The 124,422-nt window shown below is 50.3% G+C and overlaps 5 protein-coding genes and 1 long non-coding RNA gene across 11 annotated transcripts in view; 4 read left to right on the forward strand and 2 right to left on the reverse strand.

Annotated features, from left to right (window-relative positions):
* CYB561 (cytochrome b561) overlaps positions 1-1,727 on the reverse strand; it is a 13,079-nt gene extending 11,352 nt beyond the window's left edge. The window contains exon 1 of one of the 4 annotated variants that reach the window (XM_060645758.2): positions 1,707-1,727. The gene's annotated coding sequence lies outside the window, so the exon portion shown is untranslated. Of the gene's footprint in view, positions 1-718; positions 843-1,696 lie in introns of those variants that run through there. The other 3 variants (XM_078438316.1, XM_060645756.3, XM_060645757.3) reach the window with 3 other exon arrangements.
* An 18,570-nt stretch (positions 1,728-20,297) lies between these two features.
* Positions 20,298-21,854, reverse strand: LOC132687476 (uncharacterized). The gene is made up of 2 exons (XR_013552230.2): positions 21,202-21,854; positions 20,298-20,907 (listed from the first exon to the last, which is right to left on the reverse strand). It is a non-coding gene; the product is annotated as an uncharacterized LOC132687476 (long non-coding RNA).
* Positions 21,855-22,498: 644 nt separating this feature from the next.
* Positions 22,499-43,216, forward strand: ACE (angiotensin I converting enzyme). 2 transcript variants are annotated; one of them, XM_060645753.3, is made up of 25 exons: positions 22,499-22,880; positions 23,477-23,644; positions 24,241-24,337; positions 25,078-25,221; positions 25,680-25,871; positions 26,450-26,547; positions 26,968-27,140; positions 27,528-27,751; positions 28,106-28,250; positions 28,551-28,649; positions 28,870-28,992; positions 29,336-29,547; positions 30,226-30,362; positions 31,751-31,909; positions 32,134-32,221; positions 34,418-34,561; positions 34,716-34,907; positions 36,262-36,359; positions 36,562-36,734; positions 38,627-38,850; positions 39,165-39,309; positions 39,556-39,654; positions 41,845-41,967; positions 42,314-42,501; positions 42,695-43,216. In XM_060645753.3, exons 1-25 carry the CDS (start codon positions 22,605-22,607, stop codon positions 42,922-42,924), a joined length of 3,951 nt encoding a protein of 1,316 aa, XP_060501736.2. In that variant the 5' UTR covers positions 22,499-22,604; the 3' UTR covers positions 42,925-43,216. The 2 variants fall into 2 exon arrangements, with proteins under 2 accessions (XP_060501736.2, XP_060501738.2); XM_060645755.3 differs by lacking the exons at positions 22,499-22,880; positions 23,477-23,644; positions 24,241-24,337; ... (7 more) ...; positions 28,870-28,992; positions 29,336-29,547 and adding an exon at positions 29,591-30,088.
* A 7,622-nt stretch (positions 43,217-50,838) lies between these two features.
* Positions 50,839-62,447, forward strand: LOC132687473 (angiotensin-converting enzyme-like protein Ace3). Its single transcript, XM_078438313.2, is given in 16 exon segments — positions 50,839-51,010; positions 51,108-51,244; positions 51,622-51,780; positions 52,035-52,122; positions 52,332-52,475; positions 53,213-53,242; positions 53,245-53,400; positions 53,513-53,610; positions 53,689-53,861; positions 54,165-54,388; positions 54,512-54,656; positions 56,541-56,562; positions 56,565-56,641; positions 57,113-57,229; positions 60,852-61,036; positions 61,566-62,447. Coding segments are annotated over 16 exon segments (2,307 nt in total). The 5' UTR covers positions 50,839-50,853; the 3' UTR covers positions 61,961-62,447.
* A 2,311-nt stretch (positions 62,448-64,758) lies between these two features.
* KCNH6 (potassium voltage-gated channel subfamily H member 6) lies at positions 64,759-86,418 on the forward strand. Its single transcript, XM_060645751.3, has 13 exons — positions 64,759-65,105; positions 65,914-66,144; positions 71,268-71,429; positions 71,532-71,737; positions 75,150-75,575; positions 76,795-77,194; positions 78,237-78,436; positions 78,620-78,872; positions 81,991-82,184; positions 83,715-83,799; positions 84,364-84,532; positions 85,268-85,454; positions 85,729-86,418. Exons 1-13 carry the CDS (start codon positions 65,030-65,032, stop codon positions 86,014-86,016), a joined length of 2,877 nt encoding a protein of 958 aa, XP_060501734.1. The 5' UTR covers positions 64,759-65,029; the 3' UTR covers positions 86,017-86,418.
* Positions 86,419-90,807: 4,389 nt separating this feature from the next.
* Positions 90,808-121,542, forward strand: DCAF7 (DDB1 and CUL4 associated factor 7). 2 transcript variants are annotated; one of them, XR_009614131.3, is made up of 8 exons: positions 90,808-91,185; positions 108,897-109,055; positions 109,794-109,905; positions 110,267-110,385; positions 113,204-113,413; positions 114,356-114,473; positions 116,670-116,907; positions 121,470-121,542. XR_009614131.3 is itself a non-coding variant. In XM_060645749.3 (7 exons), the coding sequence occupies exons 1-7, from the start codon at positions 91,048-91,050 to the stop codon at positions 116,840-116,842; spliced, it is 1,029 nt and encodes a 342-aa protein (XP_060501732.1). In that variant the 5' UTR covers positions 90,808-91,047; the 3' UTR covers positions 116,843-121,542. The 2 variants fall into 2 exon arrangements, 1 of the variants encoding a protein (XP_060501732.1); XM_060645749.3 differs by having other exon boundaries at positions 116,670-121,542.
* The last annotated feature ends 2,880 nt before the right edge of the window (positions 121,543-124,422 follow it).

Consider the following 124,422-nt stretch of genomic DNA (forward strand, 5'->3'; position numbering starts at 1 on the left):
GGGACAGGGTCTCCTTCTCTGTGGAGCCCTGGGGGAAAGGGCAGGCAGAGAGTGGAGGTGGCCCTGCCATCACCTAGGTGTCAAAGGCAGCAGGGGACCCCTTCCTCCGCTCAGTTCTGCACCCCCTGTCCCCACAGCTCAGGGGCCTACCAGGCCCAATCCAACGAGCCAGGATTTCCCAAACGAGGAACTCCTACCCTCACACCACTAAGCTGCGGATGTTCCAGAACAAGGAAGGGATCTCCTAGCTAGCCATTTCACCCCCAAGAGGAGAGAGGCGAAGCTGAGGGAGGGCCCGCCACCAGCAAAGCAGTTGGGCCCGTTTCAGGTTTCAAAAGAACAGTCGTGGCAAATGGTGGTTGATCCACATCTACCCCAGCTCGTTTCTAGAACGTGGCAAAATATCAGCCGTGAGCCCACTGACAAGCGTGGGGTCACCTGCCGCTCGGTTCTAACTTCCGCAGACTGGCACGGAGGCTGAACCAGGGCCAGAGGCCGGCAGCTCCAGCAAGGAGCGCGGCCAGCTCTTCCACCTCCGGCCCAGCCGCGTGGGGCTCGGGAGCAGCTGAGGTGAGGTGAGCGGCGGGTGCGGTGGCGGATGCGGGACTCACGGCGGCTCGGCGCGGGGGGCGGGCCCGTCCCGCTGCGGGCGCACCTGGGCCCCCTCCCCGACTCCGCGCGGGGGCTCGGCTCGCACCCACCCGCCCGGGCCGCCTACCTGGCCGGGCGCCGGGCCCGGAGCTCGTCCCCGCCGCGCAGCGCCCCACCGCGGACCCACAGGCGAGCTTCCCACGCCGCGCCCCGGCCGCTCAGCCGGTTCCGGCGGCCGCGCCCGCCGCGGAGCTATGGCGTCTCCATGGCGACAGGGCGGCGGGTGGGGCGCAAGGCGGGCGGCGCGGCGGGGGTCACGCTAAGGGCAGGGGGCGCCGGAAGTCCTTCCCTCACGTCCCCGCGCTTACTGCAGGGCCCGGCCGCTACTGATGCCCAGGTGTCTGGACGCGGCCCCGCCAGGTCCCGGGCCCCGACCTTGACGCCGCGTGACAGGGACTGCGGCGCAGGGCGATGAGGGGTGACAGCCGCGGCCACCGTGACCCCGGCCTTCTGGACCCGAGCTCGGGTAACCTCCGAAATCCGAGCCTCGCGACCCGGCCTACGGGAATCCCGCGTTCAGGGACGCAAGGGGGTGTGCGACCCCGTGGGTGTGGCGGCCTCCTGCCCAGGTCTGACGCTGAGGCCGCGGGCGCGGCGGGGGGGCGCTGCGGAGTGGGGACCGGGACCCGGGAGGGGGACTGAGCCCGGGAGACGACGGAAGGGGCTGCAGGCCGGGAGAGCAGCGGCCGGGCCTCGGCCTGGGGTCCGCGCTTCCAGATTCCCTCCCTCCCCCTCTTCACTCCCACCACCTTCCCCTCCCCCTCGCCCCGCCCCGGGCTCAGGTGGCCACTAGGTGTCAGACACGGCCCGGGCCTGGGCCCACGCTGCAGCTTCTGCAGCTCTGGGGGAACACACCTCCTTCCTCCCTGCCCCGAGGGAGATGTCACCGTACAGGAAGACTGGACTCACCACTTCCCCAGTACCACGCTCCCGAGACACACACACACACACACACACACGGTGACTTTTCCTGCCCCCCTTTCTCAGGGGGCTTTGTCTGAGACTGACTACCCACCCCCAGGCAAACCAGCCTAAGGATAAATACCAGTTTTCACCAGCCGGAGGCCTAGACCTTGCCAGCGGCAGCCTCGCCTGTCCCAACAGCTAAGAGAGGAGGATGCCAAGGCCAAGGCTGGGGGCCAGCCCCTACCGCAGCCCCTGTTCAGGAAATGCTGTGGGTAGATAACAAGTCCAACTCAGACTTCTTACAAGCTCAGAACAAAAGGTTCTTTCCTGTCAGATGCCTGGCAAGACGTACCAAGAGCCTGGGGGTAGGAGGGAAATGGGGTTTCCTCCCCTGGAGATGTTAAAGAGATACCCCTCCCCCACATCGTGGCTCCCCCTCTCCCTCCCTCTACCTCCCACACTGTGGGCTTCCCATGGGCAGTGTCCAGAGGCTCCTGGAGGACCCTGGCCAAGCGGGGCCTTGGAGATCTAATACCCCCTTACAGAGACAACATACTCTCAGGCACATAGCAAAACACCCAAGGGTGCCCACTGCCCTGGGCACACCTAATAATGGGGCAAACACAGCAGGTCCCACCCCTCAGAGTGACCAAGCTTAAACCTGCTACAGCATAAATTTGTTTCGAGTAACTTTCCAGTTGGAGGGAGTTAATGGACATTTTAAATTAAGAAACAGCTTCCTTAGCGTGCCAACAGGCAAACAGCAGGCAACAAATGCTCTGTGTGTTAAATGTGGAACTGAGCCATTTCCCATTGTTTAGCCTGTATATCTGGGCTTAGAGGAGGAGAACTGGAGTGGGCAGGGTGGCACAGAGGAGCAGAGCCTGCTGGGAACTCTGTGATTTGAGTGCTGAGCTTCCCAGTATAAGGCTTTCAGCCCCTTCCAAAGCTGGGAGAGATGCCTGCTGAGGCAGGAAGGGGCCCCTTGGGTCCTTCTTCCCCCTGCCCCCATGGTCCATGGCCCTGGGCTGCGGCATTTCCCTCTCAGAAGGGAGAGCATACCCTGCCAGCAGTGTTCTCAGAGGTCTGCTTAAAGTGGGGAAGGGGTGGAGGTGGTGCTCTTAGTGACATAAGGTGCCTCCATGGGGAGCAACCACACAGGGACTTAGCTCTAGGGGCTCATGGCTCCTCTCAACCCTTTTAAAGAGCAGATGATCCCACCAAACTGCTGTCAAGCACCAGAATCCCCAACCCAGGATGGCAGACATCCCCCCACTCCCTGCTGTCCCCACACCCCCTGCTGCTGAGACTGCTGCCACAGAAGCTAGAGAAGCTTCCACCCTACAGCTGGGGGCAGAGGTGGGTAAGAGCAGGCTGGCCGAGCAGCACAAAGGCCCCTTCTTGAGGACTGAGGATGCAGTCCAGGGCATGCTCTATGCAATCCCGTCCCTGCCGGCATTCACAAAGCCACCACCAGACTCACCAGATTCACTCCCACCTCAACTTTGGAGTGCCCCAATCATCACTTGGCTCATTCTTTCAAATCTCAACTCCTAAGACAGGCCTTCCCTAACCATCTGATCCAGCAGCTGGAGTTGAGGTTGTGATGTAGGGAGAGACTTTGTGTTAAGTGTGTCCGTGACAGCTCTGGGAAACCACACCTGGCGTTCACCTTGTTCTTTGGCCAAAAGCATTTAAAGAGCAGGAAGAACCAAGACAGTGAGAATACCTCATGAATAGGACCTCAGAGTCCCACCGGCACCTGGCTGATCGGGGCTGCCCTTACTAGGGCTTCCAGATTGAGAAAGATGGATTCCCAGTTAAATTCGAATTTAATTTTTTTTTTTTTTTTTTTGGCATAAGCATGCCTCACTTCATGTAACATACTAAAAATGTGTTCATCATTTATTTGAAATTCAAATGTAGCTGGGTATCCTGTATTTACCTGGCAAGCCTACCTTGCTCCTGTTTGGGAAAGACAGGAGAGGGGCCTCCTGGCCATTCTGGCCCCTCCCAGCAAAGCTTCCCCATCCCCAACAGGCTGAAACAGCTAGTTAACTCCTCAGCACGTGCTGCACACAGAGGCCTTAACCTTGGGCTGCAGAGAATACAAAAGGCATAGGAGACCGGGTTCCCCAGGCCTAAGGTTCTGCAAAATGCACCCGGAATTCATTCGCTCTTTACAAGAATTTTTATCAAGTCCCTTCAGTGTGCCAGGTGCTGGGTGATCCTGGGAATGTATCCGTGAACATGACAGGCACAGCCCTTTCTCTCAGACCTTAGTGCGTAGAAAAGGTGCTTACCCCAGATATGAGGGTCAAGGAAGGCTTCTGGGGCCTGGGACATCAACTCAGAGAGCTACAGGACAAGCAGGGGTTAACGTGGCAACGAGACAGCAGGGAGAGGGCAAGAAGGTCCTGGCCAAAGACCCAGCTAGAGGGACTAGAGCATTCTTCAGGAAAGAGGAGGTGGCCTAACTAGTTCCCCCTCAGGGCTCCTGGGCCACTGCCAGGAATCAACATGCCTGAACCAAAGCCTGCACCAGCTCTGGGAGGTAAGCCTTGCCTTAGGATGGCAAATAACTGAAAGACACATACCCTGACCAGTATACAGAGGTGGGAGCAGCCTGCTGCTGGGGGTGGCACCATCAGGCCCACTCCCTGAGGAGCTTGCTCCAACTTCCTTGAAAAGGAAACTAGTCTGAGTCTGAAAGCACATGGCTACTTTGATGAGCTTAAAATGGAACTATAATCACTTGGAGAAAAACCTATCTTGCAGCTTCCGGGGCAGCAGCCCCAGCAGGAGCAGCCAGAGCGTCCAGCGGAGCAGCAGCGATGGGGAAGGAGTGGCAGCGAAGCAGGGGACTGGCCACTGATGAAGAGAGTGAGTCACCTGGCACCTCCAGAATTCCAGGGGATTGGGCTGAGGGACGTCACAGGCTGTGGGGCCCAGGCTGACCCCCAAGGTGGTCCAGTCTGGGAAAGCAGGATTCAAGACAGACAAGAACAAAACCTGCTCACAAAGCAATGTAACCCCGCAGGATGGACAGAGAAGCGGTGACAGTCAGGAGAGTCAGGCCAGCTTTCACCGCTGCCGGGCTCTGAGGGACAGGACGTGGGTCGGATAGGCAGTGGGGACCAGCCTGGTGCAAGAGGTGGCATGATGGCACCGGGTGCCCGAGGTGGGAGGCGATGGAAGGGGTGGGCTTTCCAACCTCTCTTTGTGTTTGTGTGTAGCCCCCTGGGGGAGGGAGGGATCAGCAGGACATGTTTCCCCTTCACCTGCTCTCCCTTCTTCCCTCCCTCTCTCCCTTCATTTTTCCTTCCTCCCTCCCTTCCTACTCTTCTTCCCTCCCTTCTTTCCCTCTCTTCTCTTCTTCCCTCCCTTCCTCCCTTCCCTTCTACTCCTTCTTTTCCTTTCTTTCAGCAAAGGTTTATTGGGCACCACCTTGTGTCAGGCCCTGTTCCGGGCCCTGGAGAAATAGTAATCGATAAAACAGAAGGTCCTGCTTTTATGTGACTTATATGAAGTGGGGGCATCAGATAATTGAAAAGGAAACTAACAACACATATACACACGTACATGTAAATGTACACCGACACACAGACCTAATTGTGTGTAGCAACAAGTGTTATAAAGAAAATAAAGCAGGGGAAGGGCTGGAGTGTCACAGGACAAAGACTCTGAGGAGAGAGGGGTAGAGGTGCAGGCCCTATGAAGATGTAAGGGAAGATAAGTCCAGCAGAGGGAGGAGGGAGGAGGGAGGAAGGGCAAAGGCCCTGAGGCAAGAATGTGCATGGTCATCTCCATCCTGCCCTACCCTCTAACACTGTCTTCCCCAACAGAGGAGAAACTGTATACAGAGTAGAAAACGGCAATGTAAACAGGTTCTCAGGGAGAGCAGAGGGTGAAGGTGTGAGGTGTGTAGCAGGGACCCCGCAGCAATTCCCAGGGTGTCTAAGAAGTGTCCATAGGCTCATAGTTGTAGTTGTATCTGATTACTGGTCATGTCCTTCACTCAATGGAGAATCTGGACATAGGGTCACAGTCAGTGAGGCACCGCCAAGCACCCCTTGGCCAGGCTGGCCTGAGCAGGAGGCATGGGAGCCCAGCCCCAAGACCTCACTCCCCTGGGCCAGCCCTCCCCTTCAGGAAGAACACGTGAAGAGGTGTGTGTCCCAGTGGTGTCTTCAGTCCCCACCTCCCTGCTGTTGTCTGTGAGTAGGCCAGTCTGTCAGTCAATCAACAAACACTGAAGACCTGCTATGTGAGTGCTAGGGGCATTCGTTGTGGAGCGCAAGAGAGACCCCAAGGAGCAAGTGTGTGAGCCTGGGGGTGAAGGGTGGCCGGAGCCTTGGGTGTTGCCAGCAGAGGCGTGGGGAGGGAGGGGATATGAGGCTGATAATGATAGCCACCTCATCAACTCCACAAACCAGCCATAAACTGCAGACCCAGGACTCTTGCACTTTGTTCCAAGCCCTCAACAGCTCTGAGTTCTCATCTTGACTCTGAAAGCCATGCTGACTCTGGATCCATCCCCCCTGGTTCTCGGCCAAGCCTCTCATGACAGGAGAGCAGCAAGGGAGTGGGGGCTGCTCTGAGCTCAAAGTGCAGGATGACCAAGCCATGGCCCAGAAGATGCCCCAGTGTGACCTGGGCAGAGGCTCAGGCAGTGTTCCCCAGTGGTGGCTTTATGGCAGCCCTCTCTAAGTCAGACCTCAGCTGAACACAGAAGAGCCAAAAAGGGGGGCACTCATATAAGGCACTGTCTGATGAGTGCACAAAGGCTGGTGACTCTTCCAAGGTTATAACAAGTTAGCAGCACACCTGTCCTAAGTCAAAGGCTTCACTTAACCCTGGCTCCACCCCTCCCACCTCCGTCCTGTACACTCCTCTTGGCCTTGGCCATCACCTCCTACCTGGAGTGCTCCTATCAGGCCAACTGGTCCTTGTCAAGAGCAGATTAGATTCGAAGGCACCTCGACCTTGGCTCAGAACCTCCCTTACCCAAGAAGCCATGTTCCTTTGATTCCTCCCACCCAGTGGGAGACCCTAACAAGTGGGCCGCTACCAGGGAGAATCATACCCCCCAGCTGGTCCCCCAGTTTGGATTGATCCTTGTCTCTTGCCTCATCCCCTGCTGTGGGCCAGTCATACCTCCTGCTCTAGCAGGGATGCAAGGACCCCTTTCCCAAGGGGATCCAAGGGGCCAGAACGCCTCTCCTGCCCTTACTGCAGCAGGTGACTCTGGGTAAGCTTCCTTCAAAGTGTCACCCTAAAGTTCAGGGCCCAAGAATGTTGCCCAAGGGCTGGCTCACAGGTTCCAGAACCTAAGGCTGTATCTTTAGAAGGCATAGATTAGATACTACTTGGAGTCTTTAATAAGTCATCCATCCCAACGTATCATTACTATGAAGTGATAGCCCTTTACAGCTTCAAGGACAGTGTCAGGTCCTGACATTGATGGGACTTTGAGAACTCTCATGTATTCTGAGTTTTTCTCCTCATCCAAGGGCCTCTCCTCATCTGGTAAATCCAAGCACCATCAGGGCTTTTTAGACAGAGGGCTCAGTCCTGGCTTCACTTCCCTGTAGAGTCAAGACCCAGCTGCACCTGCTTGCCTAGACAGCTCTACACAAGCAGATGTGGTGGCCCCATATGAATGAACTCAGCTCCTGGGCTTTGCCACGCCCCCTAGATGACCAGGCCCACTGCAGAGCCTGGTCCCAGGCAGGTTCCTCCATGGAGAGGCTTCTCCCCGGAAGCTCTTCACCCTTCTTGCAAAGCTGCCCATCAAAGGAGGTCTGCTAAGATAGAAGGGTCTCAGCTCATATTCTTTCTTCCTCCTGTTCATGTTAGTCAACCCCCCTCACTCTCAAGGTGGGGGGGTTACAAGGTGGCCTCTGCCTGGCCGCAGAAGTCCACTGCCACCTACCCCTCAACATGAGACTTTCTGTCTGACATCTGCATAAAAGGCCTCTCAAGAGGTCCTTCCTAAAACAAACTACTACAAAGTAACTAAACTAAAAACGAAATGTCATCTTCTTCCCTAGGGGTCCCTCCTCTGACCCATCTTTGGTGCCTTAAGGGAGTTTGTTTATTGAAGGGCTGTCAGGGAAGGGGCAGTGAGGCCAGGAAGGACCAGGGTGCTGCCTGGGCTGACAGCAGGGCTGGAGGCCCCTCAGGAGTCCTGAGCATTCAGAGGACTTTGTCAGGGCCCTGGACTTACTAGAGGCGAGGGGTGGACCCTGAAGTGAATTTGCCTCCTGTGCTCTGGGTCCCACAGTGAGGACTGTGTCAGAGCCAGCAGGCAGGTGCCTCTCCCCCAGCCCAGTGGGAGGCTCGCCGGACCCCCAGCTCCAGCCTCCCACTGCCGCCACTCTGGTGGCAACTGCCCCCCTTCTCTGTGCGTGCCCCATGTTTGTCTCTACTGAAACAGACCTTGTTTCACTTCTCTCTGCCTCTCTCTCTCTCTCTCTCTCTCTCTCTCTCTCTCTCTCTCGGTCTCTCTCCCTTCCCTCTCTGTCTTCCTGTCTGACCTGAGGTTCCCTGGGCTGCTGGGAGGCAGATGATAATCTCCAGCACTTCAGAGTGTGGGCAGTTTCCTGGCCCCTCTCTGGGAACAACGCTTGAGATACACACAGCTGCAGGAAGGCACACACGGGGCCCATAGTGCTTTAGGGACAGTTAGATGCCACAGCCCCCAAGCACCTGAGCTCCACACAGAGGGGGCTGGGGAGGAGTCACTGCCACCCAGTCAGGCCCTCAGGGCAGGAGAGGGATGGCAGTTCCGAAGTCCAGGCAGGCATACAGGCTGACCGCTGCAGCCAGCGAGCCCTGGGCGCCCCCACAGCCCCTCACTGCCACCACGGCCATGCCTGCTGCAAGGGAGGTTGGAATTGATTCGTTCTAGTCAGGATCTCAGCAAACCTGCTGTGTACATGGGAGGCCGCAGCTGCACCAGGCTCTAGAAATGTATGAGGATGCCCAGTTTCTACCGCCCAGAGCTCCATGGGGAGACATGTGAATGACCACAGTCCTACTCACTGAATACTGTGCTGAGTGCCAAGGCCTTGCTTTAGGAACAGAAGGGCAGGTCGGGCCTGGAGGGACGATGTCTGATGAGCAGGTGATAGGAGGAGGGGGACATTGCAGGCAGGAGTGAGAAGCAGGAAAGACCCCGGGGCCTGAGAGCTCAGGGTCTGCTTGATGTGCCAGTGGGCAGCTTGCATAGACTGCTGAGTCAGGAGAAAGATGGAATCTGACTGGAGTTGCAAACACTTTAGTTCACCCAGTAAAGACTTTTTTTTAAATATGCCATTTTCTCACACACACCATCTTATGAAAGAAGTAATATTTTAACTACCAAAAAAACAAAAACAGAAAGGATATTTGGATTAAAAGATATTGTGACCAATAGGACCAAAACAGGACAGCTGGTGACTTGGCTAATATATGCCGATTGGCTTTCTATATCTGACTGTTCTTGTCTCACCCCCTTTCTTGCTGACTATTAAACACTTTATCAAGGCCAGAGCTGCCACCAGTGAGCCTCTGGGAGCATTGATACCTGTGGAGGTAGGGCCAGAAATGAGGATGTGGAGGAGGCAGGGGGAGGAAGGACTTTGGACTTCACTCCAAGGAGCGTGGATTTTATCACTCAGCTGAAGCGTGGGGAAGGGTTTTGCAAACGGATGCTGTTTTCAGGTTTGTGCTTTAGGACAAGTATCCATTCCCAGGCTGTGTGTGAGAATGGGCTACAGAGAGAGAGAATGAGGATGAGAGCAGAAGGGAGGGCCTGCGAGAGATGCTGAGGGTCCATAGGTGGGACAGTGGCAGTGGGTCTTAGAGAGGGCTGGGTACTGCAGTGAACAGGTGGGGCAAGAGGAATGCACAAAGCCAGGAAGAGGCAGGTGTCATGCCTGTGTATGTTCCTGCCGGGACGGCAGCAGAGGTCACCTCATCAGGAGCAAAACCAGGAGAAGTGGATTTAAGATTTGGGGTTAAAAATAAGAACATCTAAAGGATATGGCACTTGACACGTCCCACAAAAGTGGACGGAGACAGCATTGTGGAGCGGAGAGAAGGAGGGGACAGTGGAGTGGCTCATGGTGGCACTTATCCGACTTTGCATTTGGCCTCCATCACTTGTGTGACCTTAGTCAACTTACTAACCTTTTTGTTAGTAAAAAGTAAAAACCCTTCATTTCCTCTCCTGTAAAATGGGAATCAAATGTAGCTAAGCCATAGGATTGCTAGGAGGTTTGAATGAATTAAGATGTGTAAAGCACTTAGATGCCTGACTCAATGGACGTGGCCTGATTTTGTACACTGTCGTATCTCTAGCACCCACATAGCACCCACAGCATAGAAGGGCCATTAATGTTGGTGAAAGGGAGGGAGGAGGCATGATTGGGGCAAATGCCAGGCCTGGCTTCGCAGAAGGACAAGGGTCTGGGACAGTACTTTGAGTGTTCCTGAGTCCTCTCCAGGCAGCCCTCACTTGCCTCTCCCACATTCACCAAACAGTGATTGACATAGAAAATTTGGTGGGCTTGGGGAGGGGGAGGGACTCAACACCTCCTGAAGTTCTCTTGGGTGGATGTCCTCTGGGGCCCAGCAGCATCTCGACACCCAGAAGGCAGGCAGAGAAAAGGGGCAAAGGATCCCGTGGAGGGTGAGTGGACCCACAGCAGCTGTGGGAGTGAGGAGAGCTGGCCCCTCCAGTCGCCCACCTCCTCACACCAAAGGACCAGCACCCTCCAAAACCAGGTCTTCATCTCCTTTCCCTCCCACCATCCAAACCTGCTTCTGGAATGTTCCCCTCCTAGGAACATGTCACCCCCCTCACCTCCTCCTCCACCTCCCCTCAACCAGTCAGCTCCTGCCTCCTTTCATCCCCACCTCCCTTGGCGCACCACTGAATCTACCAGTTCCCTCAGTCTCTGGGGGGCCCTAGGCCACTGTCTTCTCCTGTCACCTCTGCACGTTTGCTAGCCACATCTTCACTGGTGGCTCTGAAATAGGTTTGTGGTCAGGGCACTGCCCAACTCAAAGCCTTCCTGAGGAGGAAGACTGACTGCCCGCCTCAGCTTTGGCAGCCTCGGCCTGCTTTTCCAGCCTCTGCTCACCTCCTAGTGCTGACCAGCATAAGTTTGTTCCCTCCACTTCAAATGTGAGCCTTCCAACAGCTGGTCTGACCAACCCCTACCCCTTCTTTCAGGGCTCAGCCCAAGCGACACCCCTAGCCGGGGCTCAGGACCCGTCACGTCTTGGATCATCCAAGATCATCCAGGTAGTCTGTGTTGATGAGACCATCGCTCGCACAAGCACAGTGGTCTCAGGAGACATGTGCAGAGGAACAAGTGAGAGAAAGAAAAGTAAAGAGACGTTTTTAATGAGGACCAGGCAAGATTAGGCAATAGGAGACAGGACAGATATGAGTCAAAGATTACTCAGATGTTCCTAGCCTGGGGGGTGGAGACGGGTCATCACTGTCCACAGCTATGGAGCTGAACTTCACCCGGGGCCCCGAGTGAAGAAACGCCCCTGCCCCTTGGCCCTGCTTCCTGGGAGTCAGGGCCCTGACACCCCAAAGGCAGAGTGTAATAGAGACAGGGTCCAAGGATGCTTACTTGCCACAGCGCATTGTCCTTGGAATGCCAACTTGGAAAACAAAAACAAAAAACGATAGCTTGTTTATTAAATTTGTGCTTGACATGAAGCTACAGGGAGACGTGAACGCTAAGAAAACTTTCTCCGAAGGGAGGAGCGCTGAGCCCAAGTGCAGAGGAGTGAATTCTACAGATACTCTGCATTTTAGAAGGTGAAAATGCACATAAACAAAGTAATTTTTCACATGAAAAAGATCTGAGGGTTTTCCTCAGCTCTCAGGGTCGGTGTGAGCCACAGAGCTGACAGGGCTTCCAGAACTGTCAAGACACTCTGCAGCTGCACCAATAGACTCAAGTTAACTGGATCAGGCCCCCCTCTGCGCCAGTTAGACCAGCCCCGAAGCTTTCCTCAAACAAGGGCATGCTGTTCACGAAGGATGCGGAAAATCTGCAGTCTGTTCACAAGAGGGTGATCAAGTGCAGAGGAATCTGGAAACCATCTCTTCCCAGGAATCAGTGAAGGTGCTGTATTTCTTCTGGAGAAAAGGAGACACGGATAGACCTGGATGCTACTTCTCCTGTTAGAGGGTGGTCATGTCAAAGACAGAAAAGCCTCACTAAGTGTTTCTCTAGAGAGCAGTGAGGAACAGCAAGTATAAATGATGAGGCGGGAGACACAGTTAGCATAAGAAACAGTTTCTAACAACTAGAGCAGTCCAGCCCACCAAGGTAGTGAGCTTCCTGGCCCTGGAAATGTTTAAGTGGGGGCAGGGTGATGTCAGGGCTACGGTAGGCCTCGCTGGCAAGAGAGCCGTGGTTCCCAACCATTTCCCCCCCCCCCCCCCAAGCATCCCACTGTTAAGGAATCCCATGTTTTGAAATATTGTATCTATTTAATAAACTATACTGCTTCAAAGTAAAAGTTCTCCCATTTTAATAGTCGAAAACCTCTACACTGTCAATCATCTGATGCTTAGGCAGGTGAAGCCCACTGAATAGAGGAAGAAGTGCTCAGCTTTGGGGGGCTGGAAATGCTTCTAAGAAGAGGAGGTGTGCCTTTCAGCCAGAGCTCCCTCTTCCAGCAAGGTGCCAAAATGACCACAAAGGGAAGGAGGAGAGGCACAGGTAGATGTTCTCTAGGCCTTCTAGAAAGCATGGAGTTGGTCCTTTGGCCACCTACATGCAAGTCTTTAAGAAAGGTAAAATTGTAGACATCAAGGGAATGGGCACTGTTCAAAAAGGAATGCCCCACAAATGTTACCATGGCAAAACTGGAAGAGCCTGCCGTGTTTCCCAGCATGCTGTTGGCATTGTTGTCAACAAACAAGTTAAGGGCAAGATTCTGGCCAAGAGAATTAACGTACGTACCACGCATATTAAGCGCTCCCAGAGCCAAGATAGCTTGCCGAAATGTGGGAAGGAAAGTGAAAAAAAGAAAGAAGCCGAAGAGAAAAGTACCTGGGTTCAACAGAAGCGCCAACCTGCTCCACCCAAAGACACATTCTCGGGGAGAATGGGTGGAAAAGACCCTGAGGCACCAGAACCTGTTCCATAAGACTTCATGGTTTAATAGGTGTAAAAATAAGTAAGTCAATAAATAAAAGACCTCTGGACTGGTTTAAAAAAAGGGAGGTCATGCCAGAGCTGGGATTTGCAGAATAACTTGGGGTTCTGTGAGCCAACAGGGGGATGGTCTGTGGGGCAGGGAAAGGCTCAGGTACAGAAAAAGCTCCAGAATACATCACTGAGTACAAAGTGGGGCTGCCATGAGGCTGGGGCAGGAGGATGCAATTAAAAGGGATGTCCGTGCTCTGCTCTGGAGCGTGTCAGTTCAGTAGGGGCCAGGCTGGGGCTTCAACCAGGAATGGGGCATGATCTACAAGGAGTGAAGAGATGCTAGCCAAAAAGGGAGAAAATAGACAAAATCCAACTACTTTAGAAGTAAGACCTTCTGTGATCAAGAGACACCCCAAGGAAATGCAAACAAGTCACAAACTAGGAATTATATCTGCAGCACATTTAAATGACAAAGGACTACTAGCCAGTGTATTTGACCAACTGTATCAATCAAGAAGAAAAAGGAGGGGCGCCTGGGTGGCTTGGTCGGTTAAGCATCCGACTTCGGCTCAGGTCATGATCTCACGGTCCGTGAGTTCGAGCCCCGCGTCGGGCTCTGTGCTGACAGCTCAGTGCCTGGAGCCTGCTTCCGATTCTGTGTCTCCCTCTCTCTCTGACCCTCCCCCGTTCATGCTCTGTCTCTCTCTGTCTCAAAAATAAATAAACGTTAAAAAAAATTAAAAAAAAAAAAAAAAGAAAAGGGAAAAAACTAAATGGGCAGAGGAAACAAACAGGAATAGCACAGAAGGGGGAGCACAAATGTCCCCTAAACACATGAAGAGGTGTTCAACCTCATCAGCAACAAGGGAATGAAAATATGTCCTACCCAGAGAACTGGAGCACATGTAAAAATTGGACAATAGTAAGTGTTGGTGAATATACAGAGCAACGTGGGAGCTCTCATCCAATGCTGGTGAGCGTGCAAATCAGTGCAAGTATTTTGGAAAGCAGTTTGACATTGGGACTCCCTTGAACTTTTGCATGTGAACATCTACATACCCTTGACTCAGCAATTTTACTCCCAGTATATTCCCTAGAGCAATATTTCTCAATGAGGACCAGTTTCGTTTTTGTTTTAATTTTCAATCTGCTGGGGGAACAATACTTTCATAGATTATAATGAGAATGAATTTCTAAAAAATGAAGCGAAAAAAAGACCTATAATATACAAGCCCTGATATTTTATTATTCAATTCAACATGCATAAAGTTACTTACATATACCAAGGAGATATACACAAGAGTGCTACTGGCAAATTGTTTTGTAACAGCAAAAAAACAAGAGGTAACTCACATGCCCAGTGACAGGATTAGAGATTGGGGAAATAAATTGTGTCATCATGATGGGTTATGGACTACTCTACAGATGTAAATATAAATGAACTATAGCTCTATGCAACAATACCAACAAAGTCTCATAAACATAGTTGTGAGAGAAAAAAGCCTCAGAAGACTCTAATATGATACCTTTTTGGAAAAAGCTTTATCAAAGTACAATTTAATTTACATTTCCATGTTGCAGCGCGATTCACCCAGCTTAAGTGTACAATTATTAGATTATTTAGAGAATTGTGCAACCATCACACTATCTAATTTCAGTGGGGGGGTGGGCCACTTCAGTGGGGGGTGGGTACTTCCACCACTTCAAAAACACCCCTCATGCTTATTTTTAGTCACTCCAGCCATACTCACGCCCTGCCCCAGACAACCCCTGACCTATGTTCTGTCTCTCTAGACCTGACTTTTCTGAACATTGTATATAAGTGAAATCATACAACATGTAGTCTTTCATGTCTTGTTTCTTTCATTTAGCATCATGTTTTTGGAGTCCGTCCGTGTTATAGCTTGCATCAGAACTTCATTTCTTTGTCCGTTCCTTTATGCAGATACACCACACTTCGTTTACTCATTCACAAGTTGGTGGACATCACAAGTGGTGATTTCCACTTGTCAGCTATTTTGAATAACACTGCTTGGCATGCAAGTCTTTGAACAAATATGTGTTTTCATGTCTCTTAGGTACATTCCTAGGTGACACTGTTTTTATAAAACTCTAAAACAAACAAAACTAAACAGTGTGAAATACACAGTACTGAAACTATTCTTTAAAAGTGAGGAGAGCTGGGACGCCTGGGTTGAGCGTCCTACTTTGGCTCAGGTCAGGATCTCATGGTTTGTGAGTTGCAGCCCCGCATCAGGCTTGCTGCTGTCAGTATGGAGCCCCCTTTGGATCAGCCGTCCTCTCTCTCTGCCCCTCCCCTGCTTGTGCTCTCTCTCTCTCTCTCTCTCAAAAATAAACAAACATTTTTTAAAAATGTTTAAAAATAATAAAAAATTAAAAATTGAAGAGAGTAATAAACACAGCATTCAGGGGAGTCAGATGGGGGTGCATGTGGAGAAAAGGGAAGGACTAGTCTCAGCTAGACAAGAATAATATTGGAAAGTGAGTTTATGGTATTCATTTTATTATGCTTCAAAAAGTACATTACATTCTATATCAAGTATACATACATGTTTATACTATTTATAATGTACATATATTACATAAAAAGACATTTTTAAAAATGAAAGGCTACCTCCAATACCCAAATTCCATTCATCCCAGGATAACCAGGTCCCTACTCCAGCCGACAAGATTAAACACGCTCTGGCCACCTGTCTGCCCTTAGCCTGCTCATGGCTCCCTCTGCTTCAGCCACCGAGGCCCACCCCCCTGGCTGTTCCTCAAAGGTGGGGACTAGCTCCTGCAGGGTCCCTGAAGAGCCCCTCCCCAGATGTCCACAAGGCTGCTGGCTGGCTTCCTCCAGGGCCCTCTTCCCTGATGCCCCAGGTGGAACAGCACATCTGCACGTCCTCCTCTGTGTGCTCCAACCGCAGCCTCATTTATTTTGCAACATGACATTGTCATCTCCCCAGCACAGACACACATCCAGCTGGGCTGTTTAGCTCTCTGCCGAGACCCCAGCATGCAGAAGTGCCTGGCTATAACATGGTCTCAGTAAATACTTTTAGACTGAATTAAAGCAGCCAAGCTTGTGATCAGATGGAGATTACTGGTGTTATCCAACAGAACTCTTCCCGTGTCAACAAAAGCACGAATGGCACACTTTAGGTAACCCATGCCGTAGACGCATCTGGGGGAGATGTATGATTTCAGTTAGAAAGCTGGAGGTGTTGAAAATGGTTGTCTGACCCTCATGAGCACCTTCAAGAACGCTAGGCATCCAGGATCCCATCTGGAGGCAACTGGGCCAGGCGAGACTGAAAGTACTCTGCAAAGCTAGGATTCCATGTTTCCATGGCGGGGTGGCCTCTGGAGGAAAGCAGTCCTACGGTCCTCACCATCCTAATCCAGACCTCAGATAACTCCAGAAGGCAGCTGAGCATGCGCCTAGGGCCCAGGGAGGTCTGGGCTGGAGGTGTGGATTTGGAAGCTATCTCCAGCTTCAATCCCATGATCTACCCTCATAATCTTTTTTTTTTAAGTTTGCGTTATTTATTTATTTACCTATTTATTTGTTTATTTATTCTTAAATAAATGTAATCTCTACACCTAACATGGTGTTAAACTCTCAGCCCCAAGATCAAGAATCATATGCTCTACTGACTGCGCCAGCCAGGTGCCCCCTAGTTAATTTTAATTTAAAAACAGAAGCAGTAAAAAATATCTTCCCATTAAACACAACTTTATTGCTTTAGTAGGACTACATTCCACTCTGGTGAAAATTTAGCATCCGAATTGTGATGTGTAAAATGCACACCAGATTTTTTTTTAAGTTTTTATTTATTGATTTTGAAAGAGAGAGAGCACGTGTGCAAGAGCAGGGGAGGGGCAGAGAGAGAGAATCCCAAGCAGGCTCTGCACTCTCAGCTGGGAGCCCCACGTGGGGCTCGAACTCAAGAACCATGAGATCATGACCTGAGCCAAAATCAAGAGTCAGACACTTACCCGACTGAACCACCCAGGCACTCCAATGCACACCAGGGTTTTAAGACTTAGGCTGCAAAAAAAGGTAAAATATCTCATTACTAATTTTTGTATTAATCACATGTTGAAGCGATAACATTTTGGATATATCGGTTTAAATAAAATATTAATTATTAACTCAATGTTATTAAAATGTTAATAAAATGAATGTTACCTCTTTTTTTTATTTTTTTAAATGTGGTTACCAGAAAATTTTAAATTATATATATGTGGCTCTCATTATATTTCTGTTGGACAGACATTTCCATTATCACAAGAAAGTTCCACTGGACAGTGCTGGTTGAGTCTAAACAAACCAGATTCACCTTGGCCTCCAAGCATCCTTGTTAGTCCCCTCCCACACTGGGCTCCTGCTTTCTGCCAGGGGGGTGGTGGGGTGGAGGGGTGCCTACCTCTCTCAGAGTCTGCCTTTCTCCAAAGGAAGCTCTCTTGCCTGTCCGCTCCAGCCTACTTGAACCTTCTTCCTCTGGACTCCTTAGCACCTACAACTTACACCAGCCTTAAGCACGTGGCCTCAGAGACCTAATTTTCTCTTCATCTCAATCTTTATATTAAAGGTAATCGTGTATTTCTCAGTGTCTTGCATATAAAGAATGCTGATGATTTTTATGATATTAATAACATATTGTTTGTGTATGATGACTGACAAGGGATGGGTCTTCATTTTCTCACAATGCTTAGATGGGGGGATGGGTAAGAGTGTTTACAGCCATTTCACACATGAGGACACTGAGGCTCAAAGAGATTATTTTGCTCAGGTCGTAAGACATATAAGTGTGGCCCAGCTTTTTCTGGCTCCTAATCCAGTGCTATTTCCCCTATACTTTGCTTTTGGTGCCTATGTGACTTAATGCTGAATAAATATAGAAAAGAGAGATTAGCATGGATTTAGGAAACTAGACCTTTTCATGGGCTGGGCTTTGAGAGATGGGTAGGTTTTGGCCAAGCAAACAGGAGTAGGTGGCTATTCAGTAAGAGAACCACAGCTTCTCTGAAAACCAATCAATAATCAGGAGATTGCTTGATGATCATAGAAACATAGAAGTAAATATTCGGGCATATTTTTTAATAACAGCTTTATTGAGATGTAATTCATATACTATAAAATTCCCCCTTTCCAAGTATACAATTCAGTGGTTTTCAGTATATTCACAGACTTACCCAACCCTCACTGCTAATTCCAGAACATTTTCATCATCCCAAAAGAAACTCCATACCATTGGCAGTCACCTCCATTTCCCCTCCCCCCAGTCCCTAACACCCACTAATCTACTTTCGGTCTCTGCAGATTTGCCTAGTCTAGAAGTTTCATATAAATGGATTTATAAAATATGTGGCCTTTTGTGACCGACTTCTTTTGCTTAGCATAATGTTTTCAAGGTTCATCCATGTTGCAGCATATCATAGCATCAATACTTGTAGCATATAATCAATACCTCATTTCTTTTTATGGTTGAATAATACTCCATTGTATGAATATACCACTTTTTGTTTATCCATCCATCAGTTGATGGACATTTGGGTTGTTTCCAGTTTGGGGCTATTATGAATAATAATAGGCTTCTTGGGCATTTGTGTGAAAGTTGTTGTGTGGCTGCGTTTTCAATTCTCTTGGGTATATACCCCAGAATGGAGTTGCAGGGTCACAATGGTAACTCTATGTTCAACGTTTTGAGGAACTGCCAACCTGTTTTCCAAAGTGGCTACCACCATTTTATAATCCCACCAGCAATATGTAAGGGTTCCAATTTCCCCACATCCTCAACAACATTTGTTATTGTCTATCTTTTTAATTTTAGGTGTCTTGGTGGGTGTTAACTGGTAACTCAGTTTGAGGTTTGATTTACATTTTCCTGATGACTAATGAAGTTGACCATCATCTTTTCATGTGCTTATTGGTTATTTGGTTGTCTCTGGTGAATGTCTATTCAAATCCTCTGCCCATTTTTTTTCAGTTATTTATTTACCTATTTATTTGTTTTGAGAGAGAGTGAGAGAGAGAGGGGTAGGGGCAGAGAGAAAGGGGAGAGAGAGAACCCCAAGCAGGCTGTGCTCTGGCAGCTCAATGTGGGGCTCAAACTCACGAAACTGTGAGATCATGACCTAAGCCAAAACCAAGAGTCGGACGTTTAGCTGACTGAGCCCCTCAGGCGCCCCTTTATGCCCGTTTTTTTTGAAGGTTATTTATTTTGAGGGAGAGAGAGCACACAAGTGGGGAAGAGGCAGAGAGAGAGATGAGAAAGAGAGAATCCCAAGCAGGCTCCTCACCATCAGCACAGAGCCCAACGTGGGGCTTGAATTCACAAACCAAGAAATCAGAACCTGAGCCAAAGTCAGACACTTAAGCGACTGAGCCCCCAGGTGCCCCTCTTCTGTCCATTTTTAAACTGAGTTATTTGTCTTTTTGTTGAGTTGTAAGAGTTCTTACAACTCAAGAGGGACACAAGTCCCTTATTATATGCATGCTTTACAAATATTTTCTCCCATTTCGTGGGTTGTCTTTTTCATTTTTTTTTTGATGGTATCCTTTGAAGCACAGAAGTCTTTAATTTTGATGAAGTCTAATTTACCTAATTTTTCTTTTATCACTTGTGCTTTTAGTGTCATATCTAAGAAACTACTACCTAATCCAAGGTCACAAAGATTTATATCTATGTTGTTTCTTTTTTAACATTTATTCATTTTTGAGAGGGAGAGACAGGGATTGAGCGGGAGAGGGGCAGAGGGAGAGAGAGACATAGAATCAGAAGCAGGCTCCAGGCTCTGAGCTGTCAGCACACAGCCCAACGTGGGGCTCGAACCCATGAACGATGAGATCATGACCTGACCCAAAGTTGAACGCTTAACCAACTGAGCCACCCAGGCACCCCTATATCTATATTTCTTCTAATACGTTTATGATTTTAGCTCTTACATTGTCTGTGATCCATTTTGCGTTAATTTTTGTAAATGATATGAGATAGGAATCCAACTTCGTCTTTTGGCATGTGGAAATCCAGTTTGTCCCAGAACCATTTGTTAAAAAGACTTTCTTCCCTTTCCCTCCACCCCATTTAATTGTCTGGGCACCCTTATCAAAAAGTCAAGTGAATGTAAATGTAAGGGTTTATTTCTAGACTCTCAATCTTATTCCATTTGGGAGCATATTTTTCTAAGCGATTTTTTTTTTTTCCTCGATCTGTGGTAGCTGGTGATTTCTCCTCCCCTGGAAGAGAGGTGGAGATATTGAGTGATCTCCCAAGCAGACTGCATTTCCTTTGTTGGGTCAGGCATCCACAGCGCTGTGCACTGGCCTAATCACAGTGACCTCCTCCTATAGGAATCAGAAACCCCTCCATTGTTTTGATGGCAGCCAGGAAGCAGCTGACTGACCAAAGGACCTTATCTCTTTCCTACCTCTCAAGGTTATTGCAAATATCAAATTAGATAATTTCCACAAAAGAATTTAGGAGGTCTAAAGTGCTATCCAGATGTAAGGTGTATTCTTACTATAGCTCTCCCTCATGAATAAGAACCTAAAAAGAGAGTGAGAAGTTTTTAACTTTTACTCATTGGGATCAAGGCAGTGTCAATGTTATTGCAAATTCCCGATTAGTGAGGTCTGGCTCTTCCTGTTGTTCTTGTAGGCTGTGAGCCTCCCACCTGGAAAGTGAATATGATTGGTGTTTATTCCTTTTATCCACGTCCCCCCTTCCTTGAATGAGGGCCTACTTTGTGCCAGGCACTGTGCTAAGCTCTAGGAAAACCCGAGAATAAGGCAGACAGAGTCTCTGTCTCCTGGAGTTGATGGCGTAGTAGGGAAGCAGCATCCCTCAACAAGCTATTATAGTAAATGTGACCGTTAGAGAGGTGCAGTGACGCCTCCAACCAGCCCTGGTATCAGTTTGTTCCACGCAAACCACAGGGATTAGACTATCTTCCCACCTGTTTACCTTTCTTCTGTGATTTTTCGGCGAAGCAGAGGCTGCTCCATGCCGAACCCAGATGTTCTGTAGACATCATCACAATGCCACACAGACCTGAGAGGGGACCAGCCTGCTATACCATCGTCCTAGATGTGATTCTCAGGAGCTCTTCAGAGGGCAGCCCTGGCTGAAACCTGCCTCCATCCTGCTTTCCTGGGGTTTCTTTCCTGAAGACAGAAAAAGGCTCCCTGGTTACAAACTAAGCCTCACGCTCTTTTTGCACTGCACCCATCCTCCTCTCCTCCCCCCTCCTCCAGGGGCTGAAAGGGTGTTGCTCTCACCACCCCACCCCACCCCCACCCCACCCAAGCCTCCGGTGGAGACTCTTCCTTCCCAGAAAACAGCAGCTCACTTGTGTGCCCCATGGCTCATTGCCCTCATAGCATGGAAAACCAAGCTATGAGGACCCCCCGAGAGCACCTTCCTCTTCAACCCACCTCTACCCCCATCCTCCTCCACACCTGTCTCCCTGGCACTGTGTCATCTGACAAGACGGCACCATCTCGGGGTTCCTCAGGTCACGGCCTCCTGCACATGCTCCAGGACGAGGTGAGCCCATGTGTCCCTCAGAGCTTCAGGCTCCATCCACACGTGGGTACCCAGGATCCCCAACTGCCCCAAGCAGCTGAACGCCTTGTGGGCGCCCGCGCAGCTCTCGACTGCTTCTTTTCCTGCTGCTTCTGCCCTGCCTCTGCTTCTTCCAGCCTCCCCTCCCACACCCTTCTCCACATATAGGGTCCTCCCACCTCTGGGGACGGATGCCCCCAGGAGGAGTTAGGGGAGGACCCTCAGCTTCCACAACCTGGGGAGATGCCATTCTCTCCCTTCCCTGTGCTTGTCACTTGGAGGGACACGTGGATGAGACAGGGAAAGAATGAGGAGTGTGGAGGCCTGAGGTGACTTGGAGCCAGCCACTCAACCTAAATCTTGATCTCTTCATCTGTCAGTGAAGGGGTACTTCCCATCAGGAGGCTCATCTCTAGCTCTCAGAGCCTGCAAGTCTGTGTGGTTGTTTCTGTGTAAGCGACTGACAGCTTGTGTCCCCAGTGGGAAGAGGGCATGTGTGCCAGCCCTCCCGTCCCTCTATGCGAACCCTGTCACAACAGCCCCCTCCATTCTTCCCCCCTTTCCCGGTAGTCCCCCACCCAGTGTGCAGGTGCGCCGGGGGCTCTGAGCATCTCTGCGGCACCTCCCCCGGGGCGCCTCCAGCCTCCAAAGCCGAAACTTTCCCCGCGCGGGTGCAGGCCACACCCCCTCCCCCCAAGGCCTGGCGGAGAAGCCGGACCCGGTGACTGATCATTAACCCCATCTCTGCTGCACCAGCGGCGCTGCGGACAGCTCCCCCACTTTGTCACTCGGGAACCCAGAGAGGCCTGGGGCGGTGAGGCCGGAAGATTGAGCATCGCAGACCGCCGGGCTCCCGGGGGCCTGCGCCGAGGCTGGGTGATGGCAGGGAGAGGGCACCGTGTGCAGACTTGGGTGTTCCAGCAAACTGCTGGCTCCCTCAGCTTCAGAGGTGCGTGTGTGTGGAGGGGTCCCCCTTTCAAGCTTCCTCTGTGAGAGCCTGACCTGAGCCCCCTCCGCCACCGCCACCACCCCCCCCCCCCCGCCCCCGGCTGCAGTTCGCAGGGGGCCGCCTTGGCCCCTCCCCGGCCAGTCGCCCCTGCCCGGGCGGGCCAGGAAGCGTCGGTCCCCGCCCCGCTCGGTTAGGCCCGCGGCTGGGGGACTTTGGAGCCGAGGAGGAAGCGCTGCGGGGCGGGGAGGTGGGGGTGTGTCGGAAGGCGGCGGCGGGGTTTTATAATCCGCAGGGCGGGCGCGGCGCGGGAGAAGGGGCTGCTCCGCGTCGTACACCGCGCACCGCGCCATGGGGGCCGCGTCGGGCCGTCCCCGGCGGGGGCCGCTGCCGCTGCTGCCGCTGCTGCCGCTGCTGCTGCTGCCGCTGCCGCTGCTGCTGCCGCCGCCGCCCGCCGCCCTGGCGCTCGACCCCGAGCTGCATCCCGGAAACTTTTCCGCCGACGAGGCCGGGGCGCAGCTCTTCGTGAAGAGCTTCAACTCGAGCGCCGAGCTGGTGATGTACCAGAGCACGGTCGCCAGCTGGGAGTACGACACCAACATCACAGAGGAGAACGCGCGGCTCCAGGTGGGCGCGCGGGCCCGGGGCGGGGGCGGGGGCGGGGCCCGGACGCCCAATCACAGGCCTGCGACCGGGCGCTGGGGGGCGGGAAGTCACAGCTGGGCGCGCGCCCCCGACCCCTGAGCCGCGGGGACCAGGTGAGAACCCGCCCGCGCCCCCAGCCCCGCTCCGCCCCATCAGACGCGCGGTGGGTGCCCAGTACAAGAACCAAATGGATAAAGCTGGCTCCTCCGACCTCGACCCACCCCCCCTACCCCCCCAGGTGGCAGCTCCCTGGGATGACCTCGGGCTGGGTCAGCGGCAGTCTGCGCTGAGGGTGCCCACTCTGCTCTGGGTCCTCATCCTCTGTAGCCGAAACCTACCCCTGTCTCCTGTTCCTGTCACTGCTCACCACTGTCTATTTACCCTCTCCTCCACCTGCCTCTCTTCTAGCCCCAATTTCTGCTCCACTGCCCACCTTAGGCAGATGCCCCCAGTTCCTGACCCCGAAGGCCCCAGAGGAGGGAGCAGTGCTCCCGCAAGCCCCAGTCTCCAGGCGCCCTTGGTCTTCCAACCCTTCTCCAGTGCCATGGCCTCCCCTGTATCCCCTCTGGTGCCCATAGGAGGAAGCAGCCCTGCTCAACCAGGAGTTTGCTGAGATCTGGGGCCAGAAGGCTAAGGACCTGTATGACCCAATCTGGCAGAACTTCAGTGACCCGATCCTGCGAAGGGTCATCAGTGGTGTGCGCACCCTGGGCCCTGCCAACCTGCCTGTGGCAAAGCGGCAGCAGGTGGGCCTGGTGGACCTGAGGGGTGGAGGCAGAAATGGCCAGTGTGCCTTCCAGTGCTGCACTGTGGTGGTGGTGGTGGGGAAGAGCCTGGCAGGGAGGGACCCTGGGATCTGTATGCACCCTGATTGTAGGGGAAGCCTCTGTAAGCACAGAATGGCTTCCTGAAACATTGATTTTCCTTGGAGATAGGGTATAGAAAGCAAAATTCAAGTAAACAGATGAAAAGGGGTTTTTCAAAATTTCTCCATAGTCTGGTTGGATTAATGGGCTTCCTTAGAAAGACTGAGGAGGACTGAGAAGGCATCAGGCCAGAGAGTGAGAGGGATTTGCCCTCACTGCAAGGCAGTGGCTGAACTTGGACTTGAACCCCATCCCAAATTCTAAGGACACTTGTTTCCACCTCCACAGGCTGCCTCCACTGGAAGGGGAATCAGTGTATTAGTGATCAGAAGTGCCCTGAGTGCCACTGAGTGGCCTTGTCCAAGCCACATCCCCTCTCTGGGCCTCCTTTTCGTCCTAGCAGAAAGAGGAGGGGGCAGCCACACTACCTCTGGGAGCTGTTCACTACTAACATTTTCTCAACTCTAACTCCCCAGTACAACTCTCTGCTAAGCAACATGAACAGGATCTATTCCACGGCCAAGGTCTGCTACTATCCCAACAAGACTGCCATCTGCTGGTCCCTGGACCCAGGTATGGCTCTGTCCCTACTATCTCTCTCTGCTGGGGGTTCCCGGCCCTTCCCCACCCCACCCCACCCCACCCCACCCCACCCCTGCAGCCCTGCTGTACCCATAAAGAGGGTATGTTTAATGGGAGGGGCCGTGGAGGGAGTGGGTAAATCCAAACCCAAAGGCGCTGACCTCCAGTTGAGGCTGGACTGTCAGATGCCCCCGCACCCTTGCTTCTCTGGGCAATCTGATTTCTGAAACCTCCAGCCTCCAGCTCCCATCCCCACCCCAACCCCCACCCCCATGCGTTCTTTGGCCTCTCCCATCCCTACTAGCCTTCCTCTTGGCTGCCTGGTTTTCCCTTTTATGGATCCTCTCAGTCTCCCAAGAGCCCTCCACAGGCCTTAGACCCTTGTGACTTCTGCTTATACCTTCCTATTCTCCGCCCACACCCTACTCCATCCACTAGGCAGCCTGAGGTTAGCCACTGTAACCAATGAGCCATGAAGAGTCTGTCTGGAACTGGCCTCTGGATGTCCTCCTTTTGTCCACCTCCCTTTCCTAGGGACAAGGGCCCCTCTTGGGTGCTCTCTTTGTATAGCTCCCAGTCCCATCCCACCCAGCCTATAGGCAACCCTTGGCTTTGGGGGCATCATGATGTTGAGGAAGCAGGTAGAGATGGTGAAGACCAGCATGGGTGCTTTATTGAAGACCGTCGCTGCCTTCAAAGGAAGCACCTGACCCCACTCACCTGTGTCTCAGAGCTCACCCACATCATGGCTATATCAAGAAGCTACTCCGTGCTGCTCTATGCCTGGGAGGGCTGGCACAATGCTGTGGGCATCCCGCTGAAACCCCTGTACCAGAACTTCACTGCCCTCAGCAATGAGGCCTACAAGCAGGATGGTGAGTTTACCCACCCCATCCGTTGTGTGAGCACTGCCCTTCCCAGACAGCAACGTGCTCTCCCATCATCTACTGTCCCCACTGAGCCCAACCCCAGAAAGAGTAAGTGTTGCAGTGACTCTGTACACTGACCCAAGGTCGCACAGAACCAGCTCGAGCCCCATCTGCCTTCCTCTGGGCTGCTGCCTGGCTCTCACACTGGCCCTCTTGCCTGCCTCTCCTGTCACACCTCAGAGCCCCAGCACTCGTCTTTGCCTCTCCGGGATCTATTTAGCTAGAATTGGAATGACCCCTAGTTGGAAAATCACAGAGCAGTGGTCCCCAGGCCATCTTTTCTAAGTAGCTGGCGGATACACGGGCCGCAGGCCGGGAGAATGGCGAAGAAGTAGCTGGGCATGGAAGTGCCAGAGCCTGGGACCTGAGCTGCACCCCAATACCACCCCTGCCCCCTCCACCAGGCTTCTCAGACACGGGGGCCTACTGGCGCTCCTGGTATGACTCACCCACCTTCGTGGAGGATCTGGAACACCTCTACCATCAAGTAGAGCCCCTCTACCTGAACCTCCATGCCTATGTCCGCCGTGCGCTGCACCGCCGATATGGGGACAGATACATCAACCTCAGGGGACCCATCCCTGCTCACCTGCTGGGTAAGGGCATTGCCTTGCCTCTATGCATGTCCCATGGATTGTCCTCCTCATGCCTCACATTTTAGAGCATCATCCTGTCCACTCTCACACACGAGCCCACGTAGCTCACCCCATGACCCCATATAGCAGGCGGCCCTTCTCATCACCATTACTGTTCCTACTTTTCAGACAGTGACTCTGAAGTTTGAGGTGCATAAATGACTTGGCAGAGGGCAGAGAACTAGCAAAAGGCAGAGCTAGGAATCACACTGAAGACTTTGCATCCAGTGGGGAAGGGATAAGATTATGCCCCAGGGTGCAAGCCCAGTGGCCTTGCCTCAGGGTTGGGAGGCAGGGACCCCGGCACCACCAGGAAGGACCCCAGCAGCATCATGTGGGCTCACACCGCCAACCCCAGAGATCCTGGAGCATTCAGGAGTCTGAGTGGGACTGATCTAGAAAATGCTTGGTTCAGCCGGCCGAGCAGGCTACCCTTGAGTTCCCAGGGCCCAGGTGCCAGGGACCCAGATAGCTGCCCAGCAGCACATATGGGGAAGCAGGCAGGGAACTAAGCTATCTGGCTCCCCTCCTCTGTCTAGGGGACATGTGGGCCCAGAGCTGGGACAACCTCTATGATATGGTGGTGCCTTTTCCTAACAAGCCCAGTCTCGACGTGACCAGCACTATGGTGAAGAAGGTAAGTTTCGAGTCAGGCCAGGGTGGGGGCAGCAAGAAGTAGTCAGACACGGGGAGAAGGGCAGGAAGAAGTCATGTGAGAGAGACGGGTAGGGCAGGGACCTCAGTCCTGCCCTTTCTACATAGCAGCAGCCTTGAGTGTGTGTACAAGCAGTGATCTGGGGTCTGTGTCCTGGGTGAGGTGCCAGCCCCTCCTTCCAGGATCCCACAGGTGGGGTGAGAGCAGCCGTCTACTTTTGTTTATCCACTATGGTTAGTAGGGGCCCTGCCTCTGGGAAGGGAGGCCACAGAGCAGAGATGCCCTTCACGAGCAAGGAGCGAATCTAGGTGGGAGACCCTTAGACCCGCCCCTGGGGCAGCCACAGTGAGCTCCCTCTGCTGGTCCCTGACCTGGACCTGCACCACCACCCCCCCAAACCAGGGCTGGAACATTACGCACATGTTCCGAGTGGCAGAGGAATTCTTCACCTCCCTGGGGCTGTTGCCCATGCCTCCTGAGTTTTGGACAAGGTCCATGCTGGAGAAACCAACCGATGGGCGTCAGGTGGTGTGCCACGCCTCTGCCTGGGACTTCTACAACAGGAAAGACTTCAGGTCTAGACATGGGAGGGAAAAGGGGGGTTTCTGGAGCTTCAGGAAGGGTGGGCAGCCTGGGCACAGGAAAGCCATTTCCCAGGCCAACCTCTACCCCAGTCCCAACACTGTTTGGTGGACTGGGTCTGTTCCAAGGCCACTGGGCATATGAGACCGTCTAGGCCGCCTTCCCTTAGCAGCTTTGCCGGGGAGCAACTCTGTACATTGGAATGGAGGACAAAGGCCCGAGTGTGGGCTGGGGCAGGGCAAAGGATGCGTATGTTTCCACCAGCTCCTTCAAGGCCCAGGGCAGCGCCCACCTGGTCCCTTTCCCTCAGGGGCCAGCCTCCCCATGCTCTAGTCCCTGCCCTGTCCTTCACCCTCACCCTCGCCATCTCCCTGCCCCAGGATCAAGCAGTGCACGCGGGTCACTATGGACCAGCTGTCCACGGTGCACCACGAGATGGGCCACGTGCAGTACTATCTGCAGTACAAGGACCAGCCTGTCTCCCTGCGCCAAGGGGCCAACCCTGGCTTCCACGAGGCCATCGGGGATGTGCTGGCGCTCTCCGTCTCCACTCCTGAACATCTGTACAAAATTGGCCTGCTGGACAATGTCAGCAATGACATGGGTATGGGGGGTGGAGAGGACCCGGCCCGGCCCTACCCAGACCCCACTCCATCCCACGGCAGGACTCAACTTGCCCGTGTTCCCACCTGCCCTTCCTGTTTCTGCCGCTCTGCCCCAGGTCAGGCAGGTTTGGGGATCCACCCGGAGCCTCACAGCCCACCCCGAGTCCCACCTGGACACTGCCCAAGGGCCCTCTTCCAAGCAGGGCTCCATGGTCCTGAAGGCCAGCCTTCCTCTCTCTGCATCTGCCAGCCCCTCCACCTGCTGGCTCCCGCCGGCTCCTGCCCAGGCCCACCCTGCCCTAGCTGGACCCCCATCTCCCTCTGACCTCTCTTCTCATCTCCTCTTCCGACAGAAAGTGACATCAATTACTTGTTAAAGATGGCACTGGAAAAAATTGCCTTCCTGCCCTTTGGCTACTTGGTGGACCAGTGGCGCTGGGGGGTCTTTAGTGGGCGAACCCCTCCTTCCCGCTACAACTTTGACTGGTGGTATCTTCGGTGAGCAAAGGGGAATCAGGAAAGGCCTAATCCCAAGAGGCCCTCCCCACTCTCCTGGACAACCAGGAGCCTCCTGCCTCCATCACACCGCCCCCCCCACCCCGCCTCACCCTTTTCCCCATACATTCTGTCCTGCCTGAAACTCCCTCCTCCAAGAAGTCTTCCCCAATTCACCAGGAGGGGAAGGGATGGCCCCCGTGGGAAAGGTGGGAATGCCTGCTTAACAGCATTTTTTGCAAAGGCTAAAATAGCCTTCATGCAATCCTTACATCCTAAAACAATTTATCAATCCTCTTCTAGAACCAAGTATCAGGGAATCTGTGCTCCAATTGCCCGAAATGAAACGCACTTTGATGCCGGAGCTAAGTTTCATGTCCCAAATGTAACACCGTACATCAGGTACTACTGCCCCCCCCCAACCCCTACCAGTTTTCAGGGCTTGTCCCCCATGCTCTTCTGGGCCCCCCGTGAGCCTGGAATTTTAAGTGGGCCTCTCCCTGGAGCCAGGCTTGGTTTTCCCTTCTCCCCCGTCTGGCCTCTGCCCTGTGGGGAGCTGAATGGTGCCCGGGCAAGGGCCCCCCCCCCACCATCCCCCCTAACACCCAGCCCGTACCTGCAGGTACTTTGTGAGTTTTGTGCTGCAATTCCAGTTCCATCAAGCCCTGTGCAAGGAGGCGGGTCACCAAGGCCCACTGCACAAGTGCGACATCTACCAGTCCACCCAGGCGGGGGCCAAGCTCAGGTGTGTGGGGGGATCAAGAGGGCAAGGGGGAGGTGAGGGGAGAGGGGGAAGGAAGATGTGTCTAAAAGGCAACTGGCTGCTCATGGGAAAGTCACAGGGCCCTGCCGGCAGAGGGAGACTTTCTTCCCTCCCACCCCCTCCTTCCTCGCAAGTATTTACAGAGTGGGCCTTCTGGCTAGCATGGGACGAGACAACATCCCTGTCCCCTTCCCAGAGCTCCTGGTTCCCCAGAATCTTAATGTTGCTGTTCTTGCAGGCCAGTGGGGGACAGAGGTGGGCCAGGGACCAGTACTGGATGCTGGTCTGTGCCCCCTGTGCCCACCGTGCCCATTCTGCCTGACAGGGAGGCGCTGCGGTCAGGCTCCTCACGGCCCTGGCAGGAGGTGCTAAAGGAGGCGATTGGCTCAGATACACTGGATGCTCAACCTCTGCTCAACTACTTCCAGCCGGTCAGCCGGTGGCTGCAGGAGCAGAATCAGCGCAACGGCGAAGTGCTGGGGTGGCCGGAATACCAGTGGCGGCCACCAGTACCCCACAATTACCCACAGGACATTGGTAAAGCCCTGATGGAGGGTGGGGTGGGGTGCTAAAGCAACTCTCCGATTCTGGGCTCTGGACACAGGCCCCTGGTTCCTGGTTCCTGGTGAGCTGCTCCCAGCTGGACCCCGGTGCCCTGCCCTAAAGGGCCTTTGCTCATCACAGCTTGGTTTGGGCGGGGGACGGGGGGGTGGCGGACAGGTATGTTTCTTCCCCATCATTCTAGAGAGGGTGTGCCCAGATCTGAGGCCCCTCCCTGGGGGCAGGCTGGCAGGCACACTGCTCTATGAGGTCACATTGCAGGCTCCATTCTTATTGGCCAGGGGGACTGTGGCTACAGGGCTCTGCTCTCCTGCGGCCATGGGCCAAGGTTGGGCTGCTCCAGGACTGCCTAGCCTCTTCCTTCTCCTGCTCTGCTGTGGGCACCCCATGCTGGTCCCCAGCCAGGAGGCCACCCACCAGGTGACAACCAACCAGGGAACAACCAGCCAGGCAACAACCAGCAGCCAGACAACAACTCGCCAGACAACAACCAGCAGCCAGACAACCCAGAACCCAAGTGGGACCGGCTGGGGGGCGGGGCGGGGCCTGGGGGGGCCGGTGAGGAGGGAGAGGCAGGGACAGTGGCAGGCTTGGGCCCACCCGCAGCAGAGGGCAAGGGGAGGCCTGTCTGTTTGCCTCTACTCTGTCCTACAGGCCTGGTGACCGATGAGGTGGAGGCTAGAAAGTTTGTGGAGGAATATGACCGAAGATCCCAGGTGATATGGAATGAGTATGCTGAGGCTAACTGGAACTATAACACCAACATCACCACAGAGGCCAGCAAGATCCTGGTAGGGACCCTGTCCATGTCCCCCCTCCCCCCCATACACACACACACACACACACACACACACACACACACACACACCGCATGTGCCTGCTCCTCCTCCCAGGGACCAATCCTTAAAACCGAAGACAGAGCCAGCTGCCCCCTCCCCCCCACACACTCAGTGTGTGTGTGTGTGTGTGTGTGTGTGTGTGTGTGTGTAGGGAGGCTGTCAGGATTTGTGAAAAATCCAGAGGAAATATTTAAAATAATACTCAACTTCAGATTTGGGTGGGTAAATGCTCAATGCCTAAAGAAGTTGTCTCTGATTAACAAGCAGTCTGTTGTTAGCAATAGAATGATTTGTACATAAGGGCGCCTGGGTGGCTCAGTTGGTTAAGTGGCCAAGTTCAGCTCAGGTCATGATCTCACAGTTCGTGAGTTCGAGCCCCGCATTGGGCTCTGTGCTGACAGCTCAGAGCCTGAAGCCTGTTTTGGATTCTGTCTCCCTCTCTCTTTCTCCCCTTCGCCCCCCTCTTTCTCTCTCTCTCAAAAATAAATAAATGTTAAAAAAAATTAAAAATGATTTGTACATAAATAAGTAACAGTAAAGGTGGATTTGTAGATTGAAAGTCCCTGTTTGCCATCACAGCAAGGACTAGCTTCCCTTCACTCCACTCTTCACCTGTGTGGTGAGTGCAGATTATACCGAGGTGAGCCACCGAGAACTAGCATTTCTTTTTTTCTTTTTTTGAAACGTTTGTTTATCTTTGAGAGAGAGAGAGAAACAGAGTGCAAGCAGGGGAGGGGCCGAGAGATGGGGAGACACAGAATGTGAAGCAGGCTCCAGGCTCCGAGCTGTCAGCACAGAGCCTGACACGGGGCTCAAACTCACAGACCGCGAGATCATTACCGGGCCGAGGTCAGATGCTCAACGACTGAGCCACCCAGGGGCCCCAAGAACTAGCATTTCTTGAAGACCATTGTGTGTGCTATCCACAGTTCCTTGGCGCTTTACATCTGCTGCCTCATTTATTCCTCGGTAACCTTGCAAAACCAGTGATCTTATTCCCATTTTACACATGGGACCCTAAAGCTCAGAGAGGCCACAGAACTAATGCCAACCTGTCCGTCTGCTAACAAGACACAGGGTGGGCTTCCCCTGCTTTTCCCCTGCCAGGATAGGTCTTGCGTGACCATGGCTATCTGTTGAGGGGCACGGACTGCATCCAGGACATTATAGACAGTCCAGGTTGAAGAGGGTCTTTGCGGCAAAGGCAACGGACTTGATAAAACTGCCCCCTCACTGCACCCCTCAGTCCCTTCTGCTCCCCCTATGGCACCTCCTTCTCAGAGGCCACTCCAGAGCTCCTGAGCCTCATGCCACGGTCCACTCTCCCCCTGTGCCTTCAGCTACAGAAGAACATACAGATGGCAAACCACACCTTGAAGTTCGGCACCTGGGCCAGGCAGTTTGATATGACCAGCTTCCAGAATGACAGCATTAAGCGGATGTTGAAGAAGATTCAGGACCTAGAGCGGGCAGCACTGCCTGCCAAGGAGCTGGAGGAGGTATGTGGCTTGTGGCGGAGCAGGGAGGGGAAGATCCAAGGTCAGGACCAGGTCCTAGCTCGGGGTCTGGCCTTCAAGCTGCTTCCTCTTCCTCTGTGTCATGACATCTGCCACATTGACGTGCACCTACATGCTCCCCCAGCTCCATAGTGCCCCCTGCCCATGATGTCGCCTGGGGCAGAACGGGTAGCAAAGGGGTACAGCCTCTCTTCTTCCTCCTGCAGTACAACCAGATCCTGCTGGACATGGAAACCACTTACAGCGTGGCCTCTGTGTGCCACGCCAATGGCACTTGTCTGCAGCTGGAGCCTGGTGAGGGCATGTGGGGAGCGAGAGGGAGGGTGGGGATGCTGGGCTTGACCGTGTTAGGGGTGCTGGCCCATGGAAGGGGGGTCAGGGTCTCCTAACTCATGGGGTCCGTGCGCCCAGGAGATTCACTCCTCTGTTTTCCCCCAGGGGGTTCTCTGCCACCACTTAGATGGGGCACAACCCTCCTTTGGACCGTCTGCCCATCTGCTCCCTCTAGGGACCCCCTAGATTCCTCTGTGTGCTCTCCCCTTCAGAGTAGGAGGTACCTCAGATTTGTGTGCCAAGTGCTTAGATGCCCGACTAGGGATAGTAACTCTAAGCACCTTCCTTCCTCCACCCTGTCCACATCTTCCCCACCTTCCCTGGCCCCCACCCTCCACCTCCCCCCTAAAACCAAAGCCACAGCTCAGAGAAGCCACTTCCTGCCGGAAGGAGTGGACCAGCTCTCGCTTGTCCCCTTTCTCTCTCCACACTGGCTGGTGCTTCTTACCTTCTCCCTTTTGGAAGCCTCACCCTGGACACCCAAGTACCTGCACACAGATATGTCCTTTGCTCCCTCCTGACTCACCCTCCCAAGGGCTGGGGAGCCAGAGGCTTAAACATTCTTCTCCTGAGGAATCGCTACCCAGAAACCATCTCTTCCTGGCCCTCCTGCCAACTCCCACATTAGAACAATGACAAATAGAAGGGGAAATGGAAAATAAACAGGAGAAAGAGAAGGCTTTCCTGAGACAGGGTTTGGCCTACGGTTTGTATACATGGGTATGCACGCAAAGCACAGCGGAGACATATGTGTGCCTGCATGTGTATGTGCATGTTTACGGAGAAGACCATTAAAGGGAGCGCAGCCTTCAGCCTCCCTCCCCCCGTCAATTAGCCTCCTAACCCAGGCCTGGGCCGTCAGAGCACTGCCATTAGTGAAACTAAGAAGCAACGAAACAGAATACTCGCAGCGGCAGAGGGCAGAGGTGAAATTCTCAAAATACATTTTTTTCCCTAAACAGAACTAATTTGGATGTACTTTATTCTCTGTGAGAAGTAGATATCATGAAGCACGTTCTGAAACGGAGAGAACGCGAGTCAGTGAGGTGTGGGGGGACCCCAAATGCTGTCCTCGGGCAGAAAGAGAAGCCACCATCGGTCTGTGTGAGGCTTCCAAAATGACACATGAGCTCAGGCCGTCCTCACCCCAGCTCCGAGAGGTGTGTGTCAGCTCCACTTAATCTATGTTGAGGAGGCAACACGCACAGTCCCGTGGCTTTGACAGGACACAGACCCAGGACTTCCGGGCTCCCTGATGATGTTGGGATGGCTCTCTGTACTGTCTTCACAGCAATCCTTTTATTCAGTCCGGTTCACTAACCGTTAGCGAAAGGTGCCCGGGCCCTGTGAGGACTCAGCGACCAACAAGGCTCACTCCCTGCTCAGGGGCCTCGTGCTTCCTTTTGATTTTTTACACCCCATGAGTGCTGGATTATCCCCATTTTAAAGATACGGAGGGACACCTGGGGGGCTCAGTCGGTTAAGCGCCCGACTTTGACTCAGGTCATGATCTCACAGTTTGTGAGTTCGGTCCCCACGTCGGGCTCTGTGCCGACAGCTCAGAGCCTGGAGCCTGCTTCGGATTCTGTGTCTCCCTCTCCTTCTGCCCCTCCCCCACTCACACTCCGTCTCTCTCTGTCTCTCAAAAATAAATAAAAAATGTTTAAAGGTAGGGAAAGGAAGGGGGGTTCCGGGACTTGCAAGGTAATTTTCAGGTCAGTGGATGACTAGATAGGAACTCAGGTCTTGTGACGGCCAAGCCATTTGTCCCTCCCACAGAGGGGTTTGCAGGGAATCAGTGGGGAGCAGCAGCCCTGGAGTCTGCGTTTGTGCCTGGCTGGGCCACTTCCTGGCTGGGGGGACCCGCCATGTCACCAAAACGCTGATGTGCAAACCCGCGCACCCTTCACAAGGCTGCTGCAACCCTGAGGTGGTGTGCGGGCAGCGTGGCCCTGGGGCCACCCGCCCTGTAAGTCTTTGTAGGACTGGCACCGCCCTTTCTCCCATTTCACTAGACTCACTGCCTGTACAGGCCTTTTGATGTGAGTTCACCAATTTTATCCGAGTTCCAAACTCCTATGACTAAGATCACCTTATAGGAGGTGGGAGGTGAGCCCAGGGCTGGAGGCTCAAGTCACTACCCCCCACGCCCCCCAGATCTGACGAATCTGATGGCCACGTCCCGGAAACATGAAGATCTGTTGTGGGCCTGGGAGAGCTGGCGAGACAAGGTGGGGAGAGCAATCCTCCCCTTTTTCCCCAAATATGTGGAACTTGCCAACAAGGCTGCCAAGCTCAATGGTGAGTCCCTCTGGCCAAGATCTCGGGCTCTCTGGGGCCCTCAGAGGGGTCCTCTGAGCCCCTAACCTTGGTGAGAGGGAGGTCCTAGAGGGGGCGGGGCAGAGGGTGCTCAGGGAATGGTCAGGTGTTGAGAGAGCCTGTGCCCCCTCTGCAGGCTACGAAGATGCAGGTGACTCCTGGAGAGCCATGTACGAGATGCCAACCCTGGAACGCGACCTGGAGCAGCTCTACCAGGAGCTGCAGCCGCTCTACCTGAACCTGCATGCCTACGTGCGCCGGGCCCTGCACCGCCACTACGGGCCCCAACACATCAACCTGGAGGGCCCCATTCCAGCTCACCTGCTGGGTGAGCACAAGGACTGGGCCTGGGGTGGGGGTGCGGGGTGGGGGACAGACACAGATGAGGAAAGGTGGGGCCGGTGCTCTCCACATGGCAGAGGGCAGGCTGGGCAGGATCCTACGATGGTGTATCGGGTGGAGGGAGTGAGGGTGTGAGGCTGGAGGGAATGTTGCCGGGGCCGGGGCCGGGTGGCAGCTGGGTTTGGGGAGACGAGCCCCTTGCTTGCATTTAGCACACTTGCTACAGAGCCACTCGGTGCAGGTCGCCACGGGTGGAGCAGTGACAGAATTCATAATATCATCGCAGGAGACCATATGACCCATGATGCTTGGGCAGGGGTGGTGAGGAAGGGGCCGGGAATGAGAAGTGAGCACCCCCCCCAGGAAGTGGCACACGAGCAGAGCCTTGAAAGATGAGAGGTTCTGGGAAGGCTTGGTGGCTCAGTTGGTTAAGCATCCAACTTCAGCTCAGGTCACGATCTCACGGTTTGAGCCCTGCATCGGGCTCGCTGCTATCAGCACAGATCCTGCTTCAGATCCTGTGTCCCCCTCTCTGCCCTTCCCTGCTCAAACGTGTGCTCTCACCCTCTCCCTCAAAAATTAAAAAAAAAAAAAATTTTAAAGATGAGAGATTCTGACAGATGGAAAAAGTAGCAGTAGGGAGTTAGAAGGACAACACTCAGGCGAAGAGGAATTAGGAGAACAGAGAATATTGAGAGTGTAGATCCATCCCAACTTTTGAACCCTCATTTTTTCAGGGGTTGTAAACTCAAATGCCCTGAATGAATGAAGTAGGCAGTGGAAGACAGTGAGGTCTGGCAGGGACTAGAGCAAAGTGGAGGCCACCAGGTTCTTGTCCCTGTCGAGCCACAGAGAACACATCCCTGGGGGGTTCGTTACTATGAGCAGAGAGGCCAGACGGGGCCACAGACCATTTGCCAACTGTGAGGGAGACTCCAGAAACTCATCCAGCTTTGGGTCTAGTTCCTGCTCAGTCTCTCGGGTCCTTGTAGCCCAAGACACCAGCCATCCTTGATCAAGGATGTGGGAGCGGATATCAGCTCGATGACTGAGAAACACAGACCCCAGGAAAAGGAGGCATTACGCCCAAGTGGCCCCCAGAGTGGGGGCAGAGCTGGGGCTTAGAACTCAGCCCTTGGCACTCAAAGCAGGGCTGGATGTGCAGGCTAAAAACAATGTATGTCAAATCCTAGCACGGTTTGCAAATAGCAGGTGCTCGGGATACATTTGTGATCATAAGGCTTGGGATCTGGTTCCTTCTCCATGGGTGATGGTGTTGAGTGTAAGAAATAACATCTCTCTCTCCTCTGTCTGCCTTCTCTTCCCCTCCCTGCCTCCAGGGAACATGTGGGCTCAGACCTGGTCCAACATCTATGACTTGGTGGTGCCTTTCCCTTCAGCCCCCAAGATAGATGCCACAGAGGCCATGATAAAGCAGGTGCGCACTGGGCCCCTCATCACATTTCTGCTCCTCCAGGGCAACCCCAAGGCACAAGGGAGGGGAGACCTCTGCCTTGGTGGGAGAAGGCCTCTGCTTCAGGAATTCCCTCTGGCTGAGCCCTCTCCTAACCCCCACCCTGACGCAGTACACAGTCTGTCCCCAGAGGCCCCAGGTTTGGCAGGGCTCCCTCTGCTTGTAGGGCTGGACACCCAGAAGGATGTTTGAGGAAGCGGACAATTTCTTCACCTCCCTGGGGCTGTTGCCTGTGCCCTTTGAGTTCTGGAACAAGTCAATGCTAGAAAAGCCGACTGACGGGCGGGAAGTAGTGTGCCACGCCTCTGCCTGGGACTTCTACAATGGCAAGGACTTCAGGTGTGTCCAGGTTGCAGCCAGGGGACCTTATCAGTGGGCAAGGAGATGAACCAAGTACAGCTTCCACTATTGTCCCCTCAGCCAGAGTGAGCAGAAACAAGTACAGGGGCCAGAGCTTCGCATGAGAGGTCAAGAGCATTGGGCCTGGCCTCGGGTTGGCCATTGGCTTCTGGCAGGGGAGCCTTGTCTACGAGGTGAGGGTCTTCTCAAGCACTGACCAGCTTCACTAGCTTGGTTAGTGCCCAAGGTCCCAGTGCTAGGTGAGCACTGTGAGAGCTTCCCAGCCTTCCCTCGTTCTGGAGTGACCTCTGCCTACAGCAGGCCATCTTCCTGGGTGCATGTGTCTTGACACAGACAGGTACATGAGAACATGGGGGGCTTGGCACAGATCCATATTCACCATTGGCAGAGGCTCAGAAGCTGCCTTCATTGGAGGACAGTTGTCTATTGCTGCATAGACAGATGCACAAACCACCCCAAAACTTAGTGCCATAGAACAACCATTTGTTTATGTTTGTGGTTTTATCAGTCAGGAGCGCAGGCAACATGCAGTGGAAATGGCTTGTCCCTGCTGTGCAATGATGGAGACCTCAGCTGGGGTAGCTCTGATGGCTGGAGATGCTGGTGTAGCTCAGTGGGGCCATGTGTCTGGAGCCTTGGTTCTGGCTCTTGGTTGGGTACCTCAGTTTTTCTCCATGTGGCACGTGCTGGGACAGGAAGCTTCATTTGGCTTCTGTACTCACATGTTGGGTCCTCGGACTGGGATGACTGGAGAAGCTGGGGATTGGTGGGACCATCTTTCTACAGGCTAGCTTGGGCTTCCTCCCAGTATGACAGTCAGGCAGTCAGATTTCTTACTGGCAGTCGGCATCCCCCAGAAAGAAAGCAAGAACAGCCTGGTTTCTTAAAGGCTAAATCCAAAACTGGCACAGAGTCACTTCTGCCACATTTTCTTGGCTGAAGCAAGTCACAGATGCAAAGAAGGAAAAGAAGACCCCACCTCTTGGGAGAAGTGGCAAAGATGATCTGCCACTATTGATGAAGTTTCTTCTAGTAAGAGTGGACACAGAGAGACTAGAACAAAACAGCCAGAGTTCACGGGATTGCCTATCCTTGGGCCCTTCCTTCAAAGGCATGAGGACTGCAGCTGTAGGGACGGATGTACAGAATCAGAGGGTTGAGAACTCTCTTGGGAGTTTTCCTTGTATGGGGAATCATAGGAGAAGGTGGGCAGACCCCAACCTCGGTGTTACCAGGATGCCAGGAGGTTCTTCCCATCCCAATACAGTGGCAGAAAAATGTGGTCAACTGAACTGAAGGGTTTTGGTTATATCCAAGGGAGAATTTGATCGGCTCACAAAAGAGAATGAGGAAAGATGAAGGGTGAGGTTGGGCCTCTGATGTGGACAGCTCTGTAGATGTCATTTCAGCCCTAACCACGAAAGTCCTGGGTGAATGTGTTTGCTGGTGTTGGGCACATGGGATGTAGAAAAGCTCAGAATAATTGTTGTTCCCTTCAGGAAACCTAAGTCTTGGAAGAGACAAAATGTGTGCATGAAAAACACAGAATCCACATTCTAGAAAGTTCTGCGCTAATCACAATTGAGTGCGAAGCCTCAGTTATGCCTTTTGAGCAAGTACTTTGCACAGTCAGAAAACAGCATGGCAGTGAGGGCTGGAGTGATTCAGAGAAGCTGGAAGCAGAAGAATGGCCTGGATGACCATGCTGTACGGGCTTCTGACCCTCCGATTCCCTCCTTCTCGGGCTCATTCCATACCTCCTTTGGTTTTCCTTCCCATAAAGTTGTGTTCCCTGCATATAGCATTGATGGGGGTCTGCTTTGTATGCAGTAAGGACAGCGGGTCCCTTTGCCCCACCCCCCGTGTTCCAGGATCAAGCAGTGCACCACTGTGAACATGGAGGACCTGGTGGTGGCCCATCATGAAATGGGCCACATACAGTATTTCATGCAGTACAAGGACTTGCCTGTGACCTTCCGGGAGGGTGCCAACCCTGGCTTTCACGAGGCCATTGGAGATGTGCTGGCCCTCTCAGTGTCTACCCCCAAGCACCTCCACAGTATCAACCTGCTGAGTAGCGAGGGTGGCGGCTATGGTGAGAGAGGAATGGGAAGTCCTGGTGGGCAGAGGGACTAAGAAGGGGCAGTGAGCTTGGGAGGCTGGGAGAGGGGACTTGATGGCTCATAGGCAGAGGTTGGGACAGAACAGTGGGGAATAAGGAGGCCACCAGCAGGGTGAGCCGGGAGGATGGAACTCCCATACCAGCCCAAGAGGCAGGTCGCTAGACCCAGAAAGGCACAGAGCCCACTCCTCCCCTCTCCACCCACCGCACACCCAACATGGCTGAGCCACTGGGACGTGGCAGGAGGCAGGCAGAGATCTGGTGACCAGGCTCCCTTCCCTTGGCAGAGCAAGACATCAATTTTCTGATGAAGATGGCACTCGACAAGATCGCCTTTGTCCCCTTCAGCTACCTCGTCGACCAGTGGCGCTGGAGGGTATTTGATGGAAGCATCACCAAGGAGAACTACAACCAAGAGTGGTGGAACCTGAGGTTCTAGAATGATCTTGTGGGGGTGTGGGTTTGGGGGGGGGTGTCTCCATGGGTATCTGTATATGTGAGTGTGTGTGTAAGTGATGAGGTGCACAGGGGGTGATTGTGCACAGAGGCACAGCACACCAGAATCTGGACTGTCCAGTGGAACCCCCGGGGCAAGGTTCACCCTTCACCTCAAAAATACCAACTCTTCCTGACTTTATTCTCCCCAAACCCTCCCTCCAACATCTTTCCCCTTGACAGGCTAAAGTACCAGGGCCTCTGCCCCCCAGTGGCCCGGGCTCAAGGGGACTTTGACCCAGGAGCCAAATTCCACGTTCCTTCAAGTGTGCCTTATATCAGGTAAAGGGGAAGGGAGGAGGCTATTCAATGTTCAAAGTGCCGTTACTGCCCTGTGGGGAGCTACCTGTCTCGGTGACCTGGGAGGCCTGGCTGCATGGCACATTGTGCCTAGGCCACTTACCTGCCACCAAGGCTCATTGTTGTTTCACACTTTTGATGTGATGAGAGCCTCTACCCTCCAGGCATTTGAAAACAGAAACTCTACTATAATTGGCTAATGGTTACAAGACCTTGGTTGGATAGTTAACATTATTAACCATGACCCATGACCCATGGCTAGAGCTAAGCACTGTTTTGTTTTGTTTTGTTTTGTTTTGTTTTGTTTTTAAACAAGATTGTGATTTCTTTAATATATATTCAACATATTGCCTGTGATATAATTGGAATTATACCTGGAAGACCTTCTACACACTAAAACTAGGGTTAGAGACCCAATTGGACTGGGAGGCTATGCTCTCAGGGGCATGGAGTCAGGCAGAACTGGGTTCTAGGGTCAGGCAGAACTGGGTTCAAATCTTGTATCCGCTTCTTTGTTTCCTTAAGCAAATTTTTCAGTGTCTGTGAGCATCAGTTTCTGCACCTGTGAAATCGTAGCAGATTTCACAAAATTGTAGCAGAACTTAACTTCTCAACATACTGTCCAATATAGATCATGATCAGGAAATGGTGGCCATAACGCACTAGTATGAATTTATATTCTTTTTAAAAAGTTTTTATTTATTTATTTTGAGAGAGACAGAGACAGCATTAGCAGGGGCAGGGGAGACAGAGAGGGAGAGAGAGAGAATCCCAAGCAGGCTCTGTGCTGCCAGCACAGAGCCCGATGTGGGGGTTGAACTCACAAATCCATGGGATCATGACCTGAGCCAAAACCAAGAGTTGGACGCTTAACCGACTAAACCACCCAGGCACCCCTGAAGTTACACTCTTAACTGGGACATGTAAACACACCAGTGCTGTGAGTCACGTAGCCAGAGTGTAGACATGTCCAGCCCTTCCCTTCTGCCTGCTGCAGGAGAGCACTTACTGAGGGCTAGGAAGGGTAATTATAGGGTCTGGGACCCTCCTGGTAGAGAAGGGTCTGGGGACATCTGAGGGGAGGGTCTGTGTGTCCCTGACCTGCAGATAGCCCAGGCCGCATGTGAGGCAAGGCAGAGGGCAAGGAGGGCTGTCCCAGGAGGGCTCTGGTCACTTCCAGCCCTTGCCACCTGTGGTTCCTGGAAGCCCAGTGGGGGAGGGCTCATGCTCATGGTGCCCACCTTCCCAACCTAGCACCCGGCATGATGTCAGCATATAGTCAGGACCTAATAAAGAAGTGTAGGGCAGGTGAATTGTGTTCCCACTGTGTAGGAAAGGAGAGAAAGCCTTCTCAGATGTTCCAGAGAGCAGCTGTGGGCAGGGGACCAAGGGGGATCCAAGGGCCCTTAGAACAGGCCCAACCTGGACAATGTACCAGGATGACCTGTGAGGAGGGCTACCATCTCCTTCTCCACTGGTTTCCCAGCTTGCAAGCTGGCACTCACTTTCATGTGAAAGCCAGGCCCAAGTGAATGGTTAGCTTCTGAGCTTAGAGTAGATAATTCTCCAGGGCAGGGGTGGGCAAAGGAGACACATTCCAAATTCTGACCAACAAACTTGGCAAAGCACTTTTAAGAAATGCCAGGAAAGTTAGTGGCACATGGCTTATGCCCAGCATTCAAAGTGGGAGGCCAGCGCTGCTGGTTTGGGACATTCTGAACCAAGTGCAGAGGTGGCTCTGGCTTTGACCTGCAGATTTATACCAGGGAATCCCTGCTGTTTGGAATAAAGGGGATCATTTGGGCTGGCTTCCCTGCCCAAACCACCCTGCCAGAAGCGTGGTTCTTGAGGCAACACCTGGCCTCTACTTGCATACACCCCAGGGATGGAGACCTTACTGCCTCAGAAGCAACTGCCCAATCTTTGAAGGGCTCTGCCCTGACCCTCCTCACCCATGAGTGATCCCCAGAGCTCCTCAAAGCAGGTCCTCCCGAGACGTGGAAGGAGCCTCTCGGGTGGGAGGCATGGGAACAGGGAGCCTTGAAGACCCTAAAGACCAGAGGGTGAGCTCCCTGCAACACCCGGGCTGCAGTGGAAGGTGACGGGCAACTGGGGCTCAGTGGCACAGGTCCTCAGCCACCCCACCCCACACCATGCTTCCCTCCACTCCAGGTACTTTGTCGGCTTTGTCATTCAGTTCCAGTTCCACGAGGCTCTGTGTCAGGCAGCTGGCCACAAGGGCCCCTTGCACACATGTGACATCTACCAGTCTAAGGAGGCAGGAAAGCGCCTGGCGTGAGTCTTTTCTGGCTTTCTTTTGACCATTTCCCATGCTCTGACCCCAGTGGGGCTTTTCTGGGAAAACCTGCCATTTTGGCGTCTGGGTTGGGGATCCCAGGTGGAGCCTGTGCCAGACCTTAATGTGCCACCCCAATGGGGAACTAGAGCCCTCTGGGCCCCAACCATCCCTCCCCCATTCCCATCCCCTACCCCAAGACCTGCTCAAGCCCTCCCAATCCCAAAGGAGGTTTAGGCCAGAAGAGGGGACATGGAAGGCGGGAATTAGGCTGGGGCAGGAGCAGCAAGCCTCCCTACCTGTCCTTCTGACTGACTCTGTGTCCCTTCTCTGGTGCTCCCCTAGGGATGCCATGAAACTGGGCTTCAGTAAGCCATGGCCAGAAGCCATGAAGCTGATCACAGGCCAGACCAACATGTCTGCGTCCGCCATGATGAACTACTTCAAGCCGCTGCTGGACTGGCTTCTCACTGAAAATGGGCGGCACGGGGAGAAGCTGGGCTGGCCTCAGTACAACTGGACACCAAACTCTGGTACCACACCCCATCCCCCTCAGCCCCAGGCCAGCCCCCTCCCCAGTTCAGGCAGACTGCAGTCTGACCTCAGAGCAAGAACAGGGAAGCGAGCCTAACCAAGCCCCAGCCCTGCCCATCCGTCTGCCCACTGCCTGCCCACTGCCTGCCCACAGCCTGCCCATCGCCTGCTCTCCTTGCTTTCCCTGCCCAGCTCACTCAGAAGGCCCCGTCCCAGGCAACGGCCGTATCAACTTCCTGGGCCTGGACCTGGAGGAGCAGCAGGCCCGTGTGGGCCAGTGGGTGCTGCTCTTCCTGGGCGTAACCCTGCTGGTGGCCACCTTGGTCCTCACCCAGCGGCTCTTCAGCATCCGCCGTCACAGCCTCCACCAGCCCCACCATGGGCCCCAGTTTGGCTCCGAGGTGGAGCTGAGGCACTCCTGAGATGACCGGGCTGGGCTGGGCCTGCCGGGGAGCTTCTGCCATCAAGAGACCAGATCGGGGGCGTGGGGGCGTGGGCAGAGGACCCACTGCTCCTCTCGAGGCTCACCTCAGCCAGCCCCCCTCCTCCCACCCTGTTCCCCACTACCATGTCTAGAGTCCCGTACTGACCATCTGCCCTCCAGACCGCAAACACCCATGGACCCTGCCCCCGAGTCCCTGGGCAGCAGGCCACCTAACATGGAGCCCCCTCCCAGTCTCTCTGTGAATACAATTAAAGGACCTGCCTCCCCCATCTGAGTCTGTGTCCCTCATAGGGAAGCCAGGGACAGGGACTGGGACACTCTCCCACCTCCTGGCAGTCAAGTGGGTCACTTCACTGGACATCTTCATCCTCCTCCAAGAAGAGCCTGGGAAAATGCCCTGGAGCTCTGGCCCCAGCACCCGCCCCTAGCCCAGGCAGTCAGCCAATGTCCCGCCGTGGCCAGCAGCCCCTGCCCAGCCTCGGCACCAACCCAAGAAGACGGGGGAGGGAGCAGACATTCTGGGCTTCCGGCCTTCCATTTCCACGTGCTTCGGGAGCCCTGCCCCAGCTTTCCCATAAATGGCAGGTCCTTTAGATGGAAGACTTCTGTCTCTCCTCCGGGTCCCAGGGGGAGAGCGCCTTGCCCGTGTCTGACTCAGTGAGGGTGCAGAACTGACCGCATTGGTCACCTCAGGCTGCCTGCACCAGCTCCGTGTCTACTTGTATGACTGGACAGAGCTATTTGAGTATTGCCCATGGGGTCCAAGGCTAGACTCTTTTCGCCCCAGATGGAGAAGGGCCCTAAATGCTGGAGCTTGGCAAGAGCTAGCAGTCACACAGGGATTAACTTCCAGAGGCCACCCCTTCCCATTCCCCCAAGCTCATTCTCTCACCCTGAGCCTTCCCTCAAAAAGTCAATGTGGGCTTGAGGAAGTAGCATTTTGAGGGACATTTTTATAACTTTTATCTACATGTTTAGTACAGAAAATTTGGAAAATACAGAAAACTATAAAGACAATAAAAGCCCTTTATATCAACACCAAGAGAAAAGCACCACTGACATTTTGGTATACATTAAAACCTTGGTTTGCGAGCATAATTCTTTCCAGAAACATGCTGGTAATCCAAAGCACTCATATATCAAAGTGAAGTTCAAGAACCATTGGCTCTGTTGTGATTGTGTGACATTCAGCATCATGTACTACTCGTATTGCAAGACATCTCTCATTTATCAAGTTAAAATTTATTACAAATGTTTGCTTGTCTTGCAGAACACTCGCAGAACGAGTGACCTACCATCCCAGGTTTTACTGTATATCTTTCCACTTTTTTTTCTCAGTACGTATTTTATTTTTAATTTTAAAATTTTTTAATGTTAATTTTTGAGAGAGAGAGAGAGAGAGAGAGAGAGAGAACGAGTGGGGGAGGGGCAGAGAGAAAGGGAGACAGAGGATCTGAAGCAGGCTCTGTGCTGACAGAAGAGAGCCCGATGTGGAGCTCGAACTCACGAACTGTGAGATCATGACCTGAGACACTTAACTGACCGAGCCAATCAGGCGCCCCTTCGGTACATATTTTAAATGAGATCACAGTGTATCTATGCTTGTGTATCCTTTTTCCAATTAACACAACAATCGATTTTTCAGATAGTCAAATGCCAAATCTAGAACCTGGCGAAATGGAAGTTGATCAGTTGCCCAAGGCCAGAGGCTTCCACTGCCAGCCTGGCCCCTCTGTGAGGACCCCTCATCAGAGCCTATTCCCGGCTTTGCTGATGCCTTGACTTCAGCCAGGCCAAGCCCCCAACATCTGTCTCCAATATCCATTGGTCCAGCTTTTTTGCCTTCCCAATCTCCAGCTGCCATGTGTGTCTGTGTCTGGGTGTGTATCTGTGTGTGCATGTGTCAGTGTGCATGTTGCACATAGACTAGGTTGTACAGGCCTGTTCCATGGAGCAGGATGTGGGGTTGAAGTATTTTGGATATGCAAGAGGGTAGGAGTTTATGATTAGTTAGGACAATGGAATTTATAAACATATCCTCTAAATAGTTCTAAGATTCTACCACCAAAGACTTTTTAATTACTCCCCCCCCCCATCCCCAGCCTGACGTTTCAAAAGCTCTTTGTCTGCCAGACAAAGGTCATTGTCAGAATGCCGTTTCCTATCTTTGTGAACACAGGGGTTCATGCTGCCTGTCACAGCTTATGGAAGAGCATGAGGGCACCAAGCAGTCAACATCCAAAGGTCTGACTGAGGGCAACGAGACTTAACATGGGGGTCAGCCTAACCAGCCTTATCCCCTAGGCTTTTTGAAATATTAAAATTGTTTGGACTCCTGTTACTGTCTCCTAGGGTGAGGGGGGTACAGCTAGGTCTAACTAGAAGAAGGCAGAGGAAGAGGAGGGGTGACAGCAGAAAGAGAGGCCATTCTGTCATTTTCTACCAGTGACCCTGAAGTCTGAGCCCTTCCCTGTGCTGCACCTGCTGATGTCTGACGGCTGATCACTCCTCAGCAGCTCTTAACTATGAGGGCCCAAGGTAGGCATGGTTGCTGGACAGTTTCTCTGATATCTCAAACACCCTCTTCTTCCAATTGCCCACCCCCATTCCAGCCTACCCTGGCTCTAACATGAGTGAATCCAGTGGCTTTGGACTAGGCCTGAGTCAAATCCTGCCTCTGCACATAGTACCTTAGTGGCCTGGAGAATTCAATTTTCTGAGCCTCCATTTTGACACCTACGAAAGGGTTCTTACAAACCGTCTTAAATTTCTGCAAAGATTAAGTGAGATAATATAGAACTTATAGTATATAGTTTCCTCTCTTTATAAAAAAATGCATCACCTCCCCAAGTCACAGACCGTTACAACAGGAAAGCCAAGCAGAGATCAGCCCCTCACTAGACAGATAGAGGAAAAGGTCCAGAGCAGCTCACTGGTGACAGTTGAACACTCACATCTCCCGTGTCTTCCAGGAACTTTCTCATGGTTTCTGCACCATCGACTTCCCTGGAGCGCAATGAGTTTGCTCACCTGAGGGACTCAGCTTTCCTCAGTTCTGGAAACACAGGCATCATCTCTTTGAACGTCACCCTCCTCCTTTCCAGTCATCTCTTTGGGGACTCTTCCCCGATGCTGCCTGGGGCCATTTTGTCCTCTGTCTCCTAATCCTTGCTCATATTTCTCATCTCTCCCTCTGTCCTGTGTTCCAGGAGATTCCCCAGTTCTGCATCCCAGCCTGCTGCTTAACCTGGCCAGAGCGATTTTCATTGTTCCAACTTAATAACTGTTTTTCATTTTCACATCTCTCTCTCAAATCCCCTGTGTTTTCACAAAAGCTTATTCTTCATGGATTCTATTTTTTCTCTTTTTTACCACTCTAAGATCAGTATTTTTTTAAGTTTTGGCATAATGTACCTCCCATACAATGTGCCATTTTAACCATTTTTAAGCATGCAGCCCAGTGGCATTGAGTGCATTCATATTGTCCTGGCAACCAGCACCACTGTATCTCTCCAAGTCCCTACTTTCAATTCTTTTGAATATGTACCCTAAATTGGAATTGCTGGATTATATGGGAATCCTTTGATTTTTTTGAGGAACCATCATACTCTTTTTCACAGTGGCTGCACCATTTTATATTCCCAGTAGCACTCTACACAGGTCCAGTTTCTCCATGTCTTGGCCAACGGTTGATGTTTGGTAATAGCCATTCTAGCGGTATCTCATGGTTTTGATTTGCATTTCCCTAATAATTAATGATATGGAGCATCTTTTCAAGTGCTTATTACCCATTTGTATATAATCTTTTGAGAGATATCTACTCAGATCCTTTGCCTATCACTGATTTGGGTTGTTTTCTCATTGTTGAGTTTGAGAGTTTTCATGTATTCTAAATATTAACCCTTACCAGATATATAATTTACAAATCTTTTCTCCCATTCTGTGGGTTGCCTTTTTACTCTGTTTCTCGTGTTCTTTGATGCACAAAAGTTTTTAACTTTGATGAAATCCAATTTGTCTGGGGTTTTTGTTATTGCCTGTGCTTTTGGTGTCATATCCAAAATATCATTGTCAAATCTAATGTTGTGAAGCTTTTCCCATATGATTTCTTCAAAGAGTTTTCTGATCTTAGCTCTTATATTTAGGTCTTTAATCTGGTTTGATTTAATCTTTCCATATGGTGTAAAGATCTATATTTTAAGTCCCTTTCAGACTGCAGTTAGACCTGTCCTTCCTCAGGTGTGTCTGTCATTTAGCACAGGCTCTGGAGCCAGAGCATGGGGATGTGAGTCCCACCTCCACTATTTGCTAGCTATGTGACTGTAAGTTCCTCAACCTCTCTGTGCCTCTGTTTCCTAATCTATAAAGTGGGTGTATTGATCACAGTACTTACCTCATGCGTTTTTTGGTGAGGATTCATATACTAAAAGCTCTCAGTGGGTCCCTCGCACCTGGAAAGTGCTCAGAGGGGACTGGTGATCATTATTGATCTTCATGGCACTGCACTCTCTTTGGCACTTGGTAATCCTGACCTATGAGCCATTTTCAGTGGGAACATTCTTCTGCAGGGTCCAATGCACACACCATGTGCATGTGTTCTGAAGATGTCCCTAAAGTCAGTTTCATGGATGCTTCTTGCAGAGCCCCCTTAAAAAGGAAGCCATCTGCTAGCTCCCATCTTGATGGAGGCACAACTTCCACTGTGATCAGCTATGTCCATGCAGACAGCAATGCTGCAGCCCTCTGGGCATGGGTGCCCTCTGATTTCCCACCCGGGCCCCCACTCACTGCTGCATGAGCCCTCTTTGTCTCCTCAGCATCTGAAGAGTTCCGTTTCTTGCACTCCATCTCAGCTCTGTATTTTACATTTTAAAAAGCATGATTTTTTTAACCCCAAATAGCCAAAGCAATTTTGAGAAAGAAGAATAAAGCTGGAAGCATCACACTTCCTGTTTTGAAACTATCTTACAAAGCCATAGCAATCAAAACAGAATGGTATCAGCATAAAAATGGACACACAGATCAATGGAACAGTATAGAGAGTACAGAAATAAGTCTGCCCATATATGGTCAGTATATTTAAGACAAACCAAGAATATAAGATGGGAAAAGGATAGTTTTCTTCAATAAATAGTGTTGGGGAAGCTGGGCAGGTGCATGCAAAAGAATGAAACTGGACCCCTACCTTACACCATACAAAAAATTAACTGAAAATGGATTAAAGACTTAAACATAAGGCCAGAAAGCATAGAACTCCTAGAAGATAACTTAGATAGTGAGCTCCTAGACATTGGTGTTGGCAATGATATTTTGGATTTGACACCAAAAACAAAGGCAACAAAAGTAAAAATCAACAGGTGGCAACTACATCAAAGTAAAAAGCCCTTACACAGCAAAGGCAATCATCAACAAAATGAAAAGGCAACCTAAAGAATGGGAGAAAATATTTGTAAATTACATATTTGATAAGAAATTAATATACAAAATATATAAAGAGCTCATACAACTCCAAACAAACCAACTAAAAAATGAGCAGAGGAACTGGATAGACATTTTTCCAAAGAAGACATACAGATGGCCAGCAGTCACATGAAATGATTCTCAACATCTCTAATCATCAGGGAAATGCAAATAAAAACCACAATTAGATATCACCTCATGCCTAGTAGAATGGCCATTATCAACAAGATAAGAAATATCAAGTGTTGGCAAGGATATGGAGAAAGAGAACCCTCGTGCACTGTTGGTGGGAATGTAAATTGTCAGCCGCTACAGAAAACAGTATGGAGGTTCCTCAAAAGGTTAAAAATAGGGGCACCTGGGTGGCTCAGTCGGTTGGGCATCTGACTTCACTCAGGTTGTGATCTCACAGATCGTGAGTTCAAGCCCCACATCAGGCTCTGTGCTGACAGCTCAGAACCTGGAGCCTGCTTTAGATTCTGTGTCTCTCTCTCTACCCCTCCCCTGCTCATGCTCTGTCTCTCTCTCAAAAGTAAATAAACACTAAAAAAAATTTTAAGTTAAAAGTAGAACTACCATATGATCCAGCAATTTCACTCCTGGGTATTTACAAAGAAAATGAAATCAGTCTTGAAAAGCTATCTGCACCTTCGTGTCCATTGCAACGTGATTTACACTAGCCAAGACATGGAAACAATCTATGTGTCCAATGACAGGTGAATGGATAATGAAAAGGTGGTATACATATACACACCAAAAAACTGAGCTTATAGATACAGGGAACAGATTGGTGGTTGCCAAAAGCGGGAGGTGGGATGGTGGGCAAAAAGATGAAGGTGGGAAAAGGCATAAACATCTGGTTTATGCCTGGGTGGCTCAGTCGTTTAAGCGTTCGACTCTTGATTTCAGCTCAGGTCATGATCTCACGGTCCATTGGTCAGTCATGAGATCAAGCTCAGAGTTGGTTCCACCCTGGTCATGGGAGCTGCTTAAGATTCCCTCTGTCCCTCTCCCTCTACCCTTTTCCCACTTGCACACATGTGCTTGCTCTCTCTCTCTCTCTCAGAAAAAAAGTCCTAGTCTGCCCTTCCCTGATTGTGTATACTGTCTCTCTCTCTCTTTCTCTCTCTCTAAAAAAAAAAAAAAAGTAAGTCCTGGGGATGTGATGTACAGCATGATCACTGTAGTTAATGACAAAATACTATATTTTATCAAGTATGTCCATATGCTTGAAGCAGGAGAACTCACTTGGCCAGCTTAACCAGAAGTGTCATTGATCTTTTTCTTTCTTTGTGTTTTAAATAATTTTGATCATAACATAATCTTTGGAGGGTTATTTGGCCAGTTTCTCTGGTAATGGTGTCAGCTCCTGTGAAGGGGTGAAACGTCAGTGAGGCTTTGGGTGCACCTGGGCTGAGCAGAGTAAGTGAAAGGAACATAGGGTGGAGGCAGTGTGAATGTGGACGGAAGTGAGTCTGAGGAAGAAGTCCCAAAGTGAGGCAAGTGGTCTGGTTTCCCCCAGACTAAATGTGTCAGGTTACTGGGGAGTCATCAAAAGCTAGCAGAGAGCTGGAGTCCTGGTAGCTGGTACTCTAACCAGGCTCAGGTACTCAGGGACATGAACCCTGAGTGGAAGGTACCAGCCACACATTCCCACAGCCCTCACAGCCCTCTACCTTCCATGCTTCCTCCTGATTACAAACTCATAGCATCAGGCTATCCCTGGAAAAACAGATATAAGGACAAGGGGAATGGAGGAAGGGTCCTACATACCCCTAGGTATGATTACACATCCTATAAGAGAGAAAAAGGCTAGGGGGGCCTGGGTGGCTCAGTCAGTTAAGCATCCGACTCTTGGTTTCGGCTCAGGTCATGATCTCACAGTTCGTGAGTTTGAGCCCCACATCAGGCTCTGCAATGACAGTGCAGAGCCTCCTTGGGATTCTCTCTCTCCCTCTCTCTACCCCTCCCCTGCTCATTCTGTCTCTGTCTCTCTCAAACTATATAAAATAAAATAAAATAAAATAAAATAAAATAAAATAAAATAAAATAAAACTTAAAAAGAGAGAGAGAGAGAGAAAGGCCCAAAATGAGAACATAGGAAGTCAAGTCAGAAGAACAGGGAGAGACAACTGTGCTTCCAGAGTCCAGAGGCCCAGAGATGTCACTTTCATACATCGGTCCATCCACCATCCCTCCCACCTTCTCAGAAGTGATGCCAGTCTTTGGAGGAAAGGGTCTCATCAATCCCTGGCCAAAGTTGGAAGGTTTTTCTAATGCCAAGGAAAAGTTACCAACTAGACTAGAACAGCTCTAGCCCTGCTCTCTTCTTGACTTGACCTCAGTCTCCTCACCTGTAAAACGGGAACAGTTGGATCAGAAGGTGGGTGGGGGCTTTCCAGTTCTAATATTCCATGGCTGACCCTTCAGCCCCTGATGTCACAATATGGAGCTGGACCATGATTGGCCCATAGTCTCAACCAGCTCTGCTGTTCTCTTGGTCATGGGCACAAGATGGACTTGTCATGGACCTTCCCTATTTGTGCTCTTCTGTTATGGGCAGCTCTTGCCATGGCTCAGGACCGAGGGTGATCAGAACTTAGGTGGGGCTGGGACCTGAAGGAGCATGGGAGCAGACAAGGGGACCAGTCGGGGCAGACCCCTCCTAGGACAGCATGATGCCCACCTCCTTCTCCACAGACAAGTTCTGCAATGAGACCGTGGCAAAGATATTCCTGCAGTTTTATGAGCATACCGCCCAGGTTGTATGGAACCAGTTCATGGAGGCCACCTGGAACTATGTCACCAACATCACCAAGAAAAACCGGGAGGAGATGGTGTGGTACCACCTCAACTGCAGCCCCTCCTTCCCTTGCTCTTCTCAGGGATCTCGGGGGGATGGGAAAACCACACCTTCTGCCCCCTGTCCAGAGCTAGAGAAAAGAGGGAATCCTTAAAGTACACATCAAAGCAGGCTGCAAGCTCTGGGCCTCTTGGTAGCCCCAAAAAGCTCTCTGGGCAAGAATCTCTTGTTTCTTTCCCCTTGTACATATCACCTCCTTGCTTTTAGGGACTCAGGCTCCTTCCTTTCTCCCTTTTTAGCAACTCTTTAGTGATTCTGAACCGTTAAAGTGGGTTTCGGGAGGAGGTTGGGGGGCTGGGGTCCTTGCTCTCTCCAACTTTCCCAAGACAAATATGGTGACCCTCATTCCAGCTGCACAAAGACTCAGAGAGGTCCCAGAACATGCCGTACTTTGGCACTTGGGCCCGCCTGTTTAAGATCTCCAGGTTCCAGGACCCGGCCATGAAGCGCATGCTGAGTAAGCTGCAGAACATAGACAAGACGGCCCTGCCCCAGGACGAGCTCCGGGAGGTGATGGATGGAGCCCCCATGTCTCCAGGCATATGCTCCCCACCCCAGGGGTGGGTGGGCTGGCCAGGTGGGAAGCCAGAGAGTCTGGGCAGGGGGGAGGTTGTCAGGAAGGACCATGAGCTTCCTCTGGGGGAGGAAAGCAGAGGCTGAAGGGAAGATGCCTCAGATAGGCCTGCCCCTCCCAGCTGGAGGGGTTAGCACTGGGGGTGGGCCCAGGGGCACAGGCCTGCCCTAGGTGACACCTGCCCCCCCAGTACAACATGCTTCTGGCCTACATGGAGACGACATACAGCATGGCCCAGGTGTGCCTGAATGAGGGACCCTGCCTACCCCTGGAGCCTGGTGAGCACCCAAACACTGCCCTGTCCATCCCCAGAGTCTCTAGTATCAGCCCCTTCCACAAGCCTACCCTGACCCCCCGTTGTCTTCCATGCCCCAGGTGTACTCACTTTTGAGGAGTGGAGGGTCTGCCTAAGGCAGGTAAGGGCAGAGGGCAGGCAGGAGTTGGGGGGGGGGGGGCTGTCCCACCTTGGCTCCTTTTCTGGGTATAGACCTTGAAGAAGTCATGGCCACCTCCCGGGACGAGAAGGAGCTGCTGTGGGCCTGGCAGGGCTGGCAGGATGCTGTGGGTCATCAGCTCTGCATCACCTTCGAGCGCTATGTGCAGCTCAGCAACAGGACTGCAAAGCTCAACGGTGAGGCCCCCAGTCCCCCACCTGGCCAGCCCAGCCCATGCAGATGGCACACTGCACAGGTCCCAGGGCAGTTCCTGGGAAGGGCGAAGCAGAGTCTGCTGGGGGTAAAGGCAGTAGTAGGACCTTGAGATGGGGAACCTGAACCCCGCCCCACAGCTGGGGGAAGCAAAGGTGGTTCATTCACCATTGGTCCACAAACATCACTTGAGCACCTACTGTGTGCCAGCTCCTGGAGAGGTTCTAAGGATGCATAGGTGAAAAGACAGAAAGGAGCTTGCCCTCCTAGGTAGGGTTTACAGTCTGAGAGACAGACAAGATTTGTGTAAACGCACATCTCAGGACGAGTGCTAAGAGAGAGAAGAGAAGGCCTGGAGACACTTCCCCACAATGGGACAAACCAGTGTTTGGGAGGATCCGGAAGGAGGCAGGGTGGCCTGAGGGCTTGGACATGTGGGGCTCAAGATGGGTGCCAAGACCAGGGCCTTATCCAGGTCCTCTCCAACCAGGCATGGTGAGAAGCATGGAGTGTGTATTTTGTTAAATGTTTTTCCACCCCTGATCTTATCCAATCAGAACAGTGACCTTGGGGGGCACATTTCCCATTTGTCAGATGAAGACCCTGAGGACCAGGGAGGCCAAGTGGCTTCCCCAGAAAGTTCCTGGGTCTCCTGCCTGCCAGGCCAGGGCTGAAGGAAGGGTGGGCAGTGAGTGCTTCTGAGCCCCCTCTCCTGTCCTAGGTTACAAAGACATGGGGGCCTTGTGGCGGTCCAAGAGTCTGACACACTGGAACACGACCTGGAGCAGCTTTACCGGGAGCTGCAGCCACTCTACCTAAACCTGCACACATACATGTGCCGGGCCCTGCACCGCCACTACGGGTCAGAGCTTATCAACCCGAGGGGACCCATCCCTGCCCACCTCCTGAGTAACGCCCTAGCTGGTAGCAGAGTGGGGTGGGCAGAGTAGGCCTCCAAGCTGGCACTCAGTAAAGGGAGAGACAGTGTCCTGCCTCCTCTGAGCCCCTCCTCTCCTTCCAGGGAACATGTGGGCTCAGTTCTGGGTCAACATCTTAGACCTGGTCCTGCCCTTCCCAAAGAAGCCTCTTGAGGACATCACAAAAATCATGAAAAGCCAGGTCAGTGCTCAGTGTCCATCTGACCCTGCCAGCTCCACACCCTCAGGCTGGGCCCTATGTATCCCCTCTTCCACACAGCACTGGAAGCCCTCAAAAATGTTCGAAGGGGCTGAAAAATTCTTCACCTCCCTGGGGCTGCTTTCCACCCCTCCCAACTTCTGGAAAACATCAATGATGGAAAGGCCAACTGATGGGCGAGAGGTGGAGTGCCACGCCTCTGCCTGGGACTTCTACAACGGCAAGGACGTCAGGTCTCACGGGGCACCAGCACTGCCCTCCTGTCCCTCCCTCACTCTTCCTCCACTGGTTCCACTCTCCACCTACCCGCCTGTCTTAGGAGGCGGGCAAGGGTGGGCAGGGCTGGAGCCAGGCAGCAGAGGGGGATGTGAGCTGGCAACATGAGCGAGGGGGACCTGGAGTGAGAAAGGACAGTACCCAAGACCCTGCTGGTCTCTAGCCCATCTGCCCCAGTCCCTTAAGGGAGTCTGAATGGAGAAATCTCCCCTTCTCCCAGGGCCTCCCTATGCTCCTTGACCCCTGCCCTTTAACCCTAGGGTAAAGAAGTGCACCGAGGTGACCATAGAAGACCTGCTCTCCATCTTCCACCAGATGGGCCATATCCAGTACTTCTTGCAGTACAAGAACCTCTCTGTGATCTTCCGTGCAGGAGCCAACCCAGCCTTTGAAGAGGCCGTGGGGTCGATGGTCACCCTCTCGGCCTCCTCCCACAAATACCTGCTCAACAGAGGCCTGCTCAGCCACCAGCACCAGGACTCAGGTGATGGGGGCCAAGAGGACCATAGCAGGGCATCTGAGCCTGAGGCTGCAGCCAAGGCTCTCTGGGCAAGGCTGAAGGGAGGGAGAACCAGGAGCCACCAGCTGACTGCCTCACCTTCCCCAGAGGAGGAGGTCAATTTCCTGATGGGCATCGCCCTGGAGAAGATCGCCTTTATCCCCTTCGCCTACCTGATGGACCTGTTTCGCTGGAAGGTCTTTGATGGCACCATCCGGAAGGACGTCTACAACCAGGAGTGGTGGAACTTGAGGTGGGGAGGACAGCTGCCCTGGGCTCTCTGCCCCCTCCCACCCCTGCTGTGGGCGGGGCTTTCCAGTCAGCCTTAAGGGCACTGCCCATTGCCAGAGGATGCTGCTGCCTCTCTTCAGAGGGCAGAGCTAGGGTGTGCCACGCTGGTGACCGGGGGGCCCCTGGGGAGGCCCTGGGGTGGTATTGGCTGTTTGCTATCACCTGATAAAAATACCCCTACTGAAGTGGATAGGGCAAGCACCTGCAATTATGGGACCTCACATTGAATCTGGCACTGGCACTGAGCACACCTCTTAACCTCTCTAGGGACCCTGGCAGTGGCCCTGCCTGCTCCTGGGTAGCTGGGAAGCTCACACAGGGGTGCGCCTGGGCTCCTCCAAGAACAAAACATTGACCACCAGGCAGACCCACCTGCTTCTCCTCTCCCTTCCTATTCTCACCAGTAGCACTGGCAGAAGAGTGTTTGGTGACCTGAGCTCTTTCTCCCCCATGGAAAAAGTCCCCATGGGAGAGAGGCAAGCCCACTGCCCCCTTTCCTGCTGCTCTAACACACTCTCACAACTACCTCTGGTTTAGCATCCTCAGGCATGTCCAAGGTCAGAACTGGTTACCAAAAGAGCTCACCAGCAGTCAGGCAGCACCACTCTTGAGGGAGGGGCATCCATGTCGCATCCTATCACCAACAACTGGCTGACTGGATAATGAATGCCCATGGCCCAGCTTCTCCATATCCACCAGGCCTCAGACTGACCTGCTTGAGTCTGCTGGCCACAGCATGGTTTGGGGTTACCAGGAAGCAGCTGCCAGCTCTGAACCAGGCCTCTTATGTTTCTTTGAACTTGTACAGCATCCCATGATCCTTCACTGGAGAAGAATCTGTGACCAGCCCGTGGTCACACAGCAACTCAGGGGTGGAAAAGTTGGGTGCTCCTCTCTTTGTCCACTCACCCTCCCACTGCCATCCCAAATTCAGGCCCAGGTCTCAATGGTGGGGTTGGCAGAGTCTTGACCTTGTACTTCTCCAAGGGCAACCCCCACAAGCCATCTGAGGTGCCTGCAGGGGTCCTTTTCCTCTCTTGGCCAACTATAACCACCACCACCTATGATGGAAACCAAGGGTAAAGGGAGAGAGGTGACAACTTCCTGGCCCTGAATAAGGAAGCCTCTGTCAACTGGGAGGGGAGCCTCCTGGCTCTATGTTGGCCCCAGAGGATGGCTCAGGGCAACCAGTGAGCCAACAATGAAACAACCAGAACTTTTCATAGGCTTTGTCTCATCCCACAGATGGATCATTTTATCCCCATCTTACAGACAACAAGACTCAGTGACAATCAGTAACTTTCCCACAGTTGCACAGCTCAGAGGGGCAAGGTCAGATCTGAATTTGAAAGTTAATGGGATCTGCCAGGGACTAGTTCTGTGATCTCCCACCAGTTCCCTGACCTCTAAACTTTGGTCTTCTCATCTGTAAAATGGGAATAACAGCAGCACTACATTGCAGAGATGCTATTCTGTTTTCTTCTTGGCACTTCTTACCAGATGAAGTGACCTTGTTGGTCTATAACCATCCCCATCATTAGGATGCAAGAAAGACCTTGAGTAGCCCATTCCCTCCCATGTCCCTAGAATTGGGACAGTGTTGAGTGAATCTGTGTGAAGAGCTTAGCATGGTTCCTAGCACAGAGGAAGTCAATGTTAACTACTGTTATTATTTGATTCTGATTCCCAATTCCCAATACCATGTGTTTGCAACTAATTTATTTAATCTATAAAGATGCAGTAAGTGTCCTGTGCCCACCAGTTTTGGTAGAGGTGCACGTGCTTCCAAAGGAAAAGGCTCTGAGAACCCAACTGCGTGGTACCAGGCCCCTGTCCTCCCTGACAGGTTGAAGTACCAGGGCCTGTGCCCCCCCCCATCCCTCAGACAGAGGATTACTTTGATCCTGGTGCCAAGTTCCACATTTCTGCCAGCATGCCCTACATACGGTAACGGTCTGGGCCCTGCCAGCAGAACCAGCTCTAGGACTTGGGGACTGGGGGCATGGGAACTAGGCTGAGGATTTCCAGGAAGGCTCTAGATCCAAATGTTCCCCTGTTCCCCTGCCCACCTCTTCCAATGAGTTGTGCAGCGTCTTGGGGGCCACACCCTGGACTCTTGGGCTTTCAGAGCAGATCCCGTGTGGAGGCAGCGCTGATGGGAATATTCTAAAGCATCTCTACTGTCCCCAAGAGGAGGGCAGGAAAGAAGGAGGTAAGGGTTTGTTCAGGAGGCTAAGAAGGGTATATTCCAAGGCCAATCTGAGGTGGGACCTTGGCAAAGGAGCCTCCACCCAGCAAGGTTGGGCGCTGGCCGGGCCCTCAGACCACTGCACGTCAGAGCTGCTAGGCTCCAAATGGCTCTGGGCTTCCCATCCCTGACACCAGCTCCCAAGCCTGCCCTTTTGTCCCTCTCCCCAGGTACTTCATCAGCCTAGTACTCCAGTTCCAGTTCCACGACACTCTGGCCTCAGGCCATGTGGGCCCATTGCACCGATGTGACAGCTATAACTCCAAGATAGCTGAGAAGCTCCTGGAGTGAGTGCTCCCCTCCCTCACAAAGCTCCCTGATTTGTTCTCAGCTGACTGCCCCTTGCTGGAATCCTGCCCATGGCTCCCTCTCCTCAATAGACCACCGTGGGCACCCTGAGCAGAGCCTCATTGACCTTTTAGTTTAGTGGAAGTTCTTCCTCGTGTCATACTCCAGTCTCTCCTCTAGAAATCGAAGCCCATTTCCTTGTGTGTAGCCTCTCCTGGTCAGAGAGACTATTTGTCCCCTCCTTCTCTCTCTCTCTCTCTCTCTCTCTCACACACACACACACACTTACACACACTCACTACCATACATTCCTTCACCCATGTGTGCACCTGTGCACGCACACACACATGCACACACTCACGTATGCCAATAAATCAAACTGTCTCAGATGGGAAGCCAGTACTGGAGTCCTGCCTCAACCTTCAGTCCTCCATCCAAATGTGCTTATCTTTTCTGCACAAGGTGCTCACCGATCTTCAGCAGCATTTGATGCACTCTTGGGTATACTCTGCTTTTCCCATCTCTTCTTGGAGGTGCTTGGATCCGGCTCGCAGGCTGATCCAGGTTGCTTTCACGCCAACCTTTGTGATGCTCTGGTCAGCTTGTGGTCCATTTTGACTCCCTAGCCCCAATCTTTTTTTCTGCACTTAGTATCGAGCCCATGGTTTCCATTCCTGCCTCTGTGGAGTTGGTTTTGGTCCTGAAACAAACCTGGAAGAATGGGACGCTGACCTGATGGTGGGAAGCCTTGACTAGTACCAGCTGGGCTCTCTGAGGAGTGCTCTTACAAGGTTTCACGTTAGCAGTTCATAAGTTGCAAAGTGGGCATGATTAGCCACATTTCACAAATAATGAAACTCAAACTAAGAGAGATATTGTGATTGCACATCATTCATCTAGCAAGTGGCAAAATCCTGCTTTGAGTGCTGAACTGATTCTAGAACACGTCATCATTCACACTGTTGCCTCTAAGAATCAAGGGATACAGGTCTGGTGAGGTTAGACCTAGGTCTGCTGGTTCCACGATCAGGGCTTCAACCACTTAGATGCAGAGCCCACCCACTGATATGGTCTTTTCCCCACCAATTTTTCTACCCAGTTTAGTGGGTCCATTTCCCCGATTGGTCAAGGTCACCTTGAATTTTATTCCTGTCTCCCAGAGGATTAACATAGCCACATAATTTAGTCTCCTTTGCAAATTTAATGAGCATATTTGTGATCCCACTGTGCAGTTTGTCAGTAACCACTAGGCCAGATGGAGTTGCAGGACTGATCTCCTGGCTTGGCTCCCAGGGAGTGCTGCACCTTCCATGCCGATTATCAACCTAGTCTGTTTGCTTTTCTATCTTTTCACACTACAGGGGTTTATGGTAGCCAACTGCCCATGTTTGAGCTTTTCTGAATGTGTGGAACATAAGGGCCCTCTCTGCTCTCTGCATTCATGTCTCTGGTTGCCCAACACTTATTCACTCAGCAAGTATTTACTTGTGCACATGCCAACCAGCTTGGGCAATGGGCCACAGGATAAACCAATAACAATAACACAAGAAAGGAGATGGTGCAGTAGGAAAGGGCTTTAGTGAATATGCAAAGAAGGTGAGGAGGTCATGCCCAGGGACCAAGGATGGATCTCTGTCCCCAAAAGCAGGAGTGCAAGAAATAACAGACATTGTTTTCTACACATCAACTCACTTTCAACTCTGAGCCTTCATTCCACTTAATTGGTGGGAAATTTGACCTCATTCTCACCACCACCTCCTCCCCACCCAGGGCACACAAAGCTCCCAGGATCTGACTTGGCACCAAAACATGTAGAGGCCCTGCCAGCCATCACTGGTCATTACTCACCCGTCCTCACACATTGCCATCCAGACCCCTCCCTGGCCAGGGAAGACCCTAAGTTCCAGGTTTAGGACTTTGAATGCTATCTTCTGGGGAGAGGGTGGAGGGGAGGACTCTGAGAAAGTGGGATGTCATGAGCTCTGGGGACTTGAGAGAGCAGCAGAGTGAATATAGGTTGTGGGGGGGGGGTGGGTGAGTGCTTGCAGAGGAGAAGGGGGAGGGCAAGATTCTTGGCTGCTCTTTTACCTAATATATCTTAGAACTTGACTCATCTTCTTATATGTGATTGCTCTGAGTTGGATCTGCTGGGAATGGAAAGTTGAAGTGGACTTGGTCCAAGTTCCCAAAGCCCTTGCCTCATCCGGCCAACCATGATAGGCCTGACCTTGTCCAATGGACTCATTGCTGCGACCTTGGAGTTGAGCGTCAGGAAGTGCTCAGCTGCCATCTTTGCAGGTCTCATGTGCTGGCCACATTGGCCGTCAGCCGGGCTTTGGTCAAACCTCTTGCCCCACTGAGCCTGAAGGACTATTTCTAAACAGGTAGATTTTCAATGGTCCAAACTTTCTCCCCATCAGGTCCCTTCTTTTTTCCCAGGACCCAGCATCTGATATAATCTTACCTAAAGTTAGTTGTGGGATTTTGTTTTGTTTTATTTTGTTTTTCTTTTCATCTTGATGACTTTCCTCCTGCATTTCTCTAGGATCTTAACTACATTTTCCCCCACGGGTTTCTGTCAAGGATCCACTAAACTTTAGTTTCCCCTCATTCTTTCTCAGTTGTTTATTAAGTGATGTGTATAAGTCTTTGCATGCTACAAAGCCCTTTTTCACTGCCATTATGTGACTTAATCCTCACCACAGTGAAGGGTGGATATTAAAAGGGCACATTTTTCTGATGAAGAAACTGAGGCTAAGAGCAGTTGAGTCAATTACCTAAGGTCATGTGGCCCATAAGTAACACTGATGAGTCTTGAACCTGGGTCCTGTTAGTCTAGACTCCAAAGTCTGACTTATGGGCTTCTAGACCCCATCTCTCTCGTGGCCAGCTGGGGACACAGGTTAAGAAGGATCAATGTATGCCTATCACTGCCTTCACAGGGGCTCTGGGGTGGAGAAGCCCAGAGCTTTGGCTTCAGCACACTCTGTACCTCCACCATGAGTGTGGGGCCAAGCCTAAGGCTGGTCCCCCTGCCACCAAACACTGCATGTGCTTTGAGACACAGCTGACATTAGTGCAGCGCTTCAGGAAGGACACAGAGCACACTCCATGCTCTAGATCTCCCTAATCCTCCCAAACACTCCCTGTGAGACTAGAAAGGGTTGAAGAGCTGCCCCTCCCTACTGACACTGAGCACCTCATGGGAAACAGTGTTTCAAGACTTTATGCCTGTTTGAGTCCAGAATAATAATCACCACAGTAGTGGTAATAATAATAATAATAATAATAATCAGCTAACATGTATTGCCGCCTACTATGCTCCCAGAATTGTGTTTATTTAATCAGCATACCAACCCTAGGAGGTACATACTGTTATTATCTCCATTTTATGAGTATGGAAACTGAGACTCAGAAAGGTTATGTTACTTGTCCAAAGTCCCACAGGATTCAAACTCAGGTTGTTCTTATTTCAGAACTTGTTATTTTATCCACTGCTCTGAGCTCTATGGGAAGAGTCTGGCTAGCAAAGCCATACGGCCAGGGTTGAGCACACTGAGGGGTCCCAGCAGCACCAGCTGATGCCCCCACACAGCCTCACAGCTGTATCTACTCTCCCAGGGATGTCCTAAAGCTGGGCTCAAGCAAGCCCTGGCCAGAAGTCTTGCAGAAGATAACCGGGCAGGCCAAAGTGTCTGCAAAGGCCCTCATGACTTACTTCAAGCCCCTCTTGAACTGGCTGGTCACTGAGAATGTGCGGCAGGGGGAGATCCTGGGCTGGCCAGACTTCAGCTGTACCTTTGAAGGTTTGATAATCTGGCCCTGGTGCCAGCTCTGGTCCAGCCCCAAGCCCTACCCTAGCCTGCCCTGGGCCAGTCCCTACCCCAATCCAGCCTTAACCCCTAGCCTATCTATGACCTGGCTTGAACAAGCACAGCATTGTTGCTGCATGACCCTGTCTGCATCTGATGCAGCTTTGGCCAAGACCACAGCCCCATGGCCCAGCCACTGGCTCAGTTGCTTCCTTGCATACTGTTCAGCTAGACTGCCAGGTAGGCATCTGAGCACAAGGTGGACTTCTTTCCTCCCGACCCTTGCACAGAGCCATCACTGGGCACCATGGGGGCATAGCCCTATCTGTGCCCATCTCCTCCTTTCCCTTCTACTCCTCCTCACCCTCCTTCCAGGGCAATGCCTTCACCTATGGCTTGGAAGGTAGGTGCCTGAGGCTGAGGGAGGAGGCCAGTGGCAGTCAGGTGCTCTGATTTCCACAGGGCACCCCAGGGCTCCCTCCCTCATTCTACCTGCTCCGCAAGACTCCCGTGTCTTCCACAGAGAAAGACACAGACAAGGTGACATTTCTGAGTCTGGAGCTGGACGCTGACCAGGCCAAATTTGGGCAGTGGGTGCTGCTGGCCCTCAGCTTTGTCATGTTCCTGGTGGCCCTACTGCTGGCCTGCAGGCTGTACTCCCTGGAAAAAAGGTCGTTGTCCCAGAACACCAAGGCACAGAACACCGGTTCACAGGACTCCAGTGCACTCAAGACACAGCCCGAGGCCTACTTCCTGGGGATAGCCATGGAGCCCTGCCTGGTTGCCAAAAGACAGTGGATCCTGCTGGGCCTCTGCCTCATCCTGACGCTGTGCTCAATCAGCCTGATCATTCAAATTCTCACACAGCACAACAGGAAGCCTCTGTGGATGAGAGCTGAATGGTGGAGCTGGGACTAGACACCAGTACAACTGGTAAGGCTGGAGGGCAGGAGGAGGGTGGCCAAGGCAGAGAGCACTGGGGGGGTTAGGGAGGAGACAGCTTGCATGCATAGTGTCCAACTGCAATTGGGTGCAGCTGTGGCAGATCTGGGTACATGGAGGTTTGTAATTGTGTGTATGGAATTCATGTATGTGAAGCCATGTGTACAGGCTACTGACTCTTTGTGATTCCATGTATGTCCTGGATTCCAGACCAACTTCCTTCCCCTAGGGGCTCAGGAACCATGGTTTCAGTGAGCCCAGTGACTGTGTCCCTCCAATTCAGCCACCACCCCAATTCATGTCCCAAACTGTTCTTCGCATAGCCTTGTTTTCTTCAGGAGCCCAACTGTGGGGCTGGGCCAGGACTGCAGTGTCCAAGGAATGTCCTCTCTGGCTAGAAACAGGACACTGCTTCAGTCCCCTTATAAAATATATTCAAGTAAAACTGGACATTCTGTACAAATCACTGGTGCCCGGTTCTTGAGCACTGTGCTCTGTATGCTATATCCAGCATATCTTTCTGCTGATCCTCTGGCCTACCCTGTGTTGGGCTGCATAATCCAGCCCCAAAAGCTGCTTGTCGGCTGCCTGAGATGCAAACTGCCCCACAGCCCTCCCTGCCCCAGTCCAGACCTTCCCAAATGGAGACAGTGGGTAGCTGGGCACCAAGCCAGGCTTGATTAATGATTGACTTCTTTAATATTTAAACAAAGCTCATCTCCAGCCACTCCGCTCCAGAGATGGCCTTGTTCAACACACACACCTGCTGCCTGGCCTGTTGCCCTGGGGACCGATCATAGGGCAAACAACACCTTTCCAGGCTCAGTGGGGGAGGGGGAAATGGGATGGAGAGGGCTGTAGGAAGACATTTGGGAAATGGGTACTCTAGGGACAAGTTTAGGACAAACTTGAGAAAAGAGAGAGAAGGCCTCTCCTCCTTCCCTTTCTAGACCTTCTTTCCATTCTGGGTCTACCCACCATGGGGATGCCACATCCAATATACGCCACATCCAATATAACACAGTCCAACTGCATTGGATGGAGGCCCCAAGGAGCTCTTGGAGTGGCTAAAAATTAGTGCCTGTCAGTCATTAGGGGAGCCTTGAGGCAGGTAGTAGCATAGCCAGTAACCAAAGAGAAGTGACACTAGTAGTTGAGGCAACTCAACTACAGTTGAGTTGGTGAGAGGGTGGCCAAAAGATGAGACTGGCTCTCTCTAGATTAAGGATCTGAGCCCCGAAGTCAAGGTTCAGGGGAAAAGAGGGGCTGGGCTGAGATCTCCATGGGCCCAATCTCTGCCCAGGTTTCAAGAAGTCTTCTTGAGTTCTGGCTGAGCCCAACAAAGTACTGCTCCAAATCCAGGCTCCATAGCACTCTTGTTTGATGCCTCTGTCACTGCTCTTACTTTGCTGTGCTATGATGTCCTTATTTGTTCCCATTATTAGCTGTTAGCACCGTAAGGGCAGGACACCCATCAGGAGTGTGCCCCTGCATAACATCTTTAGGTGGCACAGGCCATAGAACATAGAAGACTTGGAAACTGTAAGACTTGAGAAAGCTCTAAGTTTCTCCTCAGAGCTCAGCATCCTGCTCTGAGTTCATGAGAAACAGCCCCACCTTTCCTACACAGTCAGCCTGCACCCCCACACAAGGGGCAGCCAGGACAACTCTGCCCCACTAGGAGGCCACACTTGCAGCCCTCCCATTCTCCAGCCACAGTGGCCAACAAGGCCCCCATCAGGCATTGTGGCTCTGCGTGGCAAAGGCACACCCAGCCTAGGACGCCAAGCCTCTCATCTGGACTCCAGCGAAAACCTCACTGAGCCTCCTTGTCCATCCTCTCTCCCCCACCCGCCATTGTAAAGTTTCTTTCACTGAAATACTTCCTTCGTGTCTAACTGCTCAAGAACTTGGTTGTCCATCAGTTAAATCTAGATGTTCAAAATGGCATCTGAGGGCATCAATTCACCTTTTGTCCAAACTTCACCCCTTCTATGCCCCAGCTCAGTCCCTTTGCACTGATTCCACCATGGGCCTTTGCCTAAGGTGTATGCCCATTTGAATGTTTGCCTTCGAAGGCCTGACTCAAAACTGGTCATTGGATACTCTGCAAAGTTCCAAGACCACTGAGATGCTCAGTGAACAGTGATCCCTTTCTCTCTCTCTCCTCTCCAAGAAACCTCTTTCAATAAACCTCACCCCATCCCCATCTGCTCTTCTAGTGTATTCATTTTCAATCAGTACTCAGACACTTTTATCAGTGGTCACTTGCTAATAGGTGGTTTTAAATCTATTCTCCTCCCAAGCAGTGCCTGTATGCTAAGAGCTCTCAGGTCCCTGAAGAAGGTACCTTATTGTATTATTATTATTTTTTTTTTTTTTTTGTACACCTTCATATGCACTCCTACCTCATTATCCCAGGGCCAGGGCCACGTTAAGCTTGCCACTTAGGAGCTCTGCATGGACACTGGGATTGGGCACTTAGCAAGGTCGTGTTAAGAGGGCTATAATAGCTCCTTCTGCTCCCCCACTCCCCACCTTCTACCTGAAAGACTTGGCCCAGCAACGTCCTGACTGCCCTTCGGTATCGGTATTGGGAGAGGGTCGGAACGGGGTTGAGGCCATTGGCCAGTGGGACAGGAGCAGAAAGAAGCTCCTGAGAGGAGCCCTGACCGCATTCCTGGCTCGGCACTTCTGCCCAGCTCCACCCCCTAGGAGTCAAGGCCCCGCCCCTGCCCCGTCGGGTCCGGGAGAGGTTGCCCCCGCCCCGCGAACTCCGCCCCGCCGCCGCGCTACTTCTTTCAGCACCGCGGCGCGGACAGCTCCGGGGCGGGAGCAGAGGGAGTGAGGTACGGCCGCGGTCGGTCAGGGAGGGCTGTGCAGGGCAGGGGAGGGTAGACGCAGGCGGGCAGGCAGGGCACGGAGCCCCGCGACCCTCCCCGGAGGAGGCACCCACCCGGAACCGGACGCCGCTGAGCCCGAAGACAGACGGAGACGCAGGGAGCCGGGGCACTGGTGGCTCCGGGGAGAGGCCGCGGCCAAAAGATGCCTGTCCGCAGGGGCCACGTCGCGCCCCAAAACACGTACCTGGACACCATCATCCGCAAGTTCGAGGGCCAGAGTGAGTCTGTGCGTTGAGGTGGGGGGAACGATCTGAAGTCCTGGTTCTGTGGCAGGAGTGGCGGGACCCCTTTACTTACTTCAAATGGAGGGGAGGGGGGAGCGGGGTACTGATGCTGAATGCTCTAATGTCCCCGGACACCTTCTGTTCCAGCGATTTCCACTTGCCTCAATACCACTCTCTCTTTTGAAGCAGGAGGGGCAGACTGCAGCCCCACCCTCCTCCCCTCAGTTGATTTCTTGGTACCCCAAGCGCTGACTTCCCCTTCTATCACTGTCCTTCTTCCTCCTCCTGACACCCCCCACCCCACCCCACCCCCACACACTTCCTCCAGAAGTTTCCTTGACTCCCTCCTTTTTGCCTCTTGGGTGTAACCACTCTAATCTTTCTAAGAGCTCTCTTCAGGCCTGGGGCCTATCTGGTCACATCCCTACTCCTTCTTCCTGACTCCCTGCGCTGACTCCAGGAAGCCTTGGGCCTCTTTCCTCCTTCACGGACCCCATTCCTGCCCTGGTCTCCCCACCATCCCCAGGCCTGACTCCCCCTCCCCAACTTCTCTGGTCACTGTTCTGATCCCCTATCTGAACCACCCCCCTCATTACTTTCAAAGTCCCATGACCTTCCCCCCATGACTCTAGCCACCTAGGTCTTCCCACCCCCACCAGACCTCACTTCTCCTCTACCTCATTCTGGTCACTCCTCTGCTCCCCCATCTAGACACCCCCTCACCGCTGTCAAGAATCCCTATGATCTTTTCCTCCCTGCTGCCCAATCTTGGTTGCCATGGGCTTCCCACATCCCACCCCAGGTCGGAAGTTCCTGATCGCCAATGCTCAGATGGAGAACTGTGCCATCATTTACTGCAACGACGGCTTCTGTGAACTCTTCGGCTACTCCCGAGTGGAGGTGATGCAGCGACCGTGCACCTGCGACTTCCTCACAGGCCCCAATACCCCACGCAGTGCCATGTCCCGTCTAGCGCAAGCCCTACTGGGGACAGAGGAGTGCAAGGTGGACATCCTCTACTACCGCAAAGATGGTGAGGCTCCCTTGGGCCATGGGTTCTGCACGGCAGACTCTGTCCTTCTCTTGTTCAGCCAGAGTGGCCAACTGGGAGGCCACTGACCCAGGGACCAAAGGGCTGGGACAAATCCTGTCTCCTCTCTGTTCCTCAGTTTCCTCATCTGCAGGAGGAAGCAATGGGCATTGATTTCAGTGCCTTCAGAGGTCCTTTTCAGAAGCTGGAGACCAGGCTGACTCACTGACTGGTCCTCACCCCAGGCAGGGCCTCCCGCTCCACCATCCCTCCCCCATGTCCCCAGTCTCCTGGCCGCCCACTCTGTCACTGTCAGCCCCAGCTGTCAGGCAGCTGGAACGAAAATTAACCTTTCCTCATCTCCATCTGCTCTGGGGATTAGAGGAGGAGTCACCCCCTCAAGGCCTCTGTGGGCAGTCAAGGCTTGGGTGCTGCTGACTGGGAAACAGTAGACCCGGCTCACTCAGCCCCAGATCCTTAGAGAGATAGGTCCTGCAGTTTGTCCTGACCCAGAGGTTCATCCAGTTTGAGATGTCACTGCCAGCCCATGTTTATTGCAAGCAGAACAGAACCACGGGGCAGGGGCTGAGAACAGAGCTCTGCAGCCCTTTAAGACCTTCCCCCTAGGACCTCAGAGACAGTGGGCAGGAAGGAAGGGAGAGATGAGTGGGAACTAGGATCCTGAAATTCCCTTGGAAATCACTTGGATTAATGCCCCCCTCAACCTGGTTCTGCGTTAGAATTACCTGGGGCATGTTTTCCAAAACACACCTTCCCTAGAGAGAGGCTGACTCAGAGGCGTGAGTTGAGGCCAAAGCAGGTGCATTTGGAAAAATCTCCTGGGCGGTTCTGATGTTCTGCCAAATTTAGGAACCACTGGCTTAGATAAATCCCTTCATTTCATGGATGAAGAAACCAAGGCCCAAGAAAAAAGGAGGGAGTTGCCCAAGATCCTACTGCCGGGATCCAACCTGGGGCCAGAACCCAAGTCTGGATTTTTTTTTACTCGAGATATTTGTTCTCTGTAATACCAAGAGGGGAAAAAGGACCCCAACTGCCTCTACTGCAACTGCAGGACATCTGGAAAAGGCAGGCATGAGGGCCATCTGAGTATAAACAAGGGGCATGTTCCTTTGGATTGGGACTGAAGGGTACTGAGATCCTGGGTTCCAAGGGCCCGGGGTGTGTATGGAGCATGAATGTAAGTGTGAACATGAGTGAGCATGCGAGTGTGTGTGTGTGTGTGTGTGTGTGCATGTTTGCGTTTAAGGGCTTCCAGGGTGCTTCATGGGCAGATCCTGGCTGTCCCCCTAGCTGTCTACTGCTGCTACCAACCAAACAGATGCAGGGGTAGTGATTAGGGGACTAGGAAGAATCTGGCTAACTTTGGTAGCACTCACAGGGTTAATGAAGTCAGAATATTTTTAAAAGCTGTGACCTCACCTCCTCACATCATTTCAGGGAGGAGGTGACAGTCAGGGGAGTGAGAAGGGTCCCCAGGGAACAGGATAGGACCGCAGGAAATGGGGGGAGGGGGAGAGACATCAGGTCCTTGTCTTTGACCCCAGAGCTCTACCTGGGCCCTAGAGTGGCATATAGGCTGTTCTCAGATTCCCAGGGACATCAGATCAGGTCTCTTAGGGTCTCTTCAGCACACTGCGTGTTCCTGGGCAGGGGGCAAAGATCAAGACCAAGTATCAGCCCTCTGAGATCAGGACTCAGGTTTTCAGAACACTGCTGGGGTCCTCCAGCTATCAGAAGAGACCCCAGGACCCAGTCTTGGAGGCTGGCCCTCGGTGAAAATGGAACATTACCACATACCTTATGCCCCCAGTCTACCCCACCCAACACTAAGCCCTTCTCTGTCCTGTTACCCAAGCCTTTGACTACGTGGACTTGCCCGAGATTGGCCTGAAACCCAGAAAAAAAGAGCTTCTTGGCCTGCATTACCCTAAGGAAACGATGTAGTACCCAGATAACTTATGTTCACCTTATGGTCCAATCTGACCACATGATTCTTTTTTATCATATTCACATATATCCTTTAGTCCTGCTGACTGGCATCTTAATGGTGATTTCTTCCCTACCCAAGTCAGTATCTCTTCCTACTCCCTCCCCCTGACTCCAGCGAGGTGAAAAAGGGTCCTGAACAGAACTCTAGCTGGTTTATTTATAATCCTCTTTTCCTCTAAAAGGGTAATCCACTGACAGTTCTCCAAGTCAAAATGAAAGGTCTGTGTCCATTTACCTCCACATTATACAGCTGCACAAAATTGGACTCAAAGAAGCCAGGGCACTTGGCAAAATTATCGCATGAGATAGGGCTCAGAGACCCCTGAGAACCTGGATCTTCCTCCATCTGCCTTTACTAGGAAAAGTAAGAGCCTAACAGATAAGGAGGAATGGGGATGGTCACAAGACTGGAACTAATGAGAGTCTGGAGGGAGAGATGGAGAGCACTACATCTCTCCCACCTCCACCCCTGCCCCCACTGGGCACTTAAGAGAGGAGCCCAGCCCTGCCTGCCTTGTCAGGTCCTCTTCCCCACACCAGAGAGTTTCCTAATCTCCAAGCCACACTAGTTTCCTAATCTCCAAGCCACTCCTTGGGCTGAGGGCTCCTCCAGTCCTCAGCTCTCAATGAGGAGGAGAGGGCAAGGGCTGAGGTTAGAGGCCTCAATGTTTTCCACATACTTACCCATGAAGACCAGAAGCACCAAGCAGGAGTCCGCCCTCACCAGCCACCCTCTTAGTGGCAGCATTCTGTAGCACCAGCTCCTCCCTGAAGGCTCACTGCCACCCTGGGTGGTGTGGGCATAAAGAGATGAGGGTGATAGACAGCAAGGAGACTGTGCAGAACAGGGGCAAGGGCTGGGAGGGGGAGGGGGTTGGAACAATGAGAAACTGAAGGAAGGAGCAATCCAAAAGGCAGAGAAGAGCAGAGAGAAGGACTATGAACCAGGGGGCAGACAAATCTGCTGCACTTGGTCAGAGAAGAGGTGGGCACTGGGAGGAGCCCTCGGAAGGGAGAACGAGGCAGAGACTGTGGCTCCTCCTCCAGCAATGGGACAAGAGCACAGGGACACTGCCATTCCTGGGCACAACGGGGGTGTCACACTCACCCACTTCTGGTCGCCCAGACACAGTTACTTGTGAGCAAGGACAGCCTAGGGATGGGGGGAAAGGATGCTCTGAACTTGCCAAATCCTCACAGCCTCCTGTCTCTGCCCACCCTACAGGCAGCAAGATTGAAGCCTGGGCATGGGGTGCCATGCACAGCTCCCATGTAGCCCTCACTGCTATGATGGGTCTTTGGTCTGTTCCCAGCCTCAGTTTTCCAAAGATAGCATCAGTGGGTCAGTCCAGCCACTTGAAGATGGGGCCTTGACAGCCCCCAGCAGCATAGAGAGCCTGGAGGCCCTGATCCTCTGCCCAGTGCTGCCTTCTCTCTGCCCTCTGCCAGGCAAAATCTCTGTAGTGCCAGAGAGCGAAGAGACAACCTGGCCTTGGGGGGAGTGTCTCAGACCACCGGCCAAGGAGACTTCCTGGCTAGGTCCCTGTGTCCAAGCCCCTCCATGTCCCCGGCTGACAAGAGTACCCAGTTCTGGTCTGGGCCGCAGAGCCTAGAGCACTGTGAGCCCAGGAGTGGTCACAGAGGCAGGTGGGTGGCCTCTCCTCGGTGTGGATGTCTCCCCCGGGGCCCAGTGCAGCAGCTGGCAGATGGCTGCTTGGTGCCTGGGAGTCCGGGAATCTGATCCAGGAGATTCCTGCTCCCGGAGAGGAAGGTGGGAGGGAGGATGAGGGCGGCTCGGCTGCACTGATAGTAGAGGAGGCGCTTTGGGGGATGAGCGATTCTAACGGACCCCAAAGTAGCAACGTTCCTGCCAACTGGCCTCCCACCCACTCACATTTACACATTCTTTTATCCACTCACTCAACAAACAACACCTGGGACTGGTGCTGACCCCTCAAAAATGAGACAGATGCAAACCTGCCCTCAAGGGATGGCAGCTCTGCCTTCTGATTTGCATATTTACTTGAGGCCCCTGCCCCTTAGTATCTTGCCCTTTGGGCCTGATACCTACCAACAGTTTGAGCTGAGGGACGTGGGACCACTGGGTACCATGGAGAGGGGGCTTATGGGACATCCACCTACCCACTCAGCCCATAGGCTGGGCTCTGGGGGTGTGTGGCTGAACTTAGCTTTGATTTGTCCCACCCACCTATGTGGATGGGAGACCCTGAAGCTAAGAAAGAGGAACAGTGGTCAATGGCTAGGTCTAAGCTGCCCAAGAGGGCGGGAGAGTGGGTCCTGGCCTGCCCCCACCCTGCCATCTCTCTCCCTCTCCAGACCCCAGGTCACTGCCCTGCCTGCTCCCCAGTCCCAGCATCTCTGCCTAGGGACCCCAAGTGCCTTTGAGTCCTGGGGCAGCAGCCTGGCCTTCACTCCAGTGTCCTCATCCTGGACCAGTCCCTTCCCTTGCCCCAGCTGTTGTGTGCTGAGAGCTGTTGTGTGCTTGGAACCCCACTCCATGTCCCCTTCCAGCACTAGCCAGTCAGTTTCTCAGAACCCCAGGCTCTGCAGAATGGGGGTCTATATCTGCCCCCTGAGGCTCCACTAGCCACCACTATGGATCTTGAGGCCTAAAGTGCCAACTGACTCAGGACACAGCACTTAGTGTGTTCTCAACAGCGAGTTCCTTCCAGCATGGGGCGTGGGCGGCATCTTTGTGGGACAGGAATGTGGGAGCTGAACCCAGGGTCGGCCAGAGCTACGTGGGGGTAGAATGCCCGACCTCACCTCCCCACTTAATCCACCCCATCTGCTCAGCTTTAATTACAACAGAAGCAAACCTCAAGGTTAAGCCCTGAGCTGAGGGCTGAGTGTGGACTTGGGCCCGATGCTACATTATCTCCTAATGAGCAGCTAAGCTGCTCTCCCCACCTCTGGCCTGTGGGTAGAACACCTGCTAGACAGCATCACCAACCCTCTGCCCAATAGTCCAGGCCTCCTCACCCCGTGGCTGCCCTTAACTTGACCTCAACCCAGCCCCCTCCCTGGCTTCCCCTGGCCAGGTTACTGCCGGAGAAGATCCTTTCTGTGACCCCTCCCGATGGTGTTTGCAGCCTCCAGCTTCCGATGCCTGGTGGACGTGGTACCTGTGAAGAACGAGGATGGAGCCGTTATCATGTTCATCCTCAACTTCGAGGATCTGGCCCAGCTCCTGGCCAAAAGCGAGCGCCGCAGCCTGTCCCAGTGCCTGCTGTCCCAGAGCTTCCTGGGCTCCGGTAAGGTGGGGTGCAGGTAGTGGTGGGAGGGGTGAATGGGGGCCCCCAGTGGGGCAGCTGGTCCCCTGGCCTGGACTGCTCTGACCCTGGGCCTGGTTTCAGAGGGCTCTCATGGCAGGCCAGGTGCACAGGGTCCTGGCACGGGCAGGGTCAAGTACAGGACCATCAGCCAGATCCCGCAGTTCACGCTCAACTTTGTGGAGTTCAACCTGGAGAAGCACCGCTCGGGCTCCACGACAGAGATTGAGATCATCGCACCACACAAGGTGGTGGAGCGGACCCAGAACGTCACCGAGAAGGTCACCCAGGTGCGGGCCACAGGGCAGGGTGGGCGGGGCTGTGCTGGGTCTTGAAGGTCCCTTCTCAGGCTTGGGGTCTGGGCTCCTCTGGGGCTGGGAGTGGCAGAGGCAGTCAGCTTGGCCAGTCCCCAGGGGTCTGGCCTGAGCCCCAGGCCTCCTGTCCTGCTGGGGTCTGATTTCTTAGACCTAAAGGCCTACCCTGAGGCCACCATCCAGGTGGTGGAGCATGAGGAGGTCAGAGTCAGCAGGGCCTGTGAATAGTGCCACATCTTAGGTCTGGAGGAGCCTGGGATGGGGGAATACACAGGCTACCAGGGGGGCCTGTCCAAGGCTCTGCCAGTCACAGAGAAGGAGAAGCGGAGAGAAGTGTCAGCGCCACTCTGAGAGGGAAAGAGGAGGAAGGATGGAGGGAGGCCCCAGCCCTACTCCTGCCCCTATTCCCCCACCTCCCAACACACAGCAGGAGCCTCCTACAATCCAAGCAGAGGGGAGATGGCCCTGGCATCTTTAGCTCTCTTTGAGCAGCTTCCTGGAGATCAGGCCCTGAATGCCTCCCTCCCCTTCAGCCCCTCCTTGGCCAGCCCAAGGCAAACCTCCCTGGGTTCTCTGTTTCAGCTGACCCCCATGTCCCTTTGCATAGGGCCTGAGGCTCCAATCCCCACCTAACCATCCTAGAAGGAAATGCAAAAGCCCTGCCTGAGGTTCAGATGACCAGAATCCTGACACTGACTTGCTGTGTGACCTTGGACAAGGGACCTTGTGCCCTTTCTGGGTCCCAGAGCTCTCATGTGCAGAGAATTGGACCTTTTGACATTCTTTTGACATTGAGTAGTACAGTCCCCAGGAGGCATCAAGGGGGGCTAGGCCAGGGCTGAGCAAGGAAGTGTAGGTCATGGGGGGCAGGGAGGGCCTGCACCCAAATTTCTGGGAGGCTTTGGCTTCACGAGGGATGGGAGCAGTTCTTTTTCCTCCCTGCCCCCTTTTGCCTGAATCACAGCCTGTGAGGGAGCAGGTGGGATGGAAACTCCCTGTGACCCAGCCCCTCCCCACACTCAGAACCCTGGAGAAGGAAGTACCACAAGCTGCAGGGTCAGGCCCGCAGAGGTCAGGCAGGGTGGCCCAGTGGCCCAACCATGAGGGACTCCACCTGGCCACTCACCTCAGGGCTCTCAAGTTGGCACAGGGGTTATGGGGGCTGGTAGACTGGAGAGCTGCCCATGAAGACTGACAGGCCTGGCTGGGGACTGTGGTCCCTGCCCCACCCAACCCACTGCTCCTATCCTGCCCCCCACCCCGCCCCAACTAGTCTTGGCTTTACTCACTCCCCTATATGGGCCCTAAGGTGGGAGAGGCGTCTGACAGAGCTCAGGGGAGGGAGCTGGCAGGGACCCAGAGCAGAAGAGTCACTCTGGCCTCAACCAGGGCTCAGAGCTGGGACCTCATACCTGAGTTCCTACATCCTGAGGACCCTGCAGCTCTGGGCAACACTGGGAACTGTCCTCACGCTGGCTTCAGAGGCAGTGGGAAAGTATGGAGTCTGTGTGATGGGGGGATGACACCTCTGTCTGGGGGCCTAAGGAAGTGGACATACTCTTGTCACCCACCCCCGACCATCTGAATCTGTGCTGCCTTGGGACAAGCCCTATGCTTTGCTGTTCCGTCTTGGTGTGGTCTTGAGCAGCCAGGGAAGGAGAGGAGTGGCTTAACGACCCAAGCTCTCAATGCTCATTCAGCTCAGTTGACTGAGGTCATTCCCTTCAGCTGAGCCTCCATGTGAACTAAGTGGAGCATATAAGATGGCCTATTGTTCAGTGGAGAATAGCTGTGTGTGCAGGGGTGTTTACAGGGGACAAAGGGAAAAACCAAGAAAGAGGGTGAGAGGAGGCTTCCTGAGAGGCAGAATAGGAGCTCAGGCCTGAAGGCGGAGCAGGGGGTCACTGTAGGGTGGGGACACTGTGACCCCTTCTAGGGATTTAGATGGCTAATCAGGGACCCACAAGGTGAAAACAGCCCTTTGATGGATCTTCCTTATGGTGACATCATCTGTTAATTGGTCTCGTTTGCAAGGTCAGAACCTTATATTGCAGATTTTCTCAAACCAGAGCCATCTGCCAGTGCCTATCCAGCGGTGGTGGAGGGGTCAGTGGGACACCCCTCAGGTTCCATCCTTGTTGGGGCAGTGCCTGACACAGGATGAGCAGGGAGGAGGAATCCTCATAGATCAGCACTTGCCTTGGAGATGTGCCATCTCATTTAATCACAATGCTAAGGAGTTGGTTGTCCTTTGCTATCCTTTTTGCTGATGAGGGAACTAAGGCACATAGAGGCCATAAAATTTGCCCTGAGACTTAGAGCAATGTCAGACCTGAGATCAACCTGGGAGGCCTGGCTTCAAAACGCATGCCCTTCTTGATGCCCCAGCTGTTTCTTGTGATGGGTAGCTGGGTAGAGCTTGGGTCTGTTGGGCTGGGCCTGGTGACCCTACGTTGACCATAAGCTCCAAGGCAGGGTTGGGAGGGGCAGAGCAGAGGGGGCTCATCTGAAAGTAATGATCAAAACCCTCTTGGGGGAGGCTGGGTGGCTCTGTTGCTTGAGTGTCCAACTCTTGATTTCTGCTCGGGTCATGGTCCCAGGGTTGTGGGGTCAAGCCCTGTGTTGAGCATGGAGTTTGCTTGGGATTCTCTCTCTCTTTGTCCTTCTCCTCTGCTCATGCTCGCTCTCTCTCTCTCTCTCTCTCTCTAGCTCTCACTCTCTCTCTCATACAAACCCCCCTTGGACATGTGCAAAATAGTCGGACCTCCCTGGTGCCCAGGACCTGTCAAAGGCTCAGATTAGCTACACGCCCCCAAGTTTGACTCTTTCCATGAAGGCTTTGCAAGTGGGCCCCAAGGAGGGCCCTCGCTGGTCTAGGCTCCACAAGGTCTTCAGGAATGAAGAGGCTATTCTGGGAGTGACTTGTTCCCATCAGGAATCTTGGCCACTGGGAACCTCCCAAACCCACCAAAGAGGATCAGACCCCCAGCTACCCCCTCAATTTAGGCTCTTCTCTGGAACATGACCACAAATGACCCTGAGCCTAAATCCCCCTCCCTCCCCTCACCCCTCCCCCAGCCCTGTCTCCACTTGAGGACGGCTGTTTGTGAGGGAATTGGTGAGCTTTGAACCTGGGGTCACTATGCAACAGAGCTGCACCCCCCCTCTTGTAGCCCACTTCCTCCCAATACACCTGTCCCCTTATGCGTTTGCCTCATACACACTCTATCCCATCTTTGCTTCATCCCCTCTGTCCTCCACAGCCCTCTTCACCTACCCTCTCCCACAGCCTCCTTCCCCAGGCCTCACCCCTAAGTCTTCATCCCTCCCAGGCCTGTCTCACGAGCAGTGGACACACTGCTGACTGCCCTATGGCCCCCACCCCCAGGTTCTGTCCCTGGGCGCGGATGTGCTGCCGGAGTACAAGCTGCAGGCGCCACGCATCCACCGCGGGACCCTCCTGCACTATAGCCCCTTCAAGGCCGTGTGGGACTGGCTCATCCTGCTGCTGGTCATCTACACAGCCATCTTCACGCCCTACTCGGCCGCTTTCCTGCTCAGCGACCAGGATGAATCTCAACGCATGGACTGCGGCTACACCTGCAGTCCACTCACTGTGGTGGACCTCATCGTAGACATCATGTTCGTTGTGGACATCGTCATCAACTTCCGCACCACCTATGTCAACACCAATGACGAGGTGGTCAGCCACCCTCGCCGCATTGCCATCCACTACTTCAAGGGCTGGTTCCTCATTGACATGGTGGCTGCCATCCCATTTGACCTTCTCATCTTCCGCACCGGCTCTGATGAGGTGAGCAAACCCCATTCAGGCCATCTGCTGTGGCCGTCCCCTGTGCCCCAGCCCTCGGGCCTCCCAGCCCCACAGCCCTGGCATGAGAGTATCTGGTATGGGGTGCCTTTGCCAAAGCAGGTGGAGGTGGGAAGGCGGCCTAGGACATGTGTCATCTCCCAGCCCTGGAGAACGACCAGACAAGGCTGTGCCCTAGGCCTGGATGCCCTCCCTATGCTCCAGAATTCTGCCCCTTCTGGGATGGGCAGCCACCTCACATGCCCTCATGCTGGTTTCTACTTACCCTGGAGTTGGAAAGGGAAGCTATGGGCTGCTCCCACAAGGCAGCCTGACCCCCCCTCACCCCCTGACCCTCCACTATGCCCACTGGCTCCCCATAGCTGACATGAAGGTATTTGCAGGCTCTTATTTGCAGGCTCTTCTCATAGCTTCTAGTCCCCCCTTTTGCCCCACCTCCTTGGAATGAACTTTCCATTCTGTTCCAGTCACCCCCCACCAACAGCCTGTCCAGCTGGAGTAGAGGTATCCATCATGACTCCCTGCTCCCACACCCACCCTTTGCCAGCCTCACCTGCCAGCCTCACCCTTCCACACAGAAGCCAGGACCAGTTCAAGATCACTCATCTGACACTGTCTGCAGAACATTCCGTGGCTCCCCAATGGCTTGGAATAAAACCAAGCTCATTTGGGACCTTGAGGCCCGTGGGAGCAGCCCGTGCACACCTTCCAGGCTCATTCCTCATCACTCCATCATCTTCTGCTATGCACTCCAGGCAGCAGCGCTGCACTTGGTTTTCCATGTGGGCTGTGCCATTTCACACCCCCATGCCTTGCTTGGCTCATTCTGTTCCCTGTGCCTAGAATGCCTTTCACTCTCCCTCCTGTCCGCCTGCAGACTCAGCCTCATCACTCAAGATTTAGCTCATGTGTCACCTCCTCTATGAAGCCTCCCCTGCCCTGCACCTGCAGAATTGATCTCCCTTTTCTCTGCACTCCCCTGGACTTCTGTCCTAGCAACTATAACACTGTTTTGAGCTTTAGGCTGAATGCTCCTTAAGGTCCTGCACTGTGCTTCACTGGCCAAGAGCCCAGAGCAGGTTCTCCATAAGTGTTTGTTGAATGACTGTGTGACCATATGCCCAAGTAAACAAGTGTGGTCCTGAGTGCAGCCTTTCAAGGGCTGACCCTTGGCCCCATGACCCCCTTCCTGCCCCGCCAGACCACAACCCTGATCGGGCTGCTGAAAACGGCGAGGTTGCTGCGGCTGGTGCGTGTGGCACGGAAGCTGGACCGCTACTCTGAGTATGGAGCGGCCGTGCTTTTCCTGCTCATGTGCACCTTCGCACTCATTGCACACTGGCTGGCCTGCATCTGGTATGCCATCGGCAACGTGGAGCGGCCCTACCTGGAGCCCAAGATCGGCTGGCTGGACAGCCTGGGCGCCCAGCTTGGCAAGCGCTACAATGGCAGCGACCCAGCCTCTGGCCCCTCAGTGCAGGACAAGTATGTCACGGCCCTGTACTTCACCTTCAGCAGCCTTACCAGCGTGGGCTTCGGCAATGTCTCCCCCAACACCAACTCTGAGAAGGTCTTCTCTATCTGCGTCATGCTCATCGGCTGTGAGTGGCCCCTCATGCCTGGGCCTGACCCATGGCATTCAAGTTTCAGTTTTGTAATGAGCCATAATACAGTAACATTGGGTGCAATGGTCAAATACTAAGCACAGAGCACAGTGCAATTTTGCATAGGTGCCTCTACCATGCATGAAACTTAACACCCTTACAAGCCCTTGCTATGTGCCAGGGACCAGGACCAGCTTACATGATTTGCAGGGCCCAGAACAAAATGAAAATGTAGGGCCGTTTATTTAAAAAGTCTTCAAGATTTCAAGAATGGTGACAGCAGAGCATGGAACCGACCAGGGCCCTTCTTAGCACAGGTCACACACCGGGAAGCCAGCTGCCCTGTCAGGCACTTTTCTAAGTGCCTATCAAAGGTGCACATTTTGTTTTCATCACTAGCCTATGGGGGGCTATATTACGAGCCCAGTTTACAGACCAAGAACCTGAAGGTCCTAACTTTCCAGGGGTTACACAGAGACTCAATTTCATCCCAGGGGGCCAGCTCCTCTGGCTGTGTATGTTCCCAGGCTCTGCACTGTGTTCCCTGCTTCCTAAGACACTGGGTCTAGGAACACAAGAGGCAGTGTGGAAGTTTACACGTAGATTAAGTTGTCATGTTCAGAGTATTTAAAGATGTGAAAGCCCAGAGAAACAAAAACAACGAGAAAAAAAAAATGGGTGAAAACAGAGACCAAGAGTTTCCCCTTTATTATGCTTTTCTACAACCTGAAGGAGAAAACAAATCTGTACTAAAAAAAAAAAAAAAAAAATCATTGCCCTAGTTCTCAGGAGTTTGGCCTCTGGGCCCAGCAAGATGCCAAGAGACACAGGACAGAGGGAGGACGGCAGGAAGCCCGGGGGCCTTTGTCCCTCGTGTGCCCTGGCGCTCTTTTGGGCACTTCTGACTTGGCCCTAGACAGAGGGGCCCCTAATCAGAGGGCTCCTAGGGAGAAGGAGGTGTGGAGCATGCCCTGGGGTGCGATGGCCCGGTGGGGGTGTAGAGGAGCTCATTCCCTGCACCCCCGCTGCCTCACTCCAGCCCTCATGTACGCCAGCATCTTTGGCAACGTGTCTGCCATCATCCAGCGTCTGTACTCCGGCACTGCCCGCTACCACACGCAGATGCTGCGAGTCAAGGAGTTCATCCGCTTCCACCAGATCCCCAACCCGCTGCGGCAGCGCCTGGAAGAGTACTTCCAGCACGCCTGGTCCTACACCAACGGCATTGACATGAACGCGGTGAGAGCCCGCCGCCCTGCCTCGGGTGGGGCAGGCGATCCAGCTCCAGTCCCAGCTCTGGCTAAGCGTCCCAGGGGAGGCCTAGGGCCCGCGGGCACAGGGCGTCCCCAGACCCCTCCCCACCCCGTTCCCCCAGCCCCAAGCCCAGCTGCACTACCCTGGACGCGGCCGCCCCCCTCGCAGGTGCTGAAGGGCTTCCCTGAGTGCCTGCAGGCCGACATCTGCCTGCACCTGCACCGCGCGCTGCTGCAGCACTGCCCAGCCTTCCGCGGCGCCAGCAAGGGCTGCCTGCGCGCGCTGGCGGTCAAGTTCAAGACCACGCACGCACCGCCTGGGGACACGCTGGTGCACCTCGGCGATGTGCTCTCCACGCTCTACTTCATCTCCCGAGGTTCCATCGAGATCTTGCGTGACGACGTGGTTGTGGCCATCCTAGGTGGGTCAGGCAGGAAGGGCCAGACCGGTAGGGTGGGTGTAGGGGAACTAGCCATGTCCTGCCTGGACTACTCCATTCCTAATGATGATGGTGGCACCTTTTACCGGCCTGCCATGTAAGCATGAGCAACAGAGAGCTTTACGCCCAGCTCACCGGATCCTTAAAACAAACCCATAGGTTCCATTTTCCTGATAGGGGAGTAGAGGCTCAGAGAGGTCATATTGGCAAGTGGCCAAACAGGGATTCAAGGGCTATGCGTCTAACTCCGAAGTCCAGGAAGGCTCTTACCTTCTTCCACTTTTGGGGAGCTCAGTGTGAGAGGGCAAAGGTTTGGCTTGGGTGGAGGGAGGACCCCAAGCTCATTCACTGCAGCTACAGGGACAGCTGGACACTTTGCAGGAATGAGATGAGCATTGGACAGGGGACAGATTTGGGGCCCACACGGCCTCTGCCACTTACCAACCATGTGACCTTGGGCAGGTTACTTCACCTCTCTGAGATGATTCTCATCTTCCTTGCCTTCTCCCTGATGTTAGCCCACCCCAAGACCCTGATCAGGATGTCAGCCTCTCCTCCTTTGGTCTCTGTGGCTGGGCTCTCCTCCCACCCCACTGAACAGCACCCCCCCCCGCCCCGCCCAGTTCCTCTGTTTAGTCCTCTCCCTTTGGCCTGCCCTCGACTAGTGTTCACCAAGTGCGGGCTCTGCTTTCTTTTCTTCACCCTCCACCCTCTCCTGAACTACCTCCTTGCTCCCATGCTCTCAGCCTCATATATGCCACAGGCCCCCCCAGAGCTCTGTTCTGACCCCAATCTCTCCTTAGAACAGAATATTCCATTCCTTCCTGGGTATAGCCACCCTATATTCCATAGACAGACCAAACAACATGTCTCAGTCTGAAATCATTATCTTTCCCCAGAAGCTGCTCCTTCAGAATCTCCATCACTGTTGAACCATCCATTGCTGGGGCTAGAGACCTGGGAGTCAACCAAGGGAGCACTCTTCTCCTTTCCTGCCCCACCCCCACTATGCAGGCAACCACAGACTCCTGTTTGTTCCCCTTAATACCTCTGTGTCCTACACCTGTCTCCCACACTACACCTGTCTCCTTGTCCCTGCCTGGCTCCAGCCCTTACCATGTCCTTCCTTTTCCTGTGTCCCTGAATCTGGACTACCCCCATAGCTCATCTTTGATCTTCTGCCAGTGACCTGAAATTCACATCTGCACATACTCCTCCTCTGCTCAAAATCTTCCCATGGCTCCCCATAACCCCTAAGACCCATGTAAACCCCTGATGACAGCATGCATAGTCCTCCCCAGTCTGGCCACCCTAAATCCTGCCACCCTCCCCCGGTACTTCACGCTCCAGCCATACAAACTACTTCTAGTTCTCTACTGCCGTCCCTGTCACACTTCCCTGCCTTTGCACGTGCTGCCACTCTTCCTGGAACACCTGCCTGGAAGACCCCAGTCATCCTTCAAGGCTGGGCTCCAGACATGTGTTCCTCTGTGAGACCTTCCCTCACTTCCAGCCTACCTTAGAAGTTTCATCCACATGAGAAGGACAATAATTCTATTTAATAATTAAGAAGCCAGTCCATTTTAAGTTTCAGTTAGAGACCTGAAATCCTCTTATTTTGTCCTGAGTGGAAATGAACATTAGATCATAATCCTTCATCTACTGGATAACCATCATTTTATAATGTTGCCCAGATTTTGTGCTTATGGGTTTCATATGTGACTCTGGTGAGTCCCTTCCCTCTCTGGGCCTCAGTCCCCCTCCTCTGTGAATGACCTTTGATCCTGTTCTCGTGGGCAACAGGTCTTGGCTTCCATCTATCATTGTCCATGCAAACCATTAGCGCTTCTGGTTGGTATCGCCAGGCTGAGGGGCTGGACTTTCCTGTGGGGGAGTGGACGTCAAAGCAATCATGGTCCCTAGTACCCCGGCCCTAGGCTCTCTGCCAGCCAGCTGTGACCACACAGCTGTTTCTTCTGATCTGATGGCCTTCCTGCTGGGGGCCCAGCCAGCCTCATCGTCACAACCCAGCCCCCACTTCACTTCCTCTGTAAGCCCCTCCTCCTTGCCCCTACCACTCCTGGTAGCCCCTCCCCCCTCCTCAGCCCCTTACCTCTTGGTTCTCCCTGTTCTAAGGCTCTATAGATCATCTGTAAACTAATTGGTTGCTTATGTGCCTGCCTTGTAGGGATTTGGGGGCTCCTTGTGGGTGGGACAGCATCTTATTCATGCCCATTCACTGTGGCCAGCACAGTGGCCCTGACACCAGGAGGGCCCAATATCTTTGCCACATGCCCCAAGTATCACCAGCCTATGTCTACCCTGGGACATCCGTCTGTCCCAATGCGTCGTATCAATCTGCCTGGTGCCTCTTGCTATTTGAGGCATTTTCTCAAGCATCACGTCTGTGCCTCTGGACAGTCCAGTGGGGCAAGACAGATACAGTTATACTTATTTTAGAGATAAGAACACTGGGGTCCAGAAAGGGGAAGTGACTTTCTCAGGCGTGCTCTGCCAGGGCCATGCTGGTTATGTGGCCCCACAGTAGGGAGTGGGAACACAAAGAGACAGAGGCCTCAGGCCTTGCCCTGGGGGAGCTGGGTGCCCCTGGCCCTGGGTTCCCTGCCCTCTTGCAGTACCACCAGGCTGAGGAGAGAGGAAAAGTTTGAGTAGGGACCTTTAGTGTCTCTTCCTGCCCACTGTCTCCTGGAGTTGGGGAGCAGGGGGGTGGATAGGGGCAGTGCCACAAACCACGGGAAATAGGAGAGGGACTCTGACAGAGGGTGGTCCTAGGAGGCCAGAAGATTGAGGCAAGGGACCCACATGTTGGGAGGGTATGTGGCCTCTGCAGAGCTCAGAGAACAAAGGAAAGGCAGCTTTTGCATCTAACTCCCACCCCCCGACCCCTGGCCAGCACATCCAACCTTGTCCTTAGAGCTTGATCCCTGAGCACCAAGCCAAAGCCTGGCAGGATCCCTGAGGTTGGGGGGGGGGGGGGGGGGTGGGGAGGAGTTCACGGCCAAGGGGCCCTCAGGGAGGCTCTTCAGAAGAGAGCTTGGAGCCAGACCCTGGAGAGACCCCCTGCCCCTCTGGCTGGCAGGAAAGAACGACATCTTTGGGGAGCCCATTAGCCTTCATGCCCGGCCTGGCAAGTCCAGTGCAGATGTGCGGGCCCTGACCTACTGTGACCTGCACAAGATCCAGCGGGCAGACCTGCTGGAGGTGCTGGACATGTACCCTGCGTTTGCAGACAGCTTCTGGAGTAAGCTGGAAGTCACCTTCAACCTGCGGGACGTGAGTCTGGGCTGGGTGGGCCAGGGTGGGTAGGGGTCCTCGGCCAGCTGGTGATGGGGAGTGGAGGCTGCTGAGCACTTGGCCTGCCTGGCCGGAGGGGACCCATCTGACCACCTCCCTTCCTTTCAACCCCATCCTGCGTCCTTCACCACAATTTCTTCTGTGCCTGCCATGGCCAACATAATGCTAAGTATGATGATAGCTACCAATTATCAAGCACCAACCCCATGCTAAGCACTGGGCTTCTTGTACATGATCTCTTTTAGTCTTCTCCTTGCACTTAGTGTTATTTTCCCCACTTTCCAGATGAGAAAGCTAAGGGTAAGAGAGGATGATAAATTGACCAAAGCCATATCACCACATAGTCAATGGCAGAGCCAAAAGGTAGACTCAAGTTTGTGCGACTCCACAACCCAGGCACCCCATGGCACCAAGCTGGAAGAAGGGGTGTCTGCCACCCCTAGGTCCCAGGGGTGTAAACAAGTGGAAGAGCCTCTCCTCCTAAGCTTATCACTCAGTGGAGAAGATTATAACAACTCAGAGAAAATAAAGAGTTGCGTAGTTAAATAACCAAGGAAGTCACGAGGGTGTGTGGGAAGACCAAATGTCTGTGGAGCTCAGGGTTACCAAGGAGTGGGACAGCCGGTACAAACTGGAAGGGTCCGGAAGTGACTGTATGGAGGAGGGGGCTTGGAGTCAGCTAGTGGGAAGGAGGGGGCCGTTGTGCCTGGTGGGGGCAACAGTGGCGGAGGCCTCCTGGAGCTGAGCCTCCCACCCCCAGCCTCAGGAGCAGGGGCTCTGCTGGCTCAGGCCCCATGCACAGCATCTGGAGGATGATGCCGAGGCAGGTTTTCTTGCCATGGACAGCCTTCCTCACCCTGTCCCTTCTGCTAGTCTCCCCTCCCCCAGCCTCTCTTCTTCCCACCTGATCTGGTCTAGGGGACATCTTGTAAGGATGCTGCCTTGGGGGCCCTAGCCACTCGGAGCCATCAGGTGGCCCGAGTGCTCAGTGGCCGGACACCGGGCAAGAGGGATGTGGTCTCCATGGCCTGGGGCATCTGTTGCCCCTGGGCATCCCACCCCTAAGTCTCATGGTGCCAAGAGGGTGGTCTGCCAAGGGTGCTGCTGAGGGTACCTCCTGGATGGATTGGGGATTCCAGACCCAGTCTCCTTGGAGGGAACTCCCCAGTAGCCCAAGCTGTGGACAGCAGCACCAGGGCATTCAGGAAAGGGAGGACTGCAAGAACACCTCCTCTGTATGCCCCCACCCCCAAATCTTGCTGCTCAAGGCGGCCTCTTCCAAGACTCTGTAGGGGCCTCTGCTCATCTCCAAGCCTCTGCTTGTCTCCTGCCCACCCACGCAGGAGAGAACCTGTAGGAAGCTGCCTGGAACCTCAGGGGGAACCCGGCCACCTGTCACCACTTTCTCACCTAGTTGTCGCAAGGGCCTCAGGAGGGGGTGCAGGGGAGAACAAAGAGGCCCTGTCCCAGCTTTGGTACCTGTTACTTGATGCTCTTGTTCCCCACAAGGCAGGCGGGGGTCTCCAGTCATCACCCCAACCAGCTCCAGGCAGCCAGGACCACCAAGGCTTCTTCCTCAGTGACAACCAGTCAGGTGAGCAAAGCCATCTGCCACCAGTGTCTGCCTCGCCCCAGCCTGAAGCCCCTGCCCAGCCTCCTTCCCCTTTTCATGTCCTTCCCAATTTGCCTCATCTTGGGAGAGGTCTCCCCAGTCCCTTGATGAGAGGAGAGGGGCTCCCTCTCTAGGCTCAGTGATAGAGACCCTTGTCTCCTTCCTCCCCCTGGGTCCTCAGAGCCTGAATGGGGGTTGTCCCCCGGGGTGGATACAGGCCAGCCCAATGGGGTTTCACATAGAAGCTCCAGGGGACTCGCTGGACTGCAGCTCCTTGGACAGTGAGGCCAGGGCTGGAATGTCCCCACCCAGCCAGCCCCCCCTCCCCCAAGCCGGGGTTCCAGCCCCCTTCCCAGGGCTACAGCCTTCTGGAACCTGGAAGTCCGACCTCTGTGGGGACAGGACCTTGTACTCCAGGGCACTCAGGTAAAGAGATCCACTTCTCCTAACCTGTGTTCCCAGGACAGGTAGGGGAAGAAGATGGGCTCTGGTCAGGTCTGCGGAATCAGCTAGACGGAAGCTCAGTCTTCCCTTTCTCTCCTGCAGCTGCAGCCCCTTCTCTGAGCATCTCAGATGCATCTGGCCTCTGGCCTGAGTTGCTGCATCAAATGCCCCCAAGGCCAAGGGACAGCCCCCCAAACCCTCAGGGAGACCCAGACTGCTGGCCTCGGGAGCTAGGCTCCAGGCTGGAGCAGCTTCAGGCCCAGATGAACAGGTGAGTGCCCTTTGGGACCAGGATGGGGGTGGCTGCAGAGAGCACAGCCAGCAGTGGGCTAGGCACGAGTGCCCCCTCTTGGTGGCTCAGGGACATCACACTGAGTGCCCTGCGAGTTTTAGAATGGCTAGCCAGCCCTCTTTAGTTGCAGGCCTCCCCATCCCTAAGTCACTAAGCCTGGTTCCTTGGATGGCTTGTCCTAGCAAACCGCAGAACAGGCAAGGAAGCTTTCTTAGAATAGGGGAATAACCTGGTACAGAAACAAATTCCATAGTCCCTTGGAGAGGGCATGTGGCCTGCGGATGGCAGGACCGTGGTGGTAGAGTGAGGGCTTGGGCAGTATGGTCCTGAACTCCAAGCCTGGCTCTGCAACTTACCAGCAAGAGTGTGGACAAGTTACTTAAGCACTCTGAGCCTCCATTTGGCTTTTCATGAAATGGGGATAATCAGAATACCCATATCAAAGCTTCCTTATGAGGACAAAATGATGTGTGCACAGTGCCTGGTCACTGTCGTTATTGAAGTCAGGGACGTGCTAAGGGAAATTTCAGCAGGGCCTGCGGAGTGTACCAGGGAAATAGTTTCAGGTAGGTCCCAGGGTGCCGTTCCATCCAGCAGGAATGGCATGCAGGCTACAAAATCCAGAGCTGCTCTCGGGACCTGAACAGCTCTCCTTTGTCTTGACCCTGACCCTGACCCTGACCCTGACCCTGACTGTGGGGTTCTGTCTGGCAGGTTGGAGTCCCGCCTGTCCTCAGACCTCAGCCGCATCCTACAGCTCCTTCAGCAGCCCCTGCCCCAGGGCCACACGGGCTACATTCTAGGAGCCCCTACCTCCAATGACTTGGCCTTGTTTCCCGTGGCCTCAGCCACTCAGAGTCCGGGAACTAGGCTGCCCCAGGGTGGTCTGCCCCCTGCACAGGTGAGCAAGTGTTGGGATCCCCAGGGCCTTTCCTGGAGGCAACTACACGTCTTCTCACTGTGACATCAGGCTACGGCCTCTGTGCTCTGAGAGCAGCCATGGGTTCTGCTGTCCTCTTTTGTGTTTTGAGTCACAGACAAGGAGCCTGGACAGGTGGTGGAAAAGCCCAGATTGTGACTATAGACCCCGCAGCCGGGGCAAGGGCAATGGGACACAGCTTCTGCCGGTTCCCATCCCTGAAGCTGGTGTCCTCCCCCTCTCTTGCCCTTCCCAGGTCCCAGGCTGTGGTGACTTGAACAAGTGTAGGCCGAAGCGAAAGAACTCCTCCTCCCCCGGGGTGCCTTCCCTGGTCATGGCAACAGACAAACTTCTCACACTGTCCCTGGAACAGGAGCAGCCTGAGGGGCTTCTGTCACCCCTAGCCTCACCTCTGCATCCCCTGGAGGTACAGGGACTCATCTGTGGTCCCCGTTTTCCCTCCCTTCCTGAACGCCTTGGCCCCGTCCCTAAGCAGCTGGAGTTTCAGAGACATGGCTCAGATCCTGGGTTGGCCAGGAGTTAGAGCCACTGAACCCCAAGATAGAGATAATATGAAGGGATTGAAGGTGGGTGAAAGTTAAAGATTTAGGGGAGGCAGACAGCTGCCAAATTGGCCTCTGAAAACCATTCATTCTTCTAGTATAGCTACAAACTGCCAACCCAGGTGACCCACGATGGCATGGGTGAAGATGGTCAGGACCTTCCCAGACTCCTCCAGGGCCCTATTTAGACAGTAGGCCTCATGGAGGGTGGGTGAGGCTCAGGGGTGGAGGTAGCTTACAGGACAGAGAGGTCGGTGAAAAAAGGAGAAGTTTCTGATCTGTGTGAGAAACTTACTCCTTACGGCTCAGAACTATACACCGCTTCAGGGACCAGGACCCAAGGTTAGTGAGACCTCCCACCAAGAGCCTGTAAACCGACTGGAGATGAAAGTGTCCTCTGTAGTGGACACATCAGAGCACAGAGTTCCAGCCCCCAGCCGCTCTGCCCCTCATGGTTCTATGATGACCTTTGGGACTCTAGCGGGCAGTGGAATGTCTCACAGCTAATAAAGTCTGCGCATTTCATGTTAGGCTGGGTGTGTTACTTACCTGAGGGTCATCAGGTCCTTGACTGTGCTGCGACTCCAACAGCTGTGGTCTTCTCCAAGTCCCTCTCACAAGGATTTGTGTGTGGGGGACCGGAAAGCGCTCTGATGGGTTCAGTAGCCCCAGGAGCACGGGGCTTTTTGCCAGGCTGGGGTAAAGGGAAACAGAGAGTCTCTGACTTGGTCACCATCAAGAACCACGACATGTCCATAGTGCTCCCTCTGTGCCAAGTCCCTGCCGACTGCTCTGCAGACATTACTTCATTGAAGCCTCACAACAACCCTGTGGGGTTGTTATTATTAGCCCCATTTTAGAGATGAGAAATCAGAAGCAGAGAGAGGCTAAGAAATTCACCCAAGCATGCGGGGGACTTCTGGGGTGCTAGTACTGTTTTGCTTCCTGATCTAGGAGCTGTTTACATACGTGTATATCAGATTGTGAAAACAGGTGCATTTCTATGTGTAAGTTATACTCTGATTAAAAAGAAAAAAGAATCTTACCTAACAAAGGAAGCAATTTCTACCTGGATGGTCTGGCTTGAGAACTCTGCAGTTAACTGCTCCAATGAGATGGGCTGTTGTCCAAAAAGTACCTGGCCACTGGCCTTCCGTCCTTTTTTGGTACTCCTTGAAAGAATTTTGAAAATGAATCCCCCGCCCACCACATTTTAAGTTAACATTTTAAGTATCTCATTGATAAGTTTAAATAGTTGCAAACATGTTATTTCCAGTGTATTGTGAATATTGATACTGTATAAATTGCTTTATTTATACCAATTTATTTATTTATTTATTTATTTATTTATTTTCAATATATGAAATTTATTGTCAAATTGGTTTCCATACAACACCCAGTGCTCATCCCAACAGGTGCCCTCCTCAATACCCATCCCCCACCCTGCCCTCCCTCCCACCCCCCATCAACCCTCAGTTTGTTCTCAGTTTTTAAGAGTCTCTTATGCTTTGGCTCTCTCCCACTCTAACCTCTTTTTTTTTTTTTTCCTTCCCCTCCCCCATGGGTTTCTGTTAAATTTCTCAGGATCCACATAAGACTGAAAACATATGGTATCTGTCTTTCTCTGTATGGCTTATTTCACTTAGCATCACACTCTCCAGTTCCATCCACGTTGCTACAAAAGGCCATATTTCGTTCTTTCTCATCGCCATGTAGTACTCCATTGTGTATATAAACCACAATTTCTTTATCCATTCATCAGTTGATGGACATTTAGGCTCTTTCCATAATTTGGCTATTGTTGAGAGTGCCGCTATAAACATTGGGGTACAGGTGCCCCTATGCATCAGTACTCCCGTATCCCTTGGGTAAATTCCTACCAGTGATATTGCTGGGTCATAGGGTAGGTCTATTTTTAATTTTCTGAGGAACCTCCACACTGCTTTCCAGAGTGGTTGCACAAATTTGCATTCCCACCAACAGTGCAAGAGGGTTCCCGTTTCTCCACATCCTCTCCAGCATCTATAGTCTCCTGATTTGTTCATTTTGGCCACTGTGACTGGCATGAGGTGATATCTGAGTGTGGTTTTGATTTGTATTTCCCTGATGAGGAGCGACGTTGAGCATCTTTTCACGTGCCTGTTGGCCATCCGGATGTCTTCTTTAGAGAAGTGTCTATTCATGTTTTCTGCCCATTTCTTCACTGGGTTATTTGTTTTTCGGGTGTGGAGTTTGGTGAGCTCTTTGTAGATTTTGGATACTAGCCCTTTGTCCGATATGTCATTTGCAAATATCTTTTCCCATTCCATTGGTTGCCTTTTAGTTTTGTTGGTTGTTTCCTTTGCTGTGCAGAAGCTTTTTATCTTCATAAGGTCCCAGTAATTCATTTTTGCTATACCAATATATTTAGACACAAATAGCATAGTGATTTGAGAGCCAACATCATTCATTTTATTTATTTTTTTAGAAATTTTTTAGTGTTTATTTTTGAAAGAGAGAGAAAGCAAGGCAGGAGCAGAGAGAGGGAGACACAGAATCTGAAGCAGACTTCAGGCTCTGAGCTGTCAGCACAGAGCCCTCCCTATGCGGGGCTAGAACTCAAGAACCACAAGATCATGACCTGAGCTGAAGTCAGACGCTTAATGGACTGAGCCACCTAGGTGCCCTGAGCCAACATCATTCATTTTAAAAACACAAGAATGAATGGGCGCCTGGGTGGCTCAATCTGTTGAGCGACTGACTTCAACTCAGATCCTATGATCTCATGGTTCACAAGCTCGAGCCCTGCCTGGGGCTCTGTGCTGAGGGCTCAGAGCCTGAAGCCTGCTTCAGATTGTGTCTCCCTCTCTCTGCCCCTCCCCTGTTCACACTCTGTCTGTCTCTCTCTCAAAATTAAACATTAAAAATAAATATTAAATAAACATTACAAAATAAATAAAAACACAAGAACCAGTTGCCTGGGTGGCTCAGTTGGTTGAGTGTCTGACCTCAGTTCAGGTGGTGATCTCATGGTTTGTGAGTTCAAGCGCCACATGGGGCTCACAGTTAGAGTTGGAGCCCCACATTGGACTCGTGGCTGTCAGTACAGAACCCCTTTTGGATCCTCTGTCCCCCCCTCTCTCTGCCCCTCCCTCAGCCACACTCTCTCTCAAAAATAAACATTAAAAAAACCACACACAAGAATAAGCTCTTTATTCTTTTTTCTCTTCTTATAATTCCATTCTATTCCCACAGTTTATGCTACATGTAATTTATTTCCAGATTTAAGACCTATTATTGACAACCTGATCATAACTGTTTGCAACAAATGCATACACACACACACACACACACACACACACACACATAACTCAAAATTTTAAAACTACATTTTTGTAAACTTATCAAGACTTTAAGGGTTACACTTAGTACAGAGTTATTCAAAAGAACATAATTATATTCCAAATTTTTATAGAAACTAAAATTTTATTGGGAATGCATCTATAAAAGGGTATTTTCTTCTCATTAGCTCATGAGTGTGGATGAATATCACTTTTTATTAGAATAAGACAAAGTTTAGCAACACTTTTTTTTTTAATGTTTATTTATTTATCTTGTGAGGGGAAGGGGCAGAGAAAGAGAGAGAGAATGAGAATCCCAAGTAGTCTCCTTGCTGCCAGCCGGGAGCCAGTGGTAGGGCTGGATCCAACCAAAGGCGAGATCATAACCTGAGCCAAAATCGAGAGTCAGTTGCTTAACTGACTGAGCCACGCAGGCGCCCTGGGTCAGCAACACTTTTATACCTATTTTTCTTGACTTTTTCATAAACTTAGGCAGAGAAAACTTGTTCCAAGAAATAAGTAGATTGAATACTAAGGGGTTATTCACAGCAGTCACTCAACTCTTTCGATTCTGAGTTGTCCAACAATCCACGATGTTTAAAACGATATTTAATGATATCATCTAACAATTCCATACAATTTTCCTTTCATTGTGTTGAAAGCAAAGCAATGGAAACCATTTAAATTACAAAGAGAGGTTACCTAGATTCAGGCCCTTCTCCATTTCAAACTAAGGACACATAGGTCTAGGGCTTGATTAGCTTTTCCCTTAGGCCTTGCTGCAGAGAAAGGATGGAATGAATGGGAACCGACAAAAACTTAGGGCCAAGCAAGTAGGGTGGCTGATTACTGAAAATCAACCCTAAAATCCCGAACATTTATAGAATGGCCAGGAAAGCGCGAGAAGGCCCTTGGGGGACAGGGAGAACAACCCCCCGGTGTTCAAGGCTATGGGCACCAGGAGGAAATTAAGGTGATTCCCATTTGGCACGGGCTGAGCTGCCAGGCCGCAGGCACTCAGGTAAAGCAGAATTTACATTGTCTACTGGACGTGAGGCCTCTGGGAATGGCAGCTACAGAGAAGAAGTCAGAGGAGGTCACACAAGAGGTTTCACTCTCAAAGATTTGGCCTAGAACTTGGAGGCCTGCTGCTAAGCTGCTAGCCTGTACGCCACCCACGCCCCCATTCACCCGCACTGCGCCGTTATCTCTCTGACTGACATTTTTGTCAACCAGTCACCTTTAGAGCTGAGAAAGCGCCTGCTCCCCACCCCGATATTGGGCGGGGCAAGTCATTGGAATGACAGACATTTGCGCCAATAGTGAAGAGTTTCAGAAGCTACTGGTGCACTAGCCAATGAAGAGTAGGAACCACTGGAAAGGACGTATCAGGCAGCCAACGGCCGGCGCCACTACGGGGGTGGCGTGGCTTCCGTTCCGAGAGGGCGGGGCGGGGCTTCAAACGGAAGGTGGCTGTGGTCCGAGCCGAAGCAGGTTTGAAACTGGGGGTCGGGCCCGGCAGTCGTTGTCCGTCGCCGCGGCCCCGCTTCCGGGCTAGGCCGTCTCTGCCCGCCCCCGCCCCGCCTCCCTTCGGACCCCTCAGTCTCCGGCTCGGCTCCCGGTCTGACTCGCGCCCGGCCCGCAGCAGCTCGCTGTCGTCCCGGCCCGCACTGCGGCCCCGCCGCCGCCACCATGTCCCTGCACGGCAAACGGAAGGAGATCTACAAGTATGAAGCGCCTTGGACCGTCTACGCCATGAACTGGAGCGTGCGGCCCGACAAGCGCTTTCGCCTGGCGCTGGGCAGCTTCGTGGAGGAGTACAACAACAAGGTGGGCCGGGCAGGGGCTCGGAACCCAGCTGGCGGGGAGCGGGCCCCTGGAGCACTCTTTCCGGGCCGGAGCCCCGACCTCAGGACCCTCCTGCGGACTTGCCTTAGCGCCCCGGAGCGGTTCCTCTGTGTCTGGCCCTGTGCAGAAGCTTTCACGCTCGTTGTCTCATTTAATCCTGGCAGCATTCCTGTGTAGTCAGGAGCGTAATTACCCCCATTTTACTCATGGGGAAACTGAGGCACCGTGTTGTGAGTTGCCCGAGTCAGAAGCTAGCTGATTCGTGGGGGAAACGGCACTCAAACTCGACTTTACACCCAAAAGCTACGCCATTTATCACTCCAGTCTTCCCCCTTCCCGCCGCATTGCTTCAGTTGGGGGCGGACGGGGGAAGAGAGAGAGATGGCTGTGAAGAAAACTACTGGCGCATCAGTTGGTGGTCTCACACTCTTGGCTACGCTAAGTTTCTGTTAGGGCTGTTTACTGTGCAGGCTTCCCCGCCTCCTACTCCCTCCCCCAGGTACTATTCAGGGACCACCCCCACCACGCCACCCCGCCCGCCTCTTCTGCCAGGAGCGGGTCACTGCTATTGCTGCCTTATATCTGCCCTCTTCAAAATGATCTCTTTTTGGAAATTTTGGCCCGTGACCGTGATCCTGTCACTGTTTTCTGAAAGGAGAAGGGTGACGTTTTCCTTATCTTTTCTTGGCTTTCCTGCCCATTCAGAAGTGTAACCTTGAGTAGTAGTAAGTCTTCCGGGACATCAACAATTTGAAATTTGAGGCTCTTTCATAGAAGCACGGGCAGCAGGTGGAAGCTTTTTAAGCTGACATTGCAGCATAAATTTATTTTTGAAAGTTGTTGAATACATCAGTGGGCAGAGTTTTCTTTCCTTTATCCCTTAATCTCTTCCTTATTGTATTAAACACTGTGATGGGGATCAGAGCAACAGAAGGCCTTGGCTAGTGGTGTTTAAAGTCTTATATTTATACTCTTGCTGGACACCATGAACACCACGACTTAAGAAGAATGAAACTGTGTGGACGGTGATAGGCATGGTTCAGGGAAAAGAGCCCAGTCGAGTTTGGTTCTGTCTGGTCCACTGACTAGCTGTGGGGTGTTGCCCAGGTTAATCTTATTCTTTCTGACCCACAGTTGGTTGGAGGCAAAGAGTTCTTTTTTACACATAAACAAAAAGCATTTGTACATTGTAAGTTTGCCTACAGTTTCCCAGGAGCATTTCTCTAGAGTCCAGGGCTCAGCTTTCCTAGAATCCCCTTGGAGAAATGGACGAAAGCGCTGGACTCTCACTGCTCAGACATAACATGCACAGTTTACACACAAATCCCAGGGACTACACACTCATAGTGAAGTCTACCCATTGTCCACAGAAAGCAGAGAGTCCTGAGCAAAACGTAGTTTTATTTTCTGTAATGGCTGGCCCTTCCTTATGGCCCATAGTGGATAGCAGAATGGAACGGAATTCGAGATCCTGATGTGGAAACTGCGGTAGTAAAATTGAGACCCTAATTATTTAAGCATATATGTTTAAAAGAAAAAAAAGTAGAATCTGTCCAAAGGCTTGAGTTTTTTAACGCAAATTGATGTCCCCTTTTTTCTTGCAATATCTTCCAGAGTCAATTTGGGTAAACAGTAGTAGCCCCATTTCTGAGAGGAGGAGCTGAGCCACAGTTAGGCTGCTGGTAGAATCAGTGAAGTAACAGGTCAGACGTTAGTTGCGGAAACTCTGCCCCAAAGTGTGTCCTTTCATTTAGCAACTTACTGGAACTCGTTTGTGCCAGGCTACGCAGGCAGTGTGGGTCTTAGTAGTAAAATGCAAACTAATAATCCTAATAATCACAGGATAAGCAGTTACTTCTGTCTTAACTCCCTTGCATGTCACTGGCAATGCAGTATCTTAAAACTGTTTTTTGTGCCCCAGCCTATCTAGGTCAGGGTTCTTAACTTTGTGTGTGTGTGTGCCTATGACAATCTGAAGCTGATAGACCTCCTTTCATAATTATGTTTTCAAAGACACAAAATACATAGGATTAGGAAGGAAATCAATTATATCAAACTACAGTTATCAAAAACTTTTTTTTTTTTTTTTAGTGTTTATTTTTGGGAGAGAGAAAGCACCCATGTGTGGGGAGGGGCAAAGAGAGGGAGGAGAGAGAATAGAATCCCAAGCGATTCCATACTGCCAGTGCAGAGCCCCACACACAGCTTGAACTCATGAACCGTGAGATCATGACCCGAGCTGAAACCAGGAGTCGGACACCTAACCAAGTAAGCCACCCAGGCGCCCCTCAAAAACATTTTTTAAAAAGTGGAGCTATAGTAATACGTAGTTGTAAATTAATCCGTTAAATTACACCATCCAGCGTAATTATTATAATTTTAAAGTAGTAATGAGGGTAAATAACATTTCAGAATGTTTAATTAAAGTGATGTGATATGATAAAAATCTGATTTCTGTCAGTAACAAAGTCAGATATTGATGCGGCTGTGCGTAGCCACCTCCCTTCGTAATGGAAGGAAATGCTAAATTTCAGCCAGAGGTTAGTGAAAATATGAATGTGAGTGATTCAAGCTCAGGGACTTCAAGTTAAGAAACCCTGCTGTAGAGGATCTGTGCCTAGGGACTGATGAGCAGTAAATACCCCTCGAACACAGTGACTTTTAGGGTCAGTTTTAGAGAAAACTTTTATCACAGAGGTGCCACACTTTACAATTTAGAGGAATTTATAAGTTACTGGTTGGAATTTTCAGATCTTTGTTTCCTGCTTGCTGTCAATACTGATTGCCAGCAGAGGGCAAAACAAATGGACACAGCAAATTAGCATTGGTGAAAAAGCCCAGAAACAGCCCTCTTTTTTTTTACTGTGGAGACATTGACATAAGAATACACATTATTATAATTTCTAAAATTTTTGAATTAATGCAATCACGTTTTCCTATAGTAAAATTATTTGTATTTCAACAGAATTAAATTTATTAGCATTTCAAGAACAACTTGGCTTTCAGGTGTTCCATCATCTGAATAAATTTGGGAATTGTTTTAGAGTAAACAATTGAGTTGATCCTATCAACTGTACCTGGAGTAAGAAGTCCCATCATCAGTAGTTGTGTTTCACGTTCCCTCCTTGTGGTCTCTGCTAGAGGATACAGCAGCATTGGTGTTGGAGTGGTGGTTCTCTAAATTTTAGTGTGTGTGTGTGTGTGTGTGTGTGTGTGTGTGTGTGTGTGTGTGAGAGAAAGAATCCCCTGAGGGACTTGGCACATTCCAGAGTTCCATCCCTGAAGTTAACAGACACTTAAGTGATTAAGAAACAGATGGTCCAGATGGCGCTCTAAGAACATTACCCTGGGATTACCTAGGCATCTGCTGACCAGAAGTAGGAATCCTATCTTTTTGCATCTACATTCGCCTAAACATTGATTCTGCTCTTCCATCCCATGCAAAAAGCTCTGTTACTGAATAGCCCCTGGGACGCCTGGGTGGCTCAGTCTGTATGCACCAGATAACCCCTTTGAGGTACTCTGTGGCTAGGTTATCAGTCCTGCCTCTTCCTAGTTTTGTGTGGTTTGAGCAAATTAACCTCTGTGCCTCGGTTTCCTCATCTATAAAATAAAGGTAATAAAATTAAATGAGTTAATATATGTAATGGGTTTAGGAACTCTGCCTGAGACAGACATGGTTAAGCAATGTAGAAATGTTTGCTGTTGGGGGTGACTCAAGTGGTTGAGCGTCTGACTCTTGATTTTGGCTCAGGTTATGATCTTCCAGTTCGTGGGTTTGAGCCCCAGGTCAGGCTCTACTCTGGCAGAGCAGAGCCTGCTTGGGATTCTCCCTCTCTCCCCATCTTTCTCTCCTTCTCTCTCTGCCCCTCCCCTGCTCATGCACAGAAGTGCACACATGCTCTCTCTCAAAAAGTAAATAAACATTAAAAAAGAGAAATGTTGGCTATTATTAGATATTACTGTATCTGTAATTGAAATATAATCAAGAAGGGGTGCCTGAGTGCTCAGTTGGTTAAGCATCTGACTTTTGTTCAGGTCATGATCTCGTGGTTCGTGAGTTCAAGCCCCGCATTGAGCTCTGCTCTGTGCTGACAACTCAGAGCCTGGAACCTGCTTCAGATTCTGTGTCTCCCTCTCTCTCTGCCCCTCTCCTGCGCGCTCTCTCTCTCTCTCTCTCTCTCTCTCTCAAAGAGAAATAACATTAAAACAATTTTTTTTAATAAAAAAAAGAAAGAGAATCAAGGAGAATTATATGGGTGCTAAGTAAATGTGATGTATTTTCCAGAGGAAAGGTACCTCAAAATGTCATTATGTTCATTCCTCTGCCTTTTAAAGACCCAGAGGAAAAAATTTTCTTGATTCCTTTCAACTAAATCCATTTTTGTGGTCTAGAAGCTTCTTGTAGTCAGACTCCAAGTATTGTAATGGTCTAGTTTAAGCCCATTTTCTCTTGTTCTACCTGGGTTAGACATGGTAGTTGATTAAAGAACTCGTGTATTTCTCCTGAGTTTTGAACATATCTGTGGTCTGTAGACAGGTGGTATTTCCCCTGTATTATGGGGAAAGATGGGTAGCAGTTCCTGGGTTTCTGTTTCACTTAGTTGCGTGTTTCAGGGTTGGTTTTGAATAGAGTTGGCAGAGTGATACGGATTTATTTTGCCCTAATATTTAATTAGCTGACCATCGTGCTTTAAGATTTAGCATCTAGAAAGCATTTTTGAGGTTCTGAGGAGAGAAACTGTAGGTATACATGATGCTTTTTAAAGAATACTGATAGTGAATCTGGGTAAGACTGCCTTGTACTTGAAATACACATGGGATGAATGCTTGCCTTTTCATCCTGTGTTGATGCCTCTGAGACTTTAAGTAGTTGCTTTATCTGTTTGGCACATGATGATTTTAACTCTGGCATATAAATGTTCATTTCTTAGTATTCATTGCGGCCCTTCAGGAATATCTTCATTTAATTCAACAAATATGTGGGGCGCCTGGGTGGCTCAGTCGGTTGAGCGTCCGACTTCAGCTCAGGTCATGATCTCCCAGTTTGTGAGTTTGAGCCCTGCGTCGGGCTCTGTGCTGACAACTCGGTGCCTGGAGCCTGCTTCAGGTTCTGCGTCTCCTCCTGTCTCTGCCCCTCCCATGTTCATGCTCTGTCTCTCAATAATAAATAAACATTAAAAATTTAAAAAAATAATTCAACAAATATGTATTGAACACACAAGCAGTGTGTTTTGGGCACAATGATGATACTTAGTAACCTTCTGTAGACTTTGTTAGCAGATGTGAGATTGGCAACAAAAAAGAGAAAGTGTTTTAGTACACAGAAGTATTTTGGATACTTAGAATTTTGCAGTGCTCCATCAGTCCCTGGCAAGACTGTCAACAGGGAAATTTACACCATAAAACTCTTCTGGTTTTAACTTCCTCCTTTCTTTTTTCTAGACAGTGAGAGGACTAATTCCTCCATGGGACGACGGGATAAAAGTGCTGCTGCTATATTGCTTTTTGCCCTAACCTGGTTCACACAGGCCTACTGGAGATGCTGTGATTTGAACAAGGAATGAATCTGTGTTCTATAGGTAGTATGGCTTGCCTGAGGCCAGGATGCCAGAGCTGACTGGTTAGCCTCTGAGACAGGAGCCAAAGGGGCACTATGCCAGAATTCATCTTAAAGTTTAACAAGGCAGGACTTCTCTGCAAACATTGATCAATAATAATCAGTCAGGAACAGGCTTGAAGGGAGGACAGATGGAAAAGAACAAGAAAAACTGGCATATTCTCTCAGAATTTTGCTTAGCTGATTTTGGTTATATTAATCACAGAAAATGTTCAATTCACTGGAGTGGTATATTGATTTGCATAACTTGGGGTCTTTAAAAAAAATTACATACATACACACACCTTCACCCTCATGTTCTTGTACTAGCATTGTGTATAATAAAGTGGAATGCACAATTTCCTCCCTCAAGGAGCATATAATAACAAGACAAACATTACATCTTTTAAAAATTTTTTAAATGTAAGATACATGTAATGTGAATAGTAATTTATGTTGCTATTCATGAAAGCATTTGAAAGTGAAGATGTGGTCATGTCTTCAAGGGGTAAATATTTTATGTTGCATATATGCTTCTTAGGAGACATCTGACATAGTAATGTCCACAGTTTTAAAATAAGTAAAAATGATCTTTATAGCCCTTCCTTTATAGAGGCGGGTTTTTTTTTTTTTTTCATGCTTGGGGTAAAGTATTGTGAAGCAATAGTTGCAGAAGGACGGGGTGGGAGATAAAAGCTTAATAGGACAGGAAGACTCTGGAGAAAAAGGCACGAGGGTAACCTAAATGTGAACAACAAGATGTTTATGTGTTTTTTTTATTAAAGTTTTTTATTTATTTAAGTAATCACTACAACCTATGTGGGACCCGAACTCACGATCCTGAGATCAAGAGTCTCATGGTCTTCCTACTGAGTCAGCCAGGTGCCCTGACAATAAGATGTTTAAAGGCGGATAATTTTTCCTTATGCCCCCAACAGTAAGTGCAGAAGGACAACAGTATAATGAGGATCCCATGGGTATAGGAAGATGCTGAGAAAGGATATCTTTGGTTGCAGATTTCAAACTCATACAGTTCTCCAGAATAGGATTTTGACAGGCAAGATCAACATTCCTTTATTTGGAACAGTGAGAAGAAGGTGCACAGGCTGGCAGCAGGCACTTCTCCAGAGCCCATTTGACCCCTTGGGTAAGAGGGGAGCTAAGCTACACAAGGAGACACATAGACGTGCCGTCATCTTTAGAAGCATTACGTAAGGCAGGTTGGAAGAGATACTGAATTGTCAGCAGCTGGACTGTTTGTCATCCCTGTTGGCTGGGGACATGCTACAGGTTCACGTGTTTCTGCTAACTTGGAACATGGCCCTGGCTTCTCTCAGGTTCCCATAGGAACCTCCTTCAGATCTTATAGGAAGAACTTGTCTCAGTCAAAAGACATCAGCACAAGATCTAGAAAGATAGACACTATAACACAAAAGGAAAATATGGGAAACAAGTGGCAGGTAAAATGGCCTCACTACAAAGATGTTTTTTTACCTCAGATGAAAATTAACGGCCATTCCTGCCACCATGAATTCAGAGAACTTAGGAAAGGAAGGAACTCCAAGCAGAGATACAGGAGATCAGGTAAAATAAGGCATGGTGGCAGGAGGAAATGGAACATCAGCAGGTAGAGCCCAGGAAAATAGTGGAAGAGAAAATAAAAGTTATCACAGAATTAAAAGCCACATTGGAAAGAGAATAAAAATGAATATAAACTGCTGAAAAATTAGTGAAGGATAGGGAAGACAGATTACAAAAATGAAATGGAAATAAACAATTAGAAAGAATGTAGTAGATACAGAAAATAAAGAAGATCTGACTTAGGTATAATTGGTGTCCCCGAAGAAAAAGATCACAAGGAAATGAAACACAAAAACTCAGGGTACCTGGGTGGCTCAGTCGGTTAAGCGTCCCGACTTCGGCCCAGGTCATGATCTCATAGTTTGTGGGTTGGAGCGCCATGTCGGTCTCTGTGCTGACAGTTCAGAGCCTAGAGCCTGCCTTGGATTCTGTGTCTCCCTCTCTCTGCTCCTCCCTCATTCATGCTCTGCCTCTCTCTATCTCTCAAAAATAAATAAAAGTTAAAAAAAAAAAAACCAAAAACCTCAAGTATGTAATTAAAGACTTTATGGAAAAAAATGTTTGAAGTAATGAGCTTAAACCTTATCTCAAGGGGCACCTGGGTGGCTTAGTTGGTTAAACGTCTGACTTGATTTTGGCTCAGGTCAGGATCTTGCGAGCCCCATGTCAGGCTCCGTACTGAGCGTGGAGCCTGTTTAAGATGCTTTCTGTTTCTCTGCCCGTCTCCCATATGCGCATGTGTGTGCATGCACACTCTCAAAAACCTTAAAAAAAAAATTCAAGAAAAATGGACACAAAACAATTGGCACTGAAAGCTTTCCTAGGAAAGTTTCTTAATTTTAAGGGTGAAGAAAGAATCTTTTGGGCATCCAGGCAAAACAGTTGAGTCCTCTTGAAGAAAAAGAGAAATTAAATAAGGCTTACCATATTTGAGAATAGAAGGTAATGGAGTAATATCTACAAATCTGCAATTATTATAGATTGTGCCACTATAAATAAATACCTCAGAATATGCTTAATAATATATAAGATTTATATTGTAAAAACAACGCACTTTTTAAAAAGATAACTCAATTTACAAAAATTGTCCACATATTAAAAAACTTTTTTTAGGGGCGCCTGGGTGGCGCAGTCGGTTAAGCGTCCGACTTCAGCCAGGTCACGATCTCGCGGTCCGTGAGTTCGAGCCCCGCGTCAGGCTCTGGGCTGATGGCTCAGAGCCTGGAGCCTGTTTCCGATTCTGTGTCTCCCTCTCTCTCTGCCCCTTCCCCGTTCATGCTATGTCTCTCTCTGTCCCAAAAATAAATAAAAAAAAAAAAAAAAAAAAAAAAAACGTTGAAAAAAAAAAAAACACTTTTTTTAAGTTAAGTGAAGTCAACTGATTAAAGATACTACATATAAGGGGCACCTGGGTGGCTCAGTCAGTCAGTTCAGCGGCCAACATTGGCTCAGGTCATGATCTTGCATTTTGTGAGTTCGCGCCCCGCATCGGGCTCTGTGCTGACAGCTGAGAACCTGAAGCCTGCTTTGGATTTTGTGTCTCCTGCTCTCTCTCCCTCTCCCCTGCTTGCACTCTGTCTCTCTCAAAAATAAACATTAAAAAAAAAATTAAAAAATACTGCATCTCAAAACTTAAGGGAAGATGAAGAAACTTAAGCCCAGATATTATGACTTGCCCAAAGTGACATAGATGGTAAAAACAAGGCCAGAATTGGAATACTGTTTGTCACCAGAGTCTTAAATATATACAAATGTCAAAAAAAAATTAAGAGGAAAAAAAATGTGTTGAAAAATGGAAACAGTTGCTCTGCCAGATTGGAATAAAATATACTGGAATTGGTATAGTTATAGCCAGAGAGATTGGTGGAACCCCGTGTTCCAAAGCAGGTCTAATATAGAAATGTAGTATGTGGTAAGGTAGAACCTTAATTCACTAGGAAAAACATTAATAAGTTGTATGGCATAATTGGCTGTTCGTCTGGCAGAAATATTTAGAGCCCTCTAATTCATGTTGTATATGACAGTCAATTCTAGATCAAATGCTTAAATGTTAGGAAAAGTCGCACAAGCAATAATAGAAGAAAACTGACTAGGAAATATGTACTGAGGCAGTGGGGGTAAGCAGAGAAGAAGGCAGTCTTAAGTCATTAAACTCAGAGTCAAGTAAGGAAAAGATTGACAGATTGTGGCACATACAAATAAAGCATTTCTATGTGAAAAGATATGTGGTGGACAAAGTCAGAAGGTACATGATAGCCCAGGAGAAATATTTTCAGAACACGACAGGTTAATTTACTTGGTGTGATAGAAACACAGACAAAGTATAAATAGCCAGTTGATAGGGGAGGGAATGCAAGTGCTCAATAAATAGGAAAAAATGCTCAACCTCACAGTTAAGGCAAATGAGAATTGACTTCGTAATTTTTTTCCTTTCGAATTTATAAAAATTAACTGCTTCTAGTGTTGTTGATGGTATGAGGAAATGAACACTTTTACATATGAAGATAGGAGTGTGAATTGCTACAGCCTATCTGCAAAGTAAATCAGCATCCTTTAAAATTAAAAATGTGCATACCTTGGGGCGCCCACCTGGTTTAGTTGGTAGAGCTAGAGCAGGCGACTCTTGATCTTAGGGTCACGAGTTCAGGCCCCACGTTGGGCATGGAGACTACTTAAAAATAAATAAATAAATAAGTAAAATAAAGCAAGTATTGCATTAAAAAAATAAAAATAAAATGTGCATACCCTCTAATATAGCAGTCTCATTCTTGGGATTTGCCTCCAGAAATAAAGATAGCAAGCAGTACATAAGCACGTATTACAAGTCATGTAAGAAGTAGTAGTGGCAAAAAAAGGGAGACTATGTACATCATTAGGGGAGTTGTTAACCTACATAGTATGTACATTTATTCTGTGAAGTACTGTGCATTGATTAAAGAATGAGTTGAATCTACATATTGACCTGAGGGGTGTCCATTATTTTGTTAAATTAATGAAAAAATTTATAGCACTGGATATAGTATTTCATTTTTCTAAAAGTTGAAGGAAAACCCTGCACTTAGTGTGTATATATGTTTGAGCATAGAGAAGCAACATACACTAAATAATTGTGATATAATGGGGATGGGATGGGGGAAGTTATTCGCTTCTTTTGTATACCTATACTTTGGTTTTATGTAATGGTCATACATTTTGTAATTCTTACAATCTATAAAAATTATTAAAGAGTGAAATAAACACAATTGCAAGATCATTCAGTTAGAACTTGTAAGTCTGAGCAAGAAAATGGTAGAAGATATAATGGTAAGGGGTTTAGAGTAGAATTTTGGTGTCTAAATTCTATCAGTCACCCCCTTTCCCCTCCGGAGCTTCTTATCAAGGAAGTTATATACCAATAATAAGAGCCAAAGGAGAAATCTAGCCTCACCCTAGTAATGGCTGAACAAGCACCTCCAATGTGGTGCTATTGCCTGGTAAACTAAGTTGGAGAAATGCAGATTGGCCTTAAAACCCAAGTGAGACTTTCTGCTTTTCCATGTCTAATTTATGGGCAGACCCAACCTGACCTCACCTACTCAGCTGAAGGTGGAGAGAAGCTGGAGAAAGGATGGCCAGACCCATAGTGGGTAGGCTTATTTGTCTCTCCATGTGGGAGCAGGAGGGGCAAGAGAGAGCTGTCGTGCCTGCCTTAACAGAGCAGTCAGGCCCCTGGTTCAGGCTCAGGCTTTGGCCTGGCTCAGGCTTTGTCCAGCTTAGCAATTGGAACTAGTTAAGGGTGGGGATGGAGAAAAAGAACTCACCCTCAGTATTTCTTCCTGTGGGGGACAGGGACAGGAACTCCTTTTCCTATGGGCATAGGTGGACATATGGAGTGGGGCGGGGGGTGTAAAGATAGAGAGTGCTATTAACAGTTTTTTAAGACTATGCCAAAAACCTAGATGAAGCACAGTGTTTTTTTCAAATGTTTTAATTTCTTTTTGAGAGAGAGAGCATGCACGCCAGGGAGGGGCAGAGAGAGAGGGAGACAGAGGACCCTGAGTGTGCTCTGCACTGACAGCAGTAAGCGCATGTGGGGCTTGAACTCACAGACCTGTGAGATCATGACCTGAGCCACCCAGGCGCCTCTGAAGCATAGTTTTAAGGGCAAACAAAGTGCAAAACTTCAGTGGAAAAATCTGAATAATTCCTAAGGACTTTCTGAAGAATTGAAAATGTAGTCAAAGATCTATCCCCCAAAAGACACCACCCTCAGAGTTTTATGGGCAAATTTACCGAAGGAAATATATAACAAAGGCACAGTAACCATCCGTAAGAGTTCCTATAAATCAAAAAAGAAAAAAGACACAGTTCCATAAAATATACTGGGCAGATGTTTTAAGTTGGTGTTTTTCTAGCATAATGGTAAAGAGCTTGGGTTGTAGGATAGTACTACCTATATTTACAAGGCAGCTTCATGATTGTGGACAGGATACTTACCATCTCTTCTACTCAAGCAACTAGGAAAGTGGGAAGAAGAATAGTACCTACCTCATGAAGATGTTGAAAGGATTAAATGAGGTAGTGCATGTAAAGCATTAAGCATGGTTCTTATACTTGATCCATTGTAAGCACATAGATAATTAACAGTGGTTACTGTTAATCAGAAGTATAAATAGTAAACATGCTCAGCCTCAGGAGTAAAATGGCAAAATACCATTTTTATCCTTCAGATTACCAAAAATGTAAAAGATTATTTTCAGTGTTTTAAAAGTTGTGGAGAAATTGGCACTCTCATATACTGTTCATGAAAGTGTAAATGGAAGCAGACTTTTCGAAAGCTGTTGGATCAAATCTCTTAACTGTGTTTTTAAGCTTAACACACATTATCTCATAGTTTCTGTGGTGTTAACATTTAAAATGTGATGCAACAATTACACTGCTAGTAATCTATCCAATAAAGCATTTGCACATGTGTACAAAGTATTGTTTATAATAGCCAAACAATGGGATATAACCACAATGACTGTGTATGGTTAATTATGGTGTGCCTAACACAGCCTGCTGTAGAAGAATGAGCTAGAGCTGTTATGCTGACATGAGAAGACCTTCCAAGATAAGTTGTTAAGAGCAGGTTGCAGAATACATCTTCTGGTCCAAGCCTGTTTATGTTTCTTCAAACACCCCACAGATACTTATGAATACAAATGCGCAGAGACCCATTTGGAAAGATACCTACCAAACTGGTTTGAGAATAAGTCGAATTGGGGATGGAGCTAACAGGGGACTTTACCACTTCCCTCTGTATTTGAATATTCACAGGGAACTTCCATTCTCTTTCATCAGCACATTGTAAACATATGAGCATCTGAACAAAAATGACTCATGAGTAACAGTGAGAGCCAGGTGTTACTCCTGTCAATACTTGGTTGGGGACTGAGCAGAAGAGCTAAAGTCAGGTTAAGGATAAAACACAGGTCTGTGCCACACATGAAGTCTTTGGGGAGATCAGGAAAGCTTAAATCCCAGCCATTACCTACTTCTTCCCTGGGTTAGGAGGTACTGTTGTGCAGAAGTTGTCAAAGCTTGCCGAATTAGTCCCCCAGGGAGTTTGTTAAGAATATCGATTCCCAGGCCCTACTTGACACTTGTTGAATCAGAATCTTGGGCTAGAGTTGGGGGCTCCAGGGATGTGTAAAGCACTCCAGGTAAATCTGGATTTGGCCAGATTTGGAGACCATTGCTGTCTGCAGTACAAGCAGAAGTAGGACAGGCCCTGTTTTTAAGGCCTTTACTAAGTGAAATAGCAGAAGACAGTAATGTAAGTGCTTTCATGAGGCAGTATGGGGTTAGTCACCAAATGGATGGTCTAGATCAACACTGAAAGATCACCATACCAGGGAGACCACAGATGGCTTATGAAGGAGCTGGGACACAGTAGTATTATTAAAAGCTCACACACCAAGTATGGCACTAGCCTAAGTAATTTACTTACAAAGGTTGTTTATATACAGAGTGTTACAAAGAACTCTATGAGGTAGGTGCTGTGAATGTCTTCACTTTACAGATTGGAAAACCAGTTTAACAAAGTTAAGTAACATGTTACTTAACATGGTTAAGGAACATAGTTCCTACAGCTAGCAAGCGGTAGGTAAGGGGCCCTGGATGCCTGATGTCACTGTTCTATATTAAAATTGGGTGGGATTTGAGTTGATGGAAAGGAGGTAGGAGGGTTTTACAAGCATAGAGGACAGTGTAAGGAAAGGAACCTGGAAAAGATGAGAAGCAGTAACTAGGTAAATAGGAGAGCAAGTGTGATAGGCTAGGGCCAGGTGGTAGAAAGTCTTAAATGTCTGGTTAAGAGGATCCTATGTGGCAAATGCTCACAGGATCTGATATTTCGAAGCTGGCGGGAAATCTCTGATGACTTGAAAGGCAGCTTCTAGAAGGGAGTGTAATGTTTTCTCCATTTTGCCGCACGGTAAATATCTGTATGGTTAGAGAAATTGTGTCTCTTGTGCTTGCTGCCATATCCCCAGCACTTAGAATGACTCCTGGCACCAAGTAGCCATTCATTACAATTTGTTGAATAAATCCATGAATGAAACATTTGGCTCAGAATCTGCATGAGAGACTTATTATTTATTCTGCCCAGTGAACCCCCAAATTTAACTTTTCATCTGTTTTCGCCTCCCTCCCCCACCAAGGCTGATGCCAGTTTTCCCCATTCCATCTAGGATCTTCCTTCTTTATTATTCTCCGCAAAGGTCAGAATTTTAAATTCTCAAGGAACTGTTCATTTGGTCAAAATCCCTCTTGTGGCCATCTCTGGTTGCCCCTTGCCCTTCTCACTACCTGCCACCATAGGGCCCCTAACCTTTCTCAGTTTTCCTGTGGAACTCTGGGCTGAGCCCCCTGCCTGGCAGACAACCTTCCCCGGCATAACCAGGCCTCATACTCTTACCTCCAAGGCCTTATGGTCTGCTGCCTTCTTAGACACCTTCACAGGGGAAAGCCCATCTAGGTCCTCAGTTTCCTTTCAGGGCTCTGCGGCCTGCCCCAGGCACACCTTCCCAGCCCCATCTGCACTGCTCTCTCAGATGGTTCCTCAGACAGGTTTTCTTGCTGCCACCAGCTAGATCATTTAGTTTGCCACCTTAGTACGCTCATCTGCCTGAGTGCCTTTCCTTTCTTCTTGGCCTCCTCAGAACCCTCCCACGAAGACTGCTCAGATCCTATCTCTACTTTCCTCACTTGCCCCCTTTGAATTATTGCTCTTTCCTCTAAACTGTTACCAATTAACTGTCACAAACAAGCAGCTTATCATGTATTACCTGTGACATCACTTTTATTGCTATCTTAAGGCAGTGTTACTGTGTTTTAGGGCACTGGGTTTTTTCTCCTTTTACATCTTCATACATCATCTATATATGTATGAGCATTAGATGTTCCATAAAAATGAATAGGTTTACTCATCTAGGTTTTTAAAAGTCAGACATGGGTAGCAAGATCTATAAATAGATTCCTTAGGAATCTACAAAGCTACTAAACTAATAACTAATTTAGCAAAGTTACAGAATTCAAAATTAATGTGCAAAAGTCAGTTGTATTTCTGTATAGTAGCAAAAAAAAAATGGAAATGGAATTTTTAAAACAATTTCGTTTATAATAGGATAAAAACACTCAGGAATAAAGTTAATGAAAAAAAATGCAAGACCAGTACACTGGAAACTTCAAAACACTTCTGGGAGAAATGAAAGAAAGCCTGAATACGTGGAGAAATATGCTGTTTCATGGGCCAGATAACTCATTATTGTTAAGAGAGCAGGTTTTCCAAATTGATTTATAGATACAGCATAATCCCCAGCTGAATCTCAGCAGGCTTTTTGTGGAGTTTGACAAGCTGGTTCCAAAATTTACACAGAAGAGCAAATACATGGAATAGCAAAACGATTCTGAAAAAGAATAACAGAGTTGGAAAACTCATACCATCTAATTTCAAGACTTCACTGGAAAGCTACTACAGTCAAGACGATGTGGTACTGGTAAATGGATAGGCATATAGATCAATAGGACAGAATAGAGACTCCACAAATAGACGTGCAAGTACACGGTCAGTGGATGTTCAAAGAGACCAAAGTAACTCAAAAGGAGAAAAGGTAGTTTTCATCACATGATGTTGGGACAGTCAGGCATTTATACGTAAAAGAAAGTGAACCTTGATTCATACTTGGCACCGTAAAAAGCAATTAACTTGAAATGGGTTACAGGCCTAAATGTAGAGCCTAAAACTATAAAACTGTTAGAAGAAAGCAGAAAAAACCTGTGACCTGAGGTGGGGCAAGGATTTCCTGGCAAGGACACAAAACCATGAGTAAGAAAAGAAATGATAAACTGACATCATCAAAATTTAAAATTTCTGTTCTCTAAAGAACACTGCAAGAAAATGACAGGACAGCCACAGACTATGAGAAGATGCTTGTGGAAACATGAGCGAGGGCTTGCATCCAGAATATGCAAAGAACTCTCAAAACTCAGTACAGAAGAAAACAACCGGTGAATAATGAAGTGGACCTACTCTGTATGATCCAGTAATGGTGGACACATGTCATTATACCTTTGTCAAAATCTGTGGATTGTACAACACAAAGGGTGAACTGTGGACTTCGGGTGGTGGTGATGTGTTGGTGTAAGTTTATCCGTTGAAGAAATGGACCACTTTGGTGCAGGTACTTTGATAGTGGAGGTTGTGTACATGTGTGGGGGCAGGTGGTATATGGGAACGCTGTTCTTTCTGCCCAATTTTTCTGAGTCTAAAAAATCAAGTCTTTTTTATCTTATTTTATTTTTTTAAGTCTTTTTTAAAAAAGAAAATATCTGAGCAGGCTTCAACAAAATAAACAGGGATAGCAAATAAGCAAATGAAAAGATACTGTCATTAGTTACTAGGGTTCAATGCAAATTGAAATACTGCTGCACACCTATCAATGATTTTTTTTTTAAAGCTGGTAATACCAAGTGGTGACAGGGATGTGGAGTGTTTAGAACTCTCCTATATTGCTAGTGGGAATGCAGAACGACATAGCCACTCTAGAAAACAGGTTAGTTTTGTTTTTAATAGCAATGATTGATTTTTTTAATGTTTTTATTTCTTTTTTGAGAGAGAACGTGCGAGCAAGTGGGGGAGGGGCAGAGAGAGATGGGGACAGAGGATCTGAAGCAGGCTCTGTTGACAGCAGAGAGCTGGATGCAGGGCTTGAACTCATGAGCTGTGAGATCATGACCCGAGCCCAAGTTGGATGCTTAACTGACTGAGCCACCCAGGCAGTTTGTTTTTTAATAAAGTTACAACTACATTTACAACACAACCCAGCAAATCTACTCTTAGTTGTCTACTCAGGAAAAATGAAAGCTTGTCTAAGAAGAACTTATACATAAATATTCATAGCAGTATTTATAATGGTCCCAAACTAGAAATAACCTGAAAGTTCATCATCTGGTAAATGGATAAATAGAGTGCTTCCACATGATGCAATGTTTTCAGCAATAAAAGAGAAGACACTACTGATAACACACAGCAACATGGATGAATCTCAGGGGCATCATGCCAAAAGTAGCTAGTCACGAGACTCAGTACTGTATGATTCCATTTGTGCGGTATTACAGAAAGGGCAAAACTAGAGATTAGTGGTTGCCTGGGGCTTAAGAGTAAGGGATTAACTGCAGAGGAGCCCGAGAAAACTTTTTGGGGAGATAGAAATGTTCTAGATCTTAATTGCTGTGAGGGGTTATCCAGCTGTATACCTTTGCAAATGTATACATTCAAAATCATTGAACTGTACACTTAAAGTGAATTTTATTGTATGCATCTGAACCTAAATAAAATTCTTTTTTAAACAAGAAATGGGCAGAAAGACACTGGTATCTAAGACTGAAGTCAGGCAACATTAGAAGGAATTCTGTTTTTCTGCTGTGTGGTTGGTGTTTATCCACTTATTATGGATCTTTACCAAAAATTCCCCATTCCATCTTCCAGTTGGTGGGAGTTCATAAACAAATGTATAATGAGTGGCATTTCTCATGGAGCAAGATTGAGTTTGACAGCAAAGAATGGAGATTAATACTGGTCCATATCCACTCTAAGAAAAAGTAGCCCAGAAATCAGGGAACTTGACCATCAATGACACCTTTCTTTTTTTTTTTTTTAAGATTTATTTATTTTTGAGACAGAGCGACAGATTTCCTAAGCATGCTCTGTGCTGACAGCAGCAAGCCCAATGTGGGGCTCGAACTCACAAACTGTGAGATCATGACCTGAGCCAAAGTCAGATGTTCAACCATCTGAGCCACCCAGGTACCCCTGCAACCATTTTATGCCAGTTACAGCCGTTTGGGTTCTTGAATGCTTGTTTGACACATGTTTGTGCATAAGCATATTACTAGCCAGGGTGTTGGGAGATGGGGGGAAGGATTTGATGTATTTGATACTGCACCAGAAAAACAAATGTTTACGTGGCTCAATTTGGTTGTTTTACAGGTTCAGCTTGTTGGCTTAGATGAAGAGAGTTCAGAGTTTATTTGTCGAAACACTTTCGACCATCCTTACCCCACCACAAAGCTCATGTGGATCCCAGACACAAAAGGTGTCTATCCAGACTTACTGGCAACAAGTGGCGACTATCTCCGTGTGTGGAGGGTAAGCAGGTGCTCAGTTAGCAGCCCGACCAATGGGCTTTCTTCATGTCAGCTGTTACTAAGCCCCATGGAGTCACAGAGAACAGACTGGGGTTGGAGGCAGCGAGTGTCATTGTAGCCCGGCAGAAACCAAAGGTAGTGGATCTGGAATGACCTTGTTTGGCTCAGCAGATTTCTTAATAAATCTAGCCAAGATTCTTTGAAGTCCTGCTGCAGTCAGGCTCCAGTCAGCCCTGGAAACTTGAGGCTCAGTTAACCTGAGGAAATGAAGGTAAACTTCTGGGGGTGGGGTGGGGTGGGCGGGGCTATCTGAGCCTTCTTATTCTGTCTGTAGCCAAGATATTTTTGAGTAAATTAGAAACAAAGGTGGGCCATTGATGCTAGTAAAGTATATGGTTGGATTGTGGAGCCTCACCTCTCTCAGCCAAGCTGGTCATCAGCAGCATCTCTTCTAGCCTGGAGGTATAGTGCCAGCCAGGCAGGGTACGGAGATTCTGGGTTGGACAAGGTGAGAAGACCTGTCCTCTATGAAAATCGGGGGGTGAAAATTTGCAGAACAAAGCTGGGCAGAGGAAAAAGCTTGGAAAGAATTAGTGTTCAGGGAGTTCCTCTGGAATTTATTACTCTGTTTGTTCTTCCCCTGTGTCTTCTGTTTAGTAAGGTATTGTCTAAACAGAGCTTTTAAAGGTTTTCTGTGAAGATAAGACTAGCTGATTTTTAAAAATTATTGTTCCTTCAGGTTGGTGAAACAGAAACCCGGCTGGAATGTTTGCTAAACAATAACAAGAACTCCGATTTCTGTGCTCCTCTGACCTCCTTTGACTGGAATGAGGTGGATCCTTATCTGTTAGGTAAGGGAACAAGGGAGTGCATATTCCAGTTTGAAGAAGCAAAGATACATTTCCTCAGATATAACACTAAGCCTGAGGTACATGCATGTATCCTAGATGGGGCCAAGACGGAAAGAGGCAAAATATGGAACGGGTCATGAATTCTTCATGTGGAGCGAGCTTCCCATGTGTGTATATCTAGTCAGCAGAGTCTAAGGTCCTGGGATAAGGATTAAATACTTGATTCTTGTTGGCTCTGCTGGCACCCTTCTCATGCTAGCAAGTATCCATGGCATGTCCTCTCCTGGGCTAAACAGAGGAGTAGGTGCAAGGAGGGAGGCCTCACTCTTGTCAGCCGTTGACTTGCACTGGCTGTTTCTAGGTACCTCCAGCATTGATACGACTTGTACCATCTGGGGGCTGGAGACAGGGCAGGTGTTGGGCCGAGTGAATCTTGTGTCTGGTCACGTGAAGACCCAGCTGATTGCGCATGACAAGGAGGTAATGATCCCATTCCTCTTCTGCTTTCCTCACCCGCTCTCTTGTGAGCTGCCTTCAGTTCAAGGTCAGACCGTTCTCTTACTATTCTACATAGTATGTGGAAAATCATAATAGAATGCCAATGTCTTCCTGTTGGAATTAAAAATGGTAATGTTTCAAAAATAGCAGTGAGCGACCCTTGTAAACTAATGTTTGTGTGGGGTTTTTTTGACTGATATAAACAACTTAATCTGCCATGTGTAGTTTTTTGTGCCAGAGATTGCTGTTCTGTAATAATGAACTCTCTTATAGACAAACTTGGACCTGATGTGATTCAGAAATAACACTTATTTTGAAATATATTAATTTTTGGAAGGAAGTGGGGGGGAAACCAGGTAGAGGGAAAATTTCTTGGCAGACAAACCTAAATCATTTTTTCTCTCAACTTGGCTTATGAAATTCTAGTATGTTCCTTAATAATTTTAATACGGTTTGGGATGAAATATGGCTTATTTTCATGGTGATATTTCTCCTAATGTTTATTGGGAAAGCTGGGGGGAGCTTTTGTGATTGTGTTTGGATCAAAGCATTTTTCTGAGGAGTGCTTTTGGAAATGGGTCATAAATCTTTTCCTCTATGGAGGAAGCAAGCTGCTGCATGCTCCTTGTACTCTGATTTCCTGTGGGTAGTGTTTCCTTTTCTTTTCTCCCTTACCCTGCACAGCAAGGAGTATTAGTACAGATTTAAAAAAAAAAAAAAAGAAAAGAAAAGAAAAAAAGCCTTGACCTCAGGTCAGACACTTGAGGTTGTCCTCAGAATGGGAAGATGGTGACCAGGTTATCACTCTTAGCAAGGGGTTGGTCTTTGGCTTTCTGCACCCCTAAGGGTAAGATCTGTTACAAGACTGCCGGACTTGGTTGCTGCTAAGCCAAAGGGCAAAGGAACGATTTGTCCTACAGAGAGGACCAGTAAGGAACTTCTGGAAGCCCTCTTGGCATCAAGTGGAACAGTTTGCTATATTTTAGTTACGTGACAACATAGCCTGCTCTTCTCTGTCAGGATCCAACCAAGACAACTAGAACTACCCTACATATTTAAACTCGGGCTTTAACCTAGGGCATTGCCCACAGAGACCCTGGTGAAGCTGGAAAGCCACACTGGCAGCAGTGAGGTAATGGGGAGAATGGGAGCAGTGGGGAGCTGCTACTGTCTGTCGACTAGAGGAGCCGGGAACCAGGGTCTGTGTCTCCCTGGCAGAAGCTAAAACCATGGAGAGGATACAGCCACTGCCAGAGACACTTGAGGAACAGAGAGAGGGAATGAGAATACCCTACCAGGAGCAAGGACCAGGAATGGGTCTTAACAGCAAACCGACCCTGGGTCAGCACCCTGGCTCTCAGAGAAGCAGTGACACCTCCTAGGCCTTTGCTTTTCTCACTCTGCCTCTCTCTGTCAAAGTGGAGACTTGTGAGGAGGCTCTAGTTGCTGCCTGCCGCAGAATGTGGAGGAGGGTAGCAGGAACTTTCACCTTCCCTTGTTTTATGATGAAATTCGCAGTGGAGCACGGCTGAAAGAGCGGTCACTCAGAGCTGGGAGAGCTTTACACATTCGGCCACATTGCCTGCAGCGATGCAGCTGTGGTGTCCCTGTCCCCAGGAGTTACCTGGAGCCAGCCCGTGGGGTACGCATCCTGTAAACAGCCCTTGCCCTAATGTAGCCGGACAGTGCTAGACAGAGCCTAGACCTGCCAGGCCTCATTGTGATGACCGGCCCGGTTTGCATTTGAACCACTCCTAATTCCTACTGTAGAAAGAGAAGCTCAATTTCTTCATCATCAGCCAGAGAAAAAGGAGTTTATGAGGTTGAATAGAAATAGATGCTCCTTTGGCACTGTCCCTTGCTGGAGTGACAGTAGTGGAGATGCCACTTATGTCTCCCAGAAGTCAACTGTTACTATCCTTGACCCCAGAAGGTCCTTGGCATTTGTTTTTCAGTTTTTTCCTCTCTCTGCTCTGGCTCTGGCTTTGTCTGTCTCTTCTCATCCCTTTCTTTCTCTGAAGCTCTCTGTTGCTCTCTGCCTCTGATATTTCATAGATACTAGAGGTGTGCAATGTTTGCAGCAAGTAATAAATGCAGAAAATAATTATTCAAAACCTAAATTGATTCACTTCTCAACACAGACCAACTAGGAGAAGAAGCCGAGCATGTCCTAGGATAAGTGAGTGACACTAAACCTCTTTGTGAATATAGCAACACCTGAGTCTCCCATGATTCAAAACTGCTATTACTTGTTTCTTGAAAATGAGTCTCAGGTCCAGGTTTCACAGCAGAACCAGCCTGGCAGCTATTAAGTGGCCACAGGAGGGCTGCTTCCACCTCTCAAATTAATGGCCTTAATGTGGTGGTCATGGATCTGTCTCTGATCACGCACAGACAAAAGCCACCAAAGCCCAGGAAATAAATGTTTCAATTTTATAGTGTGGCAGAAGACAGCTACTGGCTTGCAGCATACAGAATACTTGCTCAGACTTGTGCCCTCCTGCTCAGCAGGGTATGTGGTCTTTGCTTTATCACCAGGGTGGGAGGAAAAAGACTTGGAAGGGCAGGAATGCAGGAAGAAGCCGGCCAATTTGTGTAGCAGAATGATCTTCATTCTTTGGAACGTCACTGATGTTAGAGCTCTCAGCTGCCAGTATTCACAGATATTGTTTGGCTTTACTTACCTCCTCCTGTGTCTTGAGGTGGGGGGGTTAGGTGAGCTAGGGATAGTGGAGTTCCCTGCTACTGGAAAAGAAGGTGACGGATCTGAATCTGACTGAAACTTCTTATTCACCAACAGGTCTATGATATTGCATTTAGTCGGGCTGGGGGTGGCAGGGACATGTTTGCCTCTGTGGGCGCTGATGGCTCCGTGAGGATGTTTGACCTCCGCCATCTAGAACACAGCACCATCATTTATGAAGACCCACAGCATCACCCACTACTTCGGCTCTGCTGGAACAAGCAGGACCCGAATTACCTGGCCACCATGGCCATGGATGGAATGGAGGTGAGTGCCCTGCTTCAGGCTGACATAGGCCTGGCCACCTAACGGTGGGACTGCTTAGTATATCTAGAAGAGTAGCTCTCAGCTCGTGGCAGTTTTCTCTCCAGTGGATTTTTGGAAATGTCTGGAGACATTGTGGGTTGTCCCAACTTGGGGGCAGGGGACGGTGCTACCAGTATCTAGTAGGCAGATGCCAGGGCTACTGCTAAACATCCTGCAATGCACACAAGAGCCCCCAGTAACGAATGATCTTACCCCAAATGTCAAGAGTGGTAAGATTGAGAAAGCCTGATCTAGAACAAGGACCGCATGTTAAGAACTTTTACTGTTTGGAGCACTGGAGTTGGAGCCAAGAAAAGCAGTGTCTAAAAAGTAAACGAAATCATATGTGCTTATGGTGCTGAGCAGAGAAACAGGCGGTTATCCCCTTCTCGAGTCTGGACAGATTCTTCCAGCTTTAGCAAACACACATGGCAATGGCAACTCTCTGTGGCCTGTTGCTTGATAAAAGCAGTGAAGTGTGGGTGGAGATGATACAGTGATGAACTTTTGGTGAAGCCAGTACCTCAGACTTCTTACATTTCACTCTCTGCTTTGGGGGTTGTGGGAAGAGGGCTCTCATTCTGTCAGCTGAACATGCACAGAATTCTTAGCACATGTATCTAATAGGACTTGGTGGATTATCCAAATTCATGTTACCTCTCCTGCTTCTCACCTTTAGTTCCAAGGCCCTATGTTGTTTGAGATACAGACTATAAACTACCTGGGTCTTTTTCTTCCTTTCTCAATCCTGTCGCTGCTTTTGGGACCAAGACCCTCTTGTCTGTAATGGTCTTTAATCCACAAATGGACAAGTTATGCTTTCAAATTTTTTTTTCTTGTGTAGTGTCTTATTTTCCTGTTATACCCTGAAGTTCCGGGGCCTTTTACTTGTTATTTCTGCAGGTAGTGATTCTGGATGTCCGAGTTCCCTGCACACCTGTTGCCAGGTTAAACAACCACCGAGCCTGTGTCAATGGCATTGCTTGGGCCCCGCATTCATCCTGCCACATCTGCACTGCAGGTAATCATGGTGGCAGGGGGTGGGGAGGAGCAATGGGGAGGGAGAGGTCAGGAGATCTGCTTCTTGTCTCCGTAGAAGTGTAATCCTTAACTATTTTCTAAGGATGGTTTGAGAACTTTAACAAAGGAACTCAATTTGGAGCTTCCCTCCACTTGTGAAATGGAAGCATTCCAGATTTCCAGATGACCTTGTATCTCCGTGATAGTGGAGCTTCTTCTGTATACCGTTCACATCATGTATCAGTTGTAGGCTGTGCCTCACACTGATACTCCCTGGGGACACAGAACGAACTTGCAGTGGGCTCTGGGTGTGTTGAAGGCCCTGCATGGCCTGATCAGTAGTGTGTGACCTGTAGTCCCCATCTCACCATTTGCCAGACCAAAAACTGTACCCCTTAAAAATATGCTGGTTGTGAGTGTGCTTTTATTCTGGAAATAATATGAGTCTGTTATTAAAAATTAAAACAATACCGAGGTATATAAAATAGGAAGGTGAAAGTTATCTTTTCTCCTTCCTGCCCTATTTCCGCCTCAGTCCCATTCTCTGTAGAGGTGACCTCTAACAACAGCGTGTCTCTTTGAGACCTTTTATGTGGGTGCATGCATACACACATCCCCTAGTATGAATGTCTGTCCCTTTATTTTATAAAGACAGGATTCCGCTCGCCCCGTTGTGTTCTGCTCCTTATCTTTTTCATTTTCAGTGCCTCAGGTTTCCTTCTAACATACTTTTCCCTCTCCTCGCTAATCAGTAGCATCCTCATTTTCTTGTTCATTATGGAGCCAAAGGAGCAATGTCGTTTGGTGGTTTTCTGCTATTTTAGTATTAATTTGGAAGGCATGAAACTTGTCCTGTTTTTGGCCCTCTCCTCATGCCTGTATGTCATTGAGGAGCAGTTGGGGGCCTATGGCCTGTGCACCTCGGGTTGCGGTCTGACTCCTTCATTGTTGCCTTCTTTTTCCCCCAGGGGTGTGGGTAGGGAAGGGTGAGACAAGGAGAAAAGAAAGATGTTGTCCATTGTTTGTGGAGAACAGTACCAGTGCCCCCCAGTAGAAACCCATCTTCTGCTCCTGGCAGCTGCCTTTGTCTGGCTCACTGCTATGTATGTTGCACCTGTTTTGAGTCCCTTCAGGTGAAGGAGCTGTGGCTGAAGAATGTGCTTGGTTGAGAGCGGTACCGAGGAAAAGGAACTTAGTCCTTTAGAGGTCCTGAATGTTGCAAATAAACCCCCAGGGTTCCTGACAGAGGTTGTCCCTGGGAAGGGCCCAGGTTGTACGGCCTTGGTAGAAGGCTAGTGTTGCCCACATGAGCCTGGCCTGTTAGGGCTTAGTTTATTCAGATCTACTGTGTATCAGAGACAGGTTTTCACATCAGGATGGGCTGGTGGGATCAGGGGACACCATGGTATTGAAGGTCATTGCCTCTTTATTTTTCGTCTCTGAAATTAAGAACTTATTATTTTGATTATAAAAGTAAATAACCACATTACAGATCACTTATCAGATAGAAAAAAGTAAACCTAATTCATTACTTTGCCATCCTCATAATACCGCTGTTTTCATTTGTATATATTTTCTTCCAGTCATTTTTCATGTGCTTATTTATTTTTTGTTAAGGTTATTACCTTCTTTCTGGTATTTCCCAGGGCACTTTTCTAGGGAAAATTGTTTTTAATAACATGTGTCCACTCAGCACTTTATCTCGTCTGATAACAACACCAAATCGAACTATAAAAGTCCATAAAATGGGGTAAAATCCCATTAAGTTGAACCATTAGAGAGGTACCTTTAATCGCTGAAATCCTTTAAGTGGCTGAAAATGACGTGTTTGGGGATCATTTTTTATCCCATCATCCTTTCTTGATGTTGCCCCAGGTGACAGGTGCCCATTTAAGTCCCATTCTACCATCTCAGCTCTGCTGCAGCGAATGGGGCCCTGGGACACATCAGAGGCCTTGCTCCGAGTCCTGGCTTTGCCATTCCCTGGCTGCATAGCTCCGTGGTTTGGGGCAAGTTCCTTAACATTTCTGAATCTCAGTTTCTTCATCTATAAAAAGGGGGCTTAAAATAAAACCTCCCTTGCTGGGGTCTTGGTGAGCAAATGCTTCGTGAACTGTGATACCTCCACCTACCCCAGGTGCTGGGATCATTACCCTCCTGACTTGTGACCTTGCTTGCTGGCTTTCTCTCTCACTAGCGGATGATCACCAGGCTCTCATCTGGGACATCCAGCAAATGCCCCGGGCCATCGAGGACCCTATCCTGGCCTACACAGCCGAAGGAGAGATCAACAACGTGCAGTGGGCATCGACTCAGCCTGACTGGATTGCCATCTGCTACAACAACTGCCTGGAGATACTCAGAGTGTAGCACTGGCGGCGCCTTGCCCACGTGGCAGGGGCTTGTGTGTTTCCTGCCTCTGCCCCGTCCCCAAAGTAAGAAGCGACGTGTTTCTGGTGGCCAGTATGTCTTTCATTGCTTTGCACCACTGTTACCAGAAGCTGCTCTAGGAGTTCCTGGCCAGTCATCCCATCGCTGTCTGTGCCAGACTCAGTGCTGTCGGCGCCTCCTCAGCCCAGGGCTGAGTTTTAAGATGTTCTCTCCTTTCCTCTTCTCCTTTGGTTCCTCCATTAAACTTTTCTATGTATTTGTTTGTCAGCTGTTGTGTTAATGAGCATTACAGGCACTGGCTGTGTTTGTATTCATCTGTCCCAGATGTCTCTTCTCTGTCTGCTGCCTAAGGCAGCAATCTGTGTCCATGTCATGTTAGCACTTAAGTGGGAACAATACCAATTTGGAGTTTTTTCTTCTTATTATCAATGTCTTTAACAAATTTCAACTTTGTATATTTTTTACCTATCAGGCTAATTTTTTTATGAAAAGAATTTTACTCTTCCTGGTTTCTGCCTTTGTTTCCTAGTCCACCCTCTTAGCACTTCCTCTCTCCCCTCAGTGCCTGGATCTGGCACTGGGCCCTTGACCCCATGAGCAGTTTGCCTTCTTGAATCACTGAGCGCAGCATACCTGACCAGGAGTCCCAAACCGCCCCGGTGCTCTGAAGTCGGCCAGCTCTCTCACCTTTTCTCAGCCTGCCTCTTCGCAAGGGCATTCTGGGCTCCAAAACAGACACTGGAAGCCTTCTGTTACTTCCTCAAGTACCTCTGTCCAGCCCCGGTGGGACCTACTGGGAACGTGTTAGAGCTGAGAGAGACGGCATGCCTGACTTGAAGGGAATGGTTTCAGGAAAGCTGAGCTTAGAGTGCATTTCCAGCACACAGTTTCCTAGTCTGTTCTTCTCTCCAGATGTGAGTCTCAGACCATTTTCTTTCATGGCTTGAATGATAGACAAGCACAATCTGTAAGCTGGTCTTTATGATCTCTGTTTGGTTAGTTTGCTGTGACTGGTGGTTGGCCACTCTTGGAGCGCCGTGGGGTGAGAGAGTCCTGCTTGAGAGGCACATCATCAGTGCATCTGATCCTGAACAAGGTCTCTTGTCCAGTGTGGGAGACCGTCAGCCCCTGGAAGGACCACAGCCTAATAGGCTGTGATAATCCCTGGCCGTCAAGTGAATAGATAGCTGCAGGCCAGCCAGTTTGTGCACACCTGTTACCTTCCCACCCCATTCAGGTTCTGAGCAGTATTGGACTTGCAGGCCGCAGTGTCTGTTTCCGTTACGTGGGTGAGTTCCATGGAGGGGGCTTGTGTGTGATTCCAGTGGAAGATGAGTCTTTGGGCAGGTGGAGTTTGGGACATGCTCAGAGCCCGAGGGGACTTCGGTCTGTTGTGTTCTGCCACAGGTTTTTGAGCCCCTCTAAGTTGCGCATCTGTTCAGTAGGAGAGTCGCAGACCTCAAGGCTGGTGGTTTTGTCTGCTTGGGCTCTCACCTGCGCTTGAGAAACAAAACAGTTTTGTTCTCCTGGGCCCTTAAACTCTTTTGGTCGAGCCTTCTTTTCCAGAGCAGATGTATTTGTATCCCTAATTTGTATCATGGCTCTTCGCTTTACTACACGGGGGCTCGTTCAAAAAAGGGGGCTCTTTTCATAGTGTATTTCCCCTCCTTTTTCACCTTATTATTCTGGATTTGGGGCTCGTTAACTTGCCATCCATTTGAGGTTGACTTTTCTGCAGTTGCTACCAGATTTGCTCTGTGTCATTTGGCAGCGTGAAGCGAGCAGTTCTTGGTCAGAACCCTCCTCTGTTTGCAATTGTATTTGCTGGTTCCAGGGTCCTTCTTAAGGGTAGCAAGTCTGAGTTGATGGTTGCTTGCTTTAGGAGGCCATCATGTCCTTACCATGGAAAAGGGCCTGAAGTGGAGGTCAGAGGTGATAGGAGGGGCTGGGCCTGCTGGGGCACTGAGTTCTAAGTTAAGATTCCTGATCTGCACTTAAATGTGGTCTGAATGGTGAGAGGATTTGTCGACCGGAACTCAAAAACAAGGGAAAGATATTAGCCAATAGTAATTAGAATATGTTTGCATAATTTTGTTATTTACTTTGGAAACCAACAACTTTTGGTGGTGGTTTTCCCTTGCCCTGTGGACTCCCTGCCCTCTCACCCCTCCCTAGGCCCTGCAAAGCAGTCCTCCTCCTGACATCCCACCTGGGTCCCAGGTGAGACTCCCCAGTCTCCCTGAGCAAATACACACACACAGTCACAGTTGCTGAGATGCTGGTATTTTGATCAGCTCTCTTGCCCTCCGTTTTTACCAGAGGCCAGATGGCCCCATGGCTGAGGGGGGGATTTCTGTAGTCTCAAGATTTAGAAAGCCTCTTAGTCAGGCATGCTCCAGGAAATGGAGATCTGTTGTAGTCTCAAAAGCGAGTGTCTATTTAATTTGTTTAGATTTTCAAATTGACACCCAGAGGGAATGGGTGGGAGGCTCTGCATCTGTTGTCCTCTGGTGTGAGAGGAGCAGCGGCCAGGACTTCCCTGGGAAGGCCAGGCAGCAGCGGTGTGTCTGGGCTCTGCTCTCCTGGTGGTGGCCCTTTGATGTGCTCCTGCACCCTGGGCCGAGGCTGCTTCTGTTTTCCTTGTCTGAGGGGAGGGAGAGGTGCTGAATAAATTCGGCCTAAGGTACCACATCAGAGAGTTGGTGAATGGATACAAGTCCTTCAAGGACTTGAGCGTTTACACCCAGAAGGGTTGGAACTCTCTCCTTCCAGGGAGGAATGAGACAGCAAGTTGAGGACTTGAAGAGGGGAGATACTTGATAACTGGGTGAGAATTTCTTAACAGAACGAGGATCAACTCTCAAAGAAGATTAAGATTTGGAAAGAAACAGAAAAAATTGAGACTCCTACGAGGTTTTGATGATAGTTTTGGCTGAAATTTTCAGAGGAGATTTAGGATTGGGGAGAAAGTCAATGGTAAGTGTTTCTTTAGATCTAGGGAGAAAATATTAAAGGGCAGGAAAGGTCTGAGGTGGCCATGGAATGAGACTGTGCCCTCGGCTTGTGTCAGCCTTTCTGGGCCATTCATCGGGTATGACCTGGGTAACTGGGGACAGGAGCCTCTTCCTGCAGTAGTGCAGCCATAGGTGATGTTTGGTGGCAGAAATCTGTAGGTGTTGGGAGTCCCGTGACCATTCCAAACCATGGCTTTTCTTGGTTGTAGATTTGTACAGAGCAGAGGAAGCAGAGGTTATAACCAGTCATGCCTACTTTTCTCCCGCTCCTTTTTCTTTTCTCTTCCTCTGGCCTTGCCACCATGGAACTTTCTCCCTGCTGCAGCCTGGGCCTCGAATTCTGAGGCTGTAAGAACAGTGGGAGCTGCAGGGTTTACCACACATGGGAGGGGCAGCTCCCTGTAGTCCTGCCACCTTCCCCAGTTTGAGAATATGGCAGCTCCTTTGCCTCCTGGCTTGGAGTAAGGGAGACCATTCAAGTAGACGCCTCTCTCAAAGCAGACACTTCCCTTTATTCTCTGCACTCCAGGATGAGGAAGGAGGGTCATGCCTGGCACTTAGGTTGTGATTTCCCAGGGAGGAGAGCTAAGCTGAGTAGTCACTGTGAACCCTGGACAGGGCTCTCTGTACTGGCTGGGCCAGCTGTCCAGAGCGTCTCATGTTGCAGAGCCTTGCCCACCTCTCCCACCTGCACCCTTTTCTCCCACCATTGTCATTGCCGCTGGCACTCAAAGTCAAAGGTGTGGCTACACAGTATGGGCCCGGTCCTCTCAGGCTACTTTGTGGATATTATTTTTTTTAAGTATGGAAACATGCAGGTGCCTTCCCAGAGAGGCTTAGACTGGTGTATCAAACCAGAAACAGCTAAGCTAGTGAAAGGATGAACTCAAGAAGAAAGATGTTGGCAGTCTGTGTAACAGCTGGAAAACTCACAAGGACCCACCTTGAGGACAACCCAGTGAATATGGACTTGTGGTGTCTGCTATTTAAGAGAAATGTTCTCACCTGGGGTTGGCTGTGGTAATACAGTGTGTGACAAAACTTGGTGACCTAAAGCTTTGACTTGCTTGAGTTGAGAATGAATCACTTGCTTGGGTTTTTGTGTATATTATGACCCTGTCAGTGACCCCCCCCCCCACACACACACCCCCGCCCCGAGTGTGAACTTGTAGCATGATTGTACAAACCTCTATGTAGAAAATGGAGATTTCTTATTCTCTGAAATGTTAAGCTCTAGCCAATCAGTTTCTGCCCCCTTTAGCCTAGTATGTCTGAACTTAATTTCTTGTTATATATTTAAGCTTTTCCTCTATACTATAGGTTTTGTGACATCCCATGGTCAGGTGGAGAGGAAGCTGCCCCCTTACAGAACTGTACTATCACCATTTTTCTTTTTAAAATATTATTATCACGGGATTGATTGTACACAGGGCTTGTAATAAAATGTTAACACTGTGCTGTGAAACCACAATGGTAAATCTCCATTGAAGGCTACTTCAAAGGCACCTGAAAGTGGAGTGTTACATCTATGACTTTATTTCTTGCTTCCTGAGTATATTAAACCTAATTTTCACCCTTTCATTCTGTTTCAGCCTCCTGTATAAGAAGTACCGTATTTTCTGCCCATCATACTTTGTAATAAAACTTGAACATGTATAGACTGAATTTCTTCTTGTAATGAATTCAGTTCTTCCCATTCTGCCACTGTGGGCACATTCCAGAGACTCTGGCTGGGGGATTAGAGTCTGCCCCAGCCCATCACACTATCTGACAGCCTGACTCACCACCTTTAACCAAACACAGAGCATCTACCCTATGCCAGGGGCCATGGCCCTCAAATTACTTGCAGTCTCCCAGAGGAGACATCCACATAAACAGTTACTGGCAGTGTTACGCAATAATGGGTATGTTTAGGCTTACAGGCTGCCTCCTGAGGAGGAGGTGATCACCCAGAGGAGGTGATCACCTGGGTGATCTGAGTAGGAGCCAGAGGAGGTCAGGGAAAACTTCACAAGATGGAGGATGTTTAAACTGGGTTTTGAAGGCTGAGTAGGAGTTCTCCGGGAATAGGGAAAGACATTTAAGGCAGAGAGAATATCCACATACAACTCTAGAGGCAAGAAATAATATGACCATATTCAGAGAAATAGAAGTTGATACGGGGTTTTGTATGGGGAATGGCAGGAAATGAGGCTAGAGAGGTAAGCAGGAGCCAGATGAAGCAGAATCTTTTGTGCTTTGCAGAAAGTTCAGTCCTTAACTCCTATATGAGACTTTGGAAAATTTACATAGAGGGAAGTCATGCTCAGAATTGCACTTTAGGAGGCCATGAAAAAAATGCCTGAGTAGGAGGTGAAATGGAGTCAGTTCACCTATTATAATAATCAAGATGAGAAAAAGTAAAAGCCTGAACTAAAGCAGGAACAGCAGGAAGGAGAAGACAGGGCATAACTGAAGAGACTTAAGAGATGGGGTAATAAGATTCAGTGAACTATTGGCTGTGAAAGATGACAAATGATAACTCCCAGACCCTCGGGGTTTGGACACCAGGTTCTGATGGCTAACTAGGGTTTCCGCGACCAGGCCAGTTTGCTCAGCCTACGCCCCAATTTGGTAGGAGGGAGGAGTGCCTATCCCCACTGCTATTCAAATGCTCCGGGTCCTAGACGAACGCTCCCTCCGTTTATTTTCATTTTCATTCTGTGCTCATGTTTAACCATTTCAAGGGAAGAGAAGAAGGGCAAATCGTGATTGATGCCATGAGGCAGTATTTGGCAAGTAGTTGCCATTGTGTTGGAAGCGTTGATCCGGGGATGGCAGTGAGTCTGGGAAAGAAGGGTGCAACTCTAAGAGTTTAAACTGTGTGGCAAAATAAGCACCTTCTGGCTCTGTTAGAATTGTGCTGTATGGTCTGACAACATGTATTTTATGGGAAATATGAGATTCCTGCTTTTTGTTTTTTAAGGGGAGAACTGGGAGAGGCAATACTGGCATTATTCATCTTGATAGCCTGGGCTAAGCTGCAGGAACAAACCCCCAAGCCTCAGACTGAACACGACAAAATTTTACTTTTTGTTTACATGAAGTTCTTTGGAGGTTGGTCAGCTAGATCATCCAGAACATGTGGGAGGGAGAGATAACGTTTTTCAAGATAGGGTCTGGAAGTGGCTTACTCACTTCTGCCCGTATCTGCCAGATTTAGTCACATGATTCCAAGGAAGGTCAAGAAGGATCATCTTCCTGTGTGCCTTGGAAGAGGAAATAAAAGTGGCAGATAAATAGTTATATCTCTGTCATACCATGACTTCAATGATCCTGAACACCAGGCTCTAGAATGGTTCAGTCATCTGTGAATTTATCTTGAGAACAGTTAAGTATTAGCTCAGACTGAGAAAGTAAAATTCTGCCCTGCTGTTCATCACAGATAGAGACACAGATAAAAGCAGCTGCAAAGTTAACAAGAAACAGTATTTCTCCCAAGCATATCTGTGTCATAACAGTGACTACTTTCTTTTTTTTTTTGTTTAATTCACTGAAAAGCTTTGTTCTCTAAAATCATAGACTGTCAGAAAGTTTGCTGTTTGAAATGATATCTGTGAGAATGAAGACCTACAGTCTTGCTTGGAGAATCCAAATCACTGGCAGAGAAGCAGCCTTGATTTCCAGCCAGGTATAGAACCTCAGAGCAGGGGTTTTTGAATATAGCATTCCCCACTTAGCTTTGTAGTTTCCACAGAAACTAAACTCTGTCTGCTTTGCAGTCCAGAACTGATGTTCACCCACTTTTCATACAGCTCTGTGTTCCTTTGAACCTATCAAACTCTATTTCATTGAAATTTCGCCTAACCTCCACCTTTGTCCATACTATATGTATACTAGTACATATACTATGTTATAATTATCTTTTCCTTTGTTTGGTGAGACACCCCACCATCCCTATGGTGCGCAGTTTTCCTTGTTGCAGTGAGTCTATAGTCTGACTTTGTCGAACTACAGATTTGCCTTGGTAGACTTAGGCTGATTGGACAAGGGCAACCTCAAACTTCACTTTGGCCTTTAGGCTTATTTGCAATTATAAATTCTCTTAATTTGCTTTTTGCTATTCAAAGTAACATTTATATTAAACTATATTTTTAAATTACAAAAAGTAATACTATCTATGAATAGTATTTTCATAAGCACATGAAAAGATGTTTGACATCATTCGTCATTAGGGAAATACAAATCAAAACCACAATGAGAAACCACTTCATGGGGCACCTGGGTGGCTCAGTGGGTTAAGCGTCCTACTTCAGCTCAGGTCATGATCTCACAGCTCGTGAGTTCGAGCCCCACATCAGGCTCTGTGCTGACAGCTCAGAGCCTGGAGCCTGCTTCGGATGCTGTTGTCTCCCTCTCTCTCAGCCTTTCCCCCCCCCCCCCCCCATGCTATGTCTCTCTGTCTCAAAATGAATAAACATTAAAAAAAAAAAAAAAAAAACCACTTCATACCCACTAGGATGTCAACAGCTATAGTCAAAAAGAGGTAAGTGTTGGCAAGGATGT

The sequence above is a fragment of the Panthera onca genome, chromosome E1, assembly GCF_046562875.1.
Source record: "Panthera onca isolate mPanOnc1 chromosome E1, mPanOnc1 haplotype 2, whole genome shotgun sequence".
NCBI classification, from domain to species: Eukaryota; Metazoa; Chordata; class Mammalia; order Carnivora; family Felidae; genus Panthera; species Panthera onca.

Excerpts from the sequence above, each read along its gene's own strand:
- ACE (XM_060645753.3), top strand. The coding sequence starts at position 22,605 with ATGGGGGCCGCGTCGGGCCGTCCCCGGCGGGGGCCGCTGCCGCTGCTG. Across the intron at positions 31,910-32,133 it reads CTGCCAAGGAGCTGGAGGAG|TACAACCAGATCCTGCTGGA; the intron begins GTATGTGGCTTG and ends TTCCTCCTGCAG. Across the intron at positions 32,222-34,417 it reads TTGTCTGCAGCTGGAGCCTG|ATCTGACGAATCTGATGGCC; the intron begins GTGAGGGCATGT and ends CACGCCCCCCAG.
- KCNH6 (XM_060645751.3), top strand. The coding sequence starts at position 65,030 with ATGCCTGTCCGCAGGGGCCACGTCGCGCCCCAAAACACGTACCTGGAC. Across the intron at positions 78,437-78,619 it reads ACGGCATTGACATGAACGCG|GTGCTGAAGGGCTTCCCTGA; the intron begins GTGAGAGCCCGC and ends CCCCCCTCGCAG. Across the intron at positions 85,455-85,728 it reads GTGGTCTGCCCCCTGCACAG|GTCCCAGGCTGTGGTGACTT; the intron begins GTGAGCAAGTGT and ends TGCCCTTCCCAG.
- DCAF7 (XM_060645749.3), top strand. The coding sequence starts at position 91,048 with ATGTCCCTGCACGGCAAACGGAAGGAGATCTACAAGTATGAAGCGCCT. Across the intron at positions 113,414-114,355 it reads TGGCCATGGATGGAATGGAG|GTAGTGATTCTGGATGTCCG; the intron begins GTGAGTGCCCTG and ends TTATTTCTGCAG. Across the intron at positions 114,474-116,669 it reads CTGCCACATCTGCACTGCAG|CGGATGATCACCAGGCTCTC; the intron begins GTAATCATGGTG and ends CTCTCTCACTAG.